The 144179-nt window shown below is 46.5% G+C and overlaps 3 protein-coding genes across 6 annotated transcripts; 1 reads left to right on the top strand and 2 right to left on the bottom strand.

Annotated features, from left to right (window-relative positions):
• Nucleotides 1-53468: 53468 nt before the first annotated feature.
• LOC106590864 (zinc finger protein DPF3) lies at nt 53469-103475 on the bottom strand. Of its 2 annotated transcripts, XM_045695551.2 has the most exons (12): nt 103238-103475; nt 87214-87374; nt 85209-85316; nt 76080-76210; nt 75694-75786; nt 74563-74635; nt 72784-72825; nt 69946-70098; nt 64175-64303; nt 55372-55484; nt 54356-54437; nt 53469-53817 (listed from the first exon to the last, which is right to left on the bottom strand). In XM_045695551.2, the coding sequence occupies exons 1-12, from the start codon at nt 103267-103269 to the stop codon at nt 53750-53752; spliced, it is 1185 nt and encodes a 394-aa protein (XP_045551507.1). In that variant the 5' UTR covers nt 103270-103475; the 3' UTR covers nt 53469-53749. The 2 variants fall into 2 exon arrangements, with proteins under 2 accessions (XP_045551507.1, XP_045551508.1); XM_045695552.2 differs by lacking the exon at nt 72784-72825.
• Nucleotides 103476-104047: 572 nt separating this feature from the next.
• On the top strand, nt 104048-113533 carry wdr21 (WD repeat domain 21). 3 transcript variants are annotated; one of them, XM_082961625.1, is made up of 14 exons: nt 104048-104135; nt 104423-104531; nt 105003-105109; nt 105249-105406; nt 105586-105668; nt 105740-105842; nt 106106-106249; nt 107500-107549; nt 107838-107917; nt 108457-108549; nt 108985-109082; nt 109292-109468; nt 109583-109697; nt 111841-113533. In XM_082961625.1, exons 2-14 carry the CDS (start codon nt 104434-104436, stop codon nt 112077-112079), a joined length of 1545 nt encoding a protein of 514 aa, XP_082817751.1. In that variant the 5' UTR covers nt 104048-104135; nt 104423-104433; the 3' UTR covers nt 112080-113533. The 3 variants fall into 3 exon arrangements, with proteins under 3 accessions (XP_082817751.1, XP_082817752.1, XP_082817753.1); XM_082961626.1 differs by lacking the exon at nt 104048-104135 and having other exon boundaries at nt 104147-104531; XM_082961627.1 differs by lacking the exons at nt 104048-104135; nt 104423-104531; nt 105003-105109 and having other exon boundaries at nt 105348-105406; nt 105586-105664.
• A 118-nt stretch (nt 113534-113651) lies between these two features.
• LOC106571063 (zinc finger FYVE domain-containing protein 1) lies at nt 113652-133105 on the bottom strand. The gene is made up of 12 exons (XM_082961624.1): nt 131675-133105; nt 130893-131136; nt 130444-130704; nt 128111-128323; nt 127818-127926; nt 124948-125056; nt 124719-124816; nt 124389-124506; nt 120558-120728; nt 119684-119864; nt 118850-118963; nt 113652-115870 (listed from the first exon to the last, which is right to left on the bottom strand). The coding sequence occupies exons 1-12, from the start codon at nt 132167-132169 to the stop codon at nt 115635-115637; spliced, it is 2349 nt and encodes a 782-aa protein (XP_082817750.1). The 5' UTR covers nt 132170-133105; the 3' UTR covers nt 113652-115634.
• Between the last annotated feature and the right edge of the window lie 11074 nt (nt 133106-144179).

The raw sequence follows: 144179 nt of genomic DNA, 5'->3' as shown, positions 1-144179 counted from the left end.
ACATGCTCAGGAAGTCCTGATATCGCAAACAGACTGGCACTGTTCTCAACATGCTCAGGAAGTCCTGGTACCATAAACAGACTGGCACTGTTCTCAACATGCTCAGGAAGTCCTGGTACCACAAACAGACTGGCACTGTTCTCAACATGCTCAGGAAGTCCTGATACCACAAACAGACTGGCACTGTTCTCAACATGCTCAGGAAGTCCTGGTACCACAAACAGACTGGCACTGTTCTCAACATGCTCAGGAAGTCCTGATATTGCAAACAGACTGGCACTGTTCTCAACATGGTCAGGAAGTCCTGGTACCACAAACAGAATGGCACTGTTCTCAACATGGTCAGCAAGTCCTGATATCACTAACAGAATGGCACTGTTCTCAACATGCTCAGGAAGTGCTGATATACCTAACAGAATGGCACTGTCCTCAACATGCTCAGGAAGTCCTGATATCGCAAACAGACTGGTACTGTTCTCAACATGCTCAGGAAGTCCTGATACCACAAACAGACTGGCACTGTTCTCAACATGCTCAGGAAGTCCTGGTACCACAAACAGAATGGCACTGTTCTCAACATGGTCAGGAAGTCCTGATATCACTAACAGAATGGCACTGTTCTCAACATGCTCAGGAAGTCCTGATATCGCAAACAGACTGGCACTGTTCTCAACATGCTCAGGAAGTCCTGATATCACAAACAGAATGGCACTGTTCTCAACATGCTCAGGAAGTGCTGATATCACTAACAGAATGGCACTGTCCTCAACATGCTCAGGAAGTCCTGATATCGCAAACAGACTGGTACTGTTCTCAACATGCTCAGGAAGTCCTGATACCACAAACAGACTGGCACTGTTCTCAACATGCTCAGGAAGTCCTGGTACCACAAACATAATGGCACTGTTCTCAACATGCTCAGGAAGTCCTGATACGACAAACAGACTGGCACTGTTCTCAACATGCTCAGGAAGTCCTGATATCACAAACAGACTGGCACTGTTCTTAACATGCTCAGGAAGTCCTGGTACCACAAACAGACTGGTACTGTTCTCAACATGCTCAGGAAGTCCTGATATCACAAACAGACTGGCACTGTTCTCAACATGCTCAGGAAGTCCTGATATCACAAACAGACTGGCACTGTTCTCAAAATGGTCAGAAAGTCCTGGTACCACAAACAGACTGGCACTGTTCTCAACATGCTCAGGAAGTCCTGGTACCACAAACAGACTGGCACTGTTCTCAACATGCTCAGGAAGTCCTGGTACCACAAACAGACTGGCACTGTTCTCAACATGCTCAGGAAGTCCTGGTATAACTAACAGAATGGCACTGTTCTCAACATGCTCAGGAAGTCCTGATATCGCAAACAGACTGGCACTGTTCTCAACATGCTCAGGAAGTACTGATATCACAAACAGAATGGCACTGTTCTCAACATGCTCAGGAAGTGCTGATATCACTAACAGAATGGCACTGTCCTCAACATGCTCAGGAAGTCCTGATATCGCAAACAGACTGGTACTGTTCTCAACATGCTCAGGAAGTCCTGATACCACAAACAGACTGGCACTGTTCTCAACATGCTCAGGAAGTCCTGGTACCACAAACAGAATGGCACTGTTCTCAACATGCTCAGGAAGTCCTGATACGATTAACAGACTGGCACTGTTCTTAACATGCTCAGGAAGTCCTGGTACCAAAAACAGACTGGCACTGTTCTCAACATGCTCAGGAAGTCCTGATATCACAAACAGACTGGCACTGTTCTCAACATGCTCAGGAAGTGCTGATATCACTAACAGAATGGCACTGTCCTCAACATGCTCAGGAAGTCCTGATATCGCAAACAGACTGGTACTATTCTCAACATTCTCAGGAAGTCCTGATACCACAAACAGACTGGCACTGTTCTCAACATGCTCAGGAAGTCCTGGTACCACAAACAGAATGGCACTGTTCTCAACATGCTCAGGAAGTCCTGATACGACAAACAGACTGGCACTGTTCTCAACATGCTCAGGAAGTCCTGGTACCACAAACAGACTGGCACTGTTCTCAACATGCTCGGGAAGTCCTGATACCACAAACAGACTGGCACTGTTCTCAACATGCTCAGGAAGTCCTGGAACCACAAACAGACTGGCACTGTTCTCAACATGCTCAGGAAGTCCTGATATCGCAAACAGACTGGCACTGTTCTCAACATGGTCAGGAAGTCCTGGTACCACAAACAGAATGGCACTGTTCTCAACATGGTCAGGAAGTCCTGATATCTTTAACATAATGGCACTGTTCTCAACATGCTCAGGAAGTCCTGATATCGCAAACAGAGTGGCACTGTTCTCAACATGCTCAGGAAGTCCTGATATCACAAACAGAATGGCACTGTTCTCAACATGCTCAGGAAGTCCTGATATCACAAACAGAATGGCACTGTTCTCAACATGCTCAGGAAGTCCTGGTACCACAAACAGACTGGCACTGTTCTCAACATGCTCAGGAAGTCCTGATATTGCAAACAGACTGGCACTGTTCTCAACATGGTCAGGAAGTCCTGGTACCACAAACAGAATGGCACTGTTCTCAACATGGTCAGCAAGTCCTGATATCACTAACAGAATGGCACTGTTCTCAACATGCTCAGGAAGTGCTGATATACCTAACAGAATGGCACTGTCCTCAACATGCTCAGGAAGTCCTGATATCGCAAACAGACTGGTACTGTTCTCAACATGCTCAGGAAGTCCTGATACCACAAACAGACTGGCACTGTTCTCAACATGCTCAGGAAGTCCTGATATCACAAACAGACTGGCACTGTTCTCAACATGCTCAGGAAGTCCTGATATCACAAACAGACTGGCACTGTTCTCAACATGCTCAGGAAGTCCTGGTACCACAAACAGACTGGCACTGTTCTCAACATGCTCAGGAAGTCCTGGTACCACAAACAGACTGGCACTGTTCTCAACATGCTCAGGAAGTCCTGATATCGCAAACAGACTGGCACTGTTCTCAACATGCTCAGGAAGTCCTGGTACCATAAACAGACTGGCACTGTTCTCAACATGCTCAGGAAGTCCTGATACACAAACAGACTGGCACTGTTCTCAACATGCTCAGGAAGTCCTGGTACCACAAACAGACTGGCACTGTTCTCAACATGCTCAGGAAGTCCTGATATCGCAAACAGACTGGCACTGTTCTCAACATGGTCAGGAAGTCCTGGTACCACAAACAGAATGGCACTGTTCTCAACATGCTCAGGAAGTCCTGATATCGCAAACAGACTGGCACTGTTCTCAACATGCTCAGGAAGTCCTGGTACCACAAACAGAATGGCACTGTTCTCAACATGCTCAGGAAGTCCTGATACGACAAACAGACTGGCACTGTTCTCAACATGCTCAGGAAGTCCTGGTACCACAAACAGACTGGCACTGTTCTCAACATGCTCATGAAGTCCTGGTACCACAAACAGACTGGCACTGTTCTCAACATGCTCGGGAAGTCCTGATACCACAAACAGACTGGCACTGTTCTCAACATGCTCAGGAAGTCCTGGTACCGCAAACAGACTGGCACTGTTCTCAACATGCTCAGGAAGTCCTGATATCGCAAACAGACTGGCACTGTTCTCAACATGGTCAGGAAGTCCTGGTACAACAAACAGAATGGCACTGTTCTCAACATGGTCAGGAAGTCCTGATATCACTAACAGAATGGCACTGTTCTCAACATGCTCAGGAAGTCCTGATATCGCAAACAGACTGGCACTGTTCTCAACATGCTCAGGAAGTGCTGATATCACAAACAGAATGGCACTGTTCTCAACATGCTCAGGAAGTGCTGATATCACTAACAGAATGGCACTGTCCTCAACATGCTCAGGAAGTCCTGATATCGCAAACAGACTGGTACTGTTCTCAAAATTCTCATTAAGTCCTGACACCACAAACAGACTGCCACTGTTCTCAACATGCTCAGGAAGTCCTGGTACCACAAACAGAATGGCACTGTTCTCAACATGCTCAGGAAGTCCTGATACTACAAACAGACTGGCACTGTTCTCAACATGCTCAGGAAGTGCTGGTACCACAAACAGACTGGCACTGTTCTCAACATGCTCAGGAAGTCCTGGTACCACAAACAGAATGGCACTCTTCTCAACATGCTCGGGAAGTCCTGATACCACAAACAGACTGGCACTGTTCTCAACATGCTCAGGAAGTCCTGGTACCACAAACAGACTGGCACTGTTCTCAACATGCTCAGGAAGTCCTGATATCGCAAACAGACTGGCACTGTTCTCAACATGGTCAGGAAGTCCTGGTACAACAAACAGAATGGCACTGTTCTCAACATGGTCAGGAAGTCCTGATATCACTAACAGAATGGCACTGTTCTCAACATGCTCAGGAAGTCCTGATATCGCAAACAGACTGGCACTGTTCTCAACATGCTCAGGAAGTCCTGATATCACAAACAGAATGGCACTGTTCTCAACATGCTCAGGAAGTGCTGATATCACTAACAGAATGGCACTGTCCTCAACATGCTCAGGAAGTCCTGATATCACAAACAGACTGGCACTGTTCTCAACATGCTCAGGAAGTGCTGGTACCACAAACAGACTGGCACTGTTCTCAACATGCTCAGGAAGTCCTGGTACCACAAACAGAATGGCACTCTTCTCAACATGCTCGGGAAGTCCTGATACCACAAACAGACTGGCACTGTTCTCAACATGCTCAGGAAGTCCTGGTACCACAAACAGACTGGCACTGTTCTCAACATGCTCAGGAAGTCCTGATATCGCAAACAGACTGGCACTGTTCTCAACATGGTCAGGAAGTCCTGGTACAACAAACAGAATGGCACTGTTCTCAACATGGTCAGGAAGTCCTGATATCACTAACAGAATGGCACTGTTCTCAACATGCTCAGGAAGTCCTGATATCGCAAACAGACTGGCACTGTTCTCAACATGCTCAGGAAGTCCTGATATCACAAACAGAATGGCACTGTTCTCAACATGCTCAGGAAGTGCTGATATCACTAACAGAATGGCACTGTCCTCAACATGCTCAGGAAGTCCTGATATCGCAAACAGACTGGTACTGTTCTCAAAATTCTCAGGAAGTCCTGATACCACAAACAGACTGGCACTGTTCTCAACATGCTCAGGAAGTCCTGGTACCACAAACAGAATGGCACTGTTCTCAACATGCTCAGGAAGTCCTGATACGACAAACACACTGGCACTGTTCTCAACATGCTCAGGAAGTCCTGATACCACAAACACACTGGCACTGTTCTCAACATGCTCAGGAAGTCCTGGTACCACAAACAGACTAGCACTGTTCTCAACATGCTCAGGAAGTCCTGATACCACAAACAGAGTGGCACTAAGGTTCTCAACATGCTCAGGAAGTCCTGATACCATAAACAGACTGGCACTGTTCTCAACATGCTCAGGAAGTCCTGATACCACAAACAGACTGGCACTGTTCTCAACATGCTCAGGAAGTCCTGGTACCACAAACAGAATGGCACTGTTCTCAACATGCTCAGGAAGTCCTGATACGACAAACAGACTGGCACTGTTCTCAACATGCTCAGGAAGTCCTGATATCACAAACAGACTGGCACTGTTCTCAACATGCTCAGGAAGTCCTGATATCACAAACAGACTGGCACTGTTCTCAACATGCTCAGGAAGTCCTGATATCGCAAACAGAATGGCACTGTTCTCAACATGCTCAGGAAGTCCTGGTACCACAAACAGAATGGCACTGTTCTCAACATGCTCAGGAAGTCCTGATACGACAAACAGACTGGCACTGTTCTCAACATGCTCAGGAAGTCCTGGTACCACAAACAGACTGGCACTGTTCTCAACATGCTCATGAAGTCCTGGTACCACAAACAGACTGGCACTGTTCTCAACATGCTCGGGAAGTCCTGATACCACAAACAGACTGGCACTGTTCTCAACATGCTCAGGAAGTCCTGGTACCGCAAACAGACTGGCACTGTTCTCAACATGCTCAGGAAGTCCTGATATCGCAAACAGACTGGCACTGTTCTCAACATGGTCAGGAAGTCCTGGTACAACAAACAGAATGGCACTGTTCTCAACATGGTCAGGAAGTCCTGATATCACTAACAGAATGGCACTGTTCTCAACATGCTCAGGAAGTCCTGATATCGCAAACAGACTGGCACTGTTCTCAACATGCTCAGGAAGTGCTGATATCACAAACAGAATGGCACTGTTCTCAACATGCTCAGGAAGTGCTGATATCACTAACAGAATGGCACTGTCCTCAACATGCTCAGGAAGTCCTGATATCGCAAACAGACTGGTACTGTTCTCAAAATTCTCATTAAGTCCTGACACCACAAACAGACTGCCACTGTTCTCAACATGCTCAGGAAGTCCTGGTACCACAAACAGAATGGCACTGTTCTCAACATGCTCAGGAAGTCCTGATACTACAAACAGACTGGCACTGTTCTCAACATGCTCAGGAAGTGCTGGTACCACAAACAGACTGGCACTGTTCTCAACATGCTCAGGAAGTCCTGGTACCACAAACAGAATGGCACTCTTCTCAACATGCTCGGGAAGTCCTGATACCACAAACAGACTGGCACTGTTCTCAACATGCTCAGGAAGTCCTGATATCGCAAACAGACTGGCACTGTTCTCAACATGGTCAGGAAGTCCTGGTACAACAAACAGAATGGCACTGTTCTCAACATGGTCAGGAAGTCCTGATATCACTAACAGAATGGCACTGTTCTCAACATGCTCAGGAAGTCCTGATATCGCAAACAGACTGGCACTGTTCTCAACATGCTCAGGAAGTCCTGATATCACAAACAGAATGGCACTGTTCTCAACATGCTCAGGAAGTGCTGATATCACTAACAGAATGGCACTGTCCTCAACATGCTCAGGAAGTCCTGATATCGCAAACAGACTGGTACTGTTCTCAAAATTCTCAGGAAGTCCTGATACCACAAACAGACTGGCACTGTTCTCAACATGCTCAGGAAGTCCTGGTACCACAAACAGAATGGCACTGTTCTCAACATGCTCAGGAAGTCCTGATACGACAAACACACTGGCACTGTTCTCAACATGCTCAGGAAGTCCTGATACCACAAACACACTGGCACTGTTCTCAACATGCTCAGGAAGTCCTGGTACCACAAAACAGACTAGCACTGTTCTCAACATGCTCAGGAAGTCCTGATACCACAAACAGAGTGGCACTAAGGTTCTCAACATGCTCAGGAAGTCCTGATACCATAAACAGACTGGCACTGTTCTCAACATGCTCAGGAAGTCCTGATACCACAAACACACTGGCACTGTTCTCAACATGCTCAGGAAGTCCTGGTACCACAAACAGAATGGCACTGTTCTCAACATGCTCAGGAAGTCCTGATACGACAAACAGACTGGCACTGTTCTCAACATGCTCAGGAAGTCCTGGTACCACAAACAGACTGGCACTGTTCTCAACATGCTCATGAAGTCCTGGTACCACAAACAGACTGGCACTGTTCTCAACATGCTCGGGAAGTCCTGATACCACAAACAGACTGGCACTGTTCTCAACATGCTCAGGAAGTCCTGGTACCGCAAACAGACTGGCACTGTTCTCAACATGCTCAGGAAGTCCTGATATCGCAAACAGACTGGCACTGTTCTCAACATGGTCAGGAAGTCCTGGTACAACAAACAGAATGGCACTGTTCTCAACATGGTCAGGAAGTCCTGATATCACTAACAGAATGGCACTGTTCTCAACATGCTCAGGAAGTCCTGATATCGCAAACAGACTGGCACTGTTCTCAACATGCTCAGGAAGTGCTGATATCACAAACAGAATGGCACTGTTCTCAACATGCTCAGGAAGTGCTGATATCACTAACAGAATGGCACTGTCCTCAACATGCTCAGGAAGTCCTGATATCGCAAACAGACTGGTACTGTTCTCAAAATTCTCATTAAGTCCTGACACCACAAACAGACTGCCACTGTTCTCAACATGCTCAGGAAGTCCTGGTACCACAAACAGAATGGCACTGTTCTCAACATGCTCAGGAAGTCCTGATACTACAAACAGACTGGCACTGTTCTCAACATGCTCAGGAAGTCCTGATATCGCAAACAGACTGGCACTGTTCTCAACATGGTCAGGAAGTCCTGGTACAACAAACAGAATGGCACTGTTCTCAACATGGTCAGGAAGTCCTGATATCACTAACAGAATGGCACTGTTCTCAACATGCTCAGGAAGTCCTGATATCGCAAACAGACTGGCACTGTTCTCAACATGCTCAGGAAGTGCTGATATCACAAACAGAATGGCACTGTTCTCAACATGCTCAGGAAGTGCTGATATCACTAACAGAATGGCACTGTCCTCAACATGCTCAGGAAGTCCTGATATCGCAAACAGACTGGTACTGTTCTCAAAATTCTCATTAAGTCCTGACACCACAAACAGACTGCCACTGTTCTCAACATGCTCAGGAAGTCCTGGTACCACAAACAGAATGGCACTGTTCTCAACATGCTCAGGAAGTCCTGATACTACAAACAGACTGGCACTGTTCTCAACATGCTCAGGAAGTGCTGGTACCACAAACAGACTGGCACTGTTCTCAACATGCTCAGGAAGTCCTGGTACCACAAACAGAATGGCACTCTTCTCAACATGCTCGGGAAGTCCTGATACCACAAACAGACTGGCACTGTTCTCAACATGCTCAGGAAGTCCTGGTACCACAAACAGACTGGCACTGTTCTCAACATGCTCAGGAAGTCCTGATATCGCAAACAGACTGGCACTGTTCTCAACATGGTCAGGAAGTCCTGGTACAACAAACAGAATGGCACTGTTCTCAACATGGTCAGGAAGTCCTGATATCACTAACAGAATGGCACTGTTCTCAACATGCTCAGGAAGTCCTGATATCGCAAACAGACTGGCACTGTTCTCAACATGCTCAGGAAGTCCTGATATCACAAACAGAATGGCACTGTTCTCAACATGCTCAGGAAGTGCTGATATCACTAACAGAATGGCACTGTCCTCAACATGCTCAGGAAGTCCTGATATCACAAACAGACTGGCACTGTTCTCAACATGCTCAGGAAGTGCTGGTACCACAAACAGACTGGCACTGTTCTCAACATGCTCAGGAAGTCCTGGTACCACAAACAGAATGGCACTCTTCTCAACATGCTCGGGAAGTCCTGATACCACAAACAGACTGGCACTGTTCTCAACATGCTCAGGAAGTCCTGGTACCACAAACAGACTGGCACTGTTCTCAACATGCTCAGGAAGTCCTGATATCGCAAACAGACTGGCACTGTTCTCAACATGGTCAGGAAGTCCTGGTACAACAAACAGAATGGCACTGTTCTCAACATGGTCAGGAAGTCCTGATATCACTAACAGAATGGCACTGTTCTCAACATGCTCAGGAAGTCCTGATATCGCAAACAGACTGGCACTGTTCTCAACATGCTCAGGAAGTCCTGATATCACAAACAGAATGGCACTGTTCTCAACATGCTCAGGAAGTGCTGATATCACTAACAGAATGGCACTGTCCTCAACATGCTCAGGAAGTCCTGATATCGCAAACAGACTGGTACTGTTCTCAAAATTCTCAGGAAGTCCTGATACCACAAACAGACTGGCACTGTTCTCAACATGCTCAGGAAGTCCTGGTACCACAAACAGAATGGCACTGTTCTCAACATGCTCAGGAAGTCCTGATACTACAAACAGACTGGCACTGTTCTCAACATGCTCAGGAAGTGCTGGTACCACAAACAGACTGGCACTGTTCTCAACATGCTCAGGAAGTCCTGGTACCACAAACAGAATGGCACTCTTCTCAACATGCTCGGGAAGTCCTGATACCACAAACAGACTGGCACTGTTCTCAACATGCTCAGGAAGTCCTGGTACCACAAACAGACTGGCACTGTTCTCAACATGCTCAGGAAGTCCTGATATCGCAAACAGACTGGCACTGTTCTCAACATGGTCAGGATGTCCTGGTACAACAAACAGAATGGCACTGTTCTCAACATGGTCAGGAAGTCCTGATATCACTAACAGAATGGCACTGTTCTCAACATGCTCAGGAAGTCCTGATATCGCAAACAGACTGGCACTGTTCTCAACATGCTCAGGAAGTCCTGATATCACAAACAGAATGGCACTGTTCTCAACATGCTCAGGAAGTGCTGATATCACTAACAGAATGGCACTGTCCTCAACATGCTCAGGAAGTCCTGATATCGCAAACAGACTGGTACTGTTCTCAAAATTCTCAGGAAGTCCTGATACCACAAACAGACTGGCACTGTTCTCAACATGCTCAGGAAGTCCTGGTACCACAAACAGAATGGCACTGTTCTCAACATGCTCAGGAAGTCCTGATACGACAAACACACTGGCACTGTTCTCAACATGCTCAGGAAGTCCTGATACCACAAACACACTGGCACTGTTCTCAACATGCTCAGGAAGTCCTGGTACCACAAACAGACTAGCACTGTTCTCAACATGCTCAGGAAGTCCTGATACCACAAACAGAGTGGCACTAAGGTTCTCAACATGCTCAGGAAGTCCTGATACCATAAACAGACTGGCACTGTTCTCAACATGCTCAGGAAGTCCTGATACCACAAACAGACTGGCACTGTTCTCAACATGCTCAGGAAGTCCTGGTACCACAAACAGAATGGCACTGTTCTCAACATGCTCAGGAAGTCCTGATACGACAAACAGACTGGCACTGTTCTCAACATGCTCAGGAAGTCCTGATATCACAAACAGACTGGCACTGTTCTCAACATGCTCAGGAAGTCCTGATATCACAAACAGACTGGCACTGTTCTCAACATGCTCAGGAAGTCCTGATATCGCAAACAGAATGGCACTGTTCTCAACATGCTCAGGAAGTCCTGGTACCACAAACAGAATGGCACTGTTCTCAACATGCTCAGGAAGTCCTGATACGACAAACAGACTGGCACTGTTCTCAACATGCTCAGGAAGTCCTGGTACCACAAACAGACTGGCACTGTTCTCAACATGCTCATGAAGTCCTGGTACCACAAACAGACTGGCACTGTTCTCAACATGCTCGGGAAGTCCTGATACCACAAACAGACTGGCACTGTTCTCAACATGCTCAGGAAGTCCTGGTACCGCAAACAGACTGGCACTGTTCTCAACATGCTCAGGAAGTCCTGATATCGCAAACAGACTGGCACTGTTCTCAACATGGTCAGGAAGTCCTGGTACAACAAACAGAATGGCACTGTTCTCAACATGGTCAGGAAGTCCTGATATCACTAACAGAATGGCACTGTTCTCAACATGCTCAGGAAGTCCTGATATCGCAAACAGACTGGCACTGTTCTCAACATGCTCAGGAAGTGCTGATATCACAAACAGAATGGCACTGTTCTCAACATGCTCAGGAAGTGCTGATATCACTAACAGAATGGCACTGTCCTCAACATGCTCAGGAAGTCCTGATATCGCAAACAGACTGGTACTGTTCTCAAAATTCTCATTAAGTCCTGACACCACAAACAGACTGCCACTGTTCTCAACATGCTCAGGAAGTCCTGGTACCACAAACAGAATGGCACTGTTCTCAACATGCTCAGGAAGTCCTGATACTACAAACAGACTGGCACTGTTCTCAACATGCTCAGGAAGTGCTGGTACCACAAACAGACTGGCACTGTTCTCAACATGCTCAGGAAGTCCTGGTACCACAAACAGAATGGCACTCTTCTCAACATGCTCGGGAAGTCCTGATACCACAAACAGACTGGCACTGTTCTCAACATGCTCAGGAAGTCCTGGTACCACAAACAGACTGGCACTGTTCTCAACATGCTCAGGAAGTCCTGATATCGCAAACAGACTGGCACTGTTCTCAACATGGTCAGGAAGTCCTGGTACAACAAACAGAATGGCACTGTTCTCAACATGGTCAGGAAGTCCTGATATCACTAACAGAATGGCACTGTTCTCAACATGCTCAGGAAGTCCTGATATCGCAAACAGACTGGCACTGTTCTCAACATGCTCAGGAAGTCCTGATATCACAAACAGAATGGCACTGTTCTCAACATGCTCAGGAAGTGCTGATATCACTAACAGAATGGCACTGTCCTCAACATGCTCAGGAAGTCCTGATATCACAAACAGACTGGCACTGTTCTCAACATGCTCAGGAAGTGCTGGTACCACAAACAGACTGGCACTGTTCTCAACATGCTCAGGAAGTCCTGGTACCACAAACAGAATGGCACTCTTCTCAACATGCTCGGGAAGTCCTGATACCACAAACAGACTGGCACTGTTCTCAACATGCTCAGGAAGTCCTGGTACCACAAACAGACTGGCACTGTTCTCAACATGCTCAGGAAGTCCTGATATCGCAAACAGACTGGCACTGTTCTCAACATGGTCAGGAAGTCCTGGTACAACAAACAGAATGGCACTGTTCTCAACATGGTCAGGAAGTCCTGATATCACTAACAGAATGGCACTGTTCTCAACATGCTCAGGAAGTCCTGATATCGCAAACAGACTGGCACTGTTCTCAACATGCTCAGGAAGTCCTGATATCACAAACAGAATGGCACTGTTCTCAACATGCTCAGGAAGTGCTGATATCACTAACAGAATGGCACTGTCCTCAACATGCTCAGGAAGTCCTGATATCGCAAACAGACTGGTACTGTTCTCAAAATTCTCAGGAAGTCCTGATACCACAAACAGACTGGCACTGTTCTCAACATGCTCAGGAAGTCCTGGTACCACAAACAGAATGGCACTGTTCTCAACATGCTCAGGAAGTCCTGATACGACAAACACACTGGCACTGTTCTCAACATGCTCAGGAAGTCCTGATACCACAAACACACTGGCACTGTTCTCAACATGCTCAGGAAGTCCTGGTACCACAAACAGACTAGCACTGTTCTCAACATGCTCAGGAAGTCCTGATACCACAAACAGAGTGGCACTAAGGTTCTCAACATGCTCAGGAAGTCCTGATACCATAAACAGACTGGCACTGTTCTCAACATGCTCAGGAAGTCCTGATACCACAAACAGACTGGCACTGTTCTCAACATGCTCAGGAAGTCCTGGTACCACAAACAGAATGGCACTGTTCTCAACATGCTCAGGAAGTCCTGATACGACAAACATACTGGCACTGTTCTCAACATGCTCAGGAAGTCCTGATATCACAAACAGACTGGCACTGTTCTCAACATGCTCAGGAAGTCCTGATATCACAAACAGACTGGCACTGTTCTCAACATGCTCAGGAAGTCCTGATATCGCAAACAGAATGGCACTGTTCTCAACATGCTCAGGAAGTCCTGATATCACAAACAGACTGGCACTGTTCTCAACATGCTCAGGAAGTCCTGATATCACAAACAGAATGGCACTGTTCTCAACATGCTCAGGAAGTCCTGATATCACAAACAGACTGGCACTGTTCTCAACATGCTCAGGAAGTCCTGATACCACAAACAGAATGGCACTGTTCTCAACATGCTCAGGAAGTCCTGATATCACAAACAGACTGGCACTGTTCTCAACATGCTCAGGAAGTCCTGCTACCACAAACAGACTGGCACTGTTCTCAACATGCTCAGGAAGTCCTGGTACCACAAACAGACTGGCACTTTTCTCAACATGCTCAGGAAGTCCTGATACCACAAACACACTGGCACTGTTCTCAACATGCTCAGGAAGTCCTGGTACCACAAACAGACTAGCACTGTTCTCAACATGCTCAGGAAGTCCTGATACCACAAACAGAGTGGCACTAAGGTTCTCAACATGCTCAGGAAGTCCTGATACCATAAACAGACTGGCACTGTTCTCAACATGCTCAGGAAGTCCTGATACCACAAACAGACTGGCACTGTTCTCAACATGCTCAGGAAGTCCTGGTACCACAAACAGAATGGCACTGTTCTCAACATGCTCAGGAAGTCCTGATACGACAAACAGACTGGCACTGTTCTCAACATGCTCAGGAAGTCCTGATATCACAAACAGACTGGCACTGTTCTCAACATGCTCAGGAAGTCCTGATATCGCAAACAGAATGGCACTGTTCTCAACATGCTCAGGAAGTCCTGATATCACAAACAGACTGGCACTGTTCTCAACATGCTCAGGAAGTCCTGATATCACAAACAGAATGGCACTGTTCTCAACATGCTCAGGAAGTCCTGATATCACAAACAGACTGGCACTGTTCTCAACATGCTCAGGAAGTCCTGATATCGCAAACAGACTGGCACTGTTCTCAACATGCTCAGGAAGTCCTGGTACCATAAACAGACTGGCACTGTTCTCAACATGCTCAGGAAGTCCTGGTACCACAAACAGACTGGCACTGTTCTCAACATGCTCAGGAAGTCCTGGTACCACAAACAGACTGGCACTTTTCTCAACATGCTCAGGAAGTCCTGGTACCACAAACAGACTGGCACTGTTCTCAACATGCTCAGGAAGTCCTGGTATCGCAAACAGACTGGCACTGTTCTCAACATGCTCAGGAAGTTCTGGTACCATAAACAGACCTGCACTGTTCTCAACATGCTCAGGAAGTCCTGGTACCACAAACAGACTGGCACTGTTCTCAACATGCTCAGGAAGTCCTGATACCACAAACAGACTGGCACTGTTCTCAACATGGTCAGGAAGTCCTGGTACCACAAACAGACTGGCACTGTTCTCAACATGGTCAGGAAGTCCTGGTACCACAAACAGAATGGCACTGTTCTCAACATGCTCAGGAAGTCCTGATACCACAAACAGACTGGCACTGTTCTCAACATGCTCAGGAAGTCCTGATATCACAAACAGACTGGCACTGTTCTCAACATGGTCAGGAAGTCCTGGTACCACAAACAGACTGGCACTGTTCTCAACATGCTCAGGAAGTCCTGATATCGCAAACAGACTGGCACTGTTCTCAACATGCTCAGGAAGTCCTGGTACCATAAACAGACTGGCACTGTTCTCAACATGCTCAGGAAGTCCTGATACACAAACAGACTGGCACTGTTCTCAACATGCTCAGGAAGTCCTGGTACCACAAACAGACTGGCACTGTTCTCAACATGCTCAGGAAGTCCTGATATCGCAAACAGACTGGCACTGTTCTCAACATGGTCAGGAAGTCCTGGTACCACAAACAGAATGGCACTGTTCTCAACATGCTCAGGAAGTCCTGATATCGCAAACAGACTGGCACTGTTCTCAACATGCTCAGGAAGTCCTGGTACCACAAACAGAATGGCACTGTTCTCAACATGCTCAGGAAGTCCTGATACGACAAACAGACTGGCACTGTTCTCAACATGCTCAGGAAGTCCTGGTACCACAAACAGACTGGCACTGTTCTCAACATGCTCATGAAGTCCTGGTACCACAAACAGACTGGCACTGTTCTCAACATGCTCGGGAAGTCCTGATACCACAAACAGACTGGCACTGTTCTCAACAAGCTCAGGAAGTCCTGGTACCACAAACAGACTGGCACTGTTCTCAACATGCTCAGGAAGTCCTGATATCGCAAACAGACTGGCACTGTTCTCAACATGGTCAGGAAGTCCTGGTACAACAAACAGAATGGCACTGTTCTCAACATGGTCAGGAAGTCCTGATATCACTAACAGAATGGCACTGTTCTCAACATGCTCAGGAAGTCCTGATATCGCAAACAGACTGGCACTGTTCTCAACATGCTCAGGAAGTGCTGATATCACAAACAGAATGGCACTGTTCTCAACATGCTCAGGAAGTGCTGATATCACTAACAGAATGGCACTGTCCTCAACATGCTCAGGAAGTCCTGATATCGCAAACAGACTGGTACTGTTCTCAAGATTCTCATTAAGTCCTGACACCACAAACAGACTGCCACTGTTCTCAACATGCTCAGGAAGTCCTGGTACCACAAACAGAATGGCACTGTTCTCAACATGCTCAGGAAGTCCTGATACTACAAACAGACTGGCACTGTTCTCAACATGCCCAGGAAGTGCTGGTACCACAAACAGACTGGCACTGTTCTCAACATGCTCAGGAAGTCCTGATATCACAAACAGAATGGCACTGTTCTCAACATGCTCAGGAAGTCCTGATATCACAAACAGACTGGCACTGTTCTCAACATGCTCAGGAAGTCCTGATACCACAAACAGAATGGCACTGTTCTCAACATGCTCAGGAAGTCCTGATATCACAAACAGACTGGCACTGTTCTCAACATGCTCAGGAAGTCCTGCTACCACAAACAGACTGGCACTGTTCTCAACATGCTCAGGAAGTCCTGGTACCACAAACAGACTGGCACTTTTCTCAACATGCTCAGGAAGTCCTGGTACCACAAACAGACTGGCACTGTTCTCAACATGCTCAGGAAGTCCTGATATCGCAAACAGACTGGCACTGTTCTCAACATGCTCAGGAAGTCCTGGTACCATAAACAGACTGGCACTGTTCTCAACATGCTCAGGAAGTCCTGGTACCACAAACAGACTGGCACTGTTCTCAACATGCTCAGGAAGTCCTGGTACCACAAACAGACTGGCACTTTTCTCAACATGCTCAGGAAGTCCTGGTACCACAAACAGACTGGCACTGTTCTCAACATGCTCAGGAAGTCCTGATATCGCAAACAGACTGGCACTGTTCTCAACATGCTCAGGAAGTCCTGGTACCATAAACAGACCTGCACTGTTCTCAACATGCTCAGGAAGTCCTGGTACCACAAACAGACTGGCACTGTTCTCAACATGCTCAGGAAGTCCTGATACCACAAACAGACTGGCACTGTTCTCAACATGGTCAGGAAGTCCTGGTACCACAAACAGACTGGCACTGTTCTCAACATGGTCAGGAAGTCCTGGTACCACAAACAGAATGGCACTGTTCTCAACATGCTCAGGAAGTCCTGATACCACAAACAGACTGGCACTGTTCTCAACATGCTCAGGAAGTCCTGATATCACAAACAGACTGGCACTGTTCTCAACATGCTCAGGAAGTCCTGATATCACAAACAGACTGGCACTGTTCTCAACATGCTCAGGAAGTCCTGGTACCACAAACAGACTGGCACTGTTCTCAACATGCTCAGGAAGTCCTGGTACCACAAACAGACTGGCACTGTTCTCAACATGCTCAGGAAGTCCTGATATCGCAAACAGACTGGCACTGTTCTCAACATGCTCAGGAAGTCCTGGTACCATAAACAGACTGGCACTGTTCTCAACATGCTCAGGAAGTCCTGATACACAAACAGACTGGCACTGTTCTCAACATGCTCAGGAAGTCCTGGTACCACAAACAGACTGGCACTGTTCTCAACATGCTCAGGAAGTCCTGATATCGCAAACAGACTGGCACTGTTCTCAACATGGTCAGGAAGTCCTGGTACCACAAACAGAATGGCACTGTTCTCAACATGCTCAGGAAGTCCTGATATCGCAAACAGACTGGCACTGTTCTCAACATGCTCAGGAAGTCCTGGTACCACAAACAGAATGGCACTGTTCTCAACATGCTCAGGAAGTCCTGATACGACAAACAGACTGGCACTGTTCTCAACATGCTCAGGAAGTCCTGGTACCACAAACAGACTGGCACTGTTCTCAACATGCTCATGAAGTCCTGGTACCACAAACAGACTGGCACTGTTCTCAACATGCTCGGGAAGTCCTGATACCACAAACAGACTGGCACTGTTCTCAACATGCTCAGGAAGTCCTGGTACCACAAACAGACTGGCACTGTTCTCAACATGCTCAGGAAGTCCTGATATCGCAAACAGACTGGCACTGTTCTCAACATGGTCAGGAAGTCCTGGTACAACAAACAGAATGGCACTGTTCTCAACATGGTCAGGAAGTCCTGATATCACTAACAGAATGGCACTGTTCTCAACATGCTCAGGAAGTCCTGATATCGCAAACAGACTGGCACTGTTCTCAACATGCTCAGGAAGTGCTGATATCACAAACAGAATGGCACTGTTCTCAACATGCTCAGGAAGTGCTGATATCACTAACAGAATGGCACTGTCCTCAACATGCTCAGGAAGTCCTGATATCGCAAACAGACTGGTACTGTTCTCAAAATTCTCATTAAGTCCTGACACCACAAACAGACTGCCACTGTTCTCAACATGCTCAGGAAGTCCTGGTACCACAAACAGAATGGCACTGTTCTCAACATGCTCAGGAAGTCCTGATACTACAAACAGACTGGCACTGTTCTCAACATGCTCAGGAAGTGCTGGTACCACAAACAGACTGGCACTGTTCTCAACATGCTCAGGAAGTCCTGGTACCACAAACAGAATGGCACTCTTCTCAACATGCTCGGGAAGTCCTGATACCACAAACAGACTGGCACTGTTCTCAACATGCTCAGGAAGTCCTGGTACCACAAACAGACTGGCACTGTTCTCAACATGCTCAGGAAGTCCTGATATCGCAAACAGACTGGCACTGTTCTCAACATGGTCAGGAAGTCCTGGTACAACAAACAGAATGGCACTGTTCTCAACATGGTCAGGAAGTCCTGATATCACTAACAGAATGGCACTGTTCTCAACATGCTCAGGAAGTCCTGATATCGCAAACAGACTGGCACTGTTCTCAACATGCTCAGGAAGTCCTGATATCACAAACAGAATGGCACTGTTCTCAACATGCTCAGGAAGTGCTGATATCACTAACAGAATGGCACTGTCCTCAACATGCTCAGGAAGTCCTGATATCGCAAACAGACTGGCACTGTTCTCAACATGCTCAGGAAGTCCTGGTACCATAAACAGACTGGCACTGTTCTCAACATGCTCAGGAAGTCCTGGTACCACAAACAGACTGGCACTGTTCTCAACATGCTCAGGAAGTCCTGATACTACAAACAGACTGGCACTGTTCTCAACATGCCCAGGAAGTGCTGGTACCACAAACAGACTGGCACTGTTCTCAACATGCTCAGGAAGTCCTGATATCACAAACAGAATGGCACTGTTCTCAACATGCTCAGGAAGTCCTGATATCACAAACAGACTGGCACTGTTCTCAACATGCTCAGGAAGTCCTGATACCACAAACAGAATGGCACTGTTCTCAACATGCTCAGGAAGTCCTGATATCACAAACAGACTGGCACTGTTCTCAACATGCTCAGGAAGTCCTGCTACCACAAACAGACTGGCACTGTTCTCAACATGCTCAGGAAGTCCTGGTACCACAAACAGACTGGCACTTTTCTCAACATGCTCAGGAAGTCCTGGTACCACAAACAGACTGGCACTGTTCTCAACATGCTCAGGAAGTCCTGATATCGCAAACAGACTGGCACTGTTCTCAACATGCTCAGGAAGTCCTGGTACCATAAACAGACTGGCACTGTTCTCAACATGCTCAGGAAGTCCTGATACCACAAACAGACTGGCACTGTTGTCAACATGGTCAGGAAGTCCTGGTACCACAAACAGACTGGCACTGTTCTCAACATGGTCAGGAAGTCCTGGTACCACAAACAGAATGGCACTGTTCTCAACATGGTCAGGAAGTCCTGATATCACTAACAGAATGGCACTGTTCTCAACATGCTCAGGAAGTCCTGATATCGCAAACAGACTGGCACTGTTCTCAACATGCTCAGGAAGTCCTGATATCACAAACAGAATGGCACTGTTCTCAACATGCTCAGGAAGTGCTGATATCACTAACAGAAAGGCACTGTCCTCAACATGCTCAGGAAGTCCTGATATCGCAAACAGACTGGTACGTTCTCAACATTCTCAGGAAGTCCTGATACCACAAACAGACTGGCACTGTTCTCAACATGCTCAGGAAGTCCTGGTACCACAAACAGAATGGCACTGTTCTCAACATGCTCAGGAAGTCCTGATACGACAAACAGACTGGCACTGTTCTCAACATGCTCAGGAAGTCCTGGTACCACAAACAGACTGGCACTGTTCTCAACATGCTCAGGAAGTCCTGATATCACAAACAGACTGGCACTGTTCTCAACATGCTCACGAAGTCCTGATATCACAAACAGACTGGCACTGTTCTCAACATGGTCAGGAAGTCCTGGTACCACAAACAGACTGGCACTGTTCTCAACATGCTCAGGAAGTCCTGGTACCACAAACAGACTGGCACTGTTCTCAACATGCTCAGGAAGTCCTGGTACCACAAACAGACTGGCACTGTTCTCAACATGCTCAGGAAGTACTGATATCGCAAACAGACTGGCACTGTTCTCAACATGCTCAGGAAGTCCTGGTACCATAAACAGACTGGCACTGTTCTCAACATGCTCAGGAAGTCCTGGTACCACAAACAGACTGGCACTGTTCTCAACATGCTCAGGAAGTCCTGATACCACAAACATACTGGCACTGTTCTCAACATGCTCAGGAAGTCCTGGTACCACAAACAGAATGGCACTGTTCTCAACATGGTCAGGAAGTCCTGATATCACAAACAGACTGGCACTGTTCTCAACATGGTCAGGAAGTCCTGGTACCACAAACAGACTGGCACTGTTCTCAACATGCTCAGGAAGTCCTGGTACCACAAAAAGACTGGCACTGTTCTCAACATGCTCAGGAAGTCCTGATATCGCAAACAGACTGGCACTGTTCTCAACATGGTCAGGAAGTCCTGGTACCACAAACAGAATGGCACTGTTCTCAACATGCTCAGGAAGTCCTGATATCACAAACAGAATGGCACTGTTCTCAACATGCTCAGGAAGTCCTGATATCACTAACAGAATGGCACTGTTCTTAACATGCTCAGGAAGTCCTGATATCGCAAACAGACTGGTGCTGTTCTCAACATGCTCAGGAAGTCCTGATATCACAAACAGACTGACACTGTTCTCAACATGCTCAGGAAGTCCTGATATCACAAACAGAATGGCACTGTTCTCAACATGCTCAGGAAGTCCTGATATCACAAACAGACTGGCACTGTTCTCAACATGCTCAGGAAGTCCTGATATCACAAACAGACTGGCACTGTTCTCAACATGCTCAGGAAGTCCTGATACCACAAACAGAATGGCACTGTTCTCAACATGCTCAGGAAGTCCTGATATCACAAACAGACTGGCACTGTTCTCAACATGGTCAGGAAGTCCTGGTACCACAAACAGAATGGCACTGTTCTCAACATGCTCAGGAAGTCCTGATATCGCAAACAGACTGGCACTGTTCTCAACATGCTCAGGAAGTCCTGGTACCACAAACAGAATGGCACTGTTCTCAACATGCTCAGGAAGTCCTGATACGACAAACAGACTGGCACTGTTCTCAACATGCTCAGGAAGTCCTGGTACCACAAACAGACTGGTACTGTTCTCAACATGCTCATGAAGTCCTGGTACCACAAACAGACTGGCACTGTTCTCAACATGCTCGGGAAGTCCTGATACCACAAACAGACTGGCACTGTTCTCAACATGCTCAGGAAGTCCTGGTACCACAAACAGACTGGCACTGTTCTCAACATGCTCAGGAAGTCCTGGTCCCACAAACAGAATGGCACTGTTCTCAACATGGTCAGTAAGTCCTGATATCACTAACAGAATGGCACTGTTCTCAACATGCTCAGGAAGTCCTGATATCGCAAACAGACTGGCACTGTTCTCAACATGCTCAGGAAGTCCTGATATCACAAACAGAATGGCACTGTTCTCAACATGCTCAGGAAGTGCTGATATCACTAACAGAAAGGCACTGTCCTCAACATGCTCAGGAAGTCCTGATATCGCAAACAGACTGGTACGTTCTCAACATTCTCAGGAAGTCCTGATACCACAAACAGACTGGCACTGTTCTCAACATGCTCAGGAAGTCCTGGTACCACAAACAGAATGGCACTGTTCTCAACATGCTCAGGAAGTCCTGATACGACAAACAGACTGGCACTGTTCTCAACATGCTCAGGAAGTCCTGGTACCACAAACAGACTGGCACTGTTCTCAACATGCTCAGGAAGTCCTGATATCACAAACAGACTGGCACTGTTCTCAACATGCTCAGGAAGTCCTGATATCACAAACAGACTGGCACTGTTCTCAACATGGTCAGGAAGTCCTGGTACCACAAACAGACTGGCACTGTTCTCAACATGCTCAGGAAGTCCTGGTACCACAAACAGACTGGCACTGTTCTCAACATGCTCAGGAAGTCCTGGTACCACAAACAGACTGGCACTGTTCTCAACATGCTCAGGAAGTACTGATATCGCAAACAGACTGGCACTGTTCTCAACATGCTCAGGAAGTCCTGGTACCATAAACAGACTGGCACTGTTCTCAACATGCTCAGGAAGTCCTGGTACCACAAACAGACTGGCACTGTTCTCAACATGCTCAGGAAGTCCTGATACCACAAACATACTGGCACTGTTCTCAACATGCTCAGGAAGTCCTGGTACCACAAACAGAATGGCACTGTTCTCAACATGGTCAGGAAGTCCTGATATCACAAACAGACTGGCACTGTTCTCAACATGGTCAGGAAGTCCTGGTACCACAAACAGACTGGCACTGTTCTCAACATGCTCAGGAAGTCCTGGTACCACAAAAAGACTGGCACTGTTCTCAACATGCTCAGGAAGTCCTGATATCGCAAACAGACTGGCACTGTTCTCAACATGGTCAGGAAGTCCTGGTACCACAAACAGAATGGCACTGTTCTCAACATGCTCAGGAAGTCCTGATATCACTAACATAATGGCACTGTTCTCAACATGCTCAGGAAGTCCTGATATCACTAACAGAATGGCACTGTTCTTAACATGCTCAGGAAGTCCTGATATCGCAAACAGACTGGTGCTGTTCTCAACATGCTCAGGAAGTCCTGATATCACAAACAGACTGACACTGTTCTCAACATGCTCAGGAAGTCCTGATATCACAAACAGAATGGCACTGTTCTCAACATGCTCAGGAAGTCCTGATATCACAAACAGACTGGCACTGTTCTCAACATGCTCAGGAAGTCCTGATATCACAAACAGACTGGCACTGTTCTCAACATGCTCAGGAAGTCCTGATACCACAAACAGAATGGCACTGTTCTCAACATGCTCAGGAAGTCCTGATATCACAAACAGACTGGCACTGTTCTCAACATGGTCAGGAAGTCCTGGTACCACAAACAGAATGGCACTGTTCTCAACATGCTCAGGAAGTCCTGATATCGCAAACAGACTGGCACTGTTCTCAACATGCTCAGGAAGTCCTGGTACCACAAACAGAATGGCACTGTTCTCAACATGCTCAGGAAGTCCTGATACTACAAACAGACTGGCACTGTTCTCAACATGCTCAGGAAGTCCTGGTACCACAAACAGACTGGCACTGTTCTCAACATGCTCATGAAGTCCTGGTACCACAAACAGACTGGCACTGTTCTCAACATGCTCGGGAAGTCCTGATACCACAAACAGACTGGCACTGTTCTCAACATGCTCAGGAAGTCCTGATATCGCAAACAGACTGGCACTGTTCTCAACATGGTCAGGAAGTCCTGGTACAACAAACAGAATGGCACTGTTCTCAACATGGTCAGGAAGTCCTGATATCACTAACAGAATGGCACTGTTCTCAACATGCTCAGGAAGTCCTGATATCGCAAACAGACTGGCACTGTTCTCAACATGCTCAGGAAGTGCTGATATCACAAACAGAATGGCACTGTTCTCAACATGCTCAGGAAGTGCTGATATCACTAACAGAATGGCACTGTCCTCAACATGCTCAGGAATTCCTGATATCGCAAACAGACTGGTACTGTTCTCAAAATTCTCATTAAGTCCTGACACCACAAACAGACTGCCACTGTTCTCAACATGCTCAGGAAGTCCTGGTACCACAAACAGAATGGCACTGTTCTCAACATGCTCAGGAAGTCCTGATATCACAAACAGACTGGCACTGTTCTCAACATGGTCAGGAAGTCCTGGTACCACAAACAGAATGGCACTGTTCTCAACATGCTCAGGAAGTCCTGATATCGCAAACAGACTGGCACTGTTCTCAACATGCTCAGGAAGTCCTGGTACCACAAACAGAATGGCACTGTTCTCAACATGCTCAGGAAGTCCTGATACTACAAACAGACTGGCACTGTTCTCAACATGCTCAGGAAGTCCTGGTACCACAAACAGACTGGCACTGTTCTCAACATGCTCATGAAGTCCTGGTACCACAAACAGACTGGCACTGTTCTCAACATGCTCGGGAAGTCCTGATACCACAAACAGACTGGCACTGTTCTCAACATGCTCAGGAAGTCCTGGTACCACAAACAGACTGGCACTGTTCTCAACATGCTCAGGAAGTCCTGATATCACTAACAGAATGGCACTGTTCTCAACATGCTCAGGAAGTCCTGATATCGCAAACAGACTGGCACTGTTCTCAACATGCTCAGGAAGTGCTGATATCACAAACAGAATGGCACTGTTCTCAACATGCTCAGGAAGTGCTGATATCACTAACAGAATGGCACTGTCCTCAACATGCTCAGGAATTCCTGATATCGCAAACAGACTGGTACTGTTCTCAAAATTCTCATTAAGTCCTGACACCACAAACAGACTGCCACTGTTCTCAACATGCTCAGGAAGTCCTGGTACCACAAACAGAATGGCACTGTTCTCAACATGCTCAGGAAGTCCTGATACTACAAACAGACTGGCACTGTTCTCAACATGCTCAGGAAGTGCTGGTACCACAAACAGACTGGCACTGTTCTCAACATGCTCAGGAAGTCCTGGTACCACAAACAGAATGGCACTCTTCTCAACATGCTCGGGAAGTCCTGATACCACAAACAGACTGGCACTGTTCTCAACATGCTCAGGAAGTCCTGGTACCACAAACAGACTGGCACTGTTCTCAACATGCTCAGGAAGTCCTGATATCGCAAACAGACTGGCACTGTTCTCAACATGGTCAGGAAGTCCTGGTACAACAAACAGAATGGCACTGTTCTCAACATGGTCAGGAAGTCCTGATATCACTAACAGAATGGCACTGTTCTCAACATGCTCAGGAAGTCCTGATATCGCAAACAGACTGGCACTGTTCTCAACATGCTCAGGAAGTCCTGATATCACAAACAGAATGGCACTGTTCTCAACATGCTCAGGAAGTGCTGATATCACTAACAGAATGGCACTGTCCTCAACATGCTCAGGAAGTCCTGATATCGCAAACAGACTGGTACTGTTCTCAAAATTCTCAGGAAGTCCTGATACCACAAACAGAATGGCACTGTTCTCAACATGCTCAGGAAGTCCTGGTACCACAAACAGAATGGCACTGTTCTCAACATGCTCAGGAAGTCCTGATACGACAAACACACTGGCACTGTTCTCAACATGCTCAGGAAGTCCTGATACCACAAACACACTGGCACTGTTCTCAACATGCTCAGGAAGTCCTGGTACCACAAACAGACTAGCACTGTTCTCAACATGCTCAGGAAGTCCTGATACAACAAACAGAGTGGCACTAAGGTTCTCAACATGCTCAGGAAGTCCTGATACCACAAACAGACTGGCACTGTTCTCAACATGCTCAGGAAGTCCTGATACCACAAACAGACTGGCACTGTTCTCAACATGCTCAGGAAGTCCTGATATCACAAACAGACTGGCACTGTTCTCAACATGGTCAGGAAGTCCTGGTACCACAAACAGACTGGCACTGTTCTCAACATGCTCAGGAAGTCCTGGTACCACAAAAAGACTGGCACTGTTCTCAACATGCTCAGGAAGTCCTGATATCGCAAACAGACTGGCACTGTTCTCAACATGGTCAGGAAGTCCTGGTACCACAAACAGAATGGCACTGTTCTCAACATGCTCAGGAAGTCCTGATATCACTAACATAATGGCACTGTTCTCAACATGCTCAGGAAGTCCTGATATCACTAACAGAATGGCACTGTTCTTAACATGCTCAGGAAGTCCTGATATTGCAAACAGACTGGTACTGTTCTCAACATGCTCAGGAAGTCCTGATACCACAAACAGACTGACACTGTTCTCAACATGCTCAGGAAGTCCTGGTACCACAAACAGAATGGCACTGTTCTCAACATGCTCAGGAAGTCCTGATACGACAAACAGACTGGCACTGTTCTCAACATGCTCAGGAAGTCCTGATATCACAAACAGACTGGCACTGTTCTCAACATGCTCAGGAAGTCCTGATATCGCAAACAGAATGGCACTGTTCTCAACATGCTCAGGAAGTCCTGATATCACAAACAGACTGGCACTGTTCTCAACATGCTCAGGAAGTCCTGATATCACAAACAGAATGGCACGGTTCTCAACATGCTCAGGAAGTCCTGATATCACAAACAGACTGGCACTGTTCTCAACATGCTCAGGAAGTCCTGATACCACAAACAGAATGGCACTGTTCTCAACATGCTCAGGAAGTCCTGATATCACAAACAGACTGGCACTGTTCTCAACATGCTCAGGAAGTCCTGGTACCACAAACAGACTGGCACTGTTCTCAACATGCTCAGGAAGTCCTGGTACCACAAACAGACTGGCACTTTTCTCAACATGCTCAGGAAGTCCTGGTACCACAAACAGACTGGCACTGTTCTCAACATGCTCAGGAAGTCCTGATATCGCAAACAGACTGGCACTGTTCTCAACATGCTCAGGAAGTCCTGGTACCATAAACAGACTGGCACTGTTCTCAACATGCTCAGGAAGTCCTGGTACCACAAACAGACTGGCACTGTTCTCAACATGCTCAGGAAGTCCTGGTACCACAAACAGACTGGCACTTTTCTCAACATGCTCAGGAAGTCCTGGTACCACAAACAGACTGGCACTGTTCTCAACATGCTCAGGAAGTCCTGATATCGCAAACAGACTGGCACTGTTCTCAACATACTCAGGAAGTCCTGGTACCATAAACAGACCTGCACTGTTCTCAACATGCTCAGGAAGTCCTGGTACCACAAACAGACTGGCACTGTTCTCAACATGCTCAGGAAGTCCTGATACCACAAACAGACTGGCACTGTTCTCAACATGGTCAGGAAGTCCTGGTACCACAAACAGACTGGCACTGTTCTCAACATGGTCAGGAAGTCCTGGTACCACAAACAGAATGGCACTGTTCTCAACATGGTCAGGAAGTCCTGATATAACTAACAGAATGGCACTGTTCTCAACATGCTCAGGAAGTCCTGATATCGCAAACAGACTGGCACTGTTCTCAACATGCTCAGGAAGTCCTGATATCACAAACAGAATGGCACTGTTCTCAACATGCTCAGGAAGTGCTGATATCACTTACAGAAAGGCACTGTCCTCAACATGCTCAGGAAGTCCTGATATCGCAAACAGACTGGTACGTTCTCAACATGCTCAGGAAGTCCTGGTACCACAAACAGAATGGCACTGTTCTCAACATGCTCAGGAAGTCCTGATACGACAAACAGACTGGCACTGTTCTCAACATGCTTAGGAATTCCTGGTACCACAAACAGACTGGCACTGTTCTCAACATGCTCAGGAAGTCCTGATATCACAAACAGACTGGCACTGTTCTCAACATGCTCAGGAAGTCCTGATATCACAAACAGACTGGCACTGTTCTCAACATGGTCAGGAAGTCCTGGTACCACAAACAGACTGGCACTGTTCTCAACATGCTCAGGAAGTCCTGGTACCACAAACAGACTGGCACTGTTCTCAACATGCTCAGGAAGTCCTGGTACCACAAACAGACTGGCACTGTTCTCAACATGCTCAGGAAGTCCTGATATCGCAAACAGACTGGCACTGTTCTCAACATGCTCAGGAAGTCCTGGTACCATAAACAGACTGGCACTGTTCTCAACATGCTCAGGAAGTCCTGATACCACAAACAGACTGGCACTGTTCTCAACATGGTCAGGAAGTCCTGGTACCACAAACAGACTGGCACTGTTCTCAACATGGTCAGGAAGTCCTGGTACCACAAACAGAATGGCACTGTTCTCAACATGCTCAGGAAGTCCTGATATCACAAACAGAATGGCACTGTTCTCAACATGCTCAGGAAGTGCTGATATCACTAACAGAAAGGCACTGTTCTCAACATGCTCAAGAAGTCCTGGTACCACAAACAGACTGGCACTGTTCTCAACATGCTCAGGAAGTCCTGATATCGCAAACAGACTGGCACTGTTCTCAACATGCTCAGGAAGTCCTGGTACCATAAACAGACCTGCACTGTTCTCAACATGCTCAGGAAGTCCTGGTACCACAAACAGACTGGCACTGTTCTCAACATGCTCAGGAAGTCCTGATACCACAAACAGACTGGCACTGTTCTCAACATGGTCAGGAAGTCCTGTTACCACAAACAGACTGGCACTGTTCTCAACATGGTCAGGAAGTCCTGGTACCACAAACAGAATGGCACTGTTCTCAACATGATCAGGAAGTCCTGATATCACTAACAGAATGGCACTGTTCTCAACATGCTCAGGAAGTCCTGATATCGCAAACAGACTGGCACTGTTCTCAACATGCTCAGGAAGTCCTGATATCACAAACAGAATGGCACTGTTCTCAACATGCTCAGGAAGTGCTGATATCACTAACAGAAAGGCACTGTCCTCAACATGCTCAGGAAGTCCTGATATCGCAAACAGACTGGTATATTCTCAACATTCTCAGGAAGTCCTGATACCACAAACAGACTGGCACTGTTCTCAACATGCTCAGGAAGTCCTGGTACCACAAACAGAATGGCACTGTTCTCAACATGCTCAGGAAGTCCTGATACGACAAACAGACTGGCACTGTTCTCAACATGCTCAGGAAGTCCTGGTACCACAAACAGACTGGCACTGTTCTCAACATGCTCAGGAAGTCCTGATATCGCAAACAGACTGGCACTGTTCTCAACATGCTCAGGAAGTCCTGGTACCATAAACAGACTGGCACTGTTCTCAACATGCTCAGGAAGTCCTGATACCACAAACAGACTGGCACTGTTCTCAACATGGTCAGGAAGTCCTGGTACCACAAACAGACTGGCACTGTTCTCAACATGGTCAGGAAGTCCTGGTACCACAAACAGAATGGCACTGTTCTCAACATGGTCAGGAAGTCCTGATATCACTAACAGAATGGCACTGTTCTCAACATGCTCAGGAAGTCCTGATATCGCAAACAGACTGGCACTGTTCTCAACATGCTCAGGAAGTCCTGATATCACAAACAGAATGGCACTGTTCTCAACATGCTCAGGAAGTGCTGATATCACTAACAGAAAGGCACTGTCCTCAACATGCTCAGGAAGTCCTGATATCGCAAACAGACTGGTACGTTCTCAACATTCTCAGGAAGTCCTGATACCACAAACAGACTGGCACTGTTCTCAACATGCTCAGTAAGTCCTGGTACCACAAACAGAATGGCACTGTTCTCAACATGCTCAGGAAGTCCTGATACGACAAACAGACTGGCACCGTTCTCAACATGCTCAGGAAGTCCTGGTACCACAAACAGACTGGCACTGTTCTCAACATGCTCAGGAAGTCCTGATATCACAAACAGACTGGCACTGTTCTCAACATGCTCAGGAAGTCCTGATATCACAAACAGACTGGCACTGTTCTCAACATGGTCAGGAAGTCCTGGTACCACAAACAGACTGGCACTGTTCTCAACATGCTCAGGAAGTCCTGGTACCACAAACAGACTGGCACTGTTCTCAACATGCTCAGGAAGTCCTGGTACCACAAACAGACTGGCACTGTTCTCAACATGCTCAGGAAGTCCTGATATCGCAAACAGACTGGCACTGTTCTCAACATGCTCAGGAAGTCCTGGTACCATAAACAGACTGGCACTGTTCTCAACATGCTCAGGAAGTCCTGGTACCACAAACAGACTGGCACTGTTCTCAACATGCTCAGGAAGTCCTGATACCACAAACATACTGGCACTGTTCTCAACATGCTCAGGAAGTCCTGATACCACAAACAGAATGGCACTGTTCTCAACATGCTCAGGAAGTCCTGATATCACAAACAGACTGGCACTGTTCTCAACATGCTCAGGAAGTCCTGGTACCACAAACAGACTGGCACTGTTCTCAACATGCTCAGGAAGTCCTGGTACCACAAACAGACTGGCACTTTTCTCAACATGCTCAGGAAGTCCTGGTACCACAAACAGACTGGCACTGTTCTCAACATGCTCAGGAAGTCCTGATATCGCAAACAGACTGGCACTGTTCTCAACATGCTCAGGAAGTCCTGGTACCATAAACAGACTGGCACTGTTCTCAACATGCTCAGGAAGTCCTGGTACCACAAACAGACTGGCACTGTTCTCAACATGCTCAGGAAGTCCTGGTACCACAAACAGACTGGCACTTTTCTCAACATGCTCAGGAAGTCCTGGTACCACAAACAGACTGGCACTGTTCTCAACATGCTCAGGAAGTCCTGATATCGCAAACAGACTGGCACTGTTCTCAACATACTCAGGAAGTCCTGGTACCATAAACAGACCTGCACTGTTCTCAACATGCTCAGGAAGTCCTGGTACCACAAACAGACTGGCACTGTTCTCAACATGCTCAGGAAGTCCTGATACCACAAACAGACTGGCACTGTTCTCAACATGGTCAGGAAGTCCTGGTACCACAAACAGACTGGCACTGTTCTCAACATGGTCAGGAAGTCCTGGTACCACAAACAGAATGGCACTGTTCTCAACATGGTCAGGAAGTCCTGATATAACTAACAGAATGGCACTGTTCTCAACATGCTCAGGAAGTCCTGATATCGCAAACAGACTGGCACTGTTCTCAACATGCTCAGGAAGTCCTGATATCACAAACAGAATGGCACTGTTCTCAACATGCTCAGGAAGTGCTGATATCACTTACAGAAAGGCACTGTCCTCAACATGCTCAGGAAGTCCTGATATCGCAAACAGACTGGTACGTTCTCAACATGCTCAGGAAGTCCTGGTACCACAAACAGAATGGCACTGTTCTCAACATGCTCAGGAAGTCCTGATACGACAAACAGACTGGCACTGTTCTCAACATGCTTAGGAATTCCTGGTACCACAAACAGACTGGCACTGTTCTCAACATGCTCAGGAAGTCCTGATATCACAAACAGACTGGCACTGTTCTCAACATGCTCAGGAAGTCCTGATATCACAAACAGACTGGCACTGTTCTCAACATGGTCAGGAAGTCCTGGTACCACAAACAGACTGGCACTGTTCTCAACATGCTCAGGAAGTCCTGGTACCACAAACAGACTGGCACTGTTCTCAACATGCTCAGGAAGTCCTGGTACCACAAACAGACTGGCACTGTTCTCAACATGCTCAGGAAGTCCTGATATCGCAAACAGACTGGCACTGTTCTCAACATGCTCAGGAAGTCCTGGTACCATAAACAGACTGGCACTGTTCTCAACATGCTCAGGAAGTCCTGATACCACAAACAGACTGGCACTGTTCTCAACATGGTCAGGAAGTCCTGGTACCACAAACAGACTGGCACTGTTCTCAACATGGTCAGGAAGTCCTGGTACCACAAACAGAATGGCACTGTTCTCAACATGCTCAGGAAGTCCTGATATCACAAACAGAATGGCACTGTTCTCAACATGCTCAGGAAGTGCTGATATCACTAACAGAAAGGCACTGTTCTCAACATGCTCAAGAAGTCCTGGTACCACAAACAGACTGGCACTGTTCTCAACATGCTCAGGAAGTCCTGATATCGCAAACAGACTGGCACTGTTCTCAACATGCTCAGGAAGTCCTGGTACCATAAACAGACCTGCACTGTTCTCAACATGCTCAGGAAGTCCTGGTACCACAAACAGACTGGCACTGTTCTCAACATGCTCAGGAAGTCCTGATACCACAAACAGACTGGCACTGTTCTCAACATGGTCAGGAAGTCCTGTTACCACAAACAGACTGGCACTGTTCTCAACATGGTCAGGAAGTCCTGGTACCACAAACAGAATGGCACTGTTCTCAACATGATCAGGAAGTCCTGATATCACTAACAGAATGGCACTGTTCTCAACATGCTCAGGAAGTCCTGATATCGCAAACAGACTGGCACTGTTCTCAACATGCTCAGGAAGTCCTGATATCACAAACAGAATGGCACTGTTCTCAACATGCTCAGGAAGTGCTGATATCACTAACAGAAAGGCACTGTCCTCAACATGCTCAGGAAGTCCTGATATCGCAAACAGACTGGTATATTCTCAACATTCTCAGGAAGTCCTGATACCACAAACAGACTGGCACTGTTCTCAACATGCTCAGGAAGTCCTGGTACCACAAACAGAATGGCACTGTTCTCAACATGCTCAGGAAGTCCTGATACGACAAACAGACTGGCACTGTTCTCAACATGCTCAGGAAGTCCTGGTACCACAAACAGACTGGCACTGTTCTCAACATGCTCAGGAAGTCCTGATATCGCAAACAGACTGGCACTGTTCTCAACATGCTCAGGAAGTCCTGGTACCATAAACAGACTGGCACTGTTCTCAACATGCTCAGGAAGTCCTGATACCACAAACAGACTGGCACTGTTCTCAACATGGTCAGGAAGTCCTGGTACCACAAACAGACTGGCACTGTTCTCAACATGGTCAGGAAGTCCTGGTACCACAAACAGAATGGCACTGTTCTCAACATGGTCAGGAAGTCCTGATATCACTAACAGAATGGCACTGTTCTCAACATGCTCAGGAAGTCCTGATATCGCAAACAGACTGGCACTGTTCTCAACATGCTCAGGAAGTCCTGATATCACAAACAGAATGGCACTGTTCTCAACATGCTCAGGAAGTGCTGATATCACTAACAGAAAGGCACTGTCCTCAACATGCTCAGGAAGTCCTGATATCGCAAACAGACTGGTACGTTCTCAACATTCTCAGGAAGTCCTGATACCACAAACAGACTGGCACTGTTCTCAACATGCTCAGGAAGTCCTGGTACCACAAACAGAATGGCACTGTTCTCAACATGCTCAGGAAGTCCTGATACGACAAACAGACTGGCACCGTTCTCAACATGCTCAGGAAGTCCTGGTACCACAAACAGACTGGCACTGTTCTCAACATGCTCAGGAAGTCCTGATATCACAAACAGACTGGCACTGTTCTCAACATGCTCAGGAAGTCCTGATATCACAAACAGACTGGCACTGTTCTCAACATGGTCAGGAAGTCCTGGTACCACAAACAGACTGGCACTGTTCTCAACATGCTCAGGAAGTCCTGGTACCACAAACAGACTGGCACTGTTCTCAACATGCTCAGGAAGTCCTGGTACCACAAACAGACTGGCACTGTTCTCAACATGCTCAGGAAGTCCTGATATCGCAAACAGACTGGCACTGTTCTCAACATGCTCAGGAAGTCCTGGTACCATAAACAGACTGGCACTGTTCTCAACATGCTCAGGAAGTCCTGGTACCACAAACAGACTGGCACTGTTCTCAACATGCTCAGGAAGTCCTGATACCACAAACATACTGGCACTGTTCTCAACATGCTCAGGAAGTCCTGGTACCACAAACAGACTGGCAATGTTCTCAACATGCTCAGGAAGTCCTGATATCGCAAACAGACTGGCACTGTTCTCAACATGGTCAGGAAGTCCTGGTACCACAAACAGAATGGCACTGTTCTCAACATGGTCAGGAAGTCCTGATATCACAAACAGACTGGCACTGTTCTCAACATGGTCAGGAAGTCCTGGTACCACAAACAGACTGGCACTGTTCTCAACATGCTCAGGAAGTCCTGGTACCACAAAAAGACTGGCACTGTTCTCAGCATGCTCAGGAAGTCTTGATATCGCAAACAGACTGGCACTGTTCTCAACATGGTCAGGAAGTCCTGGTACCACAAACAGAATGGCACTGTTCTCAACATGCTCAGGAAGTCCTGATATCACTAACATAATGGCACTGTTCTCAACATGCTCAGGAAGTCCTGATATCACTAACAGAATGGCACTGTTCTTAACATGCTCAGGAAGTCCTGATATCGCAAACAGACTGGTACTGTTCTCAACATGCTCAGGAAGTCCTGATATCACAAACAGACTGACACTGTTCTCAACATGCTCAGGAAGTCCTGATATCACAAACAGAATGGCACTGTTCTCAACATGCTCAGGAAGTCCTGATATCACAAACAGACTGGCACTGTTCTCAACATGCTCAGGAAGTCCTGATATCGCAAACAGACTGGTACTGTTCTCAACATGCTCAGGAAGTCCTGATATCACAAACAGACTGGCAGTGTTCTCAACATGCTCAGGAAGTCCTGATATCACAAACAGAATGGCACTGTTCTCAACATGCTCAGGAAGTCCTGATATCACAAACAGACTGGCACTGTTCTCAACATGCTCAGGAAGTCCTGATACCACAAACAGAATGGCACTGTTCTCAACATGCTCAGGAAGTCCTGATATCACAAACAGACTGGCACTGTTCTCAACATGCTCAGGAAGTCCTGGTACCACAAACAGACTGGCACTGTTCTCAACATGCTCAGGAATTCCTGGTACCACAAACAGACTGGCACTTTTCTCAACATGCTCAGGAAGTCCTGGTACCACAAACAGACTGGCACTGTTCTCAACATGCTCAGGAAGTCCTGGTACCATAAACAGACTGGCACTGTTCTCAACATGCTCAGGAAGTCCTGATATCACAAACAGAATGGCACTGTTGTCAACATGCTCAGGAAGTGCTGATATCACTAACAGAAAGGCACTGTCCTCAACATGCTCAGGAAGTCCTGATATCGCAAACAGACTGGTACTGTTCTCAACATTCTCAGGAAGTCCTGATACCACAAACAGACTGGCACTGTTCTCAACATGCTCAGGAAGTCCTGGTACCACAAACAGAATGGCACTGTTCTCAACATGCTCAGGAAGTCCTGATACGACAAACAGACTGGCACTGTTCTCAACATGCTCAGGAAGTCATGGTACCACAAACAGACTGGCACTGTTCTCAACATGCTCAGGAAGTCCTGATATCACAAACAGACTGGCACTGTTCTCAACATGCTCAGGAAGTCCTGATATCACAAACAGACTGGCACTGTTCTCAACATGGTCAGGAAGTCCTGGTACCACAAACAGACTGGCACTGTTCTCAACATGGTCAGGAAGTCCTGGTACCACAAACAGAATGGCACTGTTCTCAACATGGTCAGGAAGTCCTGATATCACTAACAGAATGGCACTGTTCTCAACATGCTCAGGAAGTCCTGATATCGCAAACAGACTGGCACTGTTCTCAACATGCTCAGGAAGTCCTGAAATCACAAACAGAATGGCACTGTTCTCAACATGCTCAGGAAGTGCTGATATCACTAACAGAAAGGCACTGTCCTCAACATGCTCAGGAAGTCCTGATATCGCAAACAGACTGGTACGTTCTCAACATTCTAAGGAAGTCCTGATACCACAAACAGACTGGCACTGTTCTCAACATGCTCAGGAAGTCCTGGTACCACAAACAGAATGGCACTGTTCTCAACATGCTCAGGAAGTCCTGATACGACAAACAGACTGGCACTGTTCTCAACATGCTCAGGAAGTCCTGGTACCACAAACAGACTGGCACTGTTCTCAACATGCTCAGGAAGTCCTGATATCACAAACAGACTGGCACTGTTCTCAACATGGTCAGGAAGTCCTGGTACCACAAACAGACTGGCACTGTTCTCAACATGCTCAGGAAGTCCTGGTACCACAAACAGACTGGCACTGTTCTCAACATGCTCAGGAAGTCCTGGTACCACAAACAGACTGGCACTGTTCTCAACATGCTCAGGAAGTCCTGATATCGCAAACAGACTGGCACTGTTCTCAACATGCTCAGGAAGTCCTGGTACCATAAACAGACTGGCACTGTTCTCAACATGCTCAGGAAGTCCTGATACCACAAACAGACTGGCACTGTTCTCAACATGGTCAGGAAGTCCTGGTACCACAAACAGACTGGCACTGTTCTCAACATGGTCAGGAAGTCCTGGTACCACAAACAGAATGGCACTGTTCTCAACATGGTCAGGAAGTCCTGATATCGCAAACAGACTGGCACTGTTCTCAACATGCTCAGGAAGTCCTGATATCACAAACAGAATGGCACTGTTCTCAACATGCTCAGGAAGTGCTGATATCACTAACAGAAAGGCACTGTCCTCAACATGCTCAGGAAGTCCTGATATCGCAAACAGACTGGTACGTTCTCAACATTCTCAGGAAGTCCTGATACCACAAACAGACTGGCACTGTTCTCAACATGCTCAGGAAGTCCTGGTACCACAAACAGAATGGCACTGTTCTCAACATGCTCAGGAAGTCCTGATACGACAAACAGACTGGCACTGTTCTCAACATGCTCAGGAAGTCCTGGTACCACAAACAGACTGGCACTGTTCTCAACATGCTCAGGAAGTCCTGATATCACAAACAGACTGGCACTGTTCTCAACATGCTCAGGAAGTCCTGATATCACAAACAGACTGGCACTGTTCTCAACATGGTCAGGAAGTCCTGGTACCACAAACAGACTGGCACTGTTCTCAACATGCTCAGGAAGTCCTGGTACCACAAACAGACTGGCACTGTTCTCAACATGCTCAGGAAGTCCTGATATCACAAACAGACTGGCACTGTTCTCAACATGGTCAGGAAGTCCTGGTACCACAAACAGACTGGCACTGTTCTCAACATGCTCAGGAAGTCCTGGTACCACAAACAGACTGGCACTGTTCTCAACATGCTCAGGAAGTCCTGGTACCACAAACAGACTGGCACTGTTCTCAACATGCTCAGGAAGTCCTGATATCGCAAACAGACTGGCACTGTTCTCAACATGCTCAGGAAGTCCTGGTATCGCAAACAGACTGGCACTGTTCTCAACATGCTCAGGAAGTCCTGATACCACAAACAGACTGGCACTGTTCTCAACATGGTCAGGAAGTCCTGGTACCACAAACAGACTGGCACTGTTCTCAACATGGTCAGGAAGTCCTGGTACCACAAACAGAATGGCACTGTTCTCAACATGGTCAGGAAGTCCTGATATCACTAACAGAATGGCACTGTTCTCAACATGCTCAGGAAGTCCTGATATCGCAAACAGACTGGCACTGTTCTCAACATGCTCAGGAAGTCCTGATATCACAAACAGAATGGCACTGTTCTCAACATGCTCAGGAAGTGCTGATATCACTAACAGAAAGGCACTGTCCTCAACATGCTCAGGAAGTCCTGATATCGCAAACAGACTGGTACGTTCTCAACATTCTAAGGAAGTCCTGATACCACAAACAGACTGGCACTGTTCTCAACATGCTCAGGAAGTCCTGGTACCACAAACAGAATGGCACTGTTCTCAACATGCTCAGGAAGTCCTGATACGACAAACAGACTGGCACTGTTCTCAACATGCTCAGGAAGTCCTGGTACCACAAACAGACTGGCACTGTTCTCAACATGCTCAGGAAGTCCTGATATCACAAACAGACTGGCACTGTTCTCAACATGCTCAGGAAGTCCTGGTACCACAAACAGAATGGCACTGTTCTCAACATGCTCAGGAAGTCCTGATATCACAAACAGACTGGCACTGTTCTCAACATGCTCAGGAAGTCCTGATATCACAAACAGACTGGCACTGTTCTCAACATGGTCAGGAAGTCCTGGTACCACAAACAGACTGGCACTGTTCTCAACATGCTCAGGAAGTCCTGGTACCACAAACAGACTGGCACTGTTCTCAACATGCTCAGGAAGTCCTGGTACCACAAACAGACTGGCACTGTTCTCAACATGCTCAGGAAGTCCTGATATCGCAAACAGACTGGCACTGTTCTCAACATGCTCAGGAAGTCCTGGTACCATAAACAGACTGGCACTGTTCTCAACATGCTCAGGAAGTCCTGATACCACAAACAGACTGGCACTGTTCTCAACATGGTCAGGAAGTCCTGGTACCACAAACAGACTGGCACTGTTCTCAACATGGTCAGGAAGTCCTGGTACCACAAACAGAATGGCACTGTTCTCAACATGGTCAGGAAGTCCTGATATCGCAAACAGACTGGCACTGTTCTCAACATGCTCAGGAAGTCCTGATATCACAAACAGAATGGCACTGTTCTCAACATGCTAAGGAAGTGCTGATATCACTAACAGAAAGGCACTGTCCTCAACATGCTCAGGAAGTCCTGATATCGCAAACAGACTGGTACGTTCTCAACATTCTCAGGAAGTCCTGATACCACAAACAGACTGGCACTGTTCTCAACATGCTCAGGAAGTCCTGGTACCACAAACAGAATGGCACTGTTCTCAACATGCTCAGGAAGTCCTGATACGACAAACAGACTGGCACTGTTCTCAACATGCTCAGGAAGTCCTGGTACCACAAACAGACTGGCACTGTTCTCAACATGCTCAGGAAGTCCTGATATCACAAACAGACTGGCACTGTTCTCAACATGCTCAGGAAGTCCTGATATCACAAACAGACTGGCACTGTTCTCAACATGGTCAGGAAGTCCTGGTACCACAAACAGACTGGCACTGTTCTCAACATGCTCAGGAAGTCCTGGTACCACAAACAGACTGGCACTGTTCTTAACATGCTCAGGAAGTCCTGGTACCACAAACAGACTGGCACTGTTCTCAACATGCTCAGGAAGTCCTGATATCACAAACAGACTGGCACTGTTCTCAACATGCTCAGGAAGTCCTGATATCACAAACAGACTGGCACTGTTCTCAACATGGTCAGGAAGTCCTGGTACCACAAACAGACTGGCACTGTTCTCAACATGCTCAGGAAGTCCTGGTACCACAAACAGACTGGCACTGTTCTCAACATGCTCAGGAAGTCCTGGTACCACAAACAGACTGGCACTGTTCTCAACATGCTCAGGAAGTCCTGATATCGCAAACAGACTGGCACTGTTCTCAACATGGTCAGGAAGTCCTGGTACCACAAACAGACTGGCACTGTTCTCAACATGGTCAGGAAGTCCTGGTACCACAAACAGAATGGCACTGTTCTCAACATGGTCAGGAAGTCCTGATATCACTAACAGAATGGCACTGTTCTCAACATGCTCAGGAAGTCCTGATATCGCAAACAGACTGGCACTGTTCTCAACATGCTCAGGAAGTCCTGATATCACAAACAGAATGGCACTGTTCTCAACATGCTCAGGAAGTGCTGATATCACTAACAGAAAGGCACTGTCCTCAACATGCTCAGGAAGTCCTGATATCGCAAACAGACTGGTACGTTCTCAACATTCTCAGGAAGTCCTGATACCACAAACAGACTGGCACTGTTCTCAACATGCTCAGGAAGTCCTGGTACCACAAACAGAATGGCACTGTTCTCAACATGCTCAGGAAGTCCTGATACGACAAACAGACTGGCACTGTTCTCAACATGCTCAGGAAGTCCTGGTACCACAAACAGACTGGCACTGTTCTCAACATGCTCAGGAAGTCCTGATATCACAAACAGACTGGCACTGTTCTCAACATGCTCAGGAAGTCCTGATATCACAAACAGACTGGCACTGTTCTCAACATGGTCAGGAAGTCCTGGTACCACAAACAGACTGGCACTGTTCTCAACATGCTCAGGAAGTCCTGGTACCACAAACAGACTGGCACTGTTCTCAACATGCTCAGGAAGTCCTGGTACCACAAACAGACTGGCACTGTTCTCAACATGCTCAGGAAGTCCTGATATCGCAAACAGATTGGCACTGTTCTCAACATGCTCAGGAAGTCCTGGTACCATAAACAGACTGGCACTGTTCTCAACATGCTCAGGAAGTCCTGGTACCACAAACAGACTGGCACTGTTCTCAACATGCTCAGGAAGTCCTGATATCGCAAACAGACTGGCACTGTTCTCAACATGGTCAGGAAGTCCTGGTACCACAAACAGAATGGCACTGTTCTCAACATGGTCAGGAAGTCCTGATATCACAAACAGACTGGCACTGTTCTCAACATGGTCAGGAAGTCCTGGTACCACAAACAGACTGGCACTGTTCTCAACATGCTCAGGAAGTCCTGGTACCACAAAAAGACTGGCACTGTTCTCAACATGCTCAGGAAGTCCTGATATCGCAAACAGACTGGCACTGTTCTCAACATGGTCAGGAAGTCCTGGTACCACAAACAGAATGGCACTGTTCTCAACATGCTCAGGAAGTCCTGATATCACTAACATAATGGCACTGTTCTCTACATGCTCAGGAAGTCCTGATATCACTAACAGAATGGCACTGTTCTTAACATGCTCAGGAAGTCCTGATATCGCAAACAGACTGGTACTGTTCTCAACATGCTCAGGAAGTCCTGATATCACAAACAGACTGACACTGTTCTCAACATGCTCAGGAAGTCCTGATATCACAAACAGAATGGCACTGTTCTCAAAATGCTCAGGAAGTCCTGATATCACAAACAGACTGGCACTGTTCTCAACATGCTCAGGAAGTCCTGATATCGCAAACAGACTGGTACTGTTCTCAACATGCTCAGGAAGTCCTGATATCACAAACAGACTGGCACTGTTCTCAACATGCTCAGGAAGTCCTGATATCACAAACAGAATGGCACTGTTCTCAACATGCTCAGGAAGTCCTGATACCACAAACAGAATGGCACTGTTCTCAACATGCTCAGGAAGTCCTGATATCACAAACAGACTGGCACTGTTCTCAACATGCTCAGGAAGTCCTGGTACCACAAACAGACTGGCACTGTTCTCAACATGCTCAGGAATTCCTGGTACCACAAACAGACTGGCACTTTTCTCAACATGCTCAGGAAGTCCTGGTACCACAAACAGTCTGGCACTGTTCTCAACATGCTCAGGAAGTCCTGGTACCATAAACAGACTGGCACTGTTCTCAACATGCTCAGGAAGTCCTGGTACCACAAACAGACTGGCACTGTTCTCAACATGCTCAGGAAGTCCTGGTACCACAAACAGACTGGCACTTTTCTCAACATGCTCAGGAAGTCCTGGTACCACAAACAGACTGGCACTGTTCTCAACATGCTCAGGAAGTCCTGATATCGCAAACAGACTGGCACTGTTCTCAACATGCTCAGGAAGTCCTGGTACCATAAACAGACTGGCACTGTTCTCAACATGCTCAGGAAGTCCTGATACCACAAACATACTGGCACTGTTCTCAACATGGTCAGGAAGTCCTGGTACCACAAACAGACTGGCACTGTTCTCAACATGGTCAGGAAGTCCTGGTACCACAAACAGAATGGCACTGTTCTCAACATGGTCAGGAAGTCCTGATATCGCAAACAGACTGGCACTGTTCTCAACATGCTCAGGAAGTCCTGATATCACAAACAGAATGGCACTGTTCTCAACATGCTCAGGAAGTGCTGATATCACTAACAGAAAGGCACTGTCCTCAACATGCTCAGGAAGTCCTGATATCGCAAACAGACTGGTACGTTCTCAACATTCTCAGGAAGTCCTGATACCACAAACAGACTGGCACTGTTCTCAACATGCTCAGGAAGTCCTGGTACCACAAACAGAATGGCACTGTTCTCAACATGCTCAGGAAGTCCTGATACGACAAACAGACTGGCACTGTTCTCAACATGCTCAGGAAGTCCTGGTACCACAAACAGACTGGCACTGTTCTCAACATGCTCAGGAAGTCCTGATATCACAAACAGACTGGCACTGTTCTCAACATGCTCAGGAAGTCCTGATATCACAAACAGACTGGCACTGTTCTCAACATGGTCAGGAAGTCCTGGTACCACAAACAGACTGGCACTGTTCTCAACATGCTCAGGAAGTCCTGGTACCACAAACAGACTGGCACTGTTCTCAACATGCTCAGGAAGTCCTGGTACCACAAACAGACTGGCACTGTTCTCAACATGCTCAGGAAGTCCTGATATCACAAACAGACTGGCACTGTTCTCAACATGCTCAGGAAGTCCTGATATCACAAACAGACTGGCACTGTTCTCAACATGGTCAGGAAGTCCTGGTACCACAAACAGACTGGCACTGTTCTCAACATGCTCAGGAAGTCCTGGTACCACAAACAGACTGGCACTGTTCTCAACATGCTCAGGAAGTCCTGGTACCACAAACAGACTGGCACTGTTCTCAACATGCTCAGGAAGTCCTGATATCGCAAACAGACTGGCACTGTTCTCAACATGGTCAGGAAGTCCTGGTACCACAAACAGACTGGCACTGTTCTCAACATGGTCAGGAAGTCCTGGTACCACAAACAGAATGGCACTGTTCTCAACATGGTCAGGAAGTCCTGATATCACTAACAGAATGGCACTGTTCTCAACATGCTCAGGAAGTCCTGATATCGCAAACAGACTGGCACTGTTCTCAACATGCTCAGGAAGTCCTGATATCACAAACAGAATGGCACTGTTCTCAACATGCTCAGGAAGTGCTGATATCACTAACAGAAAGGCACTGTCCTCAACATGCTCAGGAAGTCCTGATATCGCAAACAGACTGGTACGTTCTCAACATTCTCAGGAAGTCCTGATACCACAAACAGACTGGCACTGTTCTCAACATGCTCAGGAAGTCCTGGTACCACAAACAGAATGGCACTGTTCTCAACATGCTCAGGAAGTCCTGATACGACAAACAGACTGGCACTGTTCTCAACATGCTCAGGAAGTCCTGGTACCACAAACAGACTGGCACTGTTCTCAACATGCTCAGGAAGTCCTGATATCACAAACAGACTGGCACTGTTCTCAACATGCTCAGGAAGTCCTGATATCACAAACAGACTGGCACTGTTCTCAACATGGTCAGGAAGTCCTGGTACCACAAACAGACTGGCACTGTTCTCAACATGCTCAGGAAGTCCTGGTACCACAAACAGACTGGCACTGTTCTCAACATGCTCAGGAAGTCCTGGTACCACAAACAGACTGGCACTGTTCTCAACATGCTCAGGAAGTCCTGATATCGCAAACAGACTGGCACTGTTCTCAACATGCTCAGGAAGTCCTGGTACCATAAACAGACTGGCACTGTTCTCAACATGCTCAGGAAGTCCTGGTACCACAAACAGACTGGCACTGTTCTCAACATGCTCAGGAAGTCCTGATATCGCAAACAGACTGGCACTGTTCTCAACATGGTCAGGAAGTCCTGGTACCACAAACAGAATGGCACTGTTCTCAACATGGTCAGGAAGTCCTGATATCACAAACAGACTGGCACTGTTCTCAACATGGTCAGGAAGTCCTGGTACCACAAACAGACTGGCACTGTTCTCAACATGCTCAGGAAGTCCTGGTACCACAAAAAGACTGGCACTGTTCTCAACATGCTCAGGAAGTCCTGATATCGCAAACAGACTGGCACTGTTCTCAACATGGTCAGGAAGTCCTGGTACCACAAACAGAATGGCACTGTTCTCAACATGCTCAGGAAGTCCTGATATCACTAACATAATGGCACTGTTCTCTACATGCTCAGGAAGTCCTGATATCACTAACAGAATGGCACTGTTCTTAACATGCTCAGGAAGTCCTGATATCGCAAACAGACTGGTACTGTTCTCAACATGCTCAGGAAGTCCTGATATCACAAACAGACTGACACTGTTCTCAACATGCTCAGGAAGTCCTGATATCACAAACAGAATGGCACTGTTCTCAAAATGCTCAGGAAGTCCTGATATCACAAACAGACTGGCACTGTTCTCAACATGCTCAGGAAGTCCTGATATCGCAAACAGACTGGTACTGTTCTCAACATGCTCAGGAAGTCCTGATATCACAAACAGACTGGCACTGTTCTCAACATGCTCAGGAAGTCCTGATATCACAAACAGAATGGCACTGTTCTCAACATGCTCAGGAAGTCCTGATATCACAAACAGACTGGCACTGTTCTCAACATGCTCAGGAAGTCCTGATACCACAAACAGAATGGCACTGTTCTCAACATGCTCAGGAAGTCCTGATATCACAAACAGACTGGCACTGTTCTCAACATGCTCAGGAAGTCCTGGTACCACAAACAGACTGGCACTGTTCTCAACATGCTCAGGAATTCCTGGTACCACAAACAGACTGGCACTTTTCTCAACATGCTCAGGAAGTCCTGGTACCACAAACAGTCTGGCACTGTTCTCAACATGCTCAGGAAGTCCTGGTACCATAAACAGACTGGCACTGTTCTCAACATGCTCAGGAAGTCCTGGTACCACAAACAGACTGGCACTGTTCTCAACATGCTCAGGAAGTCCTGGTACCACAAACAGACTGGCACTTTTCTCAACATGCTCAGGAAGTCCTGGTACCACAAACAGACTGGCACTGTTCTCAACATGCTCAGGAAGTCCTGATATCGCAAACAGACTGGCACTGTTCTCAACATGCTCAGGAAGTCCTGGTACCATAAACAGACCTGCACTGTTCTCAACATGCTCAGGAAGTCCTGGTACCACAAACAGACTGGCACTGTTCTCAACATGCTCAGGAAGTCCTGATACCACAAACAGACTGGCACTGTTCTCAACATGGTCAGGAAGTCCTGGTACCACAAACAGACTGGCACTGTTCTCAACATGGTCAGGAAGTCCTGATATCGCAAACAGACTGGCACTGTTCTCAACATGCTCAGGAAGTCCTGATATCACAAACAGAATGGCACTGTTGTCAACATGCTCAGGAAGTGCTGATATCACTAACAGAAAGGCACTGTCCTCAACATGCTCAGGAAGTCCTGATATCGCAAACAGACTGGTACTGTTCTCAACATTCTCAGGAAGTCCTGATACCACAAACAGACTGGCACTGTTCTCAACATGCTCAGGAAGTCCTGGTACCACAAACAGAATGGCACTGTTCTCAACATGCTCAGGAAGTCCTGATATCGCAAACAGACTGGCACTGTTCTCAACATGCTCAGGAAGTCCTGGTACCACAAACAGACTTGCACTGTTCTCAACATGCTCAGGAAGTCCTGATATCACAAACAGACTGGGACTGTTCTCAACATGCTCAGGAAGTCCTGATATCACAAACAGACTGGCACTGTTCTCAACATGGTCAGGAAGTCCTGGTACCACAAACAGACTGGCACTGTTCTCAACATGCTCAGGAAGTCCTGGTACCACAAACAGACTGGCACTGTTCTCAACATGCTCAGGAAGTCCTGGTACCACAAACAGACTGGCACTGTTCTCAACATGCTCAGGAAGTCCTGATATCGCAAACAGACTGGCACTGTTCTCAACATGCTCAGGAAGTCCTGGTACCATAAACAGACTGGCACTGTTCTCAACATGCTCAGGAAGTCCTGGTACCAGAAACAGACTGGCACTGTTCTCAACATGCTCAGGAAGTCCTGATACCACAAACAGACTGGCACTGTTCTCAACATGCTCAGGAAGTCCTGGTACCACAAACAGACTGGCACTGTTCTCAACATGCTCAGGAAGTTCTTATATCGCAAACAGACTGGCACTGTTCTCAACATGGTCAGGAAGTCCTGGTACCACAAACAGAATGGCACTGTTCTCAACATGGTCAGGAAGTCCTGATATCACTAACAGAATGGCACTGTTCTCAACATGCTCAGGAAGTCCTGATATCGCAAACAGACTGGCACTGTTCTCAACATGCTCAGGAAGTCCTGATATCACAAACAGAATGGCACTGTTCTCAACATGCTCAGGAAGTGCTGATATCACTAACAGAATGGCACTGTTCTCAACATGCTCAGGAAGTCCTGATATCGCAAACAGACTGGTACTTTTCTCAACATTCTCAGGAAGTCCTGATACCACAAACAGACTGGCACTGTTCTCAACATGCTCAGGAAGTCCTGGTACCACAAACAGAATGGCACTGTTCTCAACATGCTCAGGAAGTCCTGATACGACAAACAGACTGGCACTGTTCTCAACATGCTCAGGAAGTCCTGGTACCACAAACAGACTGGCACTGTTCTCAACATGCTCAGGAAGTCCTGATATCACAAACAGACTGGCACTGTTCTCAACATGCTCAGGAAGTCCTGATATCACAAACAGACTGGCACTGTTCTCAACATGGTCAGGAAGTCCTGGTACCACAAACAGACTGGCACTGTTCTCAACATGCTCAGGAAGACCTGGTACCACAAACAGACTGGCACTGTTCTCAACATGCTCAGGAAGTCCTGGTACCACAAACAGACTGGCACTGTTCTCAACATGCTCAGGAAGTCCTGATATCTCAAACAGACTGGCACTGTTCTCAACATGCTCAGGAAGTCCTGGTACCATAAACAGACTGGCACTGTTCTCAACATGCTCAGGAAGTCCTGGTACCACAAACAGACTGGCACTGTTCTCAACATGCTCAGGAAGTCCTGATACCACAAACAGACTGGCACTGTTCTCAACATGCTCAGGAAGTCCTGGTACCACAAACAGACTGGCACTGTTCTCAACATGCTCAGGAAGTCCTGATATCGCAAACAGACTGGCACTGTTCTCAACATGGTCAGGAAGTGCTGATATCGCAAACAGACTGGCACGGTTCTCAACATGCTCAGGAAGTCCTGGTACCATAAACAGACTGGCACTGTTCTCAACATGCTCAGGAAGTCCTGGTACCACAAACAGACTGGCACTGTTCTCAACATGCTCAGGAAGTCCTGATACCACAAACAGACTGGCACTGTTCTCAACATGCTCAGGAAGTCCTGGTACCACAAACAGACTGGCACTGTTCTCAACATGCTCAGGAAGTTCTTATATCGCAAACAGCATGGCACTGTTCTCAACATGGTCAGGAAGTCCTGGTACCACAAACAGAATGGCACTGTTCTCAACATGGTCAGGAAGTCCTGATATCACTAACAGAATGGCACTGTTCTCAACATGCTCAGGAAGTCCTGATATCGCAAACAGACTGGCACTGTTCTCAACATGCTCAGGAAGTCCTGATATCACAAACAGAATGGCACTGTTCTCAACATGCTCAGGAAGTGCTGATATCACTAACAGAATGGCACTGTTCTCAACATGCTCAGGAAGTCCTGATATCGCAAACAGACTGGTACTGTTCTCAACATTCTCAGGAAGTCCTGATACCACAAACAGACTGGCACTGTTCTCAACATGCTCAGGAAGTCCTGGTACCACAAACAGAATGGCACTGTTCTCAACATGCTCAGGAAGTCCTGATACGACAAACAGACTGGCACTGTTCTCAACATGCTCAGGAAGTCCTGGTACCACAAACAGACTGGCACTGTTCTCAACATGCTCAGGAAGTCCTGATATCACAAACAGACTGGCACTGTTCTCAACATGCTCAGGAAGTCCTGATATCACAAACAGACTGGCACTGTTCTCAACATGCTCAGGAAGTCCTGGTACCACAAACAGACTGGCACTGTTCTCAACATGCTCAGGAAGTCCTGGTACCACAAACAGACTGGCACTGTTCTCAACATGCTCAGGAAGTCCTGGTACCACAAACAGACTGGCACTGTTCTCAACATGCTCAGGAAGTCCTGATATCTCAAACAGACTGGCACTGTTCTCAACATGCTCAGGAAGTCCTGGTACCATAAACAGACTGGCACTGTTCTCAACATGCTCAGGAAGTCCTGGTACCACAAACAGACTGGCACTGTTCTCAACATGCTCAGGAAGTCCTGATACCACAAACAGACTGGCACTGTTCTCAACATGCTCAGGAAGTCCTGGTACCACAAACAGACTGGCACTGTTCTCAACATGCTCAGGAAGTCCTGGTACCATAAACAGACTGGCACTGTTCTCAACATGCTCAGGAAGTCCTGGTACCACAAACAGACTGGCACTGTTCTCAACATGCTCAGGAAGTCCTGATACCACAAACAGACTGGCACTGTTCTCAACATGCTCAGGAAGTCCTGGTACCACAAACAGACTGGCACTGTTCTCAACATGCTCAGGAAGTCCTGATATCGCAAACAGACTGGCACTGTTCTCAACATGGTCAGGAAGTGCTGATATCGCAAACAGACTGGCACGGTTCTCAACATGCTCAGGAAGTCCTGGTACCATAAACAGACTGGCACTGTTCTCAACATGCTCAGGAAGTCCTGGTACCACAAACAGACTGGCACTGTTCTCAACATGCTCAGGAAGTCCTGATACCACAAACAGACTGGCACTGTTCTCAACATGCTCAGGAAGTCCTGGTACCACAAACAGACTGGCACTGTTCTCAACATGCTCAGGAAGTTCTTATATCGCAAACAGCATGGCACTGTTCTCAACATGGTCAGGAAGTCCTGGTACCACAAACAGAATGGCACTGTTCTCAACATGGTCAGGAAGTCCTGATATCACTAACAGAATGGCACTGTTCTCAACATGCTCAGGAAGTCCTGATATCGCAAACAGACTGGCACTGTTCTCAACATGCTCAGGAAGTCCTGATATCACAAACAGAATGGCACTGTTCTCAACATGCTCAGGAAGTGCTGATATCACTAACAGAATGGCACTGTTCTCAACATGCTCAGGAAGTCCTGATATCGCAAACAGACTGGTACTGTTCTCAACATTCTCAGGAAGTCCTGATACCACAAACAGACTGGCACTGTTCTCAACATGCTCAGGAAGTCCTGGTACCACAAACAGAATGGCACTGTTCTCAACATGCTCAGGAAGTCCTGATACGACAAACAGACTGGCACTGTTCTCAACATGCTCAGGAAGTCCTGGTACCACAAACAGACTGGCACTGTTCTCAACATGCTCAGGAAGTCCTGATATCACAAACAGACTGGCACTGTTCTCAACATGCTCAGGAAGTCCTGATATCACAAACAGACTGGCACTGTTCTCAACATGGTCAGGAAGTCCTGGTACCACAAACAGACTGGCACTGTTCTCAACATGCTCAGGAAGTCCTGGTACCACAAACAGACTGGCACTGTTCTCAACATGCTCAGGAAGTCCTGGTACCACAAACAGACTGGCACTGTTCTCAACATGCTCAGGAAGTCCTGATATCTCAAACAGACTGGCACTGTTCTCAACATGCTCAGGAAGTCCTGGTACCATAAACAGACTGGCACTGTTCTCAACATGCTCAGGAAGTCCTGGTACCACAAACAGACTGGCACTGTTCTCAACATGCTCAGGAAGTCCTGATACCACAAACAGACTGGCACTGTTCTCAACATGCTCAGGAAGTCCTGGTACCACAAACAGACTGGCACTGTTCTCAACATGCTCAGGAAGTCCTGATATCGCAAACAGACTGGCACTGTTCTCAACATGGTCAGGAAGTCCTGGTACCACAAACAGAATGGCACTGTTCTCAACATGGTCAGGAAGTCCTGATAATACTAACAGAATGGCACTGTTCTCAACATGCTCAGGAAGTCCTGATATCGCAAACAGACTGGCACTGTTCTCAACATGCTCAGGAAGTCCTGATATCACAAACAGAATGGCACTGTTCTCAACATGCTCAGGAAGTGCTGATATCACTAACAGAATGGCACTGTCGTCAACATGCTCAGGAAGTCCTGATATCGCAAACAGACTGGTACTGTTCTCAACATTCTCAGGAAATCCTGATACCACAAACAGACTGGCACTGTTCTCAACATGCTCAGGAAGTCCTGGTACCACAAACAGAATGGCACTGTTCTCAACATGCTCAGGAAGTCCTGATACGACAAACAGACTGGCACTGTTCTCAACATGCTCAGGAAGTCCTGGTACCACAAACAGACTGGCACTGTTCTCAACATGCTCAGGAAGTCCTGATATCACAAACAGACTGGCACTGTTCTCAACATGCTTAGGAAGTCCTGATATCACAAACAGACTGGCACTGTTCTCAACATGGTCAGAAAGTCCTGGTACCACAAACAGACTGGCACTGTTCTCAACATGCTCAGGAAGTCTTGGTACCACAAACAGACTGGCACTGTTCTCAACATGCTCAGGAAGTCCTGGTACCACAAACAGACTGGCACTGTTCTCAACATGCTCAGGAAGTCCTGATATCGCAAACAGACTGGCACTGTTCTCAACATGCTCAGGAAGTCCTGGTACCATAAACAGACTGGCACTGTTCTCAACATGCTCAGGAAGTCCTGGTACCACAAACAGACTGGCACTGTTCTCAACATGCTCAGGAAGTCCTGATACCACAAACAGACTGGCACTGTTCTCAACATGCTCAGGAAGTCCTGGTACCACAAACAGACTGGCACTGTTCTCAACATGCTCAGGAAGTCCTGATATCTCAAACAGACTGGCACTGTTCTCAACATGGTCAGGAAGTCCTGGTACCACAAACAGAATGGCACTGTTCTCAACATGGTCAGGAAGTCCTGATATCACTAACAGAATGGCACTGTTCTCAACATGCTCAGGAAGTCCTGATATCGCAAACAGACTGGCACTGTTCTCAACATGCTCAGGAAGTCCTGATATCACAAACAGAATGGCACTGTTCTCAACATGCTCAGGAAGTGCTGATATCACTAACAGAATGGCACTGTCCTCAACATGCTCAGGAAGTCCTGATATCGCAAACAGACTGGTACTGTTCTCAACATTCTCAGGAAGTCCTGATACCACAAACAGACTGGCACTGTTCTCAACATGCTCAGGAAGTCCTGGTACCACAAACAGAATGGCACTGTTCTCAACATGCTCAGGAAGTCCTGATACGACAAACAGTTTGGCACTGTTCTCAACATGCTCAGGAAGTCCTGATACCACAAACACACTGGCACTGTTCTCAACATGCTCAGGAAGTCCTGGTACCACAAACAGACTAGCACTGTTCTCAACATGGTCAGGAAGTCCTGATACCACAAACAGACTGGCACTAAGGTTCTCAACATGCTCAGGAAGTCCTGATATCACAAACAGACTGGCACTGTTCTCAACATGCTCAGGAAGTCCTGATACCACAAACAGAATGGCACTGTTCTCAACATGCTCAGGAAGACTACTAGTCAGGGAAAGCAGGGGTCACACAGGACCATTATAGAGAGGTCAGAGGTCAGGCCTGAAAAACAAGGATGTAATTGTGAGTGAAGGCAACAACAAAAAAATGTGGTCACTGAATGACCCCGAGCTCTTACTGATCCATATCAAGGTTACAAAGCCTTGGATGGTTTAACTACGACACAACAAACTGTCCCTTGTCTGTAATGATCACAGAGAAGGAATAGGTGTATTAATATGCAGAGAGAGAAGGAAATACTAACACTCATGTGAGGGTGAGAACCATAGGCCAACAAAATGGAGCCAGTAGATGCCTAGTTTTGACCTCGACCTGCACTGAGAGGTTTTACAGATATTTACATTGTATTCATTTTTTTTTTAGCGGGATGCTCTTATCCCAGAACACATTCAACTAAAGGAATGTCAAAACAGATCTCTGAGCAATATCACCAACCAGCTCAAACAAATGAATTAGTCAAGAGTATAACCAAGGACTAAATCTTTATTTCAACACAAAAAAAAAACTAAAACATACAAACTTTTAACAAAGTACCCAAAACTGACACAAAATAATATCCATATATAATTGATGGTCTCCAATATAAAACAAAATTATATTGACACACATTTTTCAAGAGTGTGATGGCGATATAAACAGGAAGTTGTTAAAACAGCCCACGTGGGGGTGAAAACAAGGAAAACATTCAGATGTTAATTAACATCATGGCTGCATCTCAAAACTGCATCCTATTCCTTATATTAGTGCACTATTGTTAACTTTGGTCAAAAGTAGTGCACTATATAGGGAATAGGGTGCCCTTTGGGACTCAATCAATATGCAGTATCTAGTCTACTTCATGATTGTCTGAGGAGAAACAATATCAAACGCAAAAGCGCAAAAAACAAAATAAGAAAATAGCTGTAAGACATTTCCAGTCATGATGCCGTCATTCACTTTAACATTAAATACTTTATTTTTTTCTTCTTCTTTTTTTTTTTTTTTTTTAAAACAACATCGCTAAAAAACAATTTCAGATCTTCTACCACTGTTTCAGGATTGTGTTTCCGTTTCCTGTGTTCTTTAAATCTATCCAACAGTCCTATAATGTCATCTATATGACCTTGTTCAGTGCAATCTATTGGCATCATGTTCACGTGGAAGAACGAGAATCATTATATAATAATTTGGAGTTTTACATTAAAAGTTTTGAATGATATACAAAGTGGAAGGGAAGCCTATAAAACAAGTTGACATTTACTAATACATAAAATACAAATGTACAAAAAAAAAAGAACGGACGCATTACACGTGGACAATGCGAGGTATCCTACACGCCAGTTGAACGATAGCCTTGTACCATTCACCGACTGAAACGTGGTGGTAGAGCTACGAGGTATGTGTTTTGTATATGTTTGTGACCCAGTGTGAATATGTCTCTCTACGGTCTATGGATGCAGTCCTATACCGTCCCAATGTCCTACATCAATCTTCAACAACAACAAAAAACAAAAAGTTATTAAACGACATGCAAAACCTCTCGTATGGTAACATGAAACGTGATTTAGATAGCAGACTCTGAAGTGGAGCACGACTGCCACCGTATTGCATCGCTTTTCTCTTTCAAACAAAGCATCCGTCCACAGCAACAGTCACAACAACCAGACATTTCGACACAGTTTTAAATGATTAACTGTTTAGATCGTTGTCATTGGGTACTTAGTATCCTAGTAACCACAAACTGGGATAAAAAAAAAAACCTTGCTAAGATCCAACTAAAATATATTTTTTTAAATGGCGGCAACGACCCCTAAGAGGGATAGTGTTACACCTAGATAAAATGATGTTTGGCAAGTCCTGTGAGTAATGCTATTTAAAATATTTAATATGTCTTGGTGCAATATGAAAGAACGTCACGGTGAAATCTAAACAAGGACGGGACTGGAAACGAAATCAAATGTTTGTCAAACAGACACAAACTCTCCTTGTCAGGCACATACGTGTTTTTGATCTCAGCTAAGACAAACATCTCTAGTTAGCTAACAGTCAGAAGAGTATATGGTACAACAGCAGTGTCAAACACTGTGGAACAAGATGACTATTTCAACTAACTACTATTCTTTGTTTATTTTGTTTTATAGCACAGCATGACATTTTGGTTGAAAGTGGTCCTGACCTATGTCGCTTAATTATGACATCACATGATACCTGGTAAATCATTGGTGGAATGTATTGCCTGTTTGCCTGTTGGGTTCTGTCTGTGGTTGGTTGTGGAGTTGTGAGGTAGAGATCTGATTGGCAGATAGGGATTGCATGTTGTAGAAGTGTTGCATCTGTAGGGCTGTGTTTCCATTTCAGAGGTAGAGGGTAGCACTTTCTCCTCACACAAGAAACTGAGAAAGTGAACGAGGTGAGACTGAACGTTACGCCCTGAGCCTGTAAATCCATTATGTGTCAGTGTGTGTGATGCTATGGCTCTTCATAGGCTGAGGCCTTGTCCTTCAACAGATCCAAACACAGGTGACAGCTCCAACTCCCTAGAGAGAGGAGGGGGGGAGAGAGAGAGAGAGAGAGGAGGAGGAGGGGGAGGGAGAGGAGGAGGGGGAGAGAGGGGGGGAGAGAGATGTAGAGAGGAGGGGGGAAGAGAGGAGGAGGGGGAGATGTAGAGAGGAAGGGGGGAGAGAGAGAGGAGGGGGGAGGGGGGAGAGAGAGGAGGGGGAGAGATGTAGTGAGGGGGCGGAGAGAGAGATGTAGAGAGGAGGGGGTTAAGAGAGAGAGATGTAGAGAGGAGGGGGAGAGAGGAGGGGAGAGAGAGAGAGAGAGAGATGAGTCAAAACACTTGATTTTCTTGTTGTGGACTGGAAGTGCAACGTTCTGTTCATGTGCTGGTAGTTCTAAGTTCTGTGCCTCTGTTTAATGTCTTGACGTTTAAAAACATTGTTCTGGAACTCTCTGCCACACTCAGTCTCCCGGTGAGAATGTACATCAGGCCAAGAGAGAGAGAGACTCTGTGTATTAACACTATCTTCTACTACCAGTCTTTATAATGTATACTAAACCGTCCAGTGGTCTTACCTTCAGGAGGTTGGGTCATGGGGGGCTTTAGACAGTACATGTGGTATCCTCTGTCACAGTCGTCACAGAACAACAGCTGGTCCTACAGACAGGGACAAACACACAATGTTAACTCACTTCTCAAGATAGTGGTAACCCCCAGTGGTAACTGACACAGGGTGGTAACTGACACAATGTGGTAACAGAAGCAGGGTGGTAACAGAAGCAGGGTGGTAACTGACACAATGTGGTAACAGAAGTACGGTGGTAACTGACACAATGTGGTAACAGAAGCAGGGTGGTAACTGACATAATGTGGTAACAGAAGCAGGGTGGTAACAGAAGCAGGGTGGTAACTGACATAATGTGGTAACAGAAGCAGGGTGGTAACAGAAGCAGCGTGGTAACTGACATAATGTGGTAACAGAAGCAGGGTGGTAACTGACATAATGTGGTAACTGACATAATGTGGTAACAGAAGCAGGGTGGTAACAGAAGCAGGGTGGTAACAGAAGCAGGGTGGTAACAGAAGCAGGGTGGTAACTGACATAATGTGGTAACAGACGCAGGGTGGTAACTGACATAATGTGGTAACAGAAGCAGGGTGGTAACAGACAATGTCGTAACAGAAGCAGGGTGGTAACTGACATAATGTGGTAACAGAAGCAGGGTGGTAACTGACATAATGTGGTAACAGAAGCAGGGTGGTAACTGACATAATGTGGTAACAGAAGCAGGGTGGTAACAGACATAATGTGGTAACAGAAGCAGGGTGGTAACAGAAGCAGGGTGGTAACTGACACAACACTACATCACAGACATAATACAACTGACACAATGCTAAATCCCTTCCACTGTCAACTGACATAATGCCTCTCGAGACAATGGTAGCCCACTGAGCTAAAGGCTAGGTAGTTGTGGGAGCTAACTAGAGTGTCCAGTCTTAAGGAATCTCCTGGGCCCAGAGCAGAGAGTCTCAGAGTAGGCACATTTTGAATAAAGGCACAGGTCTAGGAACTGTTATCCATCGCACTTACGTCGTTCTCGGAGGTGCCGCAGAGACTACAGGACTTGCACTCAATGCACTGCCACTGGTAGGTCTTCACTGCCGTCATCATGTTGTCTGTGAACTGCAGACAGGTTGGGTGGCCTGGGGAGGGAGGGAGGGAAGGAAGGAGGGAGAGAAGGAAGGAGGGAAGGAGGGAGGGAGGGAAGGAAGGAAGGAGGGAGGGAAGGAAGGAAGGAAGGAAGGAAGGAAGGAAGGAAGGAAGGAAGGAAGGAAGGAAGGAAGGAAGGAAGGAAGGAGGGAGGGAGGGGAAGGAAGGAGAGAGGGAGGGAGGGAGGGAGGGAGGGAGGGAGGGAGGGAGGGAGGGAGGGAGGGAGGGAGGGAAGGTGGGAAGGAGGGAGCGAGGGAGGGAGGGAGGGAGGGAGGGAGGGAGGGAGGGAGGGAGGGAGGGAGGGAGGGAGGGAGGGAGGGAGGGAGGGAGGGAAGGGGGGAGGGAGGGAAGGAGGGAGAAAGAGACAGATGCCTCATTTACATTACAACTCAATGCAGAAAAACACAACAGCTCTGATTTGTTTTATAAACTGCGATAAAGGTCAATAAGTTCTACTATATGTTAAATGAACACAGCAGAAATAGGTATCTGTCTGTCTGTCTGTCTGTCTCCTCAGTCATTCACAAGTCTATGAATCACATTACAGTAAAAGAAATACAAAAATACACAAAAATGTTTCTGACTTATGACTGGCCTACTACTTTACTATAACGGAGATGTCAGAATAACACATGCTACCCATTCATAAAACCCCAAGTGAGTTCTCATCAGTGTCAATGGGATATCAATGAGCCGTAAATGAGCCGTAAGCACTCATCTCCTTGAAACCAAACAGTCCTGGCAGAGACAATCATTGGACTGGGCACTCAACCAACTCTCTCTCTCATACGGGCTTTATTGGGAAACGTGTTTACATTGCCAAAGTAAGTGAAATAAACAAACAAAAGTGAAAAGAAACTAAATCTGGTATGTACAGTGTTTTTAACAATGTGTAAATAGTTGTAGTAGGAATAGTAGGTGAAGACAAACAGATACATATTGGTGGTAGTTACAATGTTGTTTGTTCTTCACTGGTTGCCCTGTTTTAATGGTAACAGGTAACAGCATTTCGCCTAATAGATATGGGAGTTTATTAATTTTTGATTTGTTTTCAAATTCTTTGTGGATCTGTGTAATCTGAGGGAAATATGTGTCTCTAATATGGTCATACATTTGGCAGGTTAGGAAGTACAGCTCAGTTTCCACCTCATTTTGTGGGCAGTGTGCACATAGCCTGTCTTCTCTTGACAGCCAGGTTTGCAGCGGCCTTTCTCAGTAGCAAGGCTATGATCACTGAGTCTGTACATAGTCAAAGCTTTCCTTAAGTTTGGGTCAGTCACAGTGGTCAGGTATTCTGCCACTTTGTACTCTCTGTTTAGGGCCAAATAGCATTCTAGTTTGCTATGTTTTTTTAGGTTGATTCTATCCAGTGTTTTCAAATAGTTATCTTTTAGTTTTCTCCTAATTTGGTTGGGTCTAATTGTGTTGCTGTCCTGGGGCTCTGTTGGGTCTGTTCGTGTTTGTGAACAGAGCCCTAGAACCAGCTGGTTCAGGGGACTCTTCTCCAGGTTCATATCTCTGTAGGTGAGGGCTTTGTGGTGGAAATTGTGGGCATCGCTTCCTTTTAGGTGGTTGTAGAATTTAAAAACTATTTTCTCTGCATGCATTATTTTGGGTTTTGCGTTGTACAAATAGGATATTTTTGCAGAATTATGGGCTACATCATGACAGTCAGTCTCTGTCCTGGCTAGGTCATGACAGTCAGTCTCTGTCCTGGCTACGTCATGACAGTCAGTCTCTGTCCTGGCTACGTCATGACAGTCAGTCTCTGTCCTGGCTACGTCATGACAGTCAGTCTCTGTCCTGGCTAGGTCATGACAGTGAGTCTCTGTCCTGGCTACGTCATGACAGTCAGTCTCTGTCCTGGCTACGTCATGACAGTGAGTCTCTGTCCTGGCTACGTCATGACAGTCAGTCTCTGTCCTGGCTACGTCATGACAGTGAGTCTCTGTCCTGGCTACGTCATGACAGTCAGTCTCTGTCCTGGCTACGTCATGACAGTGAGTCTCTGTCCTGGCTACATCATGACAGTCAGTCTCTGTCCTGGCTACGTCATGACAGTGAGTCTCTGTCCTGGCTACGTCATGACAGTCAGTCTCTGTCCTGGCTACGTCCTGACAGTGAGTCTCTGTCCTGGCTACGTCATGACAGTCAGTCTCTGTCCTGGCTACGTCATGACAGTCAGTCTCTGTCCTGGCTAGGTCATGACAGTCAGTCTCTGTCCTGGCTAGGTCATGACAGTCAGTCTCTGTCCTGGCTACGTCATGACAGTCAGTCTCTGTCCTGGCTACGTCATGACAGTCAGTCTCTGTCCTGGCTACGTCATGACAGTCAGTCTCTGTCCTGGCTACGTCATGACAGTCAGTCTCTGTCCTGGCTACGTCATGACAGTGAGTCTCTGTCCTGGCTACGTCATGACAGTCAGTCTCCGTCGTGGCTATGTCATGGAGATAATTGTAGCCTGTATGGAAAAAGAAGAAGGAATAGAACAAGATGATGCATTAACGTAAGGGGATTGAATTGAAAGGGAAATGACTGTGCCGTTGACAGTTTGATGTGTAATTGATCAATTAAAGGTAAGTTGCTAGAAGCATGTTCTAGCCCCATCTTGGACCCAAGAGCCAGAGTGAATGTGTGATTGTCTAGGTATTTGGATCGGTAATATCTTCCATCCTTCAGTGGTGGAACAATGACAGCCAGATTTATCCAATCATCTTCTTCCATGTGTTCTTACACCAGCCGGTTTCAAATGGTCTCTACAGAGAGAGAGAGAGAGAGACAAGAAGATGCCGATTGGCTCTTCCCTCTCGGCTAACTGTCCTCTCTGACCAATGGAGCGACTCAGGGTCCAGGCACACCCCTCCTCCACACCCTAACAGTGCAGAGGTAACAGTAGCATGCTCAAGAGGTAAAGGACCAGTTTATATTTGGGTTTCATTCCAGTCAATTCTGGAACTATTCAGGCTTTACTAAATGATTAAATCCATGTTTTACAGAACAGCACTGGCTTTTCTCCTTCAGAGGAAAAACAAGAAAAGCTGCAAGAAAAAGCTCTCTCAAACAGCAACAGATGCCTTGATGTCCATCCTTGCTCTCAAGACTTTGTTTTGTAGGAAAAGAACATTCCCTAACTTATTCAAAGTGGTATCTACAAAAAGCCCCAAAAACATAAAAAGAAGCTGCAGTTTTTCCTGCAAAGAATTTTGCTTTTCAAGAAAAGAGTTCTGTCTCAGCTCCGATTGCCTTCATCATCGGAAAAAAAATGTCCTCCAGCTCGCAGTCCTCAAAGCCATAAAAAGTTGACTCACTTTCAGACACGTCACAGAACAACTCTTCGAAAACGCTCGTCTTCTTTCCTGTCTTCCTGTTCCCATCGGTCTTCGCTCCCCCACGGCCCTGGCCAGCTAGCGTGAATATACATCAGCAAGGTGAGCAAAGCAACAATCAGCTGGAAAAAGTCCCTGACATGAACTTTGTGTGAGCTATGAGTTTGAAATGAGAAATCACTCTGAATTGATGAAAAAGGTAGAGGCCTTTCTGATTGTGAATTAAATACCTCCACCCCTTTACCCCCCAAAATAAAAACAAAATGCCCAAAAAGCATCATAAGAACATGGAAAAAGGGGTATGTAAGTGAAAGAAGGCCTATTACAGTCCTGGATTCCAGTCTTCCATCAAGCATTAGAGTTGTGTTGATGATTATGTTCACAAGCTCATGGAGGAAGGCAGCTGAGTGGATCCTATCGATAACCATTTACTAAAGAACACAACACAGCTAATGCAGAGAGAGCTAGCTAAAAGAAGGCTCATCGACAAAAACAATGACAACCACCACTATTGAATCAATCAAACTGCCTTGGTAGGAAGAAACCTTGAGAAGAACCAGACTGTAGAGGGAAAGGCCACTCACCAACCCACCCACCCTTCCGGCCAACTCAAACACATCACCCATCCTTCTGGCCAACACATCACCCATCCTTCCGGCCAACACATCACCCATCCTTCCGGGCAACACATCACCCATCCTTCCGGCCAACACATCACCCATCCTTCCGGCCAACACATCACCCATCCTTCCGGCCAACACATCACCCATCCTTCCGGCCAACACATCACCCATCCTTCCGGCCAACACATCACCCATCCTTCCGGGCAACACATCACCCATCCTTCCGGGCAACACATCACCCATCCTTCCGGGAAACACATCACCCATCCTTCCGGCCAACACATCACCCATCCTTCCGGCCAACACATCACCCATCCTTCCGGCCAACACATCACCCATCCTTCCGGCCAATACATCACCCATCCTTCCGGCCAATACATCACCCATCCTTCCGGCCAATACATCACCCATCCTTCCGGCCAATACATCACCCATCCTTCCGGCCAACACATCACCCATCCTTCCGGCCAACACATCACCCATCCTTCCGGCCAACACGTCACCCATCCTTCCGGCCAATACAAATACATCCCCCATCCTTCTGGCCAATACATCACCCATCCTTCCGGCCAACACATCACCCATCCTTCCGGCCAATACAAATACATCACCCATCCTTCTGGCCAACACGTCACCCATCCTTCCGGCCAACACATCACCCATCCTTCCGGCCAACACATCACCCATCCTTCCAGCCAACACATCACCCATCCGTCCAGCCAACACATCACCCATCCTTCTGGCCAACATATCAGCCATCCTTCCGGCCAACACATCACCCACGCTTCCGGCCAACACATCACCCATCCTTCTGGCCAACACATCACCCATCCTTCCAGCCAACACACATACATCATCCATCCTTCCAGCCAACACAAACACATCACCCATCCTTCCAGCCAACACAAACACATCACCCATCCTTCCAGCCAACACAAACACATCACCCATCCTTCCAGCCAACACAAACACATCACCCATCCTTCCAGCCAACACAAACACATCACCCATCCTTCTGGCCAACACATCACCCATCCTTCCAGCCAACACATCATCCATCCTTCCGGCCAATACATCACCCATCCTTCCAGCCAACACACATACATCACCCATCCTTCCAGCCAACACAAACACATCACCCATCCTTCCGGCCAACACATCACCCATCCTTCCGGCCAACACATCACCCATCCTTCCGGCCAACACAAATACATCACCCATCCTTCCGGCCAACACGTCACCCATCCCGGGGGGGAGGGGGGCAGAGAGAGAACCAACATAGCCTGGGGCCAGCAGAGAGAGAACCAACATAGCCTGGGGCCAGCAGAGAGAGAACCAACATAGCCTGGGGCCAGCAGAGAGTTGCATAAAAGACACAAAAAGAAGCAAATCAAATCAAAGATGAAATGTGTGGAAATGTGTGACCAGTCTGACCAGTCTCGGTGTCCTTACTGTTCACGACTGGACAGAGAAGATATGGTGGGATACAACACTGGTCGACTACTGTTTAGTGATTTCATTTCAAATTGGTTTATTGGAATCAAAGTAATACAGGTTAAACATGACTATCTCTAACATTACTAGACTGAAGTCATCCTTGGCTATATTACAATGTGTAATATTAGAAGAATATATTTACAGTTTTAAAGTGTGGGTCATCTCTAGTCATGAAGAACGCAGCTTGGCCTTGCTACAGTACGTACAGCTCTGCTGAACCAGAGACACGCAGCAGTGCAGTCTATAGTGCAGTCTATAGTGCAGTCTATAGTGCAGTCTATAGTTCAGTCTATAGTGCAGTCTGTAGAGCAGTCGGTAGAGCAGTCTGTAGTGCAGTCTGTGGAGCAGTCGGTAGAGCAGTCTGTAGAGCAGTCTATAGTGCAGTCTATAGTGCAGTCTGTAGAGCAGTCTATAGTTCAGTCTGTAGTGCAGTCTGTAGAGCAGTCTGTAGAGCAGTCGGTAGAGCAGTCTGTAGCGCAGTCTATAGTGCAGTCTGTAGTGTAGTCTATAGTGCAGTCTATAGTGCAGTCTGTTAAGCAGTCTATAGTGCAGTCTGTAGTGCAGTCTGTAGTGCAGTCTGTAGAGCAGTCGGTAGAGCAGTCGGTAGAGCAGTCTGTAGTGCAGTCTGTAGAGCAGTCTGTAGTGCAGTCTATAGTGCAGTCTGTAGAGCAGTCTATAGTGCAGTCTATAGTGAAGTCTGTAGAGCAGTCTGTAGTGGAGTCTGTAGAGCAGTCTGTAGAGCAGTCTGTAGAGCAGTCTGTAGAGCAGTCTGTAGAGCAGTCTGTAGAGCAGTCTGTAGAGCAGTCGGTAGAGCAGTCTGTAGTGCAGTCTGTAGAGCAGTCTGTAGAGCAGTCTGTAGAGCAGTCTGTAGAGCAGTCTGTAGAGCAGTCTGTAGTGCAGTCTGTAGAGCAGTCTATAGTGCAGTCTGTAGAGCAGTCTCTAGTCATGAAGAACGCAGCTTGGCCTTGCTACAGTACGTACAGCTCTGCTGAACCAGAGACACGCAGCAGTGCAGTCTATAGTGCAGTCTATAGTGCAGTCTATAGTTCAGTCTATAGCGCAGTCTGTAGAGCAGTCGGTAGAGCAGTCTGTAGTGCAGTCTGTAGAGCAGTCGGTAGAGCAGTCGGTAGAGCAGTATATAGTGCAGTCTATAGTGCAGTCTGTAGAGCAGTCTATAGTTCAGTCTGTAGTGCAGTCTGTAGAGCAGTCTGTAGAGCAGTCGGTAGAGCAGTCGGTAGCGCAGTCTATAGTGCAGTCTGTAGTGTAGTCTATAGTGCAGTCTATAGTGCAGTCTGTTAAGCAGTCTATAGTGCAGTCTGTAGTGCAGTCTGTAGTGCAGTCTGTAGAGCAGTCTGTAGAGCAGTCGGTAGAGCAGTCTGTAGTGCAGTCTGTAGAGCAGTCTGTAGTGCAGTCTATAGTGCAGTCTGTAGAGAAGTCTGTAGAGCAGTCTATAGTGCAGTCTGTAGAGCAGTCTGTAGTGCAGTCTATAGTGCAGTCTATAGTGCAGTCTGTAGAGCAGTCTGTAGTGGAGTCTGTAGAGCAGTCTGTAGTGCAGTCTGTAGAGCAGTCGGTAGAGCAGTCCATAGAGCAGTCTGTAGTGCAGTCTATAGTGCAGTCTGTAGTGCAGTCTGTAGAGCAGTCTGTAGTGCAGTCTATAGTGCAGTCTGTAGAGCAGTCTGTAGAGCAGTCTGTAGAGCAGTCGGTAGAGCAGTCGGTAGAGCAGTCTATAGAGCAGTCTGTAGTGCAGTCTGTAGTGCAGTCTGTAGAGCAGTCTGTAGAGCAGTCTGTAGAGCAGTCTATAGTGCAGTCTGTAGAGCAGTCTGTAGAGCAGTCTGTAGTGCAGTCTGTAGAGCAGTCTATAGTGCAGTCTGTAGAGCAGTCTATAGTGCAGTCTGTAGAGCAGTCTCTAGTCATGAAGAACGCAGCTTGGCCTTGCTACAGTACGTACAGCTCTGCTGAACCAGAGACACGCAGCAGTGCAGTCTATAGTGCAGTCTATAGTTCAGTCTATAGCGCAGTCTATAGTGCAGTCTGTAGAGCAGTCTGTAGTGCAGTCTATAGTGCAGTCTGTAGAGAAGTCTGTAGAGCAGTCTATAGTGCAGTCTGTAGAGCAGTCTGTAGTGCAGTCTGTAGTGGAGTCTGTAGAGCAGTCTGTAGAGCAGTCTGTAGTGCAGTCTGTAGAGCAGTCGGTAGAGCAGTCTATAGAGCAGTCTGTAGTGCAGTCTATAGTGCAGTCTGTAGAGCAGTCTGTAGTGCAGTCTATAGTGCAGTCTATAGTGCAGTCTGTAGAGCAGTCTGTAGTGGAGTCTGTAGAGCAGTCTGTAGAGCAGTCGGTAGAGCAGTCTATAGAGCAGTCTGTAGTGCAGTCTATAGTGCAGTCTGTAGAGCAGTCTGTAGTGCAGTCTATAGTGCAGTCTATAGTGCAGTCTGTAGAGCAGTCTGTAGTGGAGTCTGTAGAGCAGTCTGTAGAGCAGTCTGTAGTGCAGTCTGTAGAGCAGTCGGTAGAGCAGTCTATAGAGCAGTCTGTAGTGCAGTCTATAGTGCAGTCTGTAGAGCAGTCTGTAGAGCAGTCTGTAGAGCAGTCTATAGTGCAGTCTGTAGAGCAGTCTGTAGTGCAGTCTGTAGAGCAGTCTATAGTGCAGTCTGTAGAGCAGTCTATAGTGCAGTCTGTAGAGCAGTCTGTAGCGCAGTCTGTAGAGCAGTCTATAGAGCAGTCTGTAGAGCAGTCTGTAGAGCAGTCTGTAGTGCATTCTGTAGTGCAGTCTGTAGTGCAGTCTATAGAGCAGTCTGTAGAGCAGTCTGTAGAGCAGTCTGTAGCGCAGTCTGTAGAGCAGTCTATAGTGCAGTCTGTAGTGCAGTCTGTAGCGCTGTCTGTAGAGCAGTCTATAGTGCAGTCTGTAGAGCAATCTGTAGTGCAGTCTGTAGAGCAGTCTGTAGCGCAGTCTGTAGAGCAGTCTAGTGCAGTCTGTAGTGCAGTCTGTAGAGCAGTCTGTAGTGCAGTCTGTAGAGCAGTCTGTAGAGCAGTCTGTAGTGCAGTCTGTAGAGCAGTCTGTAGAGCAGTCTGTAGAGCAGTCTGTAGAGCAGTCTGTAGAGCAGTCTGTAGTGCAGTCTGTAGAGCAGTCTATAGTGCAGTCTGTAGTGCAGTCTGTAGAGAAGTCTGTTGTGCAGTCTGTAGAGCAGTCTGTAGTGCAGTCTGTAGAGAAGTCTGTAGTGCAGTCTGTAGAGCAGTCTACTCACCGGAGCGTCCGCAGTCAGAGCAGGACACCAGCTCCTCAGCCTGGCCAGTCTTCCTGTTAGAGTCAGAGTCTCCCAGACAGAAGTCACAGTAGTCGTTAGGGATTATGGAGCCGTCTGCAGCCCTCTGAGCTGTATAGAAACACAAATTATAGATTACTATACAGTATCCATCTCATCATTAGGAACAATGGAACCGTCTGCAGCCCTCTGAGCCGTATATATACACACACACAGAGAGTGTAGAAAACATTAAGAGCATACAGTGAGGGAAAAAAGTATTTGATCCCCTGCTGATTTTGTACGTTTGCCCACTGACAAAGAAATTATCCGTCTATAATTTTAATGGTAGGTTTATTTGAACAGTGAGAGACAGAATAACAACAACAAAAAATCCAGAAAAACACATGTCAAAAATGTTATAAATTGATTTGCATTTTAATGAGGGAAATAAGTATTTGACCCCCTCTAAATCAGAAAGATTTCTGGCTCCCAGGTGTCTTTTATACCGGTAACGAGCTGAGATTAGGTGCACACTCTTAAAGGGAGTGCTCCTAATCTCAGTTTGTTACCTGTATAAAAGACACCTGTCCACAGAAGCAATCAATCAATCAGATTCCAAACTCTCCACCATAGCCAAGACCAAAGAGCTCTCCAAGGATGTCAGGGACAAGATTGTAGACCTACACAAGGCTGGAATGGGCTACAAGACCATCGCCAAGCAGCTTGGTGAGGTGACAACAGTTGGTGTGATTATTCGCAAATGGAAGAAACACAAAAGTACTGTCAATCTCCCTCGGCCTGGGGCTCCATGCAAGCACTGACCTCGTGGAGTTGCAATGATCATGAGAACGGTGAGGAATCAGCCCAGAACTACACGGGAGGATCTTGTCAATGATCTCAAGGCAGCTGGGACCATAGTCACCAAGAAAACAATTGGTAACACACTACGCCGTGAAGGACTGAAATCCTGCAGCGCCTGCAAGGTCCCCCTGCTCAAGAATGCACATATACATGCCCGTCTGAAGTTTGCCAATGAACATCTGAATGATTCAGAGAACAACTGGGTGAAAGTGTTGTGCTCAGATGAGACCAAAATGGAGCTCTTTGGCATCAACTCAACTCGCCATGTTTGGAGGAGGAGGAATGCTGCCTATGACCCCAAGAACACCATCCCCACCGTCAAACATGGAGGTGGAAACATGCTTTGGGGGTGTTTTTCTGCTAAGGGGACAGGACAACTTCACCGCATCAAAGGGACGATGGACGGGGACATGTACTGTCAAATCTTGGGTGAGAACCTCCTTCCCTCAGCCAGGGCATTGAAAATGGGTCGTGGATGGGTATTCCAGCATGACAATGACCCAAAACACACGGCCAAGGCAACAAAGGAGTGGCTCAAGAAGAAGCACATTAAGGTCCTGCAGTGGCCTAGCTAGTCTCCAGACCTTAATCCCATAGAAAATCTGTGGAGGGAGCTGAAGGTTCGAGTTGCCAAACGTCAGCCTCGAAACCTTAATGACTTGGAGAAGATCTGCAAAGAGGAGTGGGACAAAACCCCTCCTGAGATGTGTGCAAACCTGGTGGCCAACTACAAGAAACGTCTGACCTCTGTGATTGCCAACAAGGGTTTTGCCACCAAGTACTAAGTCATGTTTTGCAGAGGGGTCAAATACTTATTTCCCTCATTAAAATGTAAATCAATTTATAACATTTTTGACATGAGTTTTTCTGGATTTTTTGTTGTTATTCTGTCTCTCACTGTTCAAATAAACCTACCATTAAAACTATAGACTGATAATTTCTTTGTCAGTGGGCAAATGTACAAAATCAGCAGGGGATCAAATACTTTTTTCCCTCACTGTATATAGTGTGTGTGTATATACAGTGGGGAGAAAAAGTATTTGATACACTGCCGATTTTGCAGGTTTTCCTACTTACAAAGCATGTAGAGGTCTGTCATTTTTATCATAGGTACACTTCAACTGTGAGAGATGGAATCTAAAACAAAAATCCAGGAAATCACATTGTATGATTTGTAAGTAATTAATTTGCATTTTATTGCATGACATAAGTATTTGATACATCAGAAAAGCAGAACTTAATATTTGGTACAGAAACCTTTGTTTGCAATTACAGAGATCATACGTTTCCTGTAGTTCTTGACCAGGTTTGCACACACTGCAGCAGGGATTTTGGCCCACTCCTCCATACAGACCTCCTCCAGATCCTTCAGGTTTCGGGGCTGTCGCTGGGCAATACGGACTTTCAGCTCCCTCCAAAGATTTTCTATTGGGTTCAGGTCTGGAGACTGGCTAGGCCACTCCAGGACCTTGAGATGCTTCTTACGGAGCCACTCCTTAGTTGCCCTGGCTGTGTGTTTCGGGTCGTTGTCATGCTGGAAGACCCAGCCACGACCCATCTTCAATGCTCTTACTGAGGGAAGGAGGTTGTTGGCCAAGATCTCGCGATACATGGCCCCATTCATCCTCCCCTCAATACGGTGCAGTCGTCCTGTTCCCTTAGCAGAAAAGCATCCCCAAAGAATGATGTTTCCACCTCCATGCTTCACGGTTGGGATGGTGTTCTTGAGGTTGTACTCATCCTTCTTCTTCCTCCAAACACGGCGAGTGGAGTTTAGGCCAAAAAGCTCTATTTTTGTCTCATCAGACCACATGACCTTCTCCCATTCCTCCTCTGGATCATCCAGATGGTCATTGGCAAACTTCAGACGGGCCTGGACATGCGCTGGCTTGAGCAGGGGGACCTTGCGTGTGCTGCAGGATTTTAATCCATGACGGCGTAGTGTGTTACTAATGGTTTTCTTTGAGACTGTGGTCCCAGCTCTCTTCAGGTCATTGACCAGGTCCTGCGTGTAGTTCTGGGCTGATCCCTCACCTTCCTCATGATCATTGATGCCCACGAGGTGAGATATTGCATGGAGCCCCAGACCGAGGGTGATTGACCGTCATCTTGAACTTCTTCCATTTTCTAATAATTGCGCCAACAGTTGTTGCCTTCTCACCAAGCTGCTTGCCTATTGTCCTGTAGCCCATCCCAGCCTTGTGCAGGTCTACAATTTTATCCCTGATGTCCTTACATAGCTCTCTGGTCTTGGCCATTGTGGAGAGGTTGGAGTCTGTTTGATTGAGTGTGTGGACAGGTGTCTTTTATACAGGTAACGAGTTCAAACAAGTGCAGTTAATACAGGTAATGAGTGGAGAACAGGAGGGCTTCTTAAAGAAAAACTAACAGGTCTGTGAGAGCCGGAATTCTTACTGGTTGGTAGGTGATCAAATACTTATGTCATGCAATAAAATGCAAATGAATTACTTAAAAATCATACAATGTGATTTTCTGGATTTTTGTTTTAGATGGCGTCTCTCACAGTTGAAGTGTACCTATGATGCAAATTACTGACCCCTACATGCTTTGTAAGTAGGAAAACCTGCAAAATCGGCAGTGTATCAAATACTTGTTCTCCCCACTGTATATACCCAGTACTAGTCAAATGTTTGGACACACCTACTCATTCAAGGGTTTTTCTTTATTTTTACTATTTTCTACATTGTAGAATAATAGTGAAGACATCAAAACTATGAAATAACACATATGGAATCATGTAGTAACCAAAAAAGTGTAAAACAAATCAAATTATATTTTAGATTCTTCAAAAGTAGCCACCCTATGCCTTGATGCCAGCTTTGTGGAATAAGTCAAGGGGTATGAATACTTTCTGAAGGCCACTGTACACAGTATGAGGAGTAACTGGACATGTATCTATCTGTATAGGCCTTTATGAGATGTAGAGCATCTATATGTAACATTAGGACAGACGGACAAGAAGACAGATGAGTATTCAAGGCAGCATTCCAACTGGGATTCTCTGCCTCTAACCCTATTACAGGGGCTGAGTCACTGGCTTACTGGTGCTCTTCCATGCCGTCCCTAGGAGGGGTGCGTCACTTGAGTGGGTTGAGTCACTGACGTGGTCTTCCTGTCTGGGTTGGCGCCCCCCCCCCCCTTGGGTTGTGCCGTGGCGGAGATCTTTGTGGGCTATACTCGGCGTTGTCTCAGGATGGTAAGTTGGTGGTTGAAGTTATCCCTCTAGTGGTGTGGGGGCTGTGCTTTGGTAAAGTGGGTGGGGTTATATCCTGCCTGTTTGGCCCTGTCCGGGGGTATCATCGGATGGGGCCACAGTGTCTCCTGACCCCTCTTGTCTCAGCCTCCAGTATTTATGCTGCAGTAGTTTATGTGTCGGGGGGCTAGGGTCAGTCTGTTATATCTGGAGTATTTCTCCTGTCTTATCCGGTGTCCTGTGTGAATTTAAGTATGCTCTCTCTAATTCTCTCTTTCTCTTTCTCGGAGGACCTGAGCACTAGGACCATGCCTCAGGACTACCTGGCATGATGACTCCTTGCTGTCCCCAGTCCACCTGGCCGTGCTGCTGCTCCAGTTTCAACTGTTCTGCCTGCGGCTATGGAACCCTGACCTGTTCACCGGACGTCCTACCTGTCCTAGACCTGCTGTTTTCAACTCTCTAGAGACAGCAGGAGCGGTAGAGATACTCTCAATGATCGGCTATGAAAAGCCAACTGACATTTACTCCTGAGGTGCTGACTTGTTGCACCCTCGACAACTACTGTTATTATTATTATTATTAGACCATGCTGGTCATTTATGAACATTTGAACATCTTGGCCATGTTCTGTTATAATCTCCACCCGGCACAGCCAGAAGAGGACTGGCCACCCCTCATAGCCTGGTTCCTTTCTAGGTTTCTTCCTAGGTTTTGGCCTTTCTAGGGAGTTTTTCCTAGCCCCCGTGCTTCTACACCTGCATTGCTTGCTGTTTGGGGTTTTAGGCTGGGTTTCGGTACAGCACTTTGAGATATAAGCTGATGTAAGAAGGGCTATATAAATACATTTGATTTGATATCCTATTCCTGATGTATTGTTGTCTCTGCCATCTTGCCCTTTGTGCTGTTCTCTGAGCCCAACAATGTTTGTACCCGGTTTTGTGCTGCTGCCATGTTGTGTTGCTGCCATGCTGTGTTGTTGTCTTAGGTCTGTCTTTATGTAGTGTTGTGTTGTCTCTCTTGTCATGATGTGTGTTTTGTCCTATATTATTATTTCATCTATTTTTTATTTTTAGGCCCCGTCCCTGCAGGAAGCCTTTTGCATTTTGGTAGGCCGTCATTGTAAATAACAATTTGTTCTTAACTGACTTGCCTAGTTAAATGAAGGTTAAATAAAAATTGAATAAATTCCGTATCTAGTACACTCAATTCAAGTGGTATGTCAGAGATAATACACTCCGTTCAACAGTGGTATGTCAGAGATAATACACTCCATTCAACAGTGGTATGTCAGAGATAATACACTCTGTTCAACAGTGGTATGTCAGAGATAATACACTCCGTTCAACAGTGGTATGTCAGAGATAATACACTCCATTCAACAGTGGTATGTCAGAGATAATACCCTCCGTTCAACAGTGGTATGTCAGAGATAATACACTCCATTCAACAGTGGTATGTCAGAGATAATACACTCCATTCAACAGTGGTATGTCAGAGATAATACACTCCGTTCAACAGTGGTATGTCAGAGATAATACACTCCATTCAACAGTGGTATGTCAGAGATAATACACTCCATTCAACAGTGGTATGCTATGTCAGAGATAATAGGGTGTCATTCCATCATTAAGTTATAACCCTGTACTACTACTAAGCATGTAGATGAAACCCTGGTCCGACGGTCGTCTCTTACGTTTGTGGTTGTCTGGGTCTGGGTCTGGTCTGTGTGGTGGTGGGGTCGGTGGCATCTCTTCCTCCCTCTCCTCCTCCCCTTCCTCCTCTGCCAGGTGTGTGTGTGCGTAGTGGTAACTCAGGCCTGGGCGGTTCTTGTAGCGTTTGCCACAGACTGTAGAACACAGAAGCATTAGAATCCATTAGAACCAGAGAACACGAGAGAAAATTGTTTTGAAACGGAGGGAAACGCTATGGTTCTAACTGAAATACTCCTTTTTTTATTTACCGTTTCAAAAACGTTTTGCTACTGTGTGCACTACTGAAGACAACCCAGCTTTCAAGACAAAAGGACCAACCGTTAACAAAGTACATTTTACATTTACAAAGTACTCAATATCTTTTTGGGGAGGGTGTTTTCTTAAGAGGATTGACACTTCTAAATGTCTAACTAACAACAATGCAAGGGAATAACTAACAACAATACAAGGGAACTCATTTACCAGCACATTCCTACTAGGATAGTAGCCTATGATCCCTTAAACTAACAACGTCTTTATGAAAGGACTTCCTGGAAAGACATAGCACTGTAATACTCGAGAAAGACACTGTAAAATAAATCAAAACTATGTGGGGAAATGGTGACCACTCTGAGAACACTGTTGAGAATGTTGTTTTCTAACACTGGTTAGGTTGTCTGTAATACCCAGAAACCATAGCGACAGTGGGTTAGGTTGTCTGTAATACCCAGAAACCATAGTGACAGCGGGTTAGGTTGTCTGGTAACATCGCAGTGACAGCAGGTTAGGTTGTCTGTAATACCCAGAAACCACAGTGACAGTGGGTTAGGTTGTCTGTAATACCCAGAAACCATATAGACAGCGGGTTAGGTTGTCTATAATACCCAGAAACCACAGTGACAGCAGGTTAGGTTGTCTGTAATACCCAGAAACCATAGCGACAGTGGGTTAGGTTGTCTGTAATACCCAGAAACCATAGTGACAGTGGGTTAGGTTGTCTGTAATACCCAGAAACCATAGTGACAGCAGGTTAGGTTGTCTGTAATACCCAGAAACCATAGTGACAGCAGGTTAGGTTGTCTGTAATACCCAGAAACCATAGTGACAGTGGGTTAGGTTGTCTGTAATACCCAGAAACCACAGTGACAGCAGGTTAGGTTGTCTGTAATACCCAGAAACCATAGCAACAGCGGGTTAGGTTGTCTGGTAACATCACAGTGACAGCAGGTTAGGTTGTCTGTAATACCCAGAAACCATAGCGACAGCCGGTTAGGTTGTCTGTAATACCCAGAAACCACAGTGACAGTGGGTTAGGTTGTCTGTAATACCCAGAAACCACAGTAACCGTGGGTTAGGTTGTCTGTAATACCCAGAAACCATAGCGACAGTGGGTTAGGTTGTCTGCAATTCCCAGAATCCACAGTGACAGTGGGTTAGGTTGTCTGGTAACATCACAGTGACAGCAGGTTAGGTTGTCTGTAATACCCAGAAACCACAGTGACAGCAGGTTAAGTTGTCTGTAATACCCAGAAACCATAGTCACAGCAGGTTAGGTTGTCTGTAATACCCAGAAACCCTTGTCACAGCAGGTTAGGTTGTCTGTAATACCCAGAAACCCTAGTCACAGCAGGTTAGGTTGTCTGTAATACCCAGAAACCATAGTGACAGCAGGTTAGGTTGTCTGTAATACCCAGAAACCATAGTGACAGTGGGTTAGGTTGTCTGTAATACCCAGAAACCACAGTGACAGCAGGTTAGGTTGTCTGTAATACCCAGAAACCATAGCGACAGCGGGTTAGGTTGTCTGGTAACATCACAGTGACAGCAGGTTAGGTTGTCTGTAATACCCAGAAACCATAGCGACAGCCGGTTAGGTTGTCTGTAATACCCAGAAACCACAGTGACAGTGGGTTAGGTTGTCTGTAGTACCCAGAAACCACAGTAACCGTGGGTTAGGTTGTCTGTAATACCCAGAAACCATAGCGACAGTGGGTTAGGTTGTCTGCAATTCCCAGAATCCACAGTGACAGCAGGTTAGGTTGTCTGTAATACCCAGAAACCACAGTGACAGCAGGTTAAGTTGTCTGTAATACCCAGAAACCATAGTCACAGCAGGTTAGGTTGTCTGTAATACCCAGAAACCCTTGTCACAGCAGGTTAGGTTGTCTGTAATACCCAGAAACCCTAGTCACAGCAGGTTAGGTTGTCTGTAATACCCAGAAACCCTAGTCACAGCAGGTTAGGTTGTCTGTAATACCCAGAAACCCTAGTCACAGCAGGTTAGGTTGTCTGTAATACCCAGAAACCCTAGTCACAACAGGTTAGGTTGTCTGTGACAGCATCGTTACAACGCTACAGAAACATGCGTTAGCTCAGCTGATGCTTAAAGATCATTCTTCCCCAGCAACTTGATAACAAACCAGCAGATACCGTAAAGTTATGTTAGTGCCATGCAAGCTTGCTTTGGTCTAGGAATCAAGAATCATATGCTTAGGCAATTAGTAAGCATAATAGCGATAGATTGCTTAGATTGGTTTAGCTCGAACGTAGCATGTAGCCAGTGGCATTTCTACTTTAGCCTTGGCTATTGTTAGCCAAAGCAGAAACAGAAAGACAGTCAGGGCCCAATTCAGGAGGGTGCATCTTGTATAGACCTAACATCCTTCTGTATTCTACATTTAAATATAAGCATATCTGTTCTACGCCTGGATGTCGTGTAACTTTGTACCCATCTGAACGTGACCCAGGCTAGCTCAAATCAAACAACCCCCAGTAGTCCCTGATCTTGTCGTTAGAGAGAAGCCACACAGAGAATAGAGGACGCACGCATATCCAGATACCTGAGTCGGCAGTTTTTGAGTTATGCTTTTGTTTGTTTCTGTCTGGAAAGGAAGGAACAGAGCACATGAAAAGAAAAAGAACAAAGAAAGAAAGAAAAATAACTAAAATAAGAGTTTCATTCAAAGAGGCTATAATATCTCATGACATGAGTACCAGTTCCTCCCATGTTTTCATTTAGGTAGAAGTAGCATGCTATGCTAACGTCCGACATGCTACAGAAGGAACAGGGCTTCTCTCACCCCAAGGAAAGTCAAATAAGGTAATTGATCTGAAGCTAGACTGTATATACAAAAGTATGTGGACACCACTTCAAATGAGTGGATTTCGGCAATTTCAGCCACACCCGTTGCTGACAGGTGTATAAAATCGAGCACACAGCCATGAAATCTCCATAGACAAACATTGGCCCGTCCTGAAGAGCTCAGTGACTTTCAACGTGGCAGGATGGCACCTTTCCAACAAGACAGTTTGTCAAATTTCTGCCTTGCTAGAGCTGCCCCGGTCAACTGTAAGTGCTGTTACTGTGAAGTGGAAACGTCTAGGAGCAACAATGGCTCAGCCATAGGCCACACAAGCTCAAAGAGCGGGACCACTGAGTGCTGAAGCGTGTAGCGTGTAAATATGGTCTGTCCTCGGTTGCAACACTCACTACCGAGTTCCTAACTGCCTCTGGAAGCAACGTCAGCACAATAACTGTTCGTCTGGAGCTTCCTGAAACGGGTTTCCATGGGAGAAAAGCGTACACAAGCCTCAGATCACCACGGGCAAAATGCCACGTGTCGACTGGAGTGGTGTAAAGCTCGTCGCCATTGGAGCAGTGGAAACACGTTCTCTGGAGTGATGAATCACGCTTCAACATCTGGCAGTCCGACGGAAATCTTAACTCTACAGCACACAATGCAATTCTAGAAGATTCTGTGCTTCCAACTTTGTGGCAACAGTTTGGGGAAGGCCCTTTCCTTGTTTCAGCATGACAATGCAACCGTGCACAAAGCGAAGTCCATACTAAAATGGTTTGTTGAGATCGGTGTGGAAGAACTTGACTGGCCTGCACAGAGCCCTGACCTCAACCCCATCGGACACCTTTGGGATGAATTGGAACGCCGACTACGAACCAGGCCTAATCGAGCCAGGCCAACATCGGTGCCCGACTTCACTAATGCTCTTGTGGCTGAATGGAAGGAAATCCCCTCAGCAATGTTCCAACATCTAGTGGAAAGCCTTCCCAGAAGAGTGGAGGCTGTTATAGCAGCAAAGGGGGGACCAACTCCATGTTAATGCCCATGATAATGGAAAGAGATGTTAGACGAGCAGGTGTCCACATACTTTTGGTCATGTAGGGTATCTTAGGCAGCTGACCATGTCCAGATACAGACAGGCCTTGATAATAGTAAGATAATAGAGAACAGTGAGACCTAATAACAAACAATAACAGGTCATTTCCTGTTAGAAGTGGGATTCAGAAAAGTTAGATTCAATCCGTAGCTCAGAATATCTGTGTTGTAAGCTCGGTTCATTTCATTTCCGATTGAGCCGACATCGTTTGCGACTGCGACAACATAAATCACGCCATTAAGCAGATCTTCAGCACTACGGATTGAATTGAGCTCAAAAAGTGTTGACTCAAAATTTGGTATATATATACACATAGGTGGCAATAATATTCCAATCAGGAATCAGCTACTCTGGTCTCAGCCTGTCATCAATCTATCCCTGTTACCCGAAAAGACATCATTCACAATCTTACAGGAGAAGTCGGTTGTTGTATTGTGTCTTACTGTCACAGACGTAAGGTTTATCCACGTCATCGTTGGTAGCAGCTTCTGTCCTCCTGCGACTGGACCCTCTGCCCTGTGAAGAAAAATACATGATGTCACATCACACTAGACCTCTTTCGCTCTCTATCTCTTTGCCAAAGCAAGTGAAATAGATAATAAACACAAATGAAATTAACAATATAAAATGAACAGTAATTATTACACTCACGAAAGTTCCAAAAAGAATAAAAGACATTTCAAATAAATATGGGTTGTATTTACAATGGTGTTTGTTCTTCACTTGTTGCCCTTTTCTTGTGGTAACAGGTCATAAATATTGCTGCTGTGATGGCACACTGTGGTATTTCACCCAGTAGATATGGGAGTTTATCAAAATCGGGTTTGTTTACTAATTCTTTGTGGGTCTATGTAATCTGAGGGAAATATGTGTCTCTAATATGGTCATACATTTGGCAGGTTGGGAAGTGCAGCTCAGTTTCCACATTTTGTGGGCAGTGTGCACGTAGCCTGTCTTCTCTTGAGAGCCAGGTCTGCCAACGGCGGCCTCTCTCAATAGCAAGGCTGTTCTCACTGAGTCTGTACATAGTCAAAGCTTTCCTTAAGTTTGGGTCAGTCACAGTGGTCAGGTATTCTGCCACTGTGTACTCTCTGTTTAGGGACAAATAGCATTCTAGTTTGCTCTGTTTTTCTGTTAGTTCTTTCCAATGTGTCAAGTTATTATCATTTTGTTTTCTCATGATTTGGTTGGGTCTAATTGTGTTGCCGTCCTGGGGCTCTGTGGGGTGTGTTTGTGTTTGTGAACAGAGCCCCAGGACCAGATTGCTTAGGGGACTCTTCTCCAGGTTAATCTCGATAGGTGATGGCTTTGTTATGGAAGGTTTGGGCATTGCTTCCTTTTAGGTGGTTGTAGAATTTAACGTCTCATCAGGATTTTGATAATTAACAGGTATCGGCCTAATTCTGCTCTGCATGCATTATTTGGTGTTTTACATTGTACACGGACCCCTCACAACCATAAAGGGCAATGGGTTCTATAACTGATTCAAGTATTTTTTGCCAGATCCTAATTGGTATGTCGAATTTGATGTTCCTTTTGATGGCGTAGAAGACCCTTCTCTGAGACTCCCTCACCCTTCCTTTCCTCTGCTTCCTCTTCGGAGTGTCCACTTCAAAGTCCTCGTCGTCATGGAAACCGTCCCCATTCTCGTCTGCTTCCAAGACCCTCTACAGACGAGTAACACAGGAGGGAGGGGGAAGGGGTAAGGAGCGGGGGGGGGGGGGGGGGGGGGGGGAATTAAGAAAAAGGGGAGAAGGTGAGAGGAGAGTAACAGAGGAAAGAAAGTAGATATTTGACACAATTCACACATGAGTAATTCTCTGCGTTTCCATCATGACAGTTGAAAGTGGGATCTTATATGTAAAGAAATGTAAAGTTATTGTATTTGGCTGCACGCTATGCCAATAAGGCCCATCTACTGTTGCCCCTTTATGTGTGTGTCTCCTCTCTCTTGCCGTACCTGTATCTCCAGTAGGGTCTCGTCCTCCTTGATGTCTTTCTTCTTCTCCAGTTGCCCCTCCCCTCTGAGCAGGGTCTCCAGAGCTGTGGCCTCTCCTGGGGAGGGCTCCTTCTTAGGGGCCAGCTCTGCCTCTGGGGGGGAGGGAGAGGGAGAGAGGAAGGGAGAGGGAGAGAGGGAGAGAATAATTGACTATTGTATAAACCAAGCACACATCATCCAGGTGAACAGTTCACACCAGTGATATAAACAGTGCCTTATGTTTTGGTTATGTTAGCGGTTAGCCAGCCCAGCACTGACACCTCTGAGCTCTGTGTGTGTGCGCGGCTAATTAAATCAAATTGTATTTGTAACATACACACTTTACAGCAGGTATAAATGTGTGCCAGCATCATTCAGTAAAATTACCATAAGACAGCTTCCTCAGCTGCTCTGTGTGTGTGTGTGTGTGTGTGTGTGTGTGTGTGTGTGTGTGTGTGTGTGTGTGTGGTGTGTGTGTGTGTGTGTGTGTGTGTGTGTGTGTGTGTGTGTGTGTGTGTGTGTGTGTGTGTGTCCTTCCCAATGCTGTTTCTTATTGGTCTAAACCAAGGGGGGTCGTGTCAGAAACAATAAAACATGAAATACACCAGGTTCAGGGGATAAAAGAGGGATGAGGGGAGAGGAGGAGAGGTCTGGCTGTTTTCTTTACTCTGTTTATCTTTCATCGCCGCCACCAGAGGTCAAAGTCTCAGACCTCCTCCCCCTCTTCTTCTTACCTCCTCCTCTTCCTCTTCTAACCTTCTCCTCCCCCTCTTCTTCTAACCTCCCTCCTTCCCCTCTTCTTCTAACCTCCCTCCTTCCCCTCTCCCTCTAATCTCCTCCTCTAACCTCCCTCCTCTACCTCTTCTTCTAACCTCCCTCCTTCCCCTCTTCTTCTAACCTCCCTCCTTCCCCTCTTCTTCTAACCTCCCTCCTTCCCCTCTCCCTCTAACCTCCTCCTCTAACCTCCCTCCTCTACCTCTTCTTCTAACCTCCCTCCTTCCCCTCTTCTTCTAACCTCCCTCCTTCCCCTCTTCTTCTAACCTCCCTCCTTCCCCTCTCCCTCTAACCTCCTCCTCTCCCTCCCCCTCTAACCTCCCTCCTCCCCCTCTTCTTCTAACCTCCCTCCTCCCCCTACAGCCAAATAAATATATTATTTCCCTCTCTATTCACTTGTCTAATTGCATGCAGTACCTCACTCTCTCTATTTATCTCTCCCTTTCACTCTCTCTCTTCCCCTCCCCCTTCTCTCCCTCTATTTCTCCCCCCTCTCTCTCTCCCTCTCTCCCCCCCTTTCTCTTTAATTTCCGTGGAGATATACTGAGTGAGAGGATAATCTCGGCTTCCTTCCTGTTGTATAGTTTATAATAAAGAAGATAGAGGGATGAAGGGAGGATGCATGTGTTATTAATAGCAGAATCAAGGTTAATCTTCCCTCACTCCATTTCTTCCCTCCTCCCCCTCTCTTTGTGTCTGCTGTAGCTAGGTTGACTTTGACGAGACACATCCTCCCGCTCTGCCTCCGCCTTCCCCTAGCTCTCCCCTCCCTCCCTCCCTCCTTTCCCCTTCTCCTCCTCCCTCTGCTGTTGTCCCCTGAGAGAGGGGGAGGAGGGTAGCAGAGCAGAAAGCAATGAGGTAGCTAGCCACAGATTACTCATGCTGTGTATCTCCCCTTCAGCACCTTTATGGCTCTGTACTGTCACTCAACCCAATTGGACCAGGGCAGAAAGGAAATGGATGGTCTAAAGCCACTCCCCTCTCCTCTCCTCTGTTCTCCCCTCCTCCCCTCTCCTCTCCTCTCCTGTTCTTCCCTCTCCTCTCCTGTCCTCTGTTCTTCCCTCCTCCCCTCTCCTCTCCTCTCCTCTCCTCTGTTCTCCTATCCTCTCCTCTCCTCTGTTCTGCCCTCATCCCCTTTCCTCCTCTCTGTTCTCCCCTCCTCCCCTCTGTTCTCCCATCTCCTCTGTTCTCCCATCTCCTCCCCTCTCCCCTCTCCTCTGTTCTCCCCTGCCCTCCTCCCCTCTCCTCTGTTCTCCCCTCTCCTCTCACATTTACATTTACATTTTAGTCATTTAGCAGACGCTCTTATCCAGAGCGACTTACAGTAGTGAATGCATACATTTCATTTCATGCATTTTTTTCTCCCCTCCCCTCCTCCCCTGTTCTCCCCTGCCCTCTTCTCTTCTCCTCCTCTCTCCACTCCTTTCCTCTGTTCTCCACTCCCCTTTTCCCCTTTCCTCTCCTCTGTTCTCCCCTCCTCCCCTCTCCTCCCCTCTGTTCTCCCCTCCTCCCCTCTCCTCTCCTCCCCTTTCCTCTCCCCTCTCCTCTCCTCTCTCCTCTCCTCTCCTCTGTTCTCCCCTTTCCTGTCCTCTGTTCTCCCCTCCTCCCCTTTCCTCTCCTCTGTTCTCCCTTCCTCCCCTTTCCTCTCTCCTCCTCCCCTTTCCTCTCCTCTGTTCTCCCCTTTCCTCTCCTCTGTTCTCCACTCCCCTCTCCTCTGTTCTCCCCTCCTCCCCTTTCCTTTCCTCTCCTCTGTTCTCCACTCCCCTCCTCCCCTTTCCTCTCCTCTGTTCTCCACTGCCCTCTTCTCCCCCCCAGACAGGAAACACTGAATAAACAGGGTGCGTATCCTAAAGCCCAGGAGAGGTACTGTTACATTCCTGTCTCTTGTTATTATGATTCATATTAGTAGTTCAGTCAGCGTACTGTTGTCAGGGTACTGTTGTCAGGGTACTGTTGTCAGGGTATTGTTGTCAGCGTATTGTTGTCAGCGTACTGTTGTCAGCGTACTGTTGTCAGGGTACTGTTGTCAGCGTACTGTTGTCAGCGTATTGTTGTCAGCGTACTCTTGTCAGCGTACTCTTGTCAGCGTACTGTTGTCAGGGTACTGTTGTCAGGGTACTGTTGTCAGTGTACTGTTGTCAGCGTACTCTTGTCAGCGTATGGTTGTCAGCGTATGGTTGTCAGCGTACTGTTGTCAGCGTACTGTTGTCAGCGTACTGTTGTCAGCGTACTGTTGTCAGGGTACTGTTGTCAGCGTACTGTTGTCAGCGTACTGTTGTCAGCGTATTGTTGTCAGCGTATTGTTGTCAGCATACTGTTGTCAGCGTACTGTTGTCAGCGTATTGTTGTCAGCGTACTGTTGTCAGCGTACTGTTGTCAGCGTACTGTTGTCAGCGTACTGTTGTCAGCGTACTGTTGTCAGCGTATTGTTGTCAGCGTACTGTTGTCAGCGTACTGTTGTCAGCGTACTGTTGTCAGCGTACTCTTGTCAGCGTACTGTTGTCAGGGTACTGTTGTCAGCGTACTGTTGTCAGGGTACTGTTGTCAGGGTATTGTTGTCAGGGTACTGTTGTCAGGGTATTGTTGTCAGGGTACTGTTGTCAGGGTATTGTTGTCAGCGTACTCTTGTCAGCGTACTGTGATGCTCCCACTGGGCACAGATGCCAATTCCACATGGAAACATCGTTGATTCAACCAGTGTGTGCCAAATAGCACCCTATTCCCTATTTAGTGCACTACTTTTGACCAGGCCCCAAAAGGCTATGTAGGGAATAGGGTGCCATTTGTGACACAGATTAGTAGTATGGCCTGCAGTCACTCAACCACAGTTACTTTGTCTGTCTGTCTACATGAGGTAAACAAAAGGAAGGTGGAGGTAGCGTTTTCCATACCATTGGGGAGGGTGGAGGTAGTGTTTCCCATACCATTGGAGAGGGTGGAGGTAGTGTTTCCCATACCATTGGAGAGGGTGGAGGTAGTGTTTCCCATACCATTGGAGAGGGTGGAGGTAGTGTTTCCCATACCATTGGAGAGGGTGGAGGTAGCGTTTCCCATACCATTGGAGAGGGTGGAGGTAGCGTTTCCCATACCATTGGAGAGGGTGGAGGTAGCGTTTCCCCTTACCATTGGAGAGGGTGGAGGTAGCGTTTCCCATACCATTGGAGAGGGTGGAGGTAGCGTTTCCCATACCATTGGAGAGGGGTGGAGGTAGCGTTTCCCTTACCATTGGAGAGGTGGAGTTAGCGTTTCCATACCATTGGAGAGGGTGGAGTTAGTGTTTCCCATACCATTGGAGAGGGTGGAGGTAGTGTTTCCCATACCATTGGAGAGGGTGGAGGTAGCGTTTCCCTTACCATTGGAGAGGGTGGAGGTCGCGTTTCCCATACCATTGGAGGATGGTGTGAGGTAGCGTTTTCCATACCATTGGAGAGGGTGGAGGTAGCGTTTCCCATACCATTGGAGAGGGTGGAGGTAGCGTTTTCCATACCATTGGAGAGGGTGGAGGTAGCGTTTCCCATACCATTGGAGAGGGGTGGAGGTAGTGTTTCCCATACCAGCTTTGTGCTGTCAGTCAGTGTTCTATGGTTAGTATACTTTTGGACTGCAGTTACTCATATAGTCGTCTGTCTGTCTGTCTGTCTGTCTGTCTGTCTGTCTGTCTGTCTGTCTGTCTGTCTGTCTGTCTGTCTGTCTGTCTGTCTGTCTGTCTGTCTGTCTGTCTGTCTGTCTGTCTGGTAGTCTAGGGTCACATGGTCTGGTAGTCTAGGGTCACATGGTCTGGTAGTCTGGGGTCACATGGTCTGGTAGTCTGGGGTCACATGGTCTGGTAGTCTAGGGTCAGATGGTCTGGTAGTCTAGGGTCAGATGGTCTGGTAGTCTAGGGTCAGATGGTCTGGTAGTCTAGGGCCAGATGGTCTGGTAGTCTAGGGCCAGATGGTCTGGTAGTCTGGGGTCAGATGGTCTGGTAGTCTGGGGTCAGATGGTCTGGTAGTCTAGGGTCAGATGGTCTGGTAGTCTAGGGTCAGATGGTCTGGTAGTCTGGGGTCAGATGGTCTGGTAGTCTAGGGTCAGATGGTCTGGTAGTCTGGGGTCAGATGGTCTGGTAGTCTAGGGTCAGATGGTCTGGTAGTCTGGGGTCAGATGGTCTGGTAGTCTAGGGTCAGATGGTCTGGTAGTCTGGGGTCAGATGGTCTGGTAGTCTGGGGTCAGATGGTCTGGTAGTCTAGGGTCAGATGGTCTGGTAGTCTAGGGCCAGATGGTCAGACTAGCCTTTATAACTCTCTCTTATCACGTTCCCCCACCGTTTACAAGACTAGCCTTTATAAACTATGTCAGTGGGCTTGTGTAAGGGTTAGGGCCCTCTCCTTAGCTGAGGCACAGGAACAACCTATACTGGGCCCCTCTAATCATTTGTCCATGCAGAGTGAGAATGTAAGAGAGGTGGAGGAGTGTGTGTGAGTGTGTGTATGTGTCTGTGTGTGTCCTAGAGGAAAGAAAGAGGAGGCATTGATTCAGGCAGAGAGAGAGAGAACCTGGAGAGAGAGGCTAACCAGAGCCAGATGGTCAGATAGCTAACGTTAGCGCTGAGGCTAAGGCCACTCTGCAGCTATAGGGGCAGAACAGACTGACGAGGGGGAACCAGGAATGTGTGTGTGTGTGTGTGTGTGTGTGTGCGCGCCTGATGTCTGATGAAGTGCATGCATTTGTGTGTAACCAGTGTTGGTGAAAGAGAGAGACGGAGAGGGAGCGAGGGAGGGGGAGAGGGAGCGAGGGAGGGAGAGAGAGAGAAACGGAGAGGGAGCGAGGGAGGGAGAGAGAGAAACGGAGAGGGAGCGAGGGAGGGAGAGAGAGAAACGGAGAGGGAGCGAGGGAGGGAGAGAGAGAGAGAGACGGAGAGGGATGAGAGAGAGAGACGGATAGGGAGGGAGAGAGAGACGGATAGGGAGGGAGAGAGAGAGATGGAGAGGGAGGGAGAGAGAGAGAGAAATGGAGAGGGAGCGAGGGAGGGAGAGAGAGAAACGGAGAGGGAGCGAGGGAGGGAGAGAGAGAGAGAGACGGAGAGGGATGGAGAGAGAGAGACGGATAGGGATGAGAGAGAGAGACGGATAGGGAGGGAGAGAGAGACGGAGAGGGATGGAGAGAGAGAGACGGAGCGAGCGAGCGAGGGAGGGAGAGAGAGATGGGGAGGGAGGGAGAGAGAGATGGGGAGGGAGGGAGAGAGAGAGAAACGGAGAGGGAGCGAGGGAGGGAGAGAGAGAGAGAGCGAGACGGAGAGGGAGTCAGGGAGGGAGAGAGAGAAACGGAGAGGGAGCGAGGGAGGGAGAGAGAGACGGAGAGGGAGCGAGGGAGAGAGAGAGAGAGACGGAGAGGGAGCGAGGGAGGGAGAGAGAGAGAGACGGAGAGGGATGGAGAGAGAGAGACGGATAGGGAGGGAGAGAGAGACGGATAGGGAGGAGAGAGAGATGGAGAGGGAGCGAGGGAGAGAGAGAGAGAGACGGAGAGGGAGCGAGGGAGGGAGAGAGAGAGAGAGGAGAGGAGAGGGAGAGCGGAGGGAGGAGAGAGAGACGGATAGAGGGAGAGAGAGAGGAGAGGAGGAGAGAGAGAGAACGGAGAGGGAGCGAGGGAGGAGAGAGAGAGAGAGCGAGACGGAGAGGGAGTCAGGGAGGGAGAGAGAGAGAGACGGAGAGGGAGCGAGGGAGAGAGAGAGAGAGACGGAGAGAGCGAGAGAGAGAGAGAGACGGAGAGGGAGCGAGGGAGGGAGAGAGAGAGACGGAGAGGGAGCGAGGAGAGAGAGAGAGAGAGACGGAGAGGGAGCGAGGGAGAGAGAGAGACGGAGAGGGAGCGAGGGAGGGAGAGAGAGAGACGGAGAGGGATGGAGAGAGAGAGACGGATAGGGAGGGAGAGAGAGACGATAGGAGGGAGAGAGAGACGGAGAGGGAGGGAGAGAGAGATGGAGAGGGAGGGAGAGAGAGAGAAACGAGAGGGAGGGAGGGGGGGTGAGAGGAGAGCGAGACGGAGAGGGAGTCAGGGAGGGAGAGAGAGAAACGGAGAGGGAGCGAGGGAGGGAGAGAGAGAGACGGAGATGGAGCGAGGGAGCGATGAGAGAGAGACGGAGAGGGAGCGAGGGAGAGAGAGAGAGACGGAAGAGGGAGCGAGGGAGGGAGAGAGAGAGACGGAGAGGGAGCGAGGGAGAGAGAGAGAGAGACGGAGAGGGAGCGAGGGAGGGAGAGAGAGAGACGAGAGAGGGAGCGAGGGAGAGAGAGAGAGAGACGGAGAGGGAGCGAGGGAGAGAGAGAGAGAGAGACGGAGAGGGAGCGGAGGGAGGAGAGAGACGGAGACGGAGCGAGGGAGAGAGAGAGAGAGACGGAGAGGGAGCGAGGGAGAGAGAGAGAGAGACGGAGAGGAGCGAGGGAGAGAGAGAGAGAGAGACGGAGAGGGAGCGAGGGAGAGAGAGACGGAGAGAGGAGCGAGAGGAGCGAGAGAGAGAGACGGAGAGGGAGCAAGGGAGAGAGAGAGAGAGCTGGAGAGGGAGGGAGAGAGAGAGAGAGACGGAGAGGAGCGAGGGAGAGAGAGAGACAGAGAGAGAGAGGGAGCGAGAGAGAGACGGAGAGGATGGAGAGAGAGAGACGGAGAGAGATGGAGAGAGAGAGAGTCGGAGAGGGATGGAGAAGAGAGAGATGAGAGAGTGAGGGATGGAGAGAGCGATAGAGACGGAGAGGGAGGAGAGAGAGAGAGAGAGACGGAGAGGAGATGCGAGAGAGAGAGAGAGAGAGAGGACGGAGAGGAATGGAGAGAGAGAGAGACGGAGAGGATGAGAGAGAGAGAGACGGAGAGGGATGGAGAGAGAGAGTGACGGAGAGGGATGGAGAGAGAGAGAGACGAGAGGAGAGAGGAGCGAGAGAGAGACGGAGAGGATGAGAGAGAGAGACGAGAGACGGAGAGGGATGGAGAGAGAGAGAGAGGGAGAGGGATGGAGAGAGAGCGAGAGACGAGAGGAGGATGAGAGAGAGAGAGAGACGTGAGTGGGATGGAGAGAGAGAGAGAGACGAGAGGGATGGAGAGAGAGAGGAGAGGGAGTGGATGGAGAGAGAGAGAGACGGGAGAGGTGAGGAGAGAGAGAGAGACGGAGAGGGATGGAGAGAGAGAGAGACGGAGAGGGATGGAGAGAGAGAGAGACGGAGAGGGATGAGAGAGAGAGAGACGGAGAGGGATGGAGAGAGAGAGAGACGGATAGGGATGGAGCGAGAGACGGATAGGGATGGAGAGAGAGAGACGGAGAGGGAGTGAGGGAGAGAGAGAGAGACGGAGAGGGAGCGAGGGAGCGAGAGAGAGACGGAGAGGGATGGAGAGAGAGAGACGGAGAGAGATGGAGAGAGAGAGAGACGGAGAGGGATGGAGAGAGAGAGAGACGGAGAGGGATGGAGAGAGAGAGAGACGGAGAGGGATGGAGAGAGAAGAGACGGATGGAGAGAGAGAGAGACGGAGAGGGATGGAGAGAGAGAGAGACGGATGGCGAGAGAGAGAGACGGAGACGGATGGAGAGAGAGAGAGACGGAGAGGGATGGAGAGAGAGAGAGAGAGAGACGGATAGGGATGGAGAGAGAGAGAGACGGATAGGGATGGAGAGAGAGAGACGCATAGGGAGGGAGAGAGAGACGGATAGGGAGGGAGAGAGAGACGGAGAGGGATATAGAGAGAGAGACGGACGCGAGCGAGCGAGGGAGGGAGGGAGATAGAGATGGAGAGGGAGCGAGGGAGGGAGAGAGATGGAGAGAGAGAGACGGAGAGGGAGAGCGAGACGGAGAGGGAGGGAGAGAGAGAGACTGAGAGGGAGCGAGCGAGGGAGGGGTGAGAGATGCGAGGGAGGGAGAGAGAGATGGGAGGGAGGGAGCGAGCGAGGGAGGGAGAGAGGGAGTGAGAGCAGAGAGGGAAGAAAGAGAGACGGAGAGGGAGCAAGGGAGGGAGAGAGACGGAGAGGGATGGAGAGAGAGAGGGAGCAAGAGAGAGAGAGAGGGATGAGAAAGAGAGACGGAGAGGGGGAGAGAGAGAGAGGAAAGAGAGAAACAGAGAGGGAGCGAGGGAGGGAGGGAGAGAGAGATGATAGGGAGCGAGGGAGAGAGAGAGAGAGAGAGAGAGAGCAAGGGAGAGATGGAGAGGGAGCGAGGGTGGGAGAGAGATGGAGAGAGAGCGAGGGAGGGAGAGAGATGGAGAGAGAGGAAAGAGGGAGAGAGTGAGAGGGATGGAGAGAGAGAGAGGGAGCGAGGGGGGAAAGAGAGAGAGACAGAGAGAGAGAGAGAGAGAGAGAGAGAGAGAGAGAGAGAGGTGTTAAATTCTTACCCAGTCGTAGTTCACAGAGGCGTAGCTGAGGGTCCATAGGGGGGTGGAGCCTCCTCTTCTTCCTCCAACACCGTGCAGGGTACGTATACATCTGTCCAGCAGCCACACCTAACACACACACACACGTCAGAACAAAAAACATACACCTCACTGAAATAACCTCCAGATAGCCTCCTTAGTACCCTGTCCATTGACTTTATACACTGAAATAACTCCTTAGTACCCTGTCCATTGACTTTATACACTGAAATAACTCCTTAGTACCCTGTCCATTGACTTTATACACTGAAATAACTCCTTAGTACCCTGTCCATTGACTTTATACACTGAAATAACTCCTTAGTACCTTGTCCATTGACTTTATACACTGAAATAACTCCTTAGTACCCTGTCCATTGACTTTATACACTGAAATAACTCCTTAGTACCCTGTCCATTGCATTCCTGCTTCCTGATTTGACCTGAGACCCAGGAGGCCTAGCAGGCGTCTCTTTACAGTCTGCAGATGGCCAGCCGTCCATTGAGCCAGAGGGAACAATATGGTGTTTATTAAGAGCTGGACACCAATAGCCTCTCCCTTAATCTATCATGCTGGGCCAATAGCCTCTCCCTTTATCTAGCATGCTGGGCCAATAGCCTCTCCCTTTATCTAGCATGCTGGGCCAATAGCCTCTCCCTTTATCTAGCATGCTGGGCCAATAGCCTCTCCCTTTATCTAGCATGCTGGGCCAATAGCCTCTCCCTTAATCCTCCTGTTGTGTTCTGGTCGAATTGGACCGATTTACAAGTTTTCTCTCTGATAAATGTAGTTCATTTAATCTGATTGTCATAAGGTTCCATGACTTTGTCCACACAGGGCATCTGCACACACAAAATACATTTTGATGATTTTCATTACATTTTGGATGTTTTATTTAACTTTTGTACACTTGTGGTGTCAAAAATGACCGGTCATTAGAAATGAATGGGTGAGACTACAATTAGTGTATAAAATTGAGTTCAGAAACATGCCCATTCATCAGATGGACACACTTCCTCTCCCAGACCCACACATGCATGTGTGTTTGAGCGCACACACACACACACACACACACACACACACACACACACACACACACACACACACACACACACACACACACACACACACACACACACACACACACACACACACACACACACACACACACACACACACACACACACCTCACTCCCCGTCTTGGCTTCCATGGCAACGCCCATGGGAACCTTTCCCCAATAGAATCTTTCCCCCACGGGAACCACACCTGTTGGCGTTCTCACAAACAATCGCAACATTGTTTCAATAATATATATAGAACCTTTCTTGCAGCTCTGGTATATAAAGCTTTTTTGAAGCCTTGCTCACAATTCATTCTGTGGCAGCACAATGACCAAACGATATACTGTACATGAGGCTATTGATCATATCTTTGATCATGACACCGGTGAGGAGGAGAGAGGCCAGGAAACTGACAGTGAAGTAGTCTGTGATAAATAGCACACTATGTTTCATCTGAGTATTTGTTATAGTCAAAATAAACCATACATTATGCTTTTTCTTTTACTCAAAAACGAGTTGTATGAGCTCAGGTCAATGAGGCCTACAGGCCATAAATAGCAAATAGAAGTTCAAAACTTGTAATGTTCAGAATAACTTAAGTTGATAAAAAGATCTAGCACAACATTAGGTGATAATATATGTATTATTGTGGATTTATAATCAGCTATAATGGGGCGGTCATTTTGGACTGGGAACACAGAATTAATTAACATGAAACGAACACAACAGCAGGGTTAATCTAGCATACTGTGCCAATAGCCTCTCCCTTAATCTAGCACACTGGGCCCTGGGACCACACCCTATACTTTGTGGCCTGCCGGCTTTCATTATATCTATTTATTCTGACTTTGTGTGTGTGTGTCTGCGTCTGTGTGTGTGTGTGTGTGTGTGCCATTTTTCTCCCCTGCCCTGCAGTACACCCACCTGGCTCACGGTGGCGCTGTTCCATCCAGATGTAGCAGTTGTTCTGGGCCACGCCGGTTTGGTTGTCCAGGAAGGGCATGCGGACCGACCGCTCGGCACACAGACGTGCGTTATAGCTGCGACAGTGTTCTATGGCCTCCCGGTAGAACTGGTCACCTAGCCTTTAAAAACACATGAGGCTGATTAGCATACGAGTTGTATTACAACCTATCCAATCAGGCACATAGACAAGCGACAAGTGGCAGATTAATATACTAGCTTATATGTAAGCAATAAAGCACGAGAAGGTGTGGATACAGCCACAAATCCCCGAGGTGCCTTATTGCTATTTTAATCTGGTTACCAGAGCAGTATTCGGTCTGATATACCACGGCTCTCAGCCAATCAGCTTTCAGGGCTCGAACCACCCAGTTTATAATACAACCTAGCGTATCAGGCACAGAGAGACAGGCAACGAGAGGCAGATAAACTGGTTATGTCAACTTTTAACTTTGCCTAAGCTTCGTGTTTTGCGACTGAACAGGTAACAGGGCTTGAACCAGCAAACCAACATTTACATAGCAAATGCACTCTCTCCAGTGGGGGAAATATATGTTTACATTGCCAAAGCAAATGGAATAGACAATTCTCTGTCTCGCTCGCTCTCTCTCAATTCAATTTCAATTTAAGGGCTTTATTAGCATGGGAAACATATGTTTACATTTCCAAAGCAAGTGAAATAGGTAATAAACAAAAGTTAAATAAATTATAAAAAAAATTATTCAAAAAAAAACAGTAACCATTACACTCACAAAAGTTCCAAAAGAATAAACACATTTCAAATGTCATATGTGCAAATAGTTCAAGTACAAAAGAGAGCCAGGTCTGGTCTGCCTACGGCGGCCCCTCTCAATAGCAAGGCTATGCTCACTGAGTCTGTACATAGTTAAAGCTTTGCTTCATTTTGGGTCAGTCACAGTGGTCAGGTATTCTGCCACTGTCTACTCTCCGTTTAGTGCCAAATAGCATTCTAATCTCTCTCTCTCTCTCTCGCGCGCTCTCGCTCTCGCGCTCTCGCTCTGCTTGTGTGCCACATATTCACACTAAAGGTCAGAGTTCAGCCACAACTTGGAAAGCACTGTTTATGATTTCAAACCTTGCTCTGTTTGTGCCAATGGCACACCAACAGAATTACCAACACCACCCTTTACCACAACCAGGGCTAAGGGGGAAGGTGAGCCGGTGAGAGGGTCTAGAGTGTCTCTCCCAGGGTAGATCTCAGTCGACATTAGATCTGATGTTCTCCCTCACTCCCTCCCTCCCTCCCTCGGTCCCTCCCTCCCTCGGTCCCTCCCTCCCTCCCCCCAGAAGATACACAGATCGCTATGTGAGGAATGCCAGACTGGACAAAGAGGACAAGCTGTAGTTTCAACCAGGGTACAAAGACGAGCAGTGTTCTGATATAGGGAAGGAGATAGGGAAGGAGATATGGAAGGAGAGAGGGAAGGAGAGAGGGAAGGAGAGAGGGAAGGAGAATGGGAAGGAGAGAGGGAGTTTGCAGTTTTAAAGCTAATTTCCTGCAATTCTACATATCTGCCATGGAGCTGAGAGGGTTAGGGGCAGTCGCAACATTGACCAATAATCACAAAATGTGTATGTATAGACCGTGTGCCTGCAGTGAATACAGACCACGACGGTTTCTGAGCAGATCAATCTATGATCGGTTGTTTAAACAAGCTTTTTTTTTTCTTATGCTATTATCGAGATTAAAGAAGAGAATAACGTCTCCTAACTGACAAGCCACCTATCAATAAATGAATCAATCTTAATCATCCCAGATAAGACAAGCAGGTAAAACACCTATAAAAACACCAAACACACAGAGAAGAAGTTATGAACAGACTGAAGTGTATTATGAATGTGGATTTACTGCTGTGTTATCTAACTGAAAGAGTTTAATGTACACAATAACAAGCATCGTTTAATGATATTGTTTTAACTGGGACAATAGCCGCTTTTGTGTTGACATCCCCGTTCAGGAAGCAAATGCAGGAGGAACAGTATTAAGATTTAGAATCCCGTTAGCGGAGAGACAGCCATCGTTGTCCTCAAGATTGTAGAACACATATGGTGTCATTATAATGCAATTCATGTTCACGTTGTTACTTAGCAATGCGCTGCTGTCACTCTTAGAAAATAAATGGCTTCCACCCTAGAAACAGCGGTAGTATAATTAGTAAGACTGACAGAATGACAAGGGCATGTGTAAAAAAAAGGTATCATGCCACAGTACGTGTTGGTATTAAAACACCTGTAAATAACTACAGGGCCCAGATTATTTTTCCCTGTTCAGGTTCAGTGGTTAGGAAAAACTCTTTGTCCAATAAATGTATACCTTTATAATGGCCGACAGTATATCTACATCTTTACACAAGGTTACGTACATCAAATCCAATTTTATTTGTCACATACGGCCGAATACAACAGGTGTAGGTTGACCTTACAGTGAAATGCTTAATTACAAGACTTTAACCAAAATTGGCAATTTTAAGAAAAATACAAAAAAAAAAGTTACAAATTATTAAAGAGCAGCAGTAAAATAACAATAGTGGGGCTATATACAGGGGGGTACCGGTACAGAGTCAATGTGCAGGGGCACCAGTTAGTCGAGGTAGTTGAGGTAATATGTACATGTAGATAGAGTTATTAAAGTGCATAGATAATAACAGAGTAGCAGCAGAGTAAAAGAGGGGGGGCAATGTAAATAGTCTGGGTAGCCATTTGATTAGATGTTCAGGAGTCTTATGGCTTGGGGGTAGAAGCTGTTTAGAAGCCTCTTGGACCTAGACTTGGCGCTCCGGTACCGCTTGCCGTGCGTTGTTGGGCTGAAGATAAGGCCTAAAGCTTAACACAGACATACCCTTTACATTTACCAAAGATCTTACCATTGACAGGATATCACTGGGATCTGACCAGCTAAACATTGTTACATGTTGGTTGGAAATCAGGATTCCTGCCAGGAGGACCATTACTGGCAGGAGGACAATTACTGGCAGGAGGACCATTACTACCATTACTAGCAGGAGGACCATTACTGGCAGGAGGACCATTACTGGCAGGAGGACCATTACTGGCAGGAGGACCGTGACTGGCAGGAGGACCATGACCATTACTGGCAGGAGGACCATTACTGGCAGGAGGACCATTACTGGCAGGAGGACCATTACTGGCAGGAGGACCATAACTGGCAGGAGGACCATAACTGGCAGGAGGACCATCACTACCAGGACCATTACTACCAGGACCATCCAGGAGGATCATTATTACCAGGAGGACCATTACTGGCAGGAGGACCATTACTGGCCAGGAGGACCATTACTGACAGGAGGACCATTACTGGCCATACAGCCAGACAGATGTGTCCTACCTAGCTCTCTCTCCCTCTTCCCTGTTCCCTTTCTCTCTTCATCTCTTCTCTCTCCTAATCTGTCTCTCACTACCTCTCCCTGTCTCTCCTAATCTGTCTCTCACTACCTCTCCCTGTCTCTCCTAATCTGTCTCTCACTACCTCTCCCTCTCTCTCCTAATCTGTCTATCACTACCTCTCCCTCTCTCCTAATCTGTCTATCACTACCTCTCCCTCTCTCCTAATCTGTCTCTCACTACCTCTCCCTCCTAATCTGTCTCTCACTACCTCTCCCTCCTAATCTGTCTCTCACTACCTCTCCCTCCTAATCTGTCTCTCACTACCTCTCCCTCCTAATCTGTCTCTCACTACCTCTCCCTCTCTCTCCCCCTCCTTCCTTTCTTTATCATGCCCATCTCTCTCTTTCTGCCATCCAATATGACCAGTAGATTTCTGTCAGGTTGGTATGCAGGATTACTGCCAGAAACATTACAGTGGTTTAACTAAATAAATTGACCTCGATAGGCCTGAGCTCTGACGCCTGTTCATGGTTTCATCATTAATTTAGTGACAGAACTCAGGCCATCGTGATTGGTGGGGTTAAGTCAGAATTTCTTGAAGTACATAAAGGTGTACCACAGGGATCCACATTGGGACCTGCTCTCCTTTTTTAAAATTATATATTTTTTTAACCCCCTTTTTTCTCCCCAATTTCGATCTTGTCTCATCGCTGCAACTCCCCAACGGGCTCGGGAGAGGCGAAGGTCTAGTCATGCATCCTCTGAAACATGACCCACCAAACCGCGCTCCTTTAACACCCGCCCGCTTAACCTGGAAGCCAGCCGCACCAATGTGTTGGAGGAAACACTATTCACCTGATGACCGAGGTCAGCCTGCAGGTGCCCGGCCCGTCACAATGAGACGCTAGAGCGCGATGAGCCAAGTAAAGCCCCCCCCGGCCGAACCCTCCCCTAACCCGGACGAAGTTGGGCCAATTGTGCGCCGCCCCCATGGGTCTTCCGGTCACAGTTGTCTGTGACACAGCCTGTGATCAAACCCAAGGCTGTAGTGGCGCCTTATCACTGTGATGCAGTGGCTTCGACCAAGGTGCTACTCGGGAGGCCCCCCTACCTTTTTTTTTAAAGGTATCTGTGACCAACAGATGCATATCTGCATTCCCAATAATGTGAAATCCATAGATTAGGGCCTAATGAATAGATTTTACTTGACTGATTCTTAATAGGTCTCCTCCCTTTCTATACCAAGCTCCTCCCTTTCTATACCAAGCTCCTCCCTTTCCCATTCAAGGCTCTCTCTTCCCCTACCGACATCTGTCTCTGCCTCTACCTCTGCCTCTGCCTCTGTTTCTTTCTCTGCCTCTGTCTGTCTCTGTCCTGCCGTATTCTCTGGATATTTCTGTCCCACTCCTACCAAGGAGAGTGTGTGTTCCTTCCCTCAGGTTTCTCTACACCATTACATAAGGATGTTCAGATAGGATGTACAGCTAGGATGTACAGCTAGGAGCTAGGATGTACAGCTAGGATGTACAGCTAGGAGCTAGGATGTACAGCTAGGATGTACAGCTAGGATGTACAGCTAGGAGCTTGGATGTACAGATAGGATGTACAGCTAGTATGTACAGCTAGGCCCAGCTACAGAGGAGCACACCACACCACACTCCACTTGAGTGTGTGTGTGTGTGTGTGTGTGTGAGAGAGAGGGAGAGAGTGGGATTATCACGGTATGCCTTTAAAGATGTGGGATAAAAAGTGTCCTATAATCCAAACATACACACACGCAGACACACGCACACACACACACACGCACAGATCTCGAACATCAGAACATTTTGCTCTAAGCCATGTGCCTCTCTGTGTCCATTACGGTTTGAATGGTTGATCTGTTGCTTATGTAAGTTTATCATGTTACAGAAACCCTTTTCCTCTCAGAGAGAGTTTCCTGATAGAACCTGTGAGTCTCCAGAGAGAGAGAAGTAGCTTCCTGTTCCTGTTGAGACTGGAAACACTTCAACTATAATACCAGCAGGAGGGAGCCCGAGGACAGCAACACAATATGAGAAAACAAAAAGATAATTACTTGACACATTGGGGGAAAAAAACGAAGAAAAAAAACATAGCAAACTAGAATGCTATGTGGCCCTAAACAGAGAGTAGACAGTGACAGAATACCCGACCACTGTGACTGACCCAAACTTAAGGAAAGCTTTGACTATGTACAGACTCAGTGAGCATAGCCTTGCTATTGAGAGGGGCCGCCATAGCCTGTCTTCTCTTGAGAGCCAGGTCTGCCTATGTGCACACTGCCCACAAAATGAGGTGTAAACTGAGCTGCACTTCCTAACCTCCTGCCAAATGCATGACCATATTAGAGACACATATTTCCCTCAGATTACACAGAACCACAAAGATTTTTAAAACAAATCCAATTTTGATAAACTCCCATATCTACTGGGTGAAATACCACAGTGTGCCATCACAGCAGCAATATTTATGACCTGTTACCACAAGAAAATGTAAACAAGTGAAGAACAAACACCATTGTAAATACAACCCATATTTATGCCTATTTATTTTTACATTTATTTTCTCTTTTGTACTTCAACTATTTGCACATAATATGAAATTTGAAATGTCTTTTTTCTTTTGGAACTTTTGTGAGTGTAATGGTTACTATTCATTTTTTATAATTTATTTCACTTTTGTTTATTATCTATTTCACTTGCTTTGGCAATGTAAACATATGTTTCCCATGCTAATAAAGCCCTTAAATTGAAATTGAATTGAGAGAGAGCGAGACAGAGAATTGTCTATTCCATTTGCTTTGGCAATGTAAACATATGTTTCCCCCACTGGAGAGAGTGCATTTGCTATGTAAATGTTGGTTTGCTGGTTCAAGCCCTGTTACCTCTTCAGTCGCAAAACACGAAGCTTAGGCAAAGTTAAAAGTTGACATAACCAGTTTATCTGCCTCTCGTTGCCTGTCTCTCTGTGTGTGTTGTTTACTGTTAATTTCACTTTTGTTTATTATCTATTTCACTTTCTGTGGCAATGTTGACATATGTTTCCCATGCCAATAAAGCCCTTTAAATTGAACTGAATTCTAACATGCCATGGGTAGTGCAAATGGCTTTGTTAGTATTGCATTGTCACACACACACGGACACACACTCAGTGACAATTGGAAAGGCCAGTGGAATGTTTTCATATAAACAGTAGTGTCCAAACCAGTCAAGCTTAGTTTAGCTGCTACCCACTCTCACATGCTGTTTACAGTGGAACTACACAGCAGCAAGAAGCCACTCATCAAGAGGGAGGAGTCTCTGTCTCTGTGTGTGTCTCTCTCTCTCTCTGTCTCTCACTCTCCATTTCCCTCATCTGTCTCAATACATTCACCACTCTCTCTCCCTAGAGGCCAACAGAGTCCCTCCTCCCTCATGCTTCATATTCTAATGCACCTCTCTCTCCTCTCTCTTCTATTCAACCTCTAGAGCCCCCCAGCCACTCACAGGTATCTATGAATAATCATGACCTGAAGCTTTTCATTGGATGGCGAACGTTCTAATTACATTCCATATGCGTAAAGCAGTGGTAACAGTATCACACTTCCAATGAGAGGTTAACATGAATATACCATGAATATTCATTTATAGACTTAACCTATAGAGCCCAGTCCTATTGAATCATTCTGTTGGGGACAGGTTGTCTATGAAATAAAGGCCAAAGAGTTTCCCCTCCTCTTCCCCGCTCTCCATCTTCCCCTCTCCCTCTCTCTCCCACTGGTTGAATCAATGTTGTTTCCACGTCATTTCAATGAAAGCTCGCTGCCATTGGACTCTGGAGCAGTGGAAACATGTTCTCTGGAGTGATGAATCACGCTTCACCATCTGGCAGTCCAACGGACAAATCTGGGTTTGGCAAGTGCCAGGAGAACGCTACCTGCCCCAATGCATAGTCCCAACTGTAAAGTTTGGTGGAGGAGGAATAATGGTCTGGGGCTGTTTTTCATGTTTCGGGATAGGCCCATTAGTTCCAGTGAAGGGAAATCTTAACGCTACAGCATACAATGACATTCTAGATGATTCTGGGCTTCCAACTTTGAGGCAACAGTTTCCTGTTTCAGCATTACAATTACTTAAAAAAATATATTTTACCCCTTTTTTCTCCCCAATTTCATGGTATCCAATTGGTAGTTACAGTATTGTTCATCGCTGCAACTCCCGTACGGGCTCGGGAGAGGCGAAGGTCGAGAGCCATGCGTCCTCCGAAACACAACCCAACCAAGCCGCACTGCTTCTTAACACATGGCACATACAACCCGCACCAATGTGTCGGAGGAAACACTGTACACCTGGCGACCTGGTCAGCGTGCACTGCGCCCGGCCCAACACAGGAGTCGCTAGTGCGTGATGAGACAAGGATATCCCTGCCGGCCAAACCCTCCCTAACCCGGACGCTGGGCCAATTGTGCGCCACCCCGTGGGCATCCCGGTCGAGGCCGGCTGCGACAGAGCCTGGGCTCCAACCCAGAATGCAGTGCCTTAGACCACTGCGCCACCCGGGAGGCCCCCTCAATTACATTTTTTTTAAACCTTTATTTAACTATGCAAGTCAGTTAAGAACAAATTCTTATTTACAATGACGGCCCACCGGGGAACAGTGGGTTAACTGCCTTGTTCAGGGGCAGAACGACAGATTATTACCTTGTCAGCTCGAGGATTCGATCCAGAAACCTTTTGGTTACTGGCCCAACGCTCTAACCACTAGGCTACCTGCCGCTCCCGTGCACAAAGCGAGGTCCATACAGAAACGGTTTGTCGAGATCGGTGTGGAAGAACTTCACTGGGCTGCACAGAGCCCTGACCTGAACCCCATCGAACACCTTTGGGATGAATTGGAACGTTGACTATGAGCCAGGCCTAATCGCCCAACATCAGTGCCCGACCTCACTAATGCTCGTGGCTGGAAATGGAAGCAAGTCCCCACAGCAATGTTCCAACATCTAGTGGAAAGCCTTCCCAGAAGAGTGGAGGCTGTTGTAGCAGCAAAGGGGGGGACCAACTCCATATTCATGCCCATGATTTTGGAATGAGATGTTTGACGAGCAGGTGTCCACATATTTTTGGTCATGTAGTGTATATATCCGGTTCTACAGTTATCTTCAGACTGAGTGTGTGTGTGCGTGTGTATGATGACTGCGCGTGTCTCCTTCACATAACTTGTGCTTCCTCTATCAGAAGAGGTTAAAACTTCTTATGGGCAGGTGGGACGGTAGCGTTCCACCTGGTCAACATCCGGTGAAATTGCAGAGCGTGAAATTCAAACTACAGAATTATAAATATTTAACTTTCATAAAATCACAAGTGTAATACATCAAAATAAAGCTTAACTTCTTGTTAATCCAGCTGTTGTGTCAGATTTCAAAAAGGCTTTACGGCGAAAGCACACCATGCGATTATCTGAGGACAGCACCCCGCATACAAAACCATGAAAAACATATTTCAACCAGGCAGGTGTGACACGAAAGTCAGAAATTGCGATATAATAAATGCCTTATGATGATCTTCTGTTGGCACTCCAAAAGGTCCCAGTTACATCACAAATGGTCATTTTGTTTGATAATGTCCTTCTTTATATCCATAAAAACTCAGTTTAGCTGGTGCGCTTCAGTCAATAATCCACCCAGTTTCCCTCCATCAAAATGCATACAAAATAAAGCCCGAACGTTACTAATAAACTTTTCCAAACAAGTCAAACAACGTTTATAATTAAACCTTAGGTACCCTAATACGTAAATAAACGATCAAATTTAAGACGGAGAATCGTTAATGTCTTTACCGGAGGAAAATACCAAATAACGCGCTCTCATTCACGCGCTTGGAAACACTACAGAAAAAATGGGAGCCACCTAGAAAAAAAATAAATTCTGGCTCATTTTTCCAAAAACCAGCCTGAAACTCTTTCTAAAGACTGTTGACATCTAGTGGAAGCCATAGGAACTTCAGTCAGGGAGGACAGTCCAGGGTTGGAGGAGGAGGGCTGGAGGAGGATGAGGAGGGTTGGAAGAGGATGAGGATGGCTGGAGAAGGCTTCCAAATTAATTGAAATTTAAATGTATTTTGGGGGGGGATGGTTGTCCTCGGGGTTTCACCTGCCATATCAGTTCTGTTATACTCACAGACATTATTTTAACAGTTTTAGAAACTTTAGAGTGTTTCTATCCAAATCTACCAATTATATGCATATCCTAGCTTCTGGGCCTGAGTAACAGGCAGTTTACTTTGGGCACGCTTTTCATCCGGATGTGAAAATACTGCCCCCTACCCAAGAGAGGTTAAACTCACCCTCCTCCAGCAAAGCCCTCTCTGCCCTCCTCATCCTCCTCCAGCCCTCCTCATCCTCCTCCAGCTAGGTGGCTGGGGGGGCTAGGTGGCTAGGGGAGGCTAGGTGGCTAGGGGAGGCTTGGGGAGGCTAGGGGAGGCTAGGTGGCTAGGGGAGGCTTGGGGTGGTTAGGGGAGGGAGGCTAGGTGGCTAGGTGTCTAGGGGGGGCTAGGTGGCTAGAGGGGGCTAGGGGTGGCTAGGGGAGGCTAGGTGGCTAGGGGAGGCTTGGGGTGGCTAGGGGGGGCTAGGTGGCTATGGGAGGCTAGGGGTGGCTAGGGGAGGCTAGGTGGCTAGGGGAGGCTTGGGGTGGCTTGGTGGCTAGGGGGGGCTAGGTGGCTAGGGGAGGCTTGGGGTGGCTAGGGGAGGGAGGCTAGGTGTCTAGGGGGGGCTAGGTGGCTAGAGGGGGCTAGGTGGCTAGGGGAGGCTAGGGGTGGCTAGGGGAGGCTTGGGGTGGCTAGATGGCTAGGGGGGGCTAGGTGGCTAGGGGGGGCTAGGTGGCTAGGGGAGGCTAGGTGGCTAGGGAAGGCTTGGGGTGGCTAGGGGAGGGAGGCTAGGTGGCTAGGGGGGGCTAGGTGGCTAGGGGAGGCTAGGTGGCTAGGGGGGGCTAGGTGGCTAGGTGAGGCTTGGGGTGGCTAGGGGAGGCTTGGGGAGGCTAGGTGGCTAGGTGAGGCTTGGGGTGGCTAGGTGGCTAGGTGAGGCTAGGGGAGGCTAGATGGAGCTGAGAAGTTTTTGTAGGAGAAGTGGGAGGAAAACTGTTTCCCCAGACCCAGACAGATAGGAGGAGAAGACAGGGAGAAGAATGGAGAGAAAGTGATAGAGCGATGGAAAGGGGAGAGATGGAGAGTGATAGAGCGAGGGAGACCGATAGAGATTTTTTTTGTTTGTTTATTTAATCTTTATTTAACCAGGAAGGGCTCATTGAGATTTGAAATGTATTTTTCAAGGGAGAGGGGAGAGGGAGAGTGATAGAGTGATGGAGAGGGGAGAGGGACATTGGGAGAGAGGGAGAGATGGAGGGGGAGAGCGATAGAGAGATGGAGAGGGACACTGGGAGAGAGGGAGAGATGGAGTTTCCCAAATGGCACACTATTCCCTATTTAGTGCACTACTTTAGACCAGAGGCCTATGGGCCCTGGACAAAAGAAGTGCACTATACAAGGGGAAAGGGTGCCAAATGTTCTTGGCCGTTCTAATTCCCAAAGCCTGGAAAACATTCCCGCCAGCTCGGCCATTCACAAAAACCGAGCGGGAATCACAAAAGGCCAGGGAGCCGGAGAGCTGCCCCAGTGTTTAGAGTTGGTCTGAAAGCACATATGTAATTCACCCATCAATCACTCTAGCTCCCTCTTCCTCTCATGGTAAATGGAGGAGGGGAGTGTGTTCCTGTAAGCCAGGCGCACACACACACACACACACACACACACATGATACTATACAGACACGCAAACATGCAGAGAGGGGCAGGGCCACACACACAAACACAAGACAGACACACACATAGGCAGAGAAAGGGTCACACGCACACTAAGTCCCCACTCCTCCAGACATCCCCCCCCCCACACACACACACCTTCTTGTCCTATACATTTCCCCCTTGCACAGCCCGCCCCCAGCAATCCCTCATGGGTAAATGCCTCCAACCTCACAGTTCAAATCACGGAGACACATTTACAGTGAGTGCATGGGCCGCCGCGACCCTGCAGAAACAGGCCATTGTAGCATATCGTCTCTGACTATTGTTTTCTGTATGATCTTTTTTTGTTGTGTTGCATTGTGGAGGGGGGGGGGGGGGGGGTTCTATGTAGGCTTCAAATGCAATGTTTCCCTTTGCTGACATGTTGCCAGCTCTCTTTCAAAGACACATCTTTGAATCCCCCAAAAAGACTTCCTAAGGTAAAATAAATCAAATAAATAAATAAAGATGAATAATATGAATAACATTCATAATGCAGAAGAATGACGTGAATGGTTTATTCTGAGATGATGTGTCGTGATGATGCCATATGCTGACGAAATGTTATTGACGTGAGACAGCAGCACTAGCAGGTATGCTGTTATCGTCCTGTTGTTAATGATGTGATTTAACAGGTACACCATCTTGAGACTTTCTGTTATTTGTGTTTCCCCAGACAGGCTCAACATTAAGGCGTCCTGTAATTAAATGGTAATAAATTAACTCACTTAGGTCAGAGAATAGTCTTATTCACTGATAATACCTTAGTAATAACAAACTTCAAATTTGATCACTGTCTTAAAAATGCTAATACCATAATATATTAAAGTATCCAATAGGGTGGGAATTTCCAGGGACCATACGGTATTATCACCATACTGAGGGACCTCCCAATATTCTCTCTCTAAGTATGAATTTAAGTAATATATATATATATATCCAGTCTTCTTAGTTATTTAAAAATGGTTTTGTTTTATGCAGAGAGCAGGAGACAAGCCATGAACAATGAACGTCCCACTGTCCCAAACCTCTTATCAACAGAACAGGGATGTTGTTACGAGCTAAGTGCAAACCCTACACCTCTTATAGAAACACAATGATCAGATAGGAACCACATTAAACCCAAGATGGCGAGGGAGAACGACAAGCAGTCCCCTGAACCTCTCTGGGTTAAACGGATTAAATGCAGAAGACATAATTGTCCAACTGACTATGTATCCCCTTTTCCCTTGACAAGGCCTGGCACAAAGAGGATATATTTGAATATGTGATTCATATCGATGTAAAACTAGACTCTCTCCATCCCTGTGATACAATGCATTGCAGAGAAAAGGTCCTTCCTTTCATGCTTTAACTGAATTTCCTACGGAGGAGTCTTCCGAAATGGTAGATAACACCATAGAAAAATAATATAGTTTGGGACAGGTAGAATTTAGCCTGGCTATAAAACAGATATAATATAGTCTGGGCCAGTAGAACTTAGCCTGGCTATAAAACAGACAGAATATAGTCTGGGCCAGGTAGAATTTTACCTGGCAATAAAACAGACAGAATATAGTCTGGGCCAGGTAGTATTTTGCCTGGCAATAAAACAGACAGAATATAGTCTGGGCCAGGTAGAATCCCGCCTGGCAATAAAACAGACAGAATATAGTCTGGGCCAGGTAGAATTTAGCCTGCCTATAAAACAGACAGAATATAGTCTGGGCCAGGTAGAATTTAGCCTGCCTATAAAACAGACAGAATATAGTCTGGGCCAGGTAGAATTTAGCCTGCCTATAAAACAGACAGAATATAGTCTGGGCCAGGTAGAATCCCGCCTGGCAATAAAACAGACAGAATATAGTCTGGGCCAGGTAGAATTTAGCCTGCCTATAAAACAGACAGAATATAGTCTGGGCCAGGTAGAATCCCGCCTGGCAATAAAACAGACAGAATATAGTCTGGGCCAGGTAGAATTTAGCCTGCCTATAAAACAGACAGAATATAGTCTGGGCCAGGTAGAATTTAGCCTGGCTATAAAACAGACAGAATATAGTCTGGGCCAGGTAGAATTTAGCCTGCCTATAAAACAGACAGAATATAGTCTGGGCCAGGTAGAATTTAGCCTGGCTATAAAACAGACAGAATATAGTCTGGGCCAGGTAGAATATTGCCTGGCAATAAAACAGACAGAATATAGTCTGGGCCAGGTAGAATTTTGCCTGCCAATAAAACAGAGTGCTGCATTCACTATTGTTCGTTTGACTTCACACTGGTTCAACCAGGAACGTAGCCAAGTGACTAAGAACAATATCTATAGTGAAAACAACAGTATCTATAGTGAAAACAACAGTACCTATAGTGAAAACAACAGTATCTATAGTGAAAACAACAGTATCTATAGTGAAAACAACAGTATCTATAGATATACATTTTAGTAGTCAATTGGCAAGAAGGCATCTTGTGTGTAACTACATGCATATTTCAGCCCATGCACCATCCGGACACAAACACGTTGACCGCACTGTCTGTTTGGTTGCTTTGCTAGGCTGTCAGTGATGGACCATCTGTTAGACCAAACAATGGAGCTTGTTTAGTATAGACCAGGAATGCAGCCTGTTCTTCTGACTACCACTCCAACAATAGGCTGTGTCATAACTCTGTGCCAGACCCCTTCGCTACATTCCACAGCAAATGTGGGTAAATATGTCCTGATAGTCTAGCGTGTCTAGCAGGCAGAGAGTCTGCATGCGTCTCAAATGGTACACTATTCCCTATGTAGTGCACTATTTCTGAACAGATCCCTGGTTTAAATGTGTGCACTACACATAGGGAATATGGTTCCATGCGGGACGGAGACATACAGCCTGTCTGTGAATAGAATCACATTACTTCTCACAGACAGATGCTGCAAGGCTTTTACACAGAAACAAGGTTGTTATCACCAACATCCAGGCAGCAATGACTACAGGAAAGCAGCAGTGACTACAGGAAAGCAGCAGTGACTACAGGAAAGCAGCAGTGACTACAGGAGAGCGGCAGTGACTACAGGAGAGCAGTAGTGACTACAGGAGAGCGGCAGTGACTACAGGAGAGCGGCAGTGACTACAGGAGAGCAGCAGTGACTACAGGAGGGCAGCAGTGACTACAGGAGAGCAGCAGTGACTACAGGAGGGCAGCAGTGACTACAGGAGGGCAGCAGTGACTACAGGAGAGCGGCAGTGACTACAGGAGAGCGGCAGTGACTACAGGAGAGCGGCAGTGACTACAGGAGAGCGGCCGTGACTACAGGAGGGCGGCCGTGACTACAGGAGGGCGGCCGTGACTACAGGAGGGCGGCCGTGACTACAGGAGGGCAGCAGTGACTACAGGAGGGCAGCAGTGACTACAGGAGGGCAGCAGTGACTACAGGAGGGCAGCAGTGACTACAGGAGAGCAGGAGTGACTACAGGGGAGCAGCAGTGACTACAGGAGAGCAGCAGTGACTACAGGAGAGCAGCAGTGACTACAGGAGGGCAGCAGTGACTACAGGAGGGCAGCAGTGACTACAGGAGAGCAGCAGTGACTACAGGAGAGCAGCAGTGACTACAGGGGAGCAGCAGTGACTACAGGAGGGCAGCAGTGACTACAGGAGAGCAGCAGTGACTACAGGAGAGCAGCAGTGACTACAGGGAGAGCAGCAGTGACTACAGGAGAGCAGCAGTGACTACAGGGGAGCAGCAGTGACTACAGGGGAGCAGCAGTGACTACAGGGGAGCAGCAGTGACTACAGGAGAGCAGCAGTGACTACAGGGGAGCAGCAGTGACTACAGGGGAGCAGCAGTGACTACAGGAGGGCAGTAGTGACTACAGGAGAGCAGCAGTGACGACAAGAGTGCAGCAGTGACTACAGAAGTCAGGAGGTACATTGACTTGTTGCTGCATTTCAATGGCAGACAGACCAAAAACATACAGCTCCTATAGATGTGTGTTCCATGCTCAAAATCAGTGTTGACACTACTGAGACGCATAGACTTGTTATTTATCACATTAGATTAGACCACTACTTCTATGAGCCGATCCCAGTAAAGCGATTCCTGATGGCAAACAGTTTTCCCTTCACGGACACGGCTCCTGTGCGCTCAGCCTGATCGGACCTTTCGCTCCCGAAATCTGTCGCAGACAGTAAAAAGCAATCCCATGCATAGGCTACTCAAATGATAGCCCATCATCAATTGGTACTCCGTGTGTTTTTTTTCTTAATGGGAAAATAATCCCACATTATAAATATTGAATATACATTATCCTAATGTTGGCTATTGATGAGAGAGCGCACAAAAGAAGCGCTGGTTAGTTGACGTGAATTCCAAGTAATAAAACGGACCTGAACAATGGAAGTAGCCTATATCTGTGAAAGATTAACAAACACTTATCCTAGTGTTCTTAGGCTATTAATGTAGCAGAATATCTAACAACTTTTGTAAAGAAGTCTATACACAATTGACTTGTCCACGCAGCGTAAATCGGAGTTTCATGCAGCATAGAAATATATTTTCTTAAAAGCGTTGTCATGACTACACGCTTTATGCTCCGAATCCATTCGTGTAGAGACTAATAAATACAAACAAAACGACACTTTTTGTCCTAACTTATAATTGTTTCAATACACGTTGTGATATGTTTACAAACATCATATAATATCCGCTATTCCATTATTCCACTCAATTTGTTGTGCTTTTCTCTTTTATTGAATGCAACCATTGCATCCAAGCAAATGCGGGGTTTTTTTTCGAGGAAAAGAATATAGCATTTTAAAAGATTACTTACGATTTGAGAGGATTCTGAATGACAGTCGCCATTTTGCTGCGAAACTGTAACCCAATACTCTAAATCTCGGAGCTGTTTGGGACCCCATGAAGAAAACAACCAATAAGGTTCTAGGCGCCCTGCTCCTTAACCAATACAATAATAGCATGCAGAGATCAGGCGTGGTTTATCAGAAAACTGTCAAAAAGCCTTTCATAAAGACGATGAGCTTTGATACAGTAGCGTACTGGAGTACAACTGTATATTCATCTGTGATGTTGCACACATACGCACATCATCACCGTTCACTAGTCAGTATAAATCCATTGCATAGTGTGGGTATATAACCCGTCATATAAACAGATATTCCAAGGAGTGGCTGTATTTCCTAGCAGGGATAATAATAACATGGTCAGTTGTCCTACTGTGTTCCTTTGTGCCTGTCGCAAACCGACCATCTTTTATTTTCTCAACATATAACAGACTCTTCTTCCGTCAAAAACAAATAGAATGGTGTTAGAAGAATGATATGAACATATGCAGTGGTACGGTAAAAAATGCAATAACACGAGGCAGATTTTTTTGGTTTGATTCATATTAATAGAAGCATTAATCAAACATCAAGGTTTGTTTTACACAATAAATTAATTACCAAAACAATGCTCTATCCATAACCAAAACCAATCACAACTTCTTTATTATCACTACAGTCACCTCTTCCTCCCTCTGATACAATGTTAAAATGTTTCATTCATTTAGAACGATGATTAAAGTCACATTTCGTTAGAGGAAACGATAGTGATTGATAGCACAAGCAGCCAATGGCGAAGCCGCGAAGAGGGCCACTACCGTGAGCGATAAGCCAATGAGGGTTAGGGGCGGGTGTTAAACGGGTCACGTGGGTGCAACGTTATAGCAGGTAAAGTGAACTTTGTGTCAAAAAGCTCCTACGTTCAATAATATATTTGATCAACATCGTGTCCTCTAATTACTACACGAATAACCCCGTTTCATTTTAAAATATGATAATGATTCGTCATTCAAATTGTCTACGTACCACGTGTCTGTATTTTTGGGGGCTTTTGTTAGCAAGCGAAATGGCTATCCGAATTAGCTAACTTGCTAGCTAGCTACAAAGTACACAACACAGAGAAGCGAGTGACATACTTTGTGTTGATGTTTACTGTCCGTTATTTGTGTCCATAGCAATAGCAGGGATGAAGAAAGCGAATTGGCGTGACAGGGACCGAAGGCGACTCGGTTACCGCTCTGACTGGCAAAGGGACAGCGCAAGGCACAGAACACAGGAACAAAGGTAGGATGGTGACAATGTCTCACGACCACAGGTTGGTTGGCCCAAATTATGTGTAAACTACCTTACTTACAGTTCGTTTACTTGATCTATCAAATGCTGAGGGCGTTCTTGGGCCATTAATCTTAATTCAGTGTATGTTATATGATCTGAATGACACGTATTCCTAAACTCTGTTATAATCCTGCCAGTGTGTTGTTTTACCCGTGTAATGGGGGCATTGGGCTCCTGAGTGGTGCAGCGGTCTATAGGCACTGCATCTCTGTGCTAGAGGCGTCACTACAGACCCTGTTTCGATTCCTGGCTGTATCACAACCGGCCATGATTGGGAGTCCCATAGGGAGGCGCACAATTTTCCCAGCGTCGTTAGGGTTTGGACGGGGTAGGCCGTCATTGTAAATAATAATTTGTTAACTGACTTGCCTAGTTTAATAAAGGTTAAAAAAAATCAATAATCTCCTCTCTGATCCACAGGTATGGCAGCAGTGAAGCAGGCCCCTCCTACAGAGACAGGACCCCAGAGAGTAGGCCTGTTTCTAATGGTGCAGCCTCTTCCTCCTCCTCCAGCTCTGCTGCTCCAGGTCAGTTACACTCAGACACACCTTTCTACATGGCTGTCCCAAGTGTGTCACTGTACACACCCCACTGCACGTACAAGGACAATACAGACGCCATGTCTTTACCGTCCACATGTACCTTGTCCTGTCCTTCCATCTCCAGAGCTGCCAGGGTTCTACTTTGACGCTGAGAAGAACCGTTACTTCCGGCTGCTGCCGGGCAACAACAACTGTAACCCTCTGACCAGAGGGCTGCTGCAGGAGAGAGAGCAGGAGAAACACAGGGCCAGGATGATCACTGAGGACGAGAGGCCCAGGAAGGTACTACCACAGACGGGGAACTTTTGATGGTGGATCAGGGGCATTTGGTACCCGATTGAATTTTTAAAAATGTTTTGTAATTTGTATCTTTTAGTGGATAGATGACGTCTCTCCTTCCCAAATTGAAAACGACAGCAGCTCTGAAGGGCTTTTCTAATGTGTTTTGTTTCTCCCTCCAGAAAGCACCAAGAGCAGGCCTGAACTCAGCTCTGCTGCTGCAGAAAAGACACCTGGGTCTGCTGCCTGGGAACTCTTACAGTAGGTACGGTATCAAAAGGACACACACACATGTACGTACGTTATTGTGTCCCTTATGATTGTGTGTGTGCCCAGGCTGATCCATGAGGTGAAGGTGAGTGGGATGAGACGTCACAGACTGGAGGTCCAGAGCTCTGACACCAGCAGTCCCAACACAGACAACTTTAGACTCATAGTGGTGAGTTACACACACACACACGCTTTCTCTCTCTCGTGCGCTCTCTATTGACTTTTAAGAAAAACGTTGGCAATGATAGACTGGTGTAAACTTCCTCCTAATTGTCTTCTTCTTTTCTCTCTTCCTCCTCTCTCTCCTCCCCCCTCATTTCCTCCTCCCCTCATTTCCTCCTCCCCTCATTTCCTCTTACTCCTCCCCTCTCTCCTCCTCCTCCCCTCTCTCTCTCTTCCCCACACTTCCTCCCCGTTCCTCTTCTCTCTCAGGGTGACTCTGCATGTGAGCGAGTGTTCACGGTTAACGACGTTTCTCACGGAGGCTGCAAGTACGGCATCATGAACTTCAGAGGCTGCAGCAGGGGCTCCCTGTCTGTTGAGATGTGTGACAACCTCTACTTTACAAATAGAAAGGTGGGAAGGAGAGAGAGGGCTGAGGATAACCTCTGCCAACAGAAAGGTGACAGAGGGAGGGAGGGAGGGATGAAGGGAAGGGTTAGTAGCTGGGGAGAGAGGACTGGGAATGAAGGCTAGTTTTGGAGTTGGGCATTAGAATCATGCTGGATGGTAGGAATATCTACCCAGGCAACTTGAACACCTATATGCTAACCTTTGTTGTCCCTGTTATGTACTTGACACAATTTTGACATTTTCACTTAGGGGTGTACTCACTTTTGTTGCCAGCGGTTTAGACATTAATGGCTGTGTGTTGAGTTATTTTGAGGGGACAGCAAATTTACACTGTTATACAAGCTGCACACTCACTACTTTACATTGTAGCAAAGTGTCATTTCTTCAGTGTTGTCACATGAAAAGATATACTCAAATATTTACAAAATGTGAGGGGTGTACTCACTTTTGTGAGATACTGTATATATGTATATATGTTGTCTGTTCCACCTGTTCAGTACCTGTGTTGTATACATGCTGTCTGTTCCACCTGTTCAGTACCTGTGTTATATTACATGTTGTCTGTTCCACCTGTTCAGTACCTGTGTTATATACCTGTTGTCTGTTCCACCTGTTCAGTACCTGTGTTATATACATGTTGTCTGTTCCACTGTTCAGTACCTGTGTTATATACCTGTTGTCTGTTCCACCTGTTCAGTACCTGTGTTATATACATGTTGTCTGTTCCACCTGTTCAGTACCTGTGTTGTATACATGTTGTCTGTTCCACCTGTTCAGTACCTGTGTTATATACATGTTGTCTGTTCCACCGTGTTCAGTACCTGTGTTATATACATGTTGTCTGTTCCACCTGTTCAGTACCTGTGTTGTATACATGTTGTCTGTTCCACCTGTTCAGTACCTGTGTTGTATACCTGTTGTCTGTTCCACCTGTTCAGTACCTGTGTTGTATACCTGTTGTCTGTTCCACCTGTTCAGTACCTGTGTTCTATACCTGTTGTCTGTTCCACCTGTTCAGTACCTGTGTTATATACATGTTGTCTGTTCCACCTGTTCAGTACCTGTGTTGTATACATGTTGTCTGTTCCACCTGTTCAGTACCTGTGTTGTATACCTGTTGTCTGTTCCACCTGTTCAGTACCTGTGTTGTATACCTGTTGTCTGTTCCACCGTGTTCAGTACCTGTGTTGTATACATGTTGTCTGTTCCACCGGTTCAGTACCTGTGTTATATACCTGTTGTCTGTGTTTCAGGTTAACTCTATCTGCTGGGCCTCAGTCACCCACCCTGACTCACACGTCCTGTATCCTTCTTACACATAGCAGACTGGTATGCTACTCAATGTGGTTTATGACCCTGCATTCTTAGCTTAGTTGCCAACAACCCGGATGCATCCGGTTTGACCAGGATCCAGCGAAATAAACCTTCCTCCTCTGCTGAAAGCTGTTAGGCCTGCTACGTTAGGTTAATGACCCTGTCTAGTCACTCTAGTTTGTCCGAGGGGGTCAAAGGTCCCCTCGGCATGTTCATATTCCGACCGTTGTCAGTACCTGTACTGTTGGGTTAGTGTTTTCTTGACTCCAGTGTTCAGCCTGTGTCTGGTGGGCATGGCAGAGACTCCTGGCTGTGTCAGTTTACTACCAGCCTCGCTCTTCAGCAACTCCAACCCAGGTAACCCTTTCCGTGTGCAGATAACCCTTTCCGTGTGCAGGTAACCCTTTCCGTGTGCAGGTAACCCTTTCCGTGTGCAGGTAACCCTTTCCGTGTGCAGGTAACCCTTTCCGTGTGCAGGTAACCCTTTCCGTGTGCTTCTCTCAGAACATACTTTTATTTTCATGACATTTTACTGTAGACTAATGTCCATATATTTCATGCTGAGAACCTTCGTTATTTCTCTCTCTATCTCTCTCTCTCTCTCTCTCTCTCCCTTCTCTCTCTCCTCCTCTCTCCTCCTCCTTCTCTCTCCTTCTCTCTCTCATTCTCTCTCCTCCTCCTTCTCTCTCTCATTCTCTCTCCTCCTCCTTTCTCTCTCTCATTCTCTCTCCTCCTCCTTTCTCTCTCTCATTCTCTCTCCTCCTCCTTCTCTCTCTCCTTCTCTCTCCTCCTCCTTCTCTCTCTCCTTCTCTCTCTCTCTCTCCTCCTCCTCCTCTCCCCTCTCTCTCCTCTCTCATTCTCTCTCCTCTCCCCTCCCTCTCTCTCCTCCTCTCCAGACCAGCCAGGGATGCTGTGTAGTTTTAAGATTTCTACAGCCTGGTCCTGTGCCTGGTGTCTCAACCCTCAGGCTGACAAAACATTTAGCACTGGTTAGTTGGATGCCTCCCATCATCATCACCAATTGATTAGCATTTTACACTCTACAATGTTAGTGATACTGTAGCAAGCAACACCTTCCAGTTCACCATTTTATACAATGTTCCTTCATGAAACATCTCACTGAAACTTGCCTGTTCATTAATAATAATTATAGATAATTTAATGACAATAACATTCTGTTATTCTTTCTGTTCCTTTTCTACACATATAGAACACTAGTTGCAGGTTAGATTCTGGTAGCCAGCATGTCTTTTCTCTTAACACTGCCCCGGTGGCCATTTTGAAAAGCACCATTTGAGTGACCGTTTCCCTGTCTGTCTCCTGTGGCCGTTTCCCTGTCTGTCTCCTGTGGCCGTTTCCCTGTCTGTCTCCTGTGGCCGTTTCCCTGTCTGTCTGCTGTGGTCTTTGTGTTCGTCTGTTGCCAGGTCTGTCTCGCAGGGTGATAGTGACGGACGCAGTGACAGGCAGGAGACAGACGTATGGCATCAGCAGTGACGTGCTGGCACAGCAGTTTGCCCTCAGGGTGAGTTAGTGGTGCCATGGCTCATTCACTTAGACTCACTGTCACAAAAAGTGGAACCAACACTGGTGAGAACCTGCTATTTCTGAAGTGTGTCTGTGTGTGAGAGAGATGAACAGATGGAGGGGCGCTTCTCAAACTTCTTTATTATTGATCTTCAGAGTTTTTAACAGCCCTTTCCCCCTCCCTCATTCCCCTCTCTCTCCATCCAGGCTCCGGTCCTGTTTAATGGCTGTAGGTCAGGAGAGATCTTCAGTATCGACCTGCGTCAGAGAGGCAGACGGGACCACAGCTGGAAGGCCTGCAGGTTCTACCAGGACTCTGCTATCACCTCCGTACGAATATTACAGGATGAGAACTACCTACTAGCTGCTGACATGATTGGAGAGGTGGGACAGGTCTCACTCACACACACACACACACACACACACACACACACACTCGTGGTAAAGTTAGCCTTCTCCAACTCTGTTTTACCTGTGTGTTGATATGTGTCACTGCAGATCAAGCTGTGGGATGTACGAGTAACAAAACCAGTGCAGAAGTACGAGGGTCATCATAACCAACACGCCTACTTACCCCTCCACGTCAACGAACCTGAGGGACTGCTGACGGCTGGTAGGTTACAGGGCCTTACCGCTGACGGCTGGTAGGTTACAGGGCCTTACCGCCGACGGCTGGTAGGTTACAGGGCACCGCTGACGGCTGGTAGGTTACAGGGCCTTACCGCTGACGGCTGGTAGGTTACAGGGCCTTACCGCTGACGGCTGGTAGGTTACAGGGCCTTACCGCTGACGGCTGGTAGGTTACAGGGCCTTACCGCTGACGGCTGGTAGGTTACAGGGCCTGACGGCTGGTAGGTTACAGGGCCTGACGGCTGGTAGGTTACAGGGCCTGACCGCTGACGGCTGGTAGGTTACACGGCCTTACCGCTGACGGCTGGTAGGTTACAGGGCCTTACCGCTGACGGCTGGTAGGTTACAGGGCCTTACCGCCGACGGCTGGTAGGTTACAGGGCCTTACCGCTGACGGCTGGTAGGTTACAGGGCCTTACCGCTGACGGCTGGTAGGTTACAGGGCCTTACCGGCTGACGGCTGGTAGGTTACAGGGCCTGACGGCTGGTAGGTTACAGGGCCTGACGGCTGGTAGGTTACAGGGCCTGACGGCTGGTAGGTTACAGGGCCTTACCGCTGACGGCTGGTAGGTTACAGGGCCTTATCCGCCGACGGCTGGTAGGTTACAGGGCCTTACCGCTGACGGCTGGTAGGTTACAGGGCCTTACCGCTGACGGCTGGTAGGTTACAGGGCCTTACCGCTGACGGCTGGTAGGTTACAGGGCCTTATCGCCGACGGCTGGTAGGTTACAGGGCCTGACGGCTGGTAGGTTACAGGGCTTAACTTCTCTTCAAGAGTGATGCAAATTCAGCTTACTACTTTTTGATTACTTCAACTTAGTAATTACTCCAAGGAAGGGAATGCACTAACTTTAAGTCTCTCTGGATACTTGTAGACAAAGATACTCAACTTGTACTCCACTGACTCGGATGACAGATGATTGGTTAAAATAAATGGATAATAAGATCATAGTTGGAGCTGTATTGTTAGATTTCCGTGCAGCCTTTGATGTTGTTGACCATAATTTGTTATTGAAGAAACTCACTTGCCATGGCTTTACATCACCAGCCATCACATGGTTGGAGAGTTATTTATCCAATAGAACCCAAAGTGTTCTTCAATGGAAGCTTTTCTAACATCAGATATGTACAGTGCGGTGTCCCTCAGGGCAGTTACCTTGGACCGTTACTCTTCTCTATTTTTACAAATGATTTGCCACTGGTACATAGTCATTGTACAAAAGGTACAATGACTATGTATTCAGATGATTCCACACTTTACATGTCAGCACCCAAAGCCAGTTGGCTCAATGAAATTCTAAATAAGGAGTTACAGTCCGTATCAGAATGGGTGAATCATAATAAACGGGTCTTAAATACATCTACAACTAAAATCATTGTATTTGTTTCAAAACAGAGCAGCACATCTTGCCCTTCACTCTACATTCAGAACTAACATCAACAACCTGCAAGCCAGTCTTTCCTGGTTTGAGGGTTGATGAGAGGTGCTTCTACACCTGCATTGCTTGCTGTTTGGGGGTTTTAGGCTGGGTTTCTGTACAGCACTTTGAGATATCAGCTGATGTAAGAAGGGCTATATAAATACATTTGATTTGACTAAGTGCTTCTCTCAAGTGTTTTTATGAGAAATATTACTGTGATGATGAATTCCCAGATTGCCGGTCAGCTCAGACCACCCATACATACCCAACAAGACATGCCACCAGGGGTCTCTTCACAGTCTCCAAGTACAAAACCAATTCACGGCAACGCACAATATTGTAAAGAGCCATGATCGCATGGAACTCCCATCTCCAATTACTCAAGCAAACAGCAAAATGACCTTTTGAAAAAACGGATAAAACAACATCTCATGGAACAGCAGCGACTGTCAGACGACACACATTATTTTAAATGTGTGTGACTGTCTTTGTCTATCAGTGGTATCAGTGTTTTGTTACGTGTCTTTTTGATACATTTATTTGTGGACCCCAGGAAGATTAGCTGGTTGCTTCTGCAAAAGCTAATGAGGATCCAAATAAACGTTTTAAGAAAAAAAGTGTCTGCTAAATTACTGAAATGTACATGTCAAATGAAATGAGAAAAGAATGACAAGTATCTTGCCCTTTTCATTTGTCTTCTCCAGTGGGTCAGGACTGCTACACACGTCTGTGGTCTCTGGGGGACGGCCAGCTCCTGAGGACCATCCCATCTCCCCACCCTGCTGGGAAGGACATGATCCCCAGTGTGGTCTTCTCCTCCCAGCTAGGAGGCAGCAGAGGCCTGCCTGGTCTCCTCATGGCTGTCAGGCACGATCTGTACTACTTCCCTTATAACAGTGACTACCAGGAGGGAGGAGGGGTAGTAGCAGAGGCAGCCTGCTAGGGGAGGGCCTGACTGAGGCAGCCTGCTAGGGGAGGGCCTGACTGAGGCAGCCTGCTAGGGGAGGGCCTGACTGAGTCAGCCTGCTAGGGGAGGGCCTGACTGAGTCAGCCTGCTAGGGGAGGGCCTGACTGAGGCAGCCTGCTAGGGGAGGGCCTGACTGAGTCAGCCTGCTAGGGGAGGGCCTGACTGAGGCAGCCTGCTAGGGGAGGGCCTGACAGAGGCAGCCTGCTAGGGGAGGGCCTGACTGAGGCAGCCTGCTAGGGGAGGGCCTGACTGAGGCAGCCTGCTAGGGGAGGGCCTGACTGAGTCAGCCTGCTAGGGGAGGGCCTGACTGAGGCAGCCTGCTAGGGGAGGGCCTGACTGAGGCAGCCTGCTAGGGGAGGGCCTGACTGAGGCAGCCTGCTAGGGGAGGGCCTGACTGAGGCAGCCTGCTAGGGGAGGGCCTGACTGAGGCAGCCTGCTAGGGGAGGGCCTGACTGAGGCAGCCTGCTAGGGGAGGGCCTGACTGAGTCAGCCTGCTAGGGGAGGGCCTGACTGAGGCAGCCTGCTAGGGGAGGGCCTGACTGAGGCAGCCTGCTAGGGGAGGGCCTGACTGAGGCAGCCTGCTAGGGGAGGGCCTGACTGAGGCTTGCCTGCTAGGGGAGGGCCTGACTGAGGCTTGCCTGCTAGGGGAGGGCCTGACAACCTTGGTTAAAAGGGGTAGTAGTCAGTGGCTCACTACTCTTCTTTTCCTGTTGACCACCGATCTGAAAGAACTGGAAGAGAAGAAGGAAAATGGACAAAGAACCTCACACATGGAGACTCTTACTGCCTAAAGTTATCAGCCTGGAGCTTCAAGACTTCAAGTGGAGAGCTGGGTCTGACTGTTGGGTCTGACCGTAGAGCTGCGAAGTGGAGAGCTGGGTCTGACCGTAGAGCTGCGAAGTGGAGAGCTGGGTCTGACCGTTGGGTCTGACCGTAGAGCTGCGAAGTGGAGAGCTGGGTCTGACCGTAGAGCTGCGAAGTGGAGAGCTGGGTCTGACCGTAGAGCTGCGAAGTGGAGAGCTGGGTCTGACCGTAGAGCTGCGAAGTGGAGAGCTGGGTCTGACCGTAGAGCTGCGAAGTGGAGAGCTGGGTCTGACCGTTGAGCTGCGAAGTGGAGAGCTGGGTCTGACCGTAGAGCTGCGAAGTGGAGAGCTGGGTCTGACCGTAGAGCTGCAAAGTGGAGAGCTGGGTCTGACCGTAGAGCTGCAGATGGACTGCTGGAACATGGATCCAGGACTCTTGTCTGTCTACTATATTTGTCTACCAGTGAACCCTGAATTATGTCCACAGGAACTGCAATTCATCAACTGGCCAGTGAGTTTATTATTGAAGTTGTGTTTTTTGTCTTTATAATAATAACGGTAATTATTCATCTGAAACAGATTTCAATAATGATGTAAAGTTTATATGATTAAAAACAATGTATTTTATCCATGTTGATTGAATGGGTGTCTTGGAATTATATATATATAAAAAATAATAATAGCATTGTCAACAGACCTCCGCATAACCAATCAGCTTTTTTTATGATAACACACACACTTTAGCTTGTTCTAATAACCACACCCTGAGGTTGTCAAGTTTATTACGTAAGCACACATGGTACATTAAAACAGACAAATGGTACTGATCTTCAGTCTATCTTAATAAGCAGTGTTCTATATGAGATGAATCATGATGCCTGTTCCAACGTTCTAGAACTTTACAGCTGTTCCAGTGTGTACAAGCTGATTCCATGGTTACATGATTCCATGGCTACTCTGCACCTACCTCATACTTTTCAGCCTGGGACCTAAATCTGTTTTGCCAACTCATATTGTCCAAATAAGAGTCGTCAAAACAGCACAAACAGATCTGGGATCAGGCTAGATCATTTCAGCTAATCTTATTAAGCACAGCTAGCTATCACAGTCTCAGGTGGTGTAATGGTTTATATGTGATACTATGAAGTGAATATTTCAGGGTCCAGCCCCAAAGAGTGTTGATATCCTTTCATACTAGCTATTCTACACTGTTAGTCATTCACTATTTCAAAGCAACACCTATCATATGGTTCTATGGTTCCCACTCAGCAATCTATTCTACAGTCAGTCTGTCACTCAATAGCCCTGTTTATACCTGGTTTTAACTTGCGTCCTTTGTCCTGATCTTGTCTACATTCTGATTGTGCCCACATTTTCAGACTGGTGTAGACAATCAAACTCATTGTGATCAGATCATCTTGCCCACCTCTGGAGGTAGTCAGACACACATTGTGTGGACAGAGACACCATTTAAATCTTCATTCTGCCCTTTAAAATCATTGACAGGGTGGCACAATTGACTGATTACATCAATATGTGTCTTACAATAAATATTATTTTTGAAAGAATAGCTGTGAAATAATTTTCATAAAGGGACCAGTGCAGGCACAATGCAGACACATTGGATGGATAACAAGACATTTCTGGAAATGTGGGCAAAATCAGAATGTAGTCAAGATCAGGACCCATGTTAGCACCAGGTAGAAATGGGGCTTGAGATAGTACACAATACTATTTAAAAACAAAAAGAGGCCATGTTATACAAAACAAATCACTTTTCCCCCACTATAGTAAACTTCCCATGTGATTATACAGTACCTGTCAAAAGGTTGGACACCTACTCATTCCAGGGTTTTTCATTATTTTTACTATTTTCTACATTGTAGAATAATAGAAGACATCAAAACTATGAAATAACACATATGTAGTAACCAAAACAAAGTGTTAAATCAAAAATATATTTTACATTCTTCCTTCACCCTTTGCCTTGACAGCTTTGCACTCTCTTGGCATTCTCTCAACCAGCTTCACCTGGAATGCTTGATTTGTTGAACACTTTTTTGGTTACTACATGATTCCATAGGTGTAATTTCATAGTTTTGATGTCTTCACTATTATTCTACAATGTAGAAAATAGTAAAAAACAAAGAAAAACCCTTGAATGAGTAGGTGTGTCCAAACCTTTGACTGGTACTGTATATAAAATAAATACAGTCGATTAGGAATTAATGCTATTCTATTATCGTCTGTCCACGCTGTTCAAAAGTACATATACAACCACCCAGCGTCCAAGATTATTATACAGGTTGGTAGTTATTTAGGCTAATCATCTTAAAACGTGGAATGAGCTTCTTCTTTAAGCCAAGGAACCTATCTCTCCCTCTCGTCAAAGGATAAAGTGACGTCCCAAGGCTTTAGGATGGATGACATCACAACGAACAGCAAGAACTCCCTGGCCTGAGCCACAGAGAGACGGGAGTTCCAGTTCCACAGCATTAGGTGGAACCTGGGTCGTGTTCATTAGGACACACCGTAGCAAAAAAAAAAAAATTGACTTTCTTATTGGACAAGTACAGATAGTCCCTCCCTGTTTTGGAGCATTTTCTTCCATTTCGAGCCTAATGAACACAACCCTCGACTGTCTCTCTGATTGCGTCCCATATGGCGCCCTAGTCCATATATAGTGCCCTACTTTTGAATAGGGTGCCAATGTGTTCCCTCTCTCCTACTAGAGGTCCCCAGGTTTCTGGTGGCAGGTGTTGCAGACACGCACTGGGTGGTCCCAACCCCTAGAGGGCACCGCTCTACGTTCAGGGGAGCAGTCGTCACACACGCCCTGGCCGCAGGCCCTGCAGTGGTGGATGGAGAGACGCGGAGCAGAGAAGTCTCTCTGACACTCACAGCAGCAACGGATATCCTGGTCTGGAACCCAGTAGGCTGGACGAGCTGCGTCCTTCATCAGACCTAGAGAGGGAGAGGAGAGGACATGCAGACACACAGTTATACACAGACAGACACGCACACACACGCCACACTTTAGTTTTGGAGGACATGGCTATGTCAAAGTGACCCATCACAGTTTTCCCTCTTAAGCCTCTATTAAAGCTACAATATGTCATTTTTTGGGCGACCTGACCAAATTCACATAGAAACGAGAGTTATAGATCCGGCATTCTCATTGAAAGCAAGTCTAAGAAGCTGCAGATCTGTTCTATGTGCTCTATTTCTATGCTTCCCGGTATTAAGTTAAGTTTTTTTTTGCATCTTTTACTTTTGTAAACCAGCTGAAAATATAATATTTTTAGATGGTACAATGACTGCTTGTTTTGTCACATATACTAAACTCAGGCAAACCACTAGAATTTAAGCACCCAGGAAAAGGCGGAGTGATTTCTGCATATTGCACCTTTAAGCCTTATAGGTCTTATTGACCTTACAGTTAATTACGTACACCATCCTGTTCACGAAAATTATTTGCTCCTACAGACAGGGAGTCACGTGACCGCGGCCTGCTATACAGTGAGTCACGTGACCGCGCCCTGCTATACAGGGAGTCACGTGACCGCGGCCTGCTATACAGTGAGTCACGTGACCGCGCCCTGCTATACAGGGAGTCACGTGACCGCGGCCTGCTATACAGTGAGTCACGTGACCGCGCCCTGCTTTACAGTGAGTCACGTGACCTGCTATACAGGGAGTCACGTGACCGCTGCCTGCTATACAGGGAGTCACGTGACCAGTATTCAGAACACTTTTTCCACATTTTGTTATGTTACAGCCTTATTCTAAAATCGATCAAATTATTTTTTCCCCTCATCAATCTACCCACAATGACAAAGCAAAAACAGGTTTTTCAAATTTTTTTTTTGTTGCAAATATCTTATTTACCTAAGAATTCAGCCCCTTTACTATGAGACTTGAAATTGTGCTCAGGTGCATCCTGTTTCAATCGATCATCCTTGAGATGTTTCTACAACTTGATTGGAGTCCACCTGTGGTAAATTCAATTGATTGGACATGATTTGGAAAGGCACCCACCTGTCTATATAAGGTCCGACAGTTGACAGTGCATGTCAGAGCAAAAACCAAGCCATGAGGTCGAAGGAATTGTCCATAAAGCTCAGAGACAGGATTGTGTCGAGGCACAGATCTGGGGAAGAGTACCAAAACATTTCTGCAGCATTGAAGGTCCCCAAGAACACAGTGGTCTCCATCAATCTTAAATGGAAGATGTTTGGAACCAGACTCTAACTAGAGCTGGCCACCTTTGCCAAACTGAGCGATCAGGGGAGAAGGGCCTTGGTCAGGGAGGTGATCAAGAAACCGATGGTCACTCTGACAGAGCTCCAGTGTCCTCTGTGGAGATGGGAGAACCTTCTCTGCAGATCCCACCAATCAGCCTTTATGCTAGAGTAGGCAGACGGAAGCCACTCCTCAGTAAAAGGCACATGACAACCCACTTGGAGTTTGCCAAAAGGCACCTAAAGACTCTCAGACCATGAGAAACTAGATTCTCTGGTCTGATGAAACTATGATTTAACTCTTTGGCCTGAATGCCAAGCGTCATGTCTGGAGGAAACCTGGAACCATCCCTATGGTGAAGCATGATGGTGGAAGCATCATGCTGTGGAGTTGTTTTTCAGTGGCAGGGAATGAGAGACTAGTCAGGATCAAGGGGAAGATGAACGGAGCAAAGTACAGAGAGATCCTTGATGAAAACCTTCTCCAGAGCACTCAGGACCTCAGACTGGGGCGATGGTTCACCTTCCAACAGGACTACGACCCTAAGCACACAGCCAAGGCAATGCTGGAGTGGCTTTGAAACAAGTCTCTGAATGTCCTTGAGTGGCCCAGCCAGAGCCCGGACTTGAACCCAATCGAACATCTCTGGAGAGACCTGAAAATAGCTGTGCAGCGACGCTCCCCATCCAACCTGACAGAGCTTGAGAGGATCTGCAGAGAAGAATGGGAGAAACTCCCCAAATACAGGTGTGCCAAGCTTGTAGCGTCATACCCAAGAAGAATCTAGGCTTTAATCGCTGCCAAAGGTGCTTCAACAAAGTACTGAGTAAAGGGTCTGAATACTTATGTAAATGTGATTTTTTTTTTAAACCGGTTTTCCCTTTGTCATCATTTGGTATTGTGTGTAGAATGATGAGGGAAAAAAACTATTTAATCAATTTTAGAATAAGGCTGTAACGTAACAAAATGTTGAAAAAGTCAAGCGGTCTGAAAACTTTCCGAATGCACTGTATGTAGCAGTGACCACAGAGTAGTCTAGACTACAGTACTCACCCAGAGGGATGTATGTAGCAGTGACCACAGAGTAGTCTAGACTACAGTACTCACCCAGAGGGATGTATGTAGCAGTGACCACAGAGTAGTCTAGACTACAGTACTCACCCAGAGGGATGTATGTAGCGGTGACCACAGAGTAGTCTAGACTACAGTACTCACCCAGAGGGATGTATGTAGCAGTGACCACAGAGTAGTCTAGACTACAGTACTCACCCAGAGGGATGTATGTAGCGGTGACCACAGAGTAGTCTAGACTACAGTACTCACCCAGAGGGATGTATGTAGCAGTGACCACAGAGTAGTCTAGACTACAGTACTCACCCAGAGGGATGTATGTAGCAGTGACCACAGAGTAGTCTAGACTACAGTACTCACCCAGAGGGATGTATGTAGCAGTGACCACAGAGTAGTCTAGACTACAGTACTCACCCAGAGGGATGTATGTAGCAGTGACCACAGAGTAGTCTAGACCATAGTACTCACCCAGAGGGATGTATGTAGCAGTGACCACAGAGTAGTCTAGACTACAGTACTCACCCAGAGGGATGTATGTAGCAGTGACCACAGAGTAGTCTAGACTACAGTACTCACCCAGAGGGATGTATGTAGCAGTGACCACAGAGTAGTCTAGACAACAGTACTCACCCAGAGGGATGTATGTAGCGGTGACCACAGCTCCCAGTGTATTCTGAACAGCCTCTCCTACTCTCCTACTGAGTGTCCCTCCTTCCTCCTCCTCCAACGCTGCATCCAGCAGCTCTACAACACACACACACACACACACACACACACAGAAGGAAGGAAGGAGAAAAAAATATTATTCATAAGATATGTAAACCAGAAAATAAAAGTAGGGAAAAAAAAGTAAAAGGGAAAAACATTGAGGCAAGCAACACTGAAGCATGCATGAGAGCACCAGCTGTTCCAGAGGACTGTGTGATCACGCTCTCCGTAGCCGATGTAAGACCTTTAAACAGGTCAACATTCACAAGGCCGCGGGGCCAGATGGATTACCAGGACGTGTACTCCGAGCATGTGCTGACCAACTAGCAAGTGTCTCCACTGACATTTTAAACCTGTCCCTGACCGAGTCTGTAATACCAACATGTTACCTCGACTAACCGGTGCCTCCCGCATTGACTCTGTACCCCTGTATATAGCCTCGTTACTGTTATTATTTGACATTTATTGTTTACTTCAATTTATTTAGTAAATACTTTCTTAACACTTGTTTTTTCTTAAAACTGCATTGTTGGTTAAGGGTTTGTCAGTAAGCATTTCACTGTAAGGTCAACCTACACCTGTTGTATTCGGAGGATGTGACAAATACAATTTTATTTTATTTGATTATACGATTTACCACCTAATTTTGATGTTCATGTGAGATCCAGGTTTATCTAAGAGTATTCTTTAAAGATCTACTGGGACATCATAGGATAACAGTAGAGACATCATGTTTAATATACAACATGTCCATACCTTCTGAGATGCCCCGGTTCTGGAAGCAGGCATCACAGACCCGTACGGGTGCGAGCCCCCAGCCCCTCTCTGGAACAGGACGGTTCTTGGAGGAGCAGCTGTCACAGAAGCCCTCTCCACAGGCACGGCAGTGATGCTTAGTATCGTTGTCCTGGAACACCTCACTGCATTTAGAACATTTCTGTTACAGAGACACAGAGAGCACAGGAGAGAAATTATATCACAGGCTCAAAACACAAGCACACATAGGAGAAATGGACAGTCTTTACACAGTCATAAGAGCATTGGACAGTCTTTACACAGTCATAAGAGAAATGGACAGTCTTTACACAGTCATAGGAGAAATGGACAGTCTTTACACAGTCAAGAGAAATGGATTGTCTTTACACAGTCATAGGAGAAATGGACAGTCTTTACACAGTCATAGGAGAAATGGACAGTCTTTACACAGTCATAAGAGAAATGGACTGTCTTTACACAGTCATAGGAGAAATGGACAGTCTTTACACAGTCATAGGAGAAATGGACAGTCTTTACACAGTCATAAGAGAAATGGACAGTCTTTACACAGTCATAGGAGAAATGGACAGTCTTTACACAGTCATAAGAGAAATGGACTGTCTTTACACAGTAATAGGAGAAATGGACAGTCTTTACACAGTCATAGGAGAAATGGACAGTCTTTACACAGTCATAGGAGAAATGGACAGTCTTTACAGTCATAAACAATAATCCATGACAACATGAACATGTCTAAACATGTTCACTGCACAGCTAAGGCATAATAACTCAATTTAGGGAATCACTGACTAGGAATGGATCCACGCTGTGTCTATATCAGTATGTCCAGATGGCTGTGAGGACCACCACGTACCAGGATGAGGGAGTTGGGTTTCCAGTAGGCCGGAGCGATCTGGTCGGTGAGCCAGGAAGTGACAGCTTTGGCAGGTTTCACACTGAGCTCTGACACACTCTGGGAGATGTAGTTCACACCGTCCAACAGTCTCTGAGCTGCATTGTTGTTGTCCTTCAGAAAACCATCCGACTGGAGGGGAGAAGGAGTGAGGGAGAGAAGAGGGAGGGGGGAGAGAGAAGAGGGCAAGAGCGAGAGAGAAGGGGGAGAGAAGGGGAGAGGGAGGGATAGAAGGGGGAGGCGGGAGAGCGAAGAGGTCAAGAGCGAGAGAGAGAAGGGGGAGAGGGAGGGATAGAAGGGGGAGAGGGAGGGAGAGAGGGAGGAGGGGAAAGGAGGATGAGAGAAGAGAGAGGAGAGGAAGAGGGAGGAGAGAGTGAGGGAAGGAGAGAGAGGGAGAGAAGAAGAGGGAAAAAGAGCGAGGGGGGATGGAGGTGAGAGACATTGTTAATGGCAGGGTGAAGGGTGACTCTCTGGGTAGATTTACATATTGCTCTGCACTAGGAAACAGTGCAGTCCACTATGACATTACAGATATGGAGCAAGAAACAAATCAATGCCTTTATGGTCATGCCCTCTCGCCCTTATACAAGTGGACCAGAACCTAAACTCTACCCCGTCTCGCCCTCATACAAGTGGACCAGAACCTAAACTCTACCCCGTCTCGCCTTCATACAAGTGGACCAGAACCTAAATTCTACCCCGTCTCGCCTTCATACAAGTGGACCAGAACCTAAACTCTACCCCGTCCTGCCCTCATACAAGTGGACCAGAACCTAAACTCTACCCCGTCCTGCCCTCATACAAGTGGACCAGAACCTAAACTCTACCCCGTCCTGCCCTCATACAAGTGGACCAGAACCTAAACTCTACCCCGTCCTGCCCTCATACAAGTGGACCAGAACCTAAACTCTACCCCGTCCTGCCCTCATACAAGGACCAGAACCTAAACTCTACCCCGTCTCGCTTTCATACAAGTGGACCAGAACCTAAACTCTACCCCATCTCACCCTCATACAAGTGGTAAAAAAGTAGCATTTGGGAATAAAAGGCAACATTAAATAGCACGGAAATTGAAAACTTGATTTACAGTTATTTTTTTACCAAATTTAAAAGACGACAAAAATTGCATTAATTTAGACAGCAATTCCTGTATTGATAAATTCATCAAACTGGTTAAAACATGTAATCTGAAAAAGAAAACACTTCCAAAGAAAAAATGGTTTGACAAAGTATGTTCAACTGCAAGACCCTGTAAATCAGCAGACAGGTCTCATATACCAACACCATACACTCTAAGACCCTGTAAATCAGTAGACAGGTCTCATATACCAATACCATACACTCTAACACCCTGTAAATCAGTAGACAGGTCTCATATACCAACACCATACACTCTAACACCCTGTAAATCAGTAGACAGGTCTCATATACCAACACCATACACTCTAAGACCCTGTAAATCAGTAGACAGGTCTCATATACCAACACCATACACTCTAAGACCCTGTAAATCAGTAGACAGGTCTCATATACCAACACCATACACTCTAAGACCCTGTAAATCAGTAGACAGGTCTCATATACCAACAGACCCTAAGCCAATATAAGAAGTTATTATGAAGGAAGAAATCCCTCTATATGACCTATGAGCTTGACAAAATAGAGGAAATCAATACAAATTCATTTTAGGAAATTAGATACTACTGTCAAAATGAAAAGAATATCTGGAAAGACAAAGAACAACTCCACCTAAACATCAGAAATATAATCATTAAAATAATTACACTAAACAAAAATATAAAATGCAACATGCAACAATTTCTATGATTTTACTGAGTTACAGTTCATGTAATGAAATCAGTCAATTGAAATAAATTGATTAGGCCCTAATCTATGGATTTCACATGACTGGCAATACAGACATGTATCTGTTGGTCACAGATACCGTTAAAAAAAAAGGTAGGGGTGTGGATCAGAAAACCAGTCAGTATCTGGTGTGACCACCATTTGCCTCATGCAGAGTGACACAACTCCTCCGAGTTGATCAGGCTGTTGAATGTGGCCTGTGGAATGTTGTCCCACTGCTCTTCAATGGCTGTGCGAAGTTGCTGGATATTTGGCGGGAACTGGAACACGCTGTTGTACAGGTCGATCCAGAGCATCCCAAACATGCTCAATGGGTGACATGTCTGGTGAGTCTGCAGGTCAGACATTGCAGATATTTTCAGCTTCCAGGTATTGTGTATAGATCCTTGCGACATGGGGCCGTGCATTATCATGCTGAAACATGAGGTGATGGAGAAGGATGAATGGCACACCAATGGACCTCAGGATCTCGTCACAGTATCTCTAAATCGCCATCGATAAAATGCAAAATGTGTTCATTGTCCGTAGCTTATGCCTGCCCGTACCATAACCCCAACGTCACCATGAGGCACTCTGTTCACAACGTTGACGTCAGCAAACCGCTCGCCCACACGACACCATACACGCCGTCTGCCATGTGCCCGGTACAGTAGAAACCAGGATTCCTCCATGAAGAGCACTCTTCTCCAGTGTGCCAGTGGCCATCGAAGGTGAGCATTTGCTCACTAAAGTTGGTTACGATGCTGAACTGCAGTCAGGTCAAGACCCTGGTGTGGACGACAAGCACACAGATGAGCTTCCCTGAGACGGTTTCTGACAGTTTGTGCAGAAATTCTTCGGTTGTGCAAAACCCACAGTTTCATCAGCTGTCCAAGTGGCTGGTCTCAGACAATCCTGCAGGGGAAGAAGCCGGATGTGGAGGTCCTGGGCTGGTGTGGTTACACGTGGTCTGTGGTTGTGATGCCGGTGGGACGTACTGCCAAATTCTCTAAAACAAAGTTTGTGGCGGCTTATGGTAGAGAAATTAATATTCAATTTTCTGGCAACAGCTCTGGTAGACATTCCTGCAGTCAGCATGCCAATTGCACGATCCCTCAAAACTTGAGACATCTGTGGCATTGTGTTGTGTGACAAAACTGCACATTTTAGAGTGGCCTTTTTATTGTCCCCAGCACAAGGTGCACCTGTGTAATGGCCATGCTGTTTAATCAGCTTCTTGTTATGTCACACCAACAAATTTGTGCACAACATTTTAGAGAAATACGCTTTTTTGTACATATGGAACATTTCTGGGATCTTTTATTTCAGCTCATGAAAAATGGAACCAAAACTTTATGTTGCGTTTATATTGTTTGTTTAGTGTAGAAAGACCCACAAATGAGAATTTAAACTATTTGACACTGTCATAATTCCAATTCTTCTATATGGCATCAACATTTGTGGGATAAAAAAAAAATCTATGGAATCCAGAATATTATCGTCACAAGGCTTTCTTATACAAACACCCCAAACCAGAGAGACTCTTTACAGCAACTGGCCTAAAAACACCAGCGAGAGAGCAAGACTAGTAGTAGGAGTGACGGGGAGGTCAGTCAGTATGTATGGCTTCTTGTGGTACATTCTAATCAATTTACTAAAACAAATGCATCATTTCAGCCAAACTGAAACAACCAGAGACTCCTCTGGAATGTGTGGGACTTCCTCTAAAGAAGAGAACTGCGTAGAGCTTCTACAACAGGGCTAGAATGAAGTGAGAACAAGGGCCCATCGCCTGTCAGAGTAGGAGAGCTGATGAAGGATCGGTTTTACCTGTTAGATGCAATGATTAAGATGACATGGACCTGCCCATAGAACAGCACTCTTACTCTGAGATTCTGCATGAATACGGGCCAAGGCATAAGTAAGGGAGCCCTCTGTTGTTCTTACCCCAGGCCAGATGTGTTGTATTTCAGTCCTGACCACTGTGTCCACTGGGTCCTGGTTCCCGTACCAGTACTGCCTGCTTCTGTAGATCACTCCACAGTTGGGACACTCTATCACATACCTGTAAACAACAACAACACTACTTCAGTTCAGCCAACACACTCTCTCTATACTATCAGAGATCAGATGTGATCAGCTAAAACATGGAGAGTCAGAAAAGTAGAAGGACTTTCCATTAGAGGTAGTGATTTACGATGATATCACAAACAGAGGATTCTATTGTTTGAGGATACAGGATATTATAACGAGGAGGTCTACGTGTCCAGGACTCACCCAGACCAGGCGTACGTGGCCAGACCAAACCAGGGAGAGTCAGAGGAGGCTGTCGTCTTGGGAATCACAATCACCTCCTTCCCTCCCTCATAGCACGCCTGAGGATCAGAGAGCACATACTCAGACAGAGCCGTGTGTGTGTGTGTGTGTGTGTGTGTGTGTGTGTGTGTGTGTGTGTGTGTGTGTGTGTGTGTGTGTGTGGAGAGAGACTGTCTGTCTGTGTTCCTACTTTACAGGTGTAGATGCGGTTGTCGTATTGAGCAGAGTAGCGACAGCGGTGTGTAGCCTCGTGGTCCACTTCCTCCTTCAGATGGTTCATACTGTTCATACAGCCAGACCTGACAGGAAGAGGTTTATCACAGTGTTTAATTACTATGTTATTACTGTACTGTTCATACAGCCAGACCTGACAGGAAGAGGTTTATCACAGTGTTTAATTACTATGTTATTACTGTACTGTTCATACAGCCAGACCTGACAGGAAGAGGTTTATCACAGTGTTTAATTACTATGTTATTACTGTTCATACAGCCAGACCTGACAGGAAGAGGTTTATCACAGTGTTTAATTACTATGTTATTACTGTTCATACAGCCAGACCTGACAGGAAGAGGTTTATCACAGTGTTTAATTACTATGTTATTACTGTACTGTTCATACAGCCAGACCTGACAGGAAGAGGTTTATCACAGTGTTTAATTACTATGTTATTACTGTACTGTTCATACAGCCAGACCTGACAGGAAGAGGTTTATCACAGTGTTTAATTACTATGTTATTACTGTTCATACAGCCAGACCTGACAGGAAGAGGTTTATCACAGTGTTTAATTACTATGTTATTACTGTACTGTTCATACAGCCAGACCTGACAGGAAGAGGTTTATCACAGTGTTTAATTACTATGTTATTAATGTACTGTTCATACAGCCAGAACTGACAGGAAGAGGTTTATCACAGTGTTTAATTACTATGTTATTACTGTTCATACAGCCAGACCTGACAGGAAGAGGTTTATCACAGTGTTTAATTACTATGTTATTACTGTTCATACAGCCAGACCTGACAGGAAGAGGTTTATCACAGTGTTTAATTACTATGTTATTAATGTACTGTTCATACAGCCAGACCTGACAGGAAGAGGTTTATCACAGTGTTTAATTACTATGTTATTACTGTTCATACAGCCAGACCTGACAGGAAGAGGTTTATCACAGTGTTTAATTACTATGTTATTACTGTACTGTTCATACAGCCAGACCTGACAGGAAGAGGTTTATCACAGTGTTTAATTACTATGTTATTACTGTACTGTTCATACAGCCAGACCTGACAGGAAGAGGTTTATCACAGTGTTTAATTACTATGTTATTACTGTTCATACAGCCAGACCTGACAGGAAGAGGTTTATCACAGTGTTTAATTACTATGTTATTACTGTACTGTTCATACAGCCAGACCTGACAGGAAGAGGTTTATCACAGTGTTTAATTACTATGTTATTACTGTACTGTTCATACAGCCAGAACTGACAGGAAGAGGTTTATCACAGTGTTTAATTACTATGTTATTACTGTTCATACAGTCAGAACTGACAGGAAGAGGTTTATCACAGTGTTTAATTACTATGTTATTACTGTTCATACAGCCAGACCTGACAGGAAGAGGTTTATCACAGTGTTTAATTACTATGTTATTACTGTACTGTTCATACAGCCAGACCTGACAGGAAGAGGTTTATCACAGTGTTTAATTACTATGTTATTACTGTTCATACAGCCAGACCTGACAGGAAGAGGTTTATCACAGTGTTTAATTACTATGTTATTACTGTACTGTTCATACAGCCAGACCTGACAGGAAGAGGTTTATCACAGTGTTTAATTACTATGTTATTAATGTACTGTTCATACAGTCAGACCTGACAGGACATGGATGATGTTAGTAGGACTGAAGACATCAGTAGACAACTGGTGGTTTTATTGTCCTGTTAGAGTTAATACTATTACAATTATAGACTGATCATTTCTTTGTCAGTGGGCAAACGTACAAAATCAGCAGTGGATCAAATACTTTTTTCCCCTCACTGTAACTGAACACTGAGACAGAGAGAGATAACTTCCTACAGCTGAGGGATAACTGAACACAGACAGAGAGAGATAACTTCCTACAGCTGAGGGATAACTGAACACAGACAGAGAGACTCCTTCCTACAGCTGAGGGATAACTGAACACAGACAGAGAGAGATAACTTCCTACAGCTGAGGGATAACTGAACACAGACAGAGAGAGCTCCTCGCTGGGGCGCCGCGGGCTCCCCACAGCTGAGGGATAACTGAACACAGACAGAGAGACTCCCCACAGCTGGGGTCGCCGCGGGTACCCACGCTGAGGGATAACTGAACACAGACAGAGAGATAACTTCCTACAGCTGAGGGATAACTGAACACAGACAGAGAGACTCCTTCCTACAGCTGAGGGATAACTGAACACAGAGAGAGAGAGAGAGATAGCTTCCTACAGCTCAGGGATAACTGAACACTGAGAAAGAGACAGAGAGAGATAACTTCCTACAGCTGAGGGATAACTGAACACAGACAGAGAGATAACTTCCTACAGCTGAGGGATAACTGAACACAGAGAGAGAGAGAGAGCGGCTTCCTACAGCTCAGGGATAACTGAACACTGAGACAGAGACAGAGAGAGATAACTTCCTACAGCTGAGGGATAACTGAACACAGAGAGAGAGAGACAGCTTCCTACAGCTCAGGGATAACTGAACACTGAGACAGAGACAGAGAGAGATAACTTCATACAGCTGAGAGATAACTGAACACAGACAGAGAGACTCCTTCCTACAGCTGAGGGATAACTGAACACAGACAGAGAGAGATAACTTCCTACAGCTTAGGGATAACTGAACACTGACAGAGAGAGATAACTTCCTACAGCTGAGGGATAACTGAACACAGACAGAGAGAGATAACTTCCTACAGCTGAGGGATAACTGAACACTGTCAGAGAGAGATAGCTTCCTACAGCTGAGAGATAACTGAACACAGACAGAGAGAGATAACTGAACACAGACAGAGAGACTCACCCACAGCTGAGACAGATACTGGAACAGGTGAAGTACTCATCAGGGAAGAAAGAGTTACTGGCCAGGTGCTCTTCTGGGATATCCCCACTGAAACGCTCACTCAGAGCCTATGGATAGATAGAGGGAGAGAGAGAGCGGGGGAGAGTGCGCTTTATTTGCAAAATGCACACACACACACACACACACACACACACACACACACACACACACACACACACACACACACACACACACACACACACACACACACACACACACACACCCACACACACACACCCCCCCCCCCCCCCCCTGCAGGGCTCTGTATATGACGTTTGCAGAACGTGGTGAGCGGGTAGTGTTGTTATCTAACTGTTGCTCCAGGCTCCGCAGCAGACCACTGAAGTCTGTCGGGGGGTTGTAGGTTCGAGTCCCACGGTACTGGATGGAGCTGAAGGCCTCGGGGAAAAGACCCAGCTTCCTGAAACGCTCCTGGAGCAGACGCTCTGCAGACTCTGATGGGTTGTCTGGAGAGAGACGGAGAGATATAGAGGAGGGAGAGAAGGGTGGAGGAGAGAGAGAGATATATATAGAGGAGAGGGAGAGAGAGGGGTGGAGGAGAGAGAGAGATATATATAGAGGAGAGGGAGAGGGGGAGAGAGAGGAGGGAGAGAGATATAGAGGAGAGGGAGAGAGGGGGAGAGAGAGAGATATAGAGGAGAGGGAGAGAGAGAGGGGTGGAGGAGAGAGAGATATATATAGAGGAGAGGGAGAGGGGGAGAGAGAGGAGGGGGAGAGAGAGAGATATTAAAGAGAGAGGGGGTGGAGGAGAGAGGGGTGGAGGAGAGAGAGAGAGAGGGGTGGAGGAGAGAGAGAGAGCGAGAGGGGTGGAGGAGAGAGAAAGAGGGGAGGAGGAGAGAGAGAGGGGGGGAGGAGAGAGAGAGGGGTGGAGGAGAGAGAGAGGGGGGGAGGAGAGAGAGAGAGGGGGGGGAGGAGGAGAGAGAGAGGGGTGGAGGAGAGAGAGAGCGAGAGGGGTGGAGGAGAGAGAGAGAGAGGGGTGGAGGAGAGAGAGAGGGGTGGAAGAGAGAGAGAGGGGTGGAAGAGAGAGAGAGAGGGGTGGAGGAGAGAGAGAGAGGGGTGGAGGAGAGCGAGAGAGAGGGGTGGAGGAGAGAGAGAGGTAGAGGAGAGAGAGAGAGAGAGAGAGAGAGAGAGAGAGAGAGAGAGACATTTCTTACAGGGGATACATTTCAAGCTGAAATAAAATATACCAGAAATGTTCCATACGAACAAAAAGCTTATTTCTCAGATTTTGTGCACAAATGTGTTTATATCCCTGTTAGTAAGGATTTCTCCTTTGCCAAGATAATCCATCAACCTAACACTTGGCATATCAAGAAGCTGATTAAACAGCATAATCATTATACAGGTGCACCTTGTGCTGGGGACAATAAAACATCCAACCGGCCTCACAATTGCAGACCACGTGTATGGCATTGTGTTGTTGAGCGGTTTGCTGATGTCAACGTTGTGAACAGAGTGCCCCATGGTGGCGGTGGGGTTATGGTACGGGCAGGCATAAGCTACGGACAACGGACAACAACTGTATTTTAGCGATGGCGATTAGAGATACTGTGACGAGATCCTGAGGTCCATTGTCGTGCCATTCATCCTTCTCCATCACCTCATGTTTCAGCATCATAATGCACGGCCCCACGTCGATCTATACACAATTCCTGGAAGCTGAAAATGTCCCAGTTTTTCCATGGCCTGCATACTCACCAAACAGGTCACCCATTGAGCATGTGTGGGATGCTCTGGATCGACATGTACAATGCTCTGGATCGACGTGTTCCAGCTCCCGCCAATATCCAGCAACTTCTCACAGCAATCGAAGAGCAGTGGGTCAACATTCCACAGGACACAATCAACAGCCTGATCAACTCTATGTGAAGGAGATGTGTCGCGCTGCATGAGGAAAATGGTGGTCACACCAGATACTGACTGGTTTTCTGATCCACGCCACTACCTTTTCTTTAAGGTGACCAACAGATTAGGGCACAATTAATGTATTTGAATTGACTGATTTAATTACATGAACTGTAACTCAGTAAAATCATTGAAATTGTTGCATTTATATTTTTGTTCAGTATAAAAGGCCAGTGCCAGAGAACCGGATATCTTTAAAGCCTGACATGTATTTACATGCAAGGCCACGTAGTGCATTAAAATCAATAAAAACATTTTTAAATCAATTGTAAAATTAACAGGTAACTAAATGCAGGGATACCTACACCTGATCACAGCATTTTGTATATCTACAGATGGCTCTTGTCCATTCTAACTTTACCTGATAACTGATATAGCCTGGTCCCAGATCTGTTTGTGCTCTGGACAACTCCATTATCGTCATTGGCATGGAAATGATTGTGCTATCGTGCCAACTCATTGTCAAACAGCCTGGCACACAGGCTAAATGCCAACCAGAACCACCTACCTGATCCCAGTTAGTTTGGTGTGGATGGTCCCAATGTAAGTGGGTGAACGTTCTTATAGGTTATACTGAACTGTTTCCACAAGAGCTAAGTGTTAGGTTTTCATCCACTAGTACCCTAACAGCTTGATATGCCTGGCAATGCCAACCCTGTACCTGAGCCCAGTAGCTTGGTGTGAACGGTCTCATGGAAGATAATAACAGCTGGTCCCAGAGTGGACAGAGGGACGTCCAGGCCACAGCGGGCCGTAGTGGCCTTCAGCTCCCTGGTGAAGTGCTTCAGATAGGCGTCCGACGCGTCGCCTAGGAACTTGAACAGGTCGTCGTGGAGACGGTCGGCGTGGGTACGGTAGATGATGAGGTCGGAGACGGCTAGGACTTTGAGGAGCAGCCGGGTGCGCTGGCCCTGATTGGATCCTGGGTGGCCAATAGAGAGGACGTGTTAGTAGATACCTCCTGACTGGTTACTGCTCCCACCGTTATCTTTATTTGATATGATAGCAGCTCTTTGATTAAATCGGCTATTGTATCAATTGCGTGAATAAAAATGTCATAGCAGCTGACCTTTAGCAAGATTCCTGTCATTTCCCCTCTCTCCTCCTCACCTGCCCCCAGCAGTCCCTCTGTGTCGATCACCACCACCCTGTGAATGGGGTCCATGGCAGCCCAGACCCCCACGGTGCATGACTCCTGAGTGGGGGACGTCTGGAACACTTCTCGCCCCTGGAAGAAAGTGTGATTCAGGGTGTGGGACTTCCCCTCCCCTGTGTTCCCGAAGATAGACACGACCTTGAGGAGTTCCTCTGGCCTACAGTCCAGCCGGCTCACAAAGTCTTCCTCGTCCTTCAACTACAGGGGAAAGACAACAGAGACTGAGGTGAGCTAGTTTAATCACCAACCGAGGTAATAGAGCACAGCGTACCAAATGGTGCACTCTTTCTGATTTAGTGACCTACTTTTGACCAGTAGTCACATTGTCAAAAGTAGTGCACTACCATAGGTCTCTGGTCAAAAAGTATTGCACTTTATAGGCAATATGGTGCTATTTGGGATGCAGTCTAGGTATTGTTAACCTGTATTTGCTTAGACTGCCTACAGTCCGGGTTGAAGGACCAATATTTTTGATTTCTCCTTGGCCTTCCGTACAGGAAGCCTGTCCATTGTAGACTGGCTCATACAGACTGGCTTTCAGATCTAAAAAGCTCCCTAGGGGTTAGTGGCTACAGATAAGTGGTGTCTATAGGTGTTGTTTCAAGACTTGGATCATAATATGTCTACATCCCAAATGAAACACTCATCTATAGTGGGTCCTGGTCAAAAGTAGTGCCCTATATAGGGAATAGGAAGCCATTTGATATGTACCCCAGGTCATAAGGATATTACTCACCTGCATCTCCTCCTTCGCATCCACCAATAAGAAGCTGCACACCTTCTCCAGTTTTGCCTTGAGGGCCTCCATCTCCCCTCCATCCCCAGCCTCCAGGCTACTATCCTGGACTTGACCCGGAGGAGGGTAGGGAGTCACAGGGTGCTTCCTCTTGTTTACCCCGCTATGGGTCCGCTTCTGGCAATCCAGACACAGGTTGATCTTACAGCCCTGGCAGCGCACCACCGCCCTCAGCCTGCCCCCGTTCACCCCACAACCGCTGCTGTCGCCCTTACAAGAGTCACAGAATGGAACGTGTCCCGGGGCGATGCGGACACGGTCGTGGTTCCTCATGCGTTCCTGACGATGGAGCTCCAGCTCGCAGCGGACGCACTGCAGGCTGCCGCACTCGTCGCATTCGAAGGCGGCCTCGTCTGAGCCACCGCAGGCGTAGCTCTCCTGACACACCAGGATGGTGTTCATCCCCTTATCTACCGACGGACCTTGACCACTCATAATGATCACTTCAGTATGCTACTGCTAACAAGTGCCCGATGAGTCTAAAACTGCACTGCGAAACCAAACTGCTGGGAAATATGTTTATATTCTATAGTGTTAAAATGTATTCTTCTCTAGCGCATTGTGTGTTTTTTTCTTCTTCTGGTAGTGGTGTCTCTTCTATACTCCCCAAAACACTTAGCAGATGGGCATTTAATATGAACTGTGATAGGTCACTTTGACATAGCCATATGTCATCAAAGTACTCTACAGAGGTGCCTGTCTGTCAGCAAAACAATCACGACAACGACTTCCTACATACATGTCCAGACATGCAGCTAGCTTACAAACCCCATGTGCAAGTCATCGTTAGCTGTCAATCAGTAATAACATAGTAATTATCGTGCTACTGCTAGTTAGCCTACTGTACGGTTAGCGGTTGTGGTTCGCTAAGCCAATTTGACAGCAGAAATAGGCAATGGTGACTGTGTAAAAACCTCACCAAATCCGCTTATAACAAAAGATGACACTTGCGTATTTTTCAGTTACTCTACATCAACTCAAATGACCAATTTCTCAAGCACCAAACCATCAACAAAATCCTTCGTCGAACCAAACAGACGGACCTCGTCGCCAAGAACCGCCAGCTAGATTGTTTTCCCGGCGGACGACGGCTGTTTCGTAACCTAAACCGTTGCTTCTACACAGAAATACGCAATAATATTTTAATAGACAACAAAGCATACAGTGCAACTTAATTCAGCACAAACACGCCGTTATTATGTATAGCTTGTTAAGATAATTTCGCTGTCCGACAGCTAGATTTCATTAGATGTTGTTCCCAGTTTCATCAGCTGATCGGCTTGTTTTGATCCAGAGGTTAAAAGTTACACCGCGCATAGCATTCTGGGAAATGTAGTAATGCTAGTCGAGTTGTTGCTTTGAATCGCTTTAATTTATCAATAAATATGACTACATTCCCCACTATGCAACTAAATGTTTGTAGTTTTGTTAGCTGGCTAGATAGGTCAAAGAGGTTTTCTAATCGATTTTGTCCTAGGTTTGTGCAATAATCAATACTTAGTTAAAGGGAGCGCATGCCATACCGGATCCATACAATATATTCGTTATTTTGTATCTTTTTCTGTCTCCACATTGTTAGCTAGCTAGCTAGCTAGTAACGTTAACTCACTGCTAACTGAATACGTTACAGCTAGCCTACAGTAGTTTGGAAATTGCTATAGATATCCCTCCAGCCGTTATTGATATCCAACAAGCGAGATCTTATGCAGAACGATAATTAGCAATTCAATATGGAAGATGAAACATACACCGACATCGACGGCAAGACCATCTCTCTGGAGTGTCAAAGTCACTCGTTTTTTGTGCAGGGAGTTCACAGTCAGCCCCGCTAAAGTCTCCATAGGCAGAATGATGGTGTACACTTGCGCTGTCTGCCTACACATACTCTGATTTACTGATGTAAGGACACTAGGGCTGGTTCAGTCCCAAATGGCACCATATTCCCTATACAGTGTACTACTTAGAACCAAAAAGTACTACACTGTATATGAAATAGGGCCATTTGGGACTCCTCCTCGATACCTACTGGCATGTGCATCAGTGGTCAACAATCCTGCTCTTGGAGATCTCCTGGGAGTGCAGGCTTTTGTTCTTGCCCGACACTAACAATCTGTTTCAACCAACTGCATCCGATATTGTGTTGTTGAATCAGGTGTGTCAGTGCAGGGATAGAACAAAAGCCCACAACACCAGTAGCTCTCCAGAGCCACAGTTGGTGACCACTAAACTAGGTGACTCAGACGTATGCATAGAGATCATATGATATATGTTAATATATGCCTAAATGTCTCTTACTGGTGTGACCTTGTACGGTTCAATTAGTTCAACATTAATTTCATCTACTTCATTTCAGAACACAGCCATTCTCTCCAGTGTCATAATCATCACACTGGTCGGTATGATGGTTCACATCCACTTTGTGAAGGTGGACCATGAGACGCTGCTCATCATTGGTTCCCTGGGTGGCCAGGTGTCTTCTAGTGACACCTCCTGCACGGAGTCCTACAGACTTCATAGAGATGGGCAAGATCAAAGACATAGTAATTAATGAAGCAATTCACATGGTGAGGAAGATCAAAGACATAGTCATTAATGAAGCTATTCACATGGTGAGGAAGATCAAAGACATAGTAATTATTTATTTATTTTTATTTATTTCACCTTTATTTAACCAGGTAGGCAAGTTGAGAACAGGTTCTCATTTACAATTGTGACCTGGCCAAGATAAAGCAAAGCAGTTCGACACATACAACAACACAGAGTTACACATGGAATAAACAAAACATACAGTCAATAATACAGTAGAAAAATAAGTCTATTCACATGGTGAGGAAAATCAAAGACATAGTAATTAATGAAGCTATTCACATGGTGAGGAAGATCAAAGACATAGTAAATTAATGAAGCTATTCACATGGTGAGGAAATAGAAGAATACTGAGCTATTTGTTTTCCTGCCAATCTACGTGTGTACAGTTGATTTGATCATCACTAAAGTCATTGATTTGCGTCTCGTTCAGGAGAAGCTAGGTGGATCCTGCTATAACTTATCTTAAAGGTTGATGATTTGCAAGGGCAGGGGGGTCAACAACATTAACCTATTTATTTCAGCAAACAGTCATCTACTTCCTGTGCATCCTGCTGAAGGACCTCGCAGATCCCGATGCCGTTTCTTGCGTGGTCCCGCTGTTTCAGGTGAGCCTCAGAGTCATTACTGATCTGTAAAATACTGTTTACGGTGCATGTATGTGTGTTTACTAAAACAACACTAGTGTTCTTGCTGTTGGTTAAAGTTGAATGAAAATGACTACTTTCACCTTTGAATTGAGGTACTTTCATTAATCTCTATTTTTATAAATCTCTATTATACCTGTTTGATTATAACCTACCTATTATTATTCTTTCATAGCTCAAAGCCAAGAGTGAGCTGCCTTGTCAAAGTGTACAAGAGCTGCCAGGAGATTCTACCAAAGTGCTGATGGTGATGACGTTAAAGGAAGTGCATGCCATTCCGGTGATGGCGACGACGTCATCCTGGTAATTTGGTAAACCATCTGGGTAAAGCACTGTCACTGACTTCACTGCATACCAAGTCATGCAACGTGTTTATAATATTTATTTGGTTTGGTTATCAATTCTCAATGGAAGAAACTGATGATGATACACCTGACATCATCATCATCAACTGATTGTTTTTTATCTACATTTCGCTCTTTAAATATTTGGAGGTACTTTTCCACACGCCAGGTTTTCAGTAATAGAAGAAACGTTTAAGTCGGTCATCCAACTAAAATACGAGTCTCGCTAGAGAATAGTTTATGAACGTAGGTCCTTACTTAAGAGTTACCTAATGTCATTATTTATTCAGATGCCTTAATACAACCTGTCTCATTTTTAACATTTTTATAATCAATCTACCTGAACAAAGTGTTTCCTGTAACCATGTCCTTCCTGTAACCATAACTTTCAGGATTTCTTATTGAAACAATCTATTTAGAAATAGTTTTTAATTTATGCTTTTTAAATTATTATTGTATATATTCTATTTGAAGAGTTAATAGTGTTTATTATCATGTAATAAATTGTTACCATCACTAGCTGCTATTCTTTCCATCGCCATTAGAGGACAGGACCTACCACCTTTGACTCAAACAGAACCACTTCCACCTCACACATAAGGCCTATGATTGTCATTATCTGGCCAAGATGCAAAGTTCTACACTTTTAATTCTTAAAATCTGATTTAAAATGTAACCCTAACCTTAATCAAATTGCTTACCTTATGCCTAACACTAACCTTTAAATTAGGACTGAAAGGCTATTTTTGATTTCCATTCTTTTTTGCCTTTGTATCTTGGCCACATTGTGGGAACCTAGACCTACAGCCACAGTATGCAGATGGTTTAGAAAAGGAAAATACAAAAGGATAAGGTCTGAACCCAGCGAATCCAGATAGACACTGTGTCATTTGATCCAGATAGACGCTGTGTCATTTGATCCAGATAGACGCTGTGTCATTTGATCCAGGTAGACGCTGTGTCATTTGATCCAGATAGACGCTGTGTCATTTGATCCAGATAGACGCTGTGTCATTTGATCCAGATAGACGCTATGTCATTTGATCCAGATAGACGCTGTGTCATTTGATCCAGATAGACGCTGTGTCATTTGATCCAGATAGACGTTGTGTCATTTGATCCAGATAGACGCTGTGTCATTTGATCCAGATAGACGCTGTGTCATTTGATCCAGATAGACGCTGTGTCATTTGATCCAGATAGACGCTGTGTCATTTGATCCAGATAGACGCTGTCAGCTGATCCAGATAGACGCTGTGTCATTTGATCCAGATAGACGCTGTGTCATTTGATCCAGATAGACGCTGTGTCATTTGATCCAGATAGACACTGTGTCATTTGATCCAGATAGACGCTGTGTCATTTGATCCAGGTAGACACTGTCATTTGATCCAGGTAGACGCTGTGTCATTTGATCCAGATAGACGCTGTGTCATTTGATCCAGATAGACGCTGTGTCATTTGATCCAGATAGACGCTGTGTCATTTGATCCAGATAGACGCTGTGTCATTTGATCCAGATAGACGCCGTGTCATTTGATCCAGATAGACGCCGTGTCATTTGATCCAGATAGACGCCGTGTCATTTGATCCAGATAGACGCCGTGTCATTTGATCCAGATAGACGCCGTGTCATTTGATCCAGATAGACGCTGTGTCATTTGATCCAGATAGACGCCGTGTCATTTGATCCAGATAGACGCCGTGTCATTTGATCCAGATAGACGCTGTGTCATTTGATCCAGATAGACGCTGTGTCAGCTGATCCAGATAGACACTAGTGGGTCAGTCAGTGCAGCACTTTTTTAAAACATTCTATTACACAATATGTTTCCTGTTCAAACTGTCCTCTAAGTGTGTTAGTTTGCATAGTACAGTACTCAGCCTATCTCCCACAGGGTATCCACGGGTATGCGTCCCAAATGGCACGCAGGCTGCACCACGTAGGGAATAGGGACCCATTTGGGACACAACAAAAAAGTTTCATAAGACTTATCCCCTCTGGCTCTGTTCTGTAGGCAAAACCAACCTGCTTCATTGACATGACATAGCAGCACTATTAGCATCCCTATGGCTGTCAGCTGTAGATATGTTAACCTACTGTTGGTATTTAACACAACAGAAACTGATAAGGATTTAAAGAGGGTCACAGAGGTTGAAACGCTCAATTAACAGAGTGAATGATTACCTAGTTGGTTGATAGAACTTGTTGAGGTGTGTTTGTGTCTATTATACACATGACTGTTTTCATTGTTCTTTGTAATTTAATCTAGTCTTTGTAATTTAATCTAGACTTTGTAATTTAATCTAGACTTTGTTATTTAATATAGACTTTGTCATTTAATATAGACTTTGTCATTTAATATAGACTTTGTCATTTAATATAGACTTTGTAATTTAATCTAGACTTTGTAATTTAATCTAGACTTTGTAATTTAATCTAGACTTTGTTATTTAATATAGACTTTGTCATTTAATATAGACTTTGTAATTTAATATAGACTTTGTAATTTAATCTAGTCTTTGTAATTTAATATAGACTTTGTAATTGAATCTAGCCTTTGTAATTTAATCTAAACTTTGTAATTGAATATAGTCTTTGTAATTGAATATAGTCTTTGTAATTTAATATAGACTTTGTAATTTAATGTAGCCTTTGTAATTTAATCCAGCCTTTGTAATTTAATCTATCCTTTGTAATTGAATCTAGAAATTTTAGGCAAAGACTCCAACACAATCATTAAGTTTGCAGACGACACAACAGTGGTAGGCCTGATAACTGACAACGACGAGACAGCCTATAGGGAGGAGGTCAGAGACCTGGCCAGGTGGTGCCAGAATAACAACCTATCCCTCAACGTAACCAAGACTAAGGAGATGATTGTGGACTACAGGAAAAGGAGGACTGAGCACGCCCCCATTCTCATCGACGGGGCTGTAGTGGAGCAGGTTGAGAGCTTCAAGTTCCTTGGTGTCCACATCAACAACAAACTAGAATGGTCCAAACACACCAAGACAGTCGTGAAGAGGGCACGACATAACCTATTCACCCTCAGGAAACGAAAAAGATTTGGCATGGGTCCTGAGATCCTCAAAAGGTTCTACAGCTGCAACATCGATTGCATCACTGCCTGGTATGGCAATTGCTTGGCCTCAGACCGCAAGGCACTACAGAGGATAGTGCGTACGGCCCAGTACATCACTGGGGCTAAGCTCCCTGCCATCCAGGACCTTTACACCAGGCGGTGTCAGAGGAAGGCCCTAAAAATTGTCAAAGACCCCAGCCACCCCAGTCATAGACTGTTCTCTCTACTACCGCATGGCAAGCGGTACCAGAGTGCCAAGTCTAGGACAAAAAGGCTTCTCAACAGTTTTTACCCCCATGCCATAAGACTCCTGAACAGGTAATCAAATGGCTCCCCAGACTATTTGCATTGTGTGGCCCCCCAACCCCCCCCCCCCCCCCCCCCCCCACCCCTCTTTTTACGCTGCTGCTACTCTCTGTTTATCATATATGCATAGTCACTTTAACTATACATTCATGTGCATACTACCTCAATTGGGCCGATCAACCAGCACTCCCGCACATTGGCTAACCAGGCTATCTGCATTGTGTCCCACCACCCACCAGCCCCTCTTTTTACGCTACTGCTACTCTCTGTTCATCATATATGCATAGTCACTTTAACCATATCTACATGTACATACTACCTCAATCAGCCTGACTAACCTGTGTCTGTATGTAGCCTCTCTACTGTATGTAGCCTCTCTACTGTATATAGCCACTCTACTGTATATAGCCTCCCTACTGTATATAGCCTCTCTACTGTATGTAGCCTCTCTACTGTATGTAGCCTCTCTACTGTATGTAGCCTCTCTACTGTATATAGCCTCACTACTGTATATAGCCTCTCTACTGTATATAGCCTCTCTACTGTATGTAGCCTCTCTACTGTATATAGCCTCACTACTGTTATAGCCTCTCTACTGTATATAGCCTCTCTACTGTATATAGCCTCTACTGTATATAGCCTCTCTACTGTATATAGCCTCACTACTGTATATAGCCTCTCTACTGTATATATCCTCTCTACTGTATATAGCTTCACTACTGTATATAGCCTCTACTGTTATAGCCTCTCTACTGTATATAGCCTCTCTACTGTATATAGCCTCTACTGTATATAGTCTCACTACTGTATATAGCCTCACTACTTTATATAGCCTCGCTACTGTATATAGCCGCTTTACTGTATATAGCCTCGCTACTGTATATAGCCTCGCTACTGTATATAGCCTCGCTACTGTTATAGCCTCGCTACTGTATATAGCCTCTCTACTGTATATAGCCTCTACTGTATATAGGCTCTACTGTATATAGCCTCTACTGTATATAGCCTCTCTACTGTATATAGCCTCACTACTGTATATAGCCTCACTACTGTATATAGCCTCGCTACTGTATATAGCCGCTTTACTGTATATAGCCTCGCTACTGTTATAGCCTCGCTACTGTATATAGCCTCGCTACTGTATATAGCTTCGCTACTGTATGTAGCCTCACTACTGTTATTTTCACTGTCTTTTTACTGTTTTATTTCTTTACTTACCTATTGTCACATAATTTAATCTAGCCTTTGTAACTGAATCTAGCCTTTGTAATTGAATCTAGCCTTTGTAATTGAATATAGCCTTTGTAATTGAATCTAGACTTTGTAATTGAATCTAGACTTTGTAATTGAATCTAGACTTTGTAATTGAATCTAGACTTTGTAATTGAATCTAGCCTTTGTAATTGAATCTAGCCTTTGTAATTGAATATAGCCTTTGTAATTGAATATAGCCTTTGTAATTTAATCTAGCCTTTGTAATTGAATATAGCCTTTGTGTAACGATGTACGCTGAGAGGCGGGAAGTAAATTCAGGGAGTGAATACATTTAATAAATAAATGAACAAAACAAGAGACACAAACAGCGCACCGACATAAAACAGCAATAATGACGGCTGGGGAAGAAACCAAAGGGAGTGACATATAAAGGACAGGTAATCAAGGAGGTGATGGAGTCCAGGTGAGTGTCATTATGCGCTTAACGCTGGTGACAGGTGTGCTCCCTAACGAGCAGCCTGGTGACTTAGAGGCCCGAGAGGGAGCACACGTGACACTTTGTAATTGATTATGGCCTTTGTAATTTAATTTTGTAATTGAATCTAGCCTTTGTAATTGAATATATCCTTTGTAATTGAATCTAGCCTTTGTAATTGAATCTAGCCTTTGTAATTGAATCTAGCCTTTGTAATTGAATCTAGCCTTTGTAATTGAATCTAGCCTTTGTAAATTAATCTAGTCTTTGTAATTTAATCTATTTTTTGTCATTTAATCTAGTCTTTGTAATTTAATCTAGTCTTTGTAATTTAATCTAGTCTTTGTAAATTAATCTAGCCTTTGTAATTTAATCTTGTAAATTAATCTAGGCCAAGATCAAATTGATATCATGGATGGCTACCTACTTACCATCTATTTATAACTGAATATATAGACAGTTGGGACGAAGCTACACAAATGCACGTATCTGTCATGGTTATCGTAGGGTAGAGCGGACCAAGATGCAGCGGGGAAATGTGCACTCATCTTCTTTTATTTAAATGGACAAGAAGGTGAACCAAAACAACACGTACACAAAAAAAACACAATGACTAATAACAGGCCGGTAAGGCACAAAGCTATATACAGCACAATCTCCCACAAATACTAAAACAAACACATACCTATTTATAGGACCCTCAATCAGAGGCAACGAGAAAACACCTGCCTCCAATTGAGGGTTCAACCCCCAATTAACTAAACATAGAAATACAAATAACTAGACTGAACATAGAAATACATAAACATAGAACAGTGCCCAAAACCCGGAATACTAAATCAAACACCCTACTAAAACACACAACCACCCCGAACCACATAAAACAAATACCCCCTGCCACGTCCTGACCAAACTACAATAACAAATAACCCCTTCTACTGGTCAGGACGTGACAGTATCATAACAGTGTCCCAAATAGCACCCTATTCGCTGTACTACTAAAGTTGTGCACTAAACAGAATAGGACGTGATACACGTGGGCCTACTTTATTTTGAGCTGTGACATCACAGCAGGCTGTCTGATACTGACTGTAGACAAGCAGCAGGCTATAGAGAAAGAGGATATGTAGTCAGCTGTACAACTGAATACATTCAACTGAAATGTGTCTTCCACATTTAACCCAACCAGAGAATCAGAGAGGTGCGGGGGGCTGCCTTAATCAACATCCACATCTTTTAGACCAGAGTGTCTCCTACTGGCCCTCCAACACCATCTGGTCTCCCATCCAGGGACTGACCAGGACCAACCCTGCTTAGCTTCAGAAGCAAGCCAGCAGTGGTATGTAGGGTGGTATGCTGCTGGCTAACTGCCTTGCTCAGGGGCAGAACGACAGATTTTTTACCTTGTCAGCTCAGGGATTCGATCCAGCAACCTTTCGGTTACTGGCCCAATGCTCTAACCACTAGGCTACCGCAGCAGACTGTAGAGAGGTAGCAGGCTGTAGAGAAGCAGGAGAGAGGCAGCAGGCTGTAGAGAAGCAGCGGAGAGACAGCAGGCTGTAGAAAAGCAGCAGACTGTAGAGAAGCAGCAGAGAGGCAGCAGACTGTAGAGAAGCAGCAGAGAGGCAGCATGCTGTAGAGCAGCAGCAGAGAAGCAGGAGACTGTATAGAAGCAGCAGGCTGTAGAGAAGCAGCAGAGAGGCAGCAGGCTGTAGAGAGGCAGCAGGCTATAGACAAGCAGCAGAGAGGCAGCAGGCTGTAGAGGCAGCAGGCTGTAGAGAAGCAGCGGAGAGGCAGCAGGCTGTAGAGAAGCAGCGGAGAGACAGCAGGCTGTAGAGAAGCAGCAGAGAGGCAGCAGACTGTAGAGAAGCAGCAGAGAGGCAGCATGCTGTAGAGAGGCAGCAGGCTGTAGACAAGCAGCAGAGAGGCAGCAGGCTGTAGAGGCAGCAGGCTGTAGAGAAGCAGCAGAGAGGCAGCAGGCTGTAGAGAAGCAGCAGAGAGGCAGCAGGCTGTAGAGAGGCAGCAGGCTGTAGAGAAGCAGCAGAGAGGCAGCAGGCTGTAGAGAAGCAGCAGACTATAGAGAAGCAGCAGGCTGTAGAGTAGCAGGAGACTGTAGAGAAGCAGCAGACTGTAGAGAAGCAGCAGGGGGCAGCAGGCTGTAGAGTAGCAGGAGACTGTATAGAAGCAGCAGGCTGTAGAGAAGCAGCAGACTGTAGAGAAGCAGCAGGGGGCAGCTGGCTGTAGAGTAGCAGCAGAGAGGCTGTTTTTGAATTTTTTTTATTTCACCTTTATTTAACCAGGTAAGATAGTTGAGAACAAGTTTTCATTTACAACTGCGATCTGGCCAAGATAAAGCAAAGCAGTGCGACACAAACAACAACACAAAGTTACACATGGAATAAACAAGCATACAGTCAATAACACAAGAGAAAAAAAGAAAGTCTATATACAGTGTGTGCAAATGGCGTGAGGAGGTAGGCAATAAATAGGCCATAGTAGTGAAATAATTACAATTTAGCAGATTAACACTGGAGTGATAAATGAGCAGATGATGATGTGCAAGTAGAGATACTGGTGTGCAAAAGAACAGAAAAGTAAATATTAGCAATATGGGGATGAGGTAGGTAGGTAGATTGGATGGGCTATTTACAGATGGACTATGTACAGCTGCAGCGATCGGTTTGCTGCTCAGATAGCTGATGTTTAAAGTTAGTGAGGGAAATATAAGTCTCCAGCTTCAGCGATTTTTGCAATTTGTTTCAGTCACTGGCAGCAGAGAACTGTAAGGAAAGGCAGCCAAAGGAGGTGTTGGCTTTGGGGGTGTCCAGTGAAATATACCTGCTGGAGCACGTGCTACGGGTGGGTGTTGTTATCGTGACCAGTGAGCTGAGATAAGGGTGAGCTTTACCTAGCATAGACTTGTAGATGACCTGGAGCCAGTGGGTCTGGCGACGAATATGTAGCGAGGGCCAGCCGACTAGAGCATACAGGTCGCAGTGGTGGGTGGTATAAGGTGCTTTGGTAACAAAACGGATAGCACTGTGATAGACTGCATCCAGTTTTCTGAGTAGAGTATTGGAAGCTATTTTGTAGATGACATCGCCGAAGTCGAGAATCAGTAGGATAGTCAGTTTTACTAGGGTAAGTTTGGCAGCGTGAGTGAAGGAGGCTTTGATTTTAGATTGGAGATGTTTAATATGAGTCTGGAAGGAGAGTTTACAGTCTAGCCAGACACATAGGTATTTGTAGTTGTCCACATATTCTATGTCAGAACCATCCAGAGTAGTGATGCTGGATGGGCGGGCTGGTGCGGGCAGCGAACGGTTGAAAAACATGCATTTGGTTTTACTAGCGTTTAAGAGTAGTTGGAGGCCACGGAAGGAGTGTTGTATGGTATTGAAGCTTGTTTGGAGGTTAGTTAACACAGTGTCCAAAGAAGGGCCAGATGTATACAGAATGGTGTCATCTGCATAGAGGTGGATGAGGGAATCACCCGCAGCAAGAGCGACATCGTTCATATATACAGAGAAAAGAGTCGGCCCAAGAATTGAACCCTGTGGTATCCCCATAGAGACTGCCAGAGGTCCGGACAACCGGCCCTCCGATTTGACACACTGAACTCTGTCTGAGAAGTAGTTGGTGAACCAAGCGAGGCAGTCATTTGAGAAACCAAGGCTGTTGAGTCTGCCGATAAAAATACGATGATTGACAGAGTCGAAAGCCTTGGCCAGGTCGATGAAGACGGCTGCACAATACTGTCTTTTATCGATGGCGGTTATGATATCG

This window comes from Salmo salar, chromosome 15 (genome assembly GCF_965601325.2).
Source record: "Salmo salar chromosome 15, fSalSal1, whole genome shotgun sequence".
Taxonomy (NCBI): Eukaryota; Metazoa; Chordata; class Actinopteri; order Salmoniformes; family Salmonidae; genus Salmo; species Salmo salar.
This window is presented reverse-complemented; position numbering and strand designations above follow the sequence as displayed.

Coding starts and splice junctions, on each gene's coding strand:
- LOC106590864 (XM_045695551.2), bottom strand. CDS start 103,269: ATGGCGACTGTCATTCAGAATCCTCTCAAATC. Junction 85,317..87,213: donor ACAGCGCCACCGTGAGCCAG/GTGGGTGTACTG, acceptor TGTGTGTGTTAG/GTGTGGCTGCTGGACAGATG. Junction 53,818..54,355: donor CATGACCCAACCTCCTGAAG/GTAAGACCACTG, acceptor TCCTCTCTCTAG/GGAGTTGGAGCTGTCACCTG.
- wdr21 (XM_082961625.1), top strand. CDS start 104,434: ATGAAGAAAGCGAATTGGCGTGACAGGGACCGAAGGCGACTCGGTTAC. Junction 105,843..106,105: donor ACAACTTTAGACTCATAGTG/GTGAGTTACACA, acceptor CTTCTCTCTCAG/GGTGACTCTGCATGTGAGCG. Junction 109,698..111,840: donor TGAGGGACTGCTGACGGCTG/GTAGGTTACAGG, acceptor TGTCTTCTCCAG/TGGGTCAGGACTGCTACACA.
- LOC106571063 (XM_082961624.1), bottom strand. CDS start 132,169: ATGAGTGGTCAAGGTCCGTCGGTAGATAAGGGGATGAACACCATCCTG. Junction 130,705..130,892: donor AGAGGGACTGCTGGGGGCAG/GTGAGGAGGAGA, acceptor TTGGCCACCCAG/GATCCAATCAGGGCCAGCGC. Junction 120,729..124,388: donor TACAACACATCTGGCCTGGG/GTAAGAACAACA, acceptor TCTCCCCTCCAG/TCGGATGGTTTTCTGAAGGA.